Below are 105,298 nucleotides of genomic sequence, written 5' to 3'. Positions count from 1 at the left end.
AGTGAACAAAACAAAAGTCAGTTCAGTTTCTTTTCTTACATATTTTCTTCTAATTCTCCTTATTTCCCTATCAAAACCAAACACCTATATCACGCAGTGGGAGATGATGTGAAAGATTCCTTCCTCCTTATGGGTTTTGGTTTATGTTATATAGGAGGTGATCGACCATGGTGTTATTGCCCAGATCAAGTAAGCAATAAAATAAAACATGATACGGATGGTTGTTGTTGTTGTAGGGTTTAACACCATTTTTCAGCACATGATAGGCTATACATGGCGGCCAGTATTAATGGTGGAGGAAGAACCCGGGAAAAACCCGGAAAGAACCACCGACCCACAAGAAGCTACGGGCAAGCTTTCTCACATACCCACATTGGCGGAATTCGAGACTCAAACCCACGCAGACAGAGGTGAAATGGCAGTGATCTGTAACGGAGAGCGCTTTAGACCAATCGGCCACTCCGGTCCCCTGATACGGAAGGAATAACAGAGATCTGAGCTGAGATCTAAAATAGAACAACACGAACCCCATATGAAAAATATAACAATTTAATCAATTACATAAACAAAATTAAATTCAATATGACATTTGTATGAACGTCCTCTTAGAAGCAGAGTTAAAAACTCATGTGAAATTCAATTAACCGTTCTGTAACATTGATAAAACAAATTTCATCATATAATCGAGTAACTCATTGAATTCAAATTCCCAAAATGTCAGCATCACCTGGTTGCTTCTGGACTTTTTCAAATCACTGTCAGTGATAGGTCGGCATTGCCGTAGTTCATCGTTCTCTCTCTCCAATCTCTTCAGGTTATTAACTGTCTTGGTTGTTGATTGTGCACATTTCCACTGTGCAGTACATCATGAAGCTGTTTGTCCTTCAAATAAAAATGTAATATCCAAACAAAATAAGTGTCAGTTTTTTTCTCTTGGGATCAACACTATTCCCACTAATTTAGGTCAGATATTGTCGCATCGCAATTCCACAGGACTAAGCTAATATGATCAATTCCAAATTAGATACTGATATACAAACCATACCATCATAAATTAATGTCTTGATCTCCTCTGGCACATGACATAATTAGACCTGTTAGATAACCATTACATCCCTCTGTGGTTATAAATTACTAGCTGAACTGTCAGTTGATACACGTTCCTAATGCTAACACCTTCGATTCTCAGTTGAAAAGAATTTACCACTTAATTTCACAAATGAATTAATGGAACTCACTCCTTGTCTTTACTACCTTACTTTCCTAATAGCGATTCAGTGATGTACATTTCCAGACACATACAAATCAATTCTCAGCATACATGATACAAATCATTTAAGTCATAAATGATAGATAAGTTACTTCTCACAATTTATATCAGAAGAAATTCATGAAATTCCTATAGTACATGATTTATATTACATCTGAACGAGGCCATTCAAACAAATTCATATAATCCATGAGTCATACAATATTCGAGACAAAATGCATGTAAGCATTTAACTTCTGAACTAGAGGAAAATTGAAGCATGACTTTAAAATGAGTAATTCAGCAAATAATTACAAACTTACGCCAATGCACATATTGTATGCAATTCAGGCAAAACCTCTGTGCCTTCCTGAGCACTCAGTTGCTTATCATCAGAGAATTCACTCTGTCTCTTCTTTGGTTTCAGGTCTCTATAAATTTTTTTACCCCCTGTCCCTTGGACAATTTATTTAATGACAAAAGTACTTTTCCTGATCTTTGAGCCTTTTGGCAGAAAAACTCAAGATTGACTAATATCATGAAGGCGATTACTTAAAACCTTGAATTCCATCTGCAAACAGACATGCCCTCATTTAGCTTAGCTAATCAGGCTTACTTTCTCTAATCACCAGAATTGTTAACACTCCCACTGATATCAGAATAACCCACTCTAGTCTTCCTTTATTAATAACTATTCTGGAAAATATCATTCAATAAAACCAGTTTCAAATGGCCCAAGATTTCTCAAATTTTTTTCTCTGGCTTGTCTCATTCCTGTCACTTTCCATGCTTAATGCTACATTCACATCTTTCAGATCGTTATTGAATCGAGTCTAACTAAAATTCAATCCATGCCCCAAACAGAGCAGATCCTATCCCTTGCAGTCAGCAATTTATTTTAAGTTTAGCCCATACATCAATCTTAATGGTTATGTGTCACATTGACCGTGACAGAATATACTTCAAAATCATTCCTACAAAATTTTGTACCATTAAAAACTATCATCTTGTCCTTTTGATTCACCATCAAGTTTATTTTTTTCCAACTCTGATATGAAGCAATACAGTGCAACATGCCTACTTCCACAAATTTCAACAAATTGATATGGGTAAAACTGGTCATTTGACCCCATTACATTTCATCACAATTGATCTATTATACAAAATACACAAGTCAACGTGGATCAGATGGAAAGGCAAACAGAGATCATAAGTGCTGTCTCAGCTTTTGCACTGTAAATGAGACAAAAATTTTAATGAAAATCCATTCACTGAAATAGAAGATACAACCACTACTGGAAAACTTGAACCATTATTCCAGAGAATACGAATCACCATGTCACCTTCAAACTTGAAATTGGATGCCTTTTCATATACTCATGTGAAAATGGGTCCCAAGACTTTTGAAAAATCACTTGTCCTGCTGATGTTTTCAGCTGTCCATATATTTGAGTAACATAGAAAACAGAGTTGATGTGTATATCTATAATGTGTACTTAACTTTTGTCTATCATTGTACATTTTACTTAAGATAATGATAATTTGTAAACAACATGTTTACATAGCCAACTTTTGTCCATGATTGTAACTGTTAACTTGATGCTAACAAAAATGTTTGTTCAAGCTCTAATCTTCTGTACAAACTAGTGAATTTCTCCATTAGAAGTTTTCCAGGATATTTTGTTGTGTCAAGGTCAGTTAACAATTTGTATAAAAAGGACCTTTATAAACAAAGTCGTCATTCCTGTTTCATACCAGTCTTTGGGAATTAATGATCAAAGTCTGAAGTTGTGTTAAGATACAAGTTGAGAGGAATTATTTAAATCATTCACTGGGGTTAATAAAATGCTCATTGACTGTATTAAAAACTACTTTCTGATTATTGAGAACTCATTCAAAGACATTCTGGATAAATCATTGTAGCACATCGGAACATTCAGGACTACTTGAATTCATTTGGATCATTCCGTACTTTTGGACTTGTGATAGGACCTTAAGGATCATTTTGGAATTTAGTTCACAATACTTTAAGTCATTCTTAAATTTACGCTTTCTAATTTTGAGAAATAAATTATCTATTGATTTTACTCAACTTGGTGTTACCTTCTTCTGTTACTTAGTTTAAAATCTTGCTAGCTGCTACTTTGATTTACTTTGTTTTAATTTCATATTTAAGTACTTTCATTGCACACAAGACTTGTTAATTTCCATAAATATTACATCCACAATGTCTGCCTTTTATGTATCACTAAAACAAATTTTAACGTGTTTTCTGTAAAGTCACATAATTTTATTTAATGTCTGATACATACATAATGGTACTTTATTTCCAGACAAGAGGCCACCTAATAATTCTATAACCGTCGAGTCCATTGGTTGCAAATAATGCCCATTTTCTCCTTATTATGCAAAGTGTGATTTATACATTTGGTACCTTCTTCATTCTGTACAGAATTTCAAAGTCTATGATGGGGGCAAGTGACCAATGTGGTCATCAGTCTGTGCCTTCTTATCCTTCTCCTGTAAGAAGATTTGTAAGAAAAATTAGCAGGTGACCATATAGGGACATCATAAGGATTTTGGCAAAAAATAATGGAACATCTAAAGGAAGTATATGATGGGGGCAAATGACTCACGTGGTCTTTACCACAATGTCATGTTTATATGTCCACAACAGAGTATCAGTTGCAAACATGTCACGCTGTTGTTAAGGACTTTAAGGCCTGTTTGCAAGTTGGCAGGTCTTCTTTTAAGTGCTCAAGGTACCTGCTGATGAATTCTAATGACATCATGCCCATTTATTAAAGTGATTAATTTATCAGAGCTTTTTTTTTACATTCTAACCATGAACATGTTGCTGTTATTGTTTTGGGCATAGCACCATTTTTCAGCACATAATAGGCTGTATGTCAGTATACCTGGAGGAGAAAGAACCTGGGAAAACTCCCAAGAAGAACCATTGACCCATGGAAAGTTACTGGCAAGCTTTCTCACATACCCACATTGGTCAAGTCTGAGATTTGAAACCATGTGGGAAAAGGTACAATGTACTGATCTATAAGGTATAATGGTACCAATTGCGCAAGTCCAGGTGGGCGGAGCTTAAGGTGTATGGAACATTGCATTCAGAATTAAAGAAAAACACTAGCTGTGATTGGTGCATTATGTAAGAGTTGTACTTTCTGTTTGGCTTAAAAGAAAGTTGAGCCTCTTGGCAACATGTGAGTTTGTGTTAATTTCTGTCTAGATCATATGTTGTATTTTTTATGATTTTTTTAAAATATGGTACACATGGCTGAAAATGTGCTTGTTGTGACTAGATAACTCTTACCCCTGTCTAGTTCCAGTAGAGTTATCTCTCTTAAATGCAATGGAGTACCTGGTTATGTCATTGTCAAATTGACAACCTAGCATTGTTCTATATGACAGTGTGTGACATGCATGCCCAAGTAGGACAGAAAGTATATTTATTTCACAAAACATTAGCATTGAGGTATATGGAAAAACAATTGGTACCGTGATACCTAAAGGAAAGAATAGCCTCACAGTGTATCCATAGAAACGCATACATGTGGGCGGCATTTATGAACTATACTAGTTTGATGTAGGAAAACAAATGTGTGCTGAACAGTTTTGGTCAAATATTGAAAGTTCTTTAAGAATAAAATGTATGAAATCTTAAGAAAATAGCACAAGATGGCTTTGGATGGGGACTTTTGATAACTATAGCTATGATAGATATAGGCTTGTGTTACCTGATGCCTTTATGTATGTGCTGTTACCTCCTAGATTGGAATGCATGCAATAAAATAAGTTATGTAAACATAATATAGTTGATTTTGGCCAAATATTGGCTATTTTACCTGCAAAAGATGAAAAATCATGCGTACAAAAACAGCTATCTTGTTCTTGTAAGGCATGCCATAAACCAGGATAGAGAACACTCTAAGTACATAGATCACTTGTACCATGTGGGATATTCTGGCATGAGTAATTTTTAGGTAATTTATTAAGGATATGGAATTCCTTCCCATTTTGATTTGAATTGTCCTGCTCTAATTGTCCTTTTTTTTTTTTTTTACATTCTCCTGCTTTGAAATTGTTCATGTAGTTAGTTCAGTTCTCTTGCATTCCCTTTTGTTGAAGAAGCAGTGAATACCAACAAACAAGAACAGTTTCCTTAAGTCAGCATTTGTATAAGCCCAATTATAATCTACTATTGACTTTCAATTAATCCTATTTCTTTCTGTCAAGCTGCTCTTGTGGAATTTCCATGTTTGGTCCAACATTACAGAATGATAACCATTTTAGTCACACAGTGTGTATTCATTCCATTCAAATCCACACTGTTCTTGAAACTTTGCATCCCATCGCAAGAATGCAAATTGGCATGAGATGATATCTGCATGGTTATGGAAGGCTGCACTCTACATGCCGGCATTGTAGAAAATATGAACTATGTGATATGAAAGAGCTGCGTCATCTTAGAAATTAAAATGACATGACTCTTGAGGTCTTCACTAAATATAGGAGTCTAAATGTTAGGTTCTCACTTTATCAGTAATGTATTTTGAGATAATTTAATTGCAATGAAGTTAATACAGGTTGTTGATGAACTCATCTATATTACATGGATAATGTATTAGAGGTTACCACAATTACATGGATAATGTATTAGAGGTTACCACACCTCATATATGTCATTCAGTTATCTCCCTTACACCAGTCTTAACATTTCAAGGAAATCTCACATTTTCAGTGACTGGTTATGAAAATAAAGAGAAGATTTGTGAAGTATTATATTAGCCCTCAATCTTGATGCAAATGTAAGTAGAAGCAATTTAATAATTTCTCACAGTAAAGTTTACAAGCTTAAAAACTGATAAGGTATGTTCTGCTTGGATCTGAGATAAGTTTCTCTCCATCTTATGCCAATTATTATTAAATTCTTATGTAGAAGAAATATACTTTATATGTATCTATATTATCTAAATTATTCACCCTTTTATATTAGATGGAAATGAACACAACTTCTCTTGAAATTTGGGTACATGTAAGGGATGTTATAGCACAGTTGCCTTTGGGCTGTCCTTGGACCTGTTGGGTCCTGCCCCATATATTTGTCCAAGGTAAGGTCATGAAACTTTCACTTCTCATTTTTCGCATTGCTGATTTTGCCTCATTTAATTCCTTTATCATAAGCTACCTCTCCCTTTTAGATAAACACTTTCCTCCTGTTTTTAACTCCATTTGATGTGCTATACTTAGTGTTTATATTTGGCATTTTTCTGTATTTTATTCCCCTAATTTCACCCCCCAATCCAACATAACCACTTAGAAGCTGCGATTTACTATATTTGGTGACTGATTGGCTTACTGAAACAATTTTATTCACATTACAAAGGAGGAAAGCTTACTATTTGTGTTACAAAGAGGATGGGTAGGTGGACCTTTGTGTGAGGACTGGTGGTTAGTGACCTCTTGTATCTGCAGATAGTGTAAAGTGGTCAAAGCTTATACTTTATAATAAGATTGGGTCATGTCCACCTGTCTCTGATGTTAAGTTCTGCACCTACCAAACAAATATAAATTCCTTTCTTTTAGGTGAATTGTACATTTTGAAGTAGGACAGGTACATACTATTTGGTACATTGACCTTTGACCTAGTTATTACATAATATGACATAATGTGATTTATCCCACATCACCTATGTTAAGTTCAATAAGTGCTGATATGAATAAGATACAACTCATAGTTGAAAGAATTCATTTTATTTCAAAAGATGATTTTGATGGTGAAGCAAAAGTATGAAAACAATAGTTCAAACAGCTCAATGAGATTTCTATACACATTCATATAACACATAGCTTAGTACCTCATCAAATTGTTTTTCACAAGTGAGACTAAGTCTATTTGTTACTTATACAGTCCCGAACTATTTCACAGATTATTGGAAAAATTAAGATTTGCTATAGGTATAACGGTACCAATTGCGCAAGTCCAGGTGGGCGGAGCTTAAGGTGTATGGAACATTGCATTCAGAATTAAAGAAAAACACTAGCTGTGATTGGTGCATTATGTAAGAGTTGTACTTTCTGTTTGGCTTAAAAGAAAGTTGAGCCTCTTGGCAACATGTGAGTTTGTGTTAATTTCTGTCTAGATCATATGTTGTATTTTTTATGATTTTTTTTAAAATATGGTACACATGGCTGAAAATGTGCTTGTTGTGACTAGATAACTCTTACCCCTGTCTAGTTCCAGTAGAGTTATCTCTCTTAAATGCAATGGAGTACCTGGTTATGTCATTGTCAAATTGACAATCTAGCATTGTTCTATATGACAGTGTGTGACATGCATGCCCAAGTAGGACAGAAAGTATATTTATTTCACAAAACATTAGCATTGAGGTATATGGAAAAACAATTGGTACTGTGATACCATAAAGGCAAATGCCTTCCACCACTCAGCACCTCAGGGCATCACCTTGAATGAGCCATAAAACTGCTGTTGTCCAACTTTTCATATTGGATAAAAATTTATTTTTTAAGATGACCAGACCACCTAAGAAATTCCACTTCCCTTAGACTTCTGGTTCTGGGACCTGGTCAGCCATGTGTGTAGGAAATTTTCTGGCTTTAAAGTACAGAATAAATTTTACCAACAAAATTTAAGTGTGTGTGTGATTTAAGTTTCTTAATGTAGCTATAACAATTTTCCAGTCATATCACTACAATGTCTGCAGTGTGACGGTTTATAGTAATGTCTAGCAGTGGGGCATCATGCTGCAGAAATGTAGCATCATATCCCACCCAGTCAAATTATTCTGAGACCAGGAAGACCTGTCCTAAATTTAACCTCTAAATGGTGAGCACCATGCGAGGCAGCTGCAGGTACTATTTTTGTAAGTCTTTCGGTATGACTAAGGTAGTGTTTGAACCTGCAACCTCTCACATATGAGGTAGAAGCTCCCATTGCTAAGACACCAGAGCATTTCAAAATGTAAAATAGGTCAATAAAATATGACCCATAGGTTCAAGAGACCTACTTTTGCTTCATTTTCAACAAGTTTAATGATTTTAGATTAGATTTGGGATCATCCATGTAATTTTCTTGGAAAGGAAGTGGTGGTGGTGGGACTGGGATGTTTTGGTGAAACAAACTGATGGACCTTAATAAGGTTGAAAATCTTATCTTGTTAAAAATCAGAGCCAAATTTGTGGCACCTAAGATATAAGACATGAAGACCTCATTTGTAATAAGGGTGTAGTACTTGTTAAGATGCATCTCTACCTCATGCTACATTATTTTAGGAATGAGTGTGTGTACAGCATCAAAATCCCTTTCCAATGCAAAATCATAAATAAATCCAGCAAAATGTACAATATAATCCACTCTAAAATGTTCTAGTACCTAGGAAAAAAGAATGGTTGGGATACAGTGTGGCTGAGTGAAAGCTGATGCTGAAACACCAATGCTGTGAACAATGCAACAACAAAAAAAATGTTTGAGGATGAAATGTACTAGAATACAAATCACTGCAGGATGCCTATCATTCCATGCTATTTACATCCTTGCCAATGAAAGAAGATAATTGTTATCAAAGCTGGTCTTAATTACCTGTACCATAATGAAGTATACTGGACCCCTAATAATTTACATACCTTCATGCTTTGCACAAAAAGTAAAGTATCTAGAACAAATATTCAAAGTACAAAGTTTCCATTTATTGTGATTAAAAATTATGCAGAGAGAACAGCAAGAAAAAGGACACGTGTTATGAAAATGAAAACTGAAATCTTCTAATCATTAATCAAAATGATAGTTACACACATCTACATCAAGCGAGTAAAGATGAAATAAGTATAAATTGTGACTTTTGTTTATATATGGATGGCACTTTTCAGGGCAAATGACCCTGAAAATATACTGGCAAATTGACATTTGTGTTCAATCTGGATTGTCCGATGTTTACCTTCTATCAAGCGATACATCTGGTTACAAATGATAACCTGATCAAGCCGATTTTTGACTCCTAGGTAGACCATGTATGTGGATTAATACAAACAGTAACCACTAATATGTTTTGATACTTGTTTTAACTGGCTAAAAAAGGAAAGGAACTTCACTTGTGTCCCAAGTATTGATACTCATGATTTTAGTAAATCATGGTTTGTAGTCACAGAGATTTATCTCAGGTACCTTTTAAAAGCTTTTAAAAGTTGTCATGAAAGCGCTCTGTTATGGATTACTGCCATCTCACCTCTGTCTGTGTGGGTTCGAGTCTCGGATTTAGCTAATGTGGGTATGTGAGAAAGCTTGCCAGTAGGTTCTCATGGGTCGGTGGTTCTTTCTGGGGTTTTCCCGGGTTCTTCCTCCACCATTAATACTGGATGCCATGTATAGCCTATCGTGTTCTGAAAAATGGCATTAAACACTACAACAACAAATTTTTCTTATGGAAACATAACTTTCTCTATGTATTACTTTATTGTTGCAATAATTAGAAACAAATGTTGAAGAAAAACAAACTGTTCCACTAGAGCAAAGGGATGCTACTCCATCTGGAAGCTGGTGTGGTGTGATTTTGATCCACCAATTTTTATCTCATCAAGCTATTTAAAAAAAAAAAAAATGTGAAATATATAGAAAATTATGAATTTTAAAAAGGGGATAACTTTTACTCAGTTACTGTATTCCCTCTGATAAATTCAAGGAGATTTTAAGATACATGGACATTTAAAGGATATATATATATGTGTTAATTCAAGGATTTTCCAAGGCAACTCCGCAAATTCAAGATACACAAATATTGTGAATTTCTGATGCCAATGCTCTAGAGAAATTGTCAAAGGCAATACTTTTTTCATATGGCATTTTCAATAAAAATTTCAAATACTGAAACTGGAAATTTCATTATTTTCTCCTGCTCTGCAGATGTCAACACTTTTAATTTGCAAAAGCACTGGTGAATCTTTGTGAAATGTATATTTGAGGATACAGTAATGATACTACAGATGCAATGTGTGTCAAAAACAACCTTTACAAATGCACAATTTAACTTTAAATGACACATTTCATTTGTGCAGTTTGAAAAGAAATAAAATTTCAATGAGATGCATAGAATTATTAAAACTGAGTTTCGGATAACATAAGGTTGAAATACTGCTTTGTTTAATTAACCTTAACATCTGCTATTTTCAACTTTTCCTCTTGGACTCTTTGAAAAATACTCGGGGTGTCATACTGACCCTATTAAAATATCTTAGTGAATCATGATCAGGAAATAAAGAAATAAATATGTGGCAAAGAAAATACTAAAATATAAAAATTGAACTTTATTATTAATATACATTTTGAAAAATTCATACCAACAATTAAACAGTTCATAGCCATAATTATTGCAAAATATACAATGTCACTTTTAAATCAAATAATATTGTTTTTCATTCCTACTGCATGTTTTGTATGTAATCATTTTCTAGAATACAATTTCTATCTGGAAGAAATATTTACAACAATAACATTCTGGATACAGATTTATTAAAGAAGTAGATATGTTAATGCATTTAACCACTTTTTCTAATACACAATGGTTCCTTGTGATGCTGTGTTGAGCCTGCACTAATACGTACACAAAACAACATTTGTTTTGAGTTGCTGGAATGAACGAGTTTGAAACTGTCTGTGGGATACAATGAAGACACCATGCCATGATATATTCACATCAGACAAAAGTTATTTCCACAGCTCAGTAGTTGTGTATTTATTACATTCCCGATCAAAGATTTATGTCATAAAGTGTGAATGGAATTCAAAACAGACTGGGATATATAAATAAATGGATATACAAGGTTCCAGTCAATGCATCTAAGGTTATCTATGCATGGACATCAGTGAAACACCCAAATAGTTCCAGTTTGGGCTTCTGATACAGAAAAATAACTGAAACACTTGATCCACCACACAAGATTTAATGGGCATCTAATGAAAATTCTTAATGATGTTGATGACACTGCTATTCCCACTAGAAAGTTTATATATATATATATATATATATATATATATATATATCTTGCTCTTGCCAGTCACTGGATAAATTAAACACTTTTACATGGAAATCTGTCTCAACAATAATGGTTAATTCATTCATAATTATGATGGTTCTATCAATGTTTATTGCTATATTACACTTATCTTTCATTGAAATTACATGTATAATACGAACGTATAACATGAACCAAGGTCCAACTATATGAAACAGCTCATCCTTATGTGTACTTATGGATGGCCAACATACTAAGTGGAGAACATACCAAAATTAATTTCTTCTGGGACCTAAATCTTCACGGGCAAACTTTTTTGTAAAGATTATATTTTAAGTTAATTAAGCCATTTCATTACTTGTGAATTCATTGGGTCACCCTGGGACTTTTATGTGTCACTCTTATATAACACTAAATAACAGAAGTTTCATGCTTTGAATAAAAATCATCTTTTATCTGCAATCCTTAAAGGCAGTGACATGTCCCTCAAAGCTAAAAAGAACAAATATGCAAATGTATGACACAAACTGAGTCATATTCACTAAAGCAGTAATAAAAATGTTGACAGTGACTGAAATGACTTAGTGGCCAGTGCTAATTCTGGATATGTTTCATTAGATGCCTCCATCTGAGTGAGTGTTCTCATACAGGTCAAGTACTATCCTTTTAAGAATGACTGGAACATCCAGAACTTGACCTGTTTATCAAATCTGCCATTATTAAATGTGGACTATTCTGATGAAAGGAGCAGACAGATGACCAAATGCTTTAAACTCTTTTGCACAATCTGAATGCATGCAAAAATTTCTTTATTATATTTTATTCAATTTGTTTACATACAATATGCAAATACATATAGTTCTGTCACTCAAAGTTCATTGAGTTGGCATGTTATAATTTGTTTCCAATTCCAGTTTAACAGTTCAACATGGAACCATTATGTTACTGGTAATCTAGAATTACTATAATCAGAAGTTCCATTTCAAACCTGAAGAGCAGATCTTTAAATTAGTTGAATTGTTTTACCCAAATTATAAACAACACTCACTGACAATTCCTGCGCACTATGTTTAAAAGTATCACTATAGGCTAGTACACAGATTTGCGTTATGCATTAAAAAAAGTATGCCAACAGACTGGTATACAGTTTCACATTATGCATCAATAAAGTTATGACAATAGACTGGCATACAGTTGCATCAATGGCTGGATGGTCTACCTCACTCATAAAGCAGCATGGTAGTGGTTTGTTTACTCTCGGCTCAAAACAACTTTGACAATACCAAGTGTAAAGCCATAAAATAATGCTGAGTTAGCAATTTTCTTTTATCAGCAACTATATTCATTTTGAATGCATAAAATCAAACAGCTACTGAATCCATCCTTGATTCTTGGTTCGCTGTCCCTGAACATAAATGTATAGTACTGTGTAGATTAGTAGGGTCTTCTCATGTCCATTGCATGATTTCAAACAGTTGTAAATATTGGGCATTTGTAAGTATAAAAAATAGTTCCACTGAATAGCAAAAAACAAAAGCATTTGGTAATGACTGAATTTTAAATTTTTCTTCCTACAAACAGGAAACTATAATAGAAAGATTCTTTGCAATTAGTACATTGTCATCAGACTACAAGCTCTGAAACATGTCCACTTAATCTTGTGTAAATGTCCTGGTACCAGTCTACAAGTTCAGAAAATTGTCCACTTAATTTTGCATAAATGTTCTGGTATACGAGGTCTTTTACAACAGCTTGTAACTTTACACAATAATTATCCACCGTATATGATACTATCTTCAGAGACATTCTTTTACTGTCCTCAAAATTAGGTTTGTCTGGTAGATCAAGTAGTTGGCGCTGAGAAAGACACTCTGATTTCTGAAAAAGAAATTATTTTTTTAAAAATGTAATGGTATGCCATAAACAGACATCACTATTTTTCTGCCTGAAAAACTGCAACAGTATTATATATGACCATACTATGTACTTAATTTCTGTCCATAACTGAGTGTTGTAGAATTAATGCCTACCTGATTTTTATCATGATTCTAAACAATATATTTATTCAAATTTGAGTTCAAGGCCTAACTTTGTGACAAACTCAGAATATTCTGGAAGTGAACTTGTTGATAATATGTTGGAATTTTCCAAAAGAAATTTGTTTTTTTACCTGATCAATCTATTGCACTGCATGTCAACTGGGTGTTTGTAAATAGATTCATTCCAGCTTCATATCATTCTTTGGGAATCTATGAGCATAGTTTATATTTGTGTTCAGATATAATTCTAGAAGAATTATTTAAAATTATTCATTGGAATTACAAAGTGCTCATTGGCTTTTTGGACAAAAACCCCACTTTGGGATTATCAAATAAAAACATTCAAATACATACTGGATTGTATTATTGTGATACAGCAATACATTCAAGACTACTGGTACATCAACACATTCAGGACTATTAATACATCTAAACACTCAAGACTATTGGAATTAATTCAGAACATTTTACACTTCTGGACTAATGATGGGACATTTAGGATTTTATTCACAATAATGTGTCTTAAATTTTCACTCTTTAAGAGAAATAAATGATTTGTTGATTTTAGCTTGGCCTTTTTCTGTTACATAATTCAAGACCACAGAGTTGCAACAATGAATACATTCATTTAAAATAAGGGATGAGTATTTGTATACAGCTCAAGCACAATACAAGTTTTATGTCTTGCAGATGTTTTAGACCAAGTGCAAATAAGAGTATCATGAATAGTATATTATAAACTCAGCATATGAAGCTACTTTGCATTCACTTTTCTTCTGTTAGTTTCTACGATTGACATTTGCCCTACTGACTCAAATGGGTGCTTTTCTCGTCTCGAATGCGTGGTTATAGCTTGTGGCACAGGACTCGCTATGACCTTGAAATTTTAAACCCATAATCAATAGGTATCTTCCTTGCCTCAAAGCAAACCATTCAGAAAGTTTAGTTAAGACATGTGGTAATAATATTTCCTTCTTTCAGATCCACTCACCCTGACATCTGACGTTTTGTTTCCAACAAGAATATGTCTTTCTTGTCTTCAATGCAGGCCATCCCAGGGTTGGTGCTGGCTTTAAAAAAGTTGTCGCAAAAAAAATCTTCAACCTCAATATTTTGTCACCAATTTTCAAAATACAGTACTATCCGTTTATTTCAACACACTCAGGACCAAGGTAATATTATTGACATAAGCAGATAAGGGGTGAGAGGGCAGAAAATAATTGAAATTTCGCATACAAGAACTTTTTAGGTGACCTGTCATAAGTGACTAGGATTTACAGAGAAAAAAGAAAGAAATTCTAGTTTGGAAATTTTAACTGAATGAAGACAAATAGTCATAAATGTGCATGTATATTAGAAATTACATTTGTGTAGTACATTCCACAATCTGTTAAATAACGTACATGTTTATGAAAAATCCATGAATCTGAGTATTAGATCATATGTTTGAAAATTCATTTTTCAGTCAAATTTCATTAGAAAATACAACAATATATATATGTATATATATATATATATATATATATATATATATATATATATATATATATATATATATATATATATGTAAAACAAATGGTAGTCCTCGTTTGATTTATATTCCACTGTCAACAAACATGTTTCATGAAACAATTCACTCTTTATCTGAGTAGCATGTGGCTGTATAGTTGTTTATTCGCTACATGTACATGGACTTAAATTGGCCTAGATTTTGGTCAGCAAGAGACAACTACCATGATGCTGAGGCTACCAAGGATGTGAGGCTATTCAAAGAGAAATGAAAGCAAAAGAACAAATTAAAAAGTTTAACAAACATTCTTGCGAGATGTCGCACCTTAATTTAATTTGACGGACATATATCTATTGTTTCAAAATATTGAAACTTTAATTTGGGTTTTACACCACCACTGGTAGCGATTGTAAGCATGCACTTTTTTGTTGCAAGCAGGAAACTTGCATGGCACAATAAATATGTTCCAATTACTATGAAAAATGAAACAATGCTTTTATTCAAGTATGTTACTGACTTTCTCTGATCAAAGGTTTTCAGCTTGTTTTGATGAATATACACATGTTATGGAAGGCACCACTAAAGGCCCCCCTCTGAAGGACAAACTAATGCCCATTTGTTATCGCTGTGGCAATATCAAATAATTGTAAAACATTGATTGAGGTATACAAAAATTTCTGTTTGCTTAGTATATATACAGAATGATCAGTGCTGCAAAGGTAATGAGTTTTCTTTCAAAAAAATAAAATATTGCCATCATCAACTGTAGTCATTCCTGTTCCTGCCTTCAGCGGTGATTGATTGGAGCTAGTCAGGTAGCATGAACACTTTGGTTATATTATGGCATACAGTACCAAGGCCAGACATCAGTATAAGCAGTTTATGATATAACAATGCCTTGTTAGGGTGGTTTGTCAATATAAACAAGGGATTTGTTTATGTAACAGTAGATTCCAGTGCAATTTTAGATCCAAGTTTGCGGCTTCCTGCCATGGTGCATACATGCCAACCCTTGGCGAGGAAAAAGTGTAATCCAAGTGGACAAAAAGAGTAATCTGAGCAGAAAAAGAACAATACATATACAACATGATAAAAATTCAACGAGCATATGTACAAAATGATTTATTTATCCCTCTGGACTTTTAACATCAATTACTGTGTCAAGTTTTTGTATATAACAGTCTGAGCTTTAAAAAGCAATAGACTCTCATATTGCATTTCAAAACACTTTGTACCAGCTGAGACTATGATTGCTATGCACAGTAGTAGAGCACTAAGTGCTGGGTTACAGAGCCTGGATCTGAATTCAGTTTTATTTTTGTTAACAATACTTAACAATCTCTCACTGTTATGTTTATTCAAAGCATTATCAAGCAAATAAAAAAATGTTTTCTCCAGTGGAATCTACTGTTAATTCTGGTAATGAAAGAAGAGCACTCTAATTTTGCCCTTTTCGTTGTCAAAGTCTCTTACACAGACTCTAAAAAGAGTGTATGGCTTTTTAGCTCTTAGATACACATGTAGCAAAGTTACCCAGTGCAGTGCACTATAAATAAAAAACCTATTACCTATTCGACTCCATATACATAGGTCTGTCTGTTAACTGTTAAGCAGTGCAATGTATATTATGTTTAACAGCAATTTTAACCATTTTACATTTTTGGTACACATCTATTATGTATGTAAGAGTAAAGTCCAATCATTATAGCTGTGTAATTATTTTTCACAGAAGACTTTTTTTTAATGTGCTTTAAAATCTTTAGAGAATTCGTTCACTGTCAAGTCAGCTGCCATTTCTCATACTCAAAATTTACAAGTTCTTTGTCTGCGTCTACATCACAAAATCATCTGAATTTAATAATTTATAGGAACTAATTGCTGCCTACATCAAGATCAGAGTCTTTACATAATTTATTGAAGCTTTCATAGTTGTGATTGTAATCATGAAAACTCGAGTAAGTGCTGAACGAAATCCAAGGCCTCCATTTTGGAGAGTGGAGAATAGGACCCAGTTATTTTAAATAGCAGATTTCGACCAGAGCATAAACAGCAACCATGTGATCTGACGTAATGGTCATTCACATTAATCAATTTAGTATCTAAAATGGGTTTTTCCCTGAAGGTGGCACTACGAAACCCCGTGCTCATAATGGCTGATGTTTACAGCAGGTGTCGAAAGGCGCTTCCATGAGAATGGTGTAGTGGCGTCAAAAAGCACTTGTATGCAAATGGAGTAGAGGGGTCCAAAGGCGCTTGTATGCGAATGGAGTAGAGACATTCACATGTGCTTGTATGAGCAAACAAATTATTCAATTTTTTGGGAGGGGTATATACCGAAAACGCATAATCCGAACACAGATAAGCATAAGGCCTAATTTAGTGAAAAAAGCGCAATGATTACGCCAAAAGCGTAATGGTTGGCATGTATTCATGGTGCCTTTGAATTTCGCCACTCCAAATCCAAGGCTGTATTAACAATTTTTAACATCCGAAAATGTTGTCACCCAAAAAATCATAAGAGGTAAATTTTGTTGCCAATAAGGAAAAACAATCACAACTGGCAACACTGGCAAAACCCAGCGTGATCCCTGCATCCACAACGTTTTGTCAAAATAGGTGATACAGAACTCTAGATATTGTGTATTTTTTCTTTAACTCTGAGATTTTGTCCTCCAAATCAATAAAGGTGAAAATGGAACTTGATCTATACGAAACAAATTAACCCACTAAGTTCCTCAAAAGATACTGAGTGGAAACAAATTTGTGATGCAAAGGCAAACACAGAGGAGGTCACAGCCCAGTCAATTATTTATGAAAAGATGAAAAATTAAGTTTTACTGGCATTCAAACACCAACTAAGTTTGTTTTCAATCAATGCAGTCCTTTGGTTACGGAGTGGAAAATAAAGTTTGTGATGTACAAGACACATGAATGGATAGACAGACAAAATAACTGAGGCATAGAAGCTGCTCTGTACCCTACACTGGCTATCCATTCGATCCAGAATCAAACACAACATTTGTTCTCTGTGCTATGTTTCAATGACGGACTCTAGTCCAGCACACCTATTTGACCTCACCCATGTGTACACACCAGCAAGATACTTACGCTCCTCTTCTGACAATCGTATACTCATTATTCCCACTATGAAAACAAAGTCATATGGACAGCGTTCTTTTTGCATACTAGGGCCCAGCAATGTGGAATGAATTGCCCACTGAACTTAGACACAAAGACACAGTGATCACATTCAAGAGTGCTCTCAAAACTCACTTATTTCGACTGCAAGAACAAACTTAAAGACCTAATAATGTTTCCTACCTTAAATATTCTCAGCATGTTTTCTTCTATGTTTTCTAATTTCATGGTGTCTGTGTTTGTAATCATATCATTATATATTTTTTTTTTAATTATAGCTGTTGTCTAATGTTTTAAAGCGCTTAGAGCTTCTAAAGATTAGGCACTATACAAAGTCCTCATTATTATTATTAATATTATTATTATTAATATGGATCAAGTTATTCAAATTCTAAATTTACAAGAAAAATGTAGCAAAACTTACTGATTTGTATCCTTGAAGAATTCCTTTAAGGTGTTACTAAACTTCTTGGAATACCTCACAAAATCCTTCTTTCTCTCATCCATGAGCTGAAAAAAAACCCCAAAAACATGTTTCACTATATCAACTTGTCAACCACTGTGCGGAATAAATGACCAACATAATCATTTATTTTGAATCTTTTTAAGACCATCCAATCCATATCCTGATTTATCAGAATTGGTCACCGTCATATAGTTCATAATAACTACTTCCAATTAAACTACTGTCTGTTATAATACAGATTATTTACCCAGGAGAAATATGATAAATTGCTTTTAACAATCACCCAAATTGATATGTTCCATGGATAGTTTGGGGAAATTTGAATCTTTGTCATAACTTAAATTTGTGGATTATGCCCCTGCTCTGGAAGCAGGTCTTGTTGTCTTCAAATTAAAAATCCCATCAAATTTGCTACCTCAAGGATAACAATGTATTCACAATAACTAAATACAAATTACCCGAATGGCTCTAATTTTCTCCTTCCCATTTCACTATTCCAGTCAAAAACTGCACTACAATATCTGACCCAAAGGAAAAGAAAATCCTTTTTTTTCTGCCAGGTGAAGCCAATCTGGCCAAGCTTTGCTTCCATCCATAATTAAAGCAGATTTTATTATTTGGATGACAATAAGAAGAGATATTAAGAAATGGTTTTATAAGGTCTATTGTGCCCTGCATAACTGTTGGATATCTGGCCAACAATCATTTCAAATTGATTTTAGATGGATTTTTTTGTAAATTGGTTTGCATTAAATCTTCATTACACTGGTGGAAATATAGACTGGTTTATTGATATTTATAATATTTATTTAAATGTTTAAAAAGTCAACTTAAAATTAGACAAAGTTCTCATGTAGTCTGTGTGCAAAATGAACACTAAATCTTCTACTGAAAAAAAAAACAAGAGATTGTCTGCATAAGAAATATTGAAAAATTCATTGTAAATGCCAAGCAATTATGGAGGGGGAATTTATAAATGTCAGTCATATTTTGGTTTCATTATAATGCGTCAATTTAGTTCAAGTACTAAAATCTGCTGGAAGTATACAGCAAAGGAAATTACATAATTTAAACAATACAAACAATCAGATTTAAACCTTACAATTAATCATACCTGTCTAATGCCATCATCAGGTAAGAAAATGTCGACACCATTTAATTAATCATGCCTGTCTACTGCCATTATCAGGTAAGAGCCCGTCAACTCCATTTAACTCATTAACCCATGGTGATGCATTTATATGTCATGAGGTTGTACACTACTTTTGAGCTCTGTAGTATCAAGGTAATTTAAGATACACCAAAGTGGGTGGTATTACAGAAAAGTAGACAGACGTAGCTCAACAATGATACCAAATAATCTGGACTTTCTACTGCACTTACAAAATACAGATGGAAAAACATAATTTTTGAGACCAGATTTTTGTAAACCAGATCTTGTGTCCAGATTTTAGTCTACACATGGAGAGGTGAATCTTTGCAAAATTAGGATAAGCCTGAGATTTGGAGTAAAATATGGCCAGGAAACAAAAATGATATGCCTAATAAGCAAAACAAAAACAAAAACGAACTTTAACCCTTCTGCACATGCATGAGTGAAACAGCCAATGGAAAACAATGTTTTTAACACAACTACTCATCTGGCTAAAGGAAAATCTCTTGGGAGCAGAAGTACATGGATGTATTCAGAAGCAATCCCAAAATGCATTTCCCCTTTCAGCTGAAAATGACCAAAAAAATCCTCTCCATGCCTTAATGAGTCAATAAATCAGTTTACTGCCATTATCAGGCAAGAGACTGCTGACACCATTTAATTAATCATACCTGTCTACTGTCATTATCTGGTAAGAGACTGCTGACACCATTTAATTAATCATACCTATCTACTGCCATTATCAGGCAAGAGACTGCTGACACCATTTAATTAATCATACCTGTCTACTGCCATTATTAGGTAAGAGACTGCTGACACCATTTAATTAATCATACCTGTCTACTGCCATTATCAGGCAAGAGACTGCTGACACCATTTAATTAATCATACCTGTCTACTGCCATTATCAGGTAAGAGACTGCTGACACCATTTAATTAATCATACCTGTATACTGCCATTATCAGGTAAGAGACTGCTGACACCATTTAATTAATCATACCTATCTACTGCCATTATCAGGTAAGAGACTGCTGACACCATTTAATTAATCATACCTGTCTACTGCCATTATCAGGTAAGAGACTGCTGACACCATTTAATTAATCATACCTGTCTACTGCCATTATCAGGTAAGAGACTGCTGACACCATTTAATTAATCATACCTGTATACTGCCATTATCAGGTAAGAGACTGCTGACACCATTTAATTAATCATACCTATCTACTGCCATTATCAGGTAAGAGACTGCTGACACCATTTAATTAATCATACCTGTCTACTGCCATTATCAGGTAAGAGACTGCAAACACCATTTAATTAATCATACCTGTCTACTGCCATTATCAGGTAAGAGACTGCTGACACCAGTTTTAATCATACCTGTCTACTGCCATTATCTGGTAAGAAACTGCTTACACCATTCAATTAATCATACCTGTCTACTGCCATTATCTGGTAAGAGACTGCTGACACCATTTATTGCATCCAGCAAGAGTCGGATAGCATTGGCAATCTCTCTGAAAATAATTTGTAAAAACTTATGAATAATTCAATTCAGACATTGCTCAAAAATGCTATTCAGTTTAAGTTATGCAACTTCATATTAAATGAACTTTTACATAACGGAACATGTCTCATATTCATCATCTCTGCACATTACCACCATAAAAGTAAGGACATCCTACCCCACTAATGACGTATTTTACACACACATTTCCATCTTCTTATCAGTTCCAGCCTAATCTGATTAGTTACTTTCATGGATGCATTATCCTGGTTCTACTGTTAAGATTTTCAAGCCATAAGTTTAACTTAAATCACTAATGTTTACGTCTGACAGCAATGAGGATTTCACACACATACACACTACCACTCTTTGCCCACATTTCTAAAGTTTATGACAGCTTTTATTTAGAATGATGTATTGTATTCTGTGTATGTTTGTTTAACAAGTTAGACAATAAAAGGTACCCTGTTACAGAAATCTGATTTTAGGATATATCTAATTAGATGTGCTATAAAAAATATATGTACTGGTGTGCTGCAATATGGCTGTGATGTAATATTACACAAGGATATGGAAAAGATGTGCCAATATTTTCTTATGTGCACAAATCTCTGTCATTACAACAATGCTTTACAAAGTAACAGATATGTATCAGAGGATACAGGATGGTTCATTCCTTGAGGTTTACATGCTTAATGATAAACTGAGATACAGAAAAAATATAACTACCATGTCTAACACACAATTTACAAAAATTGGCAGAAAAATATGCATGTAGTACCTATTTTCAAATTTTATAAACTTCCTCTACTATAAGAAATACGGGGGACATGAATTCAACAGCAAGCATATCTGATTCTGCTGGCTGTAGCTAGAATGACTAGAAAAAAGGATTCCTTTGAGAGCTGAGTAAGGAGTTTAAAGACACCAGTTTCAATGGTATTTTATTTGGCCATTTCATAACAGAAAGTAAATTACATTTTGTAAAGCCTTTGATCGAGACAAATCAAAGTTTACAAGAAGCGTAGAATGCATTTATTTGGCCTATTTCCACTCTTTTATGATGATGGAAGAGAGTGATGTGTAATAAACACTCTTGATGGGGACACAAGTTGCTGACTTTCAAAGAAAAAGTACACCACATGGGTACCTGAGTCCATCAAGCTGTCAGTCTTGCAGATCATAAATCCTGGAGGCTGAACCTGCAAGGCAATACCTGATACAAACCAGCTGAGGTTTTCCTGTAAGATGAGATGGGACCTCATGTACCCTGAAAATGGCTTTTGGAGTAAAGTGCCTTGCACAAGAACACACCACTGTAGTCAACTCAGGCTGGTCTGGTGGTAGGATATGAAGCTGCACATTTTCTGATTTTAGACTGGCAAACTAAGCTAACCATGGAGCTAATACAGCCCAGAGCTCATGACGGTATGACATAATTTTCTTCTGGACGTTTGAAATTTCTTGCTAATATGAAGTTGTCAACTAAGACAGTGTAAATGGCAATAGTGATAAAGTCCACATCCTTGCTGGTGCATGTCCATGCTCTTTTGCTTGCCAATTAATTTGATTTTGTCAAGACAGTTGCCAATAAATACTCTGACCACTGTGTGAAAAAAAGCCTCAACTGTGCTCTATACTGGAAGAGGCATTATAGTTAGAAGAGCTAAACACTTGGACCGTCTACTTAGTTTTGCCCACTGTGTTACCACGTGTACTTACAGACAGCAAAACAAAGGCTTACAGTTGAAATCAGTCAAGTATAAACTGATCTTGTCCTGATGAAAATGCTAATGAAAAACACCTAAAATAATTACCCGACCAACCTTATGTAATAATAGATAACTACCTAAAATAATTACCTGACCAACCTTAATAGATAACTACCTAAAATAATTACCTGAATGACATTATATAACCCTGAATGACATTATATAACAACAGACAATTACTTTTTGCAAGTCATACATGAAGTTGAATACTGAGATGAATTAAGAGCACTACAGGTATTATAAAAAATAATTAAAATGTCCCTATGTGTGTCTTTGGGTTTTTAATGTAGCTTTAACATTCTGAATCATATCACTATGATGTCTGCAGTGTGGCAGTTTATAGTGATGCTGAAGACATGTGGTATTATGCTTCACCTAGTCACATTATCCTGACACCAGGCCAACCAGTCCTAACACTAACTTCTCAATGCTGAGCACCAAGTGAGGCAGCTGCTAGTATCATTTTATAAGTCTTTGTTATGACTCAGCTAGGGTTCGAACCCATGATCTCCTGAATCCGAGGATGATGCTCTAACCACTTAGGCCACAGGAGCAGTGCAATTCAAATGTCAAGGAAATGAATATTGCAAGACAAAGTGTGAATTCTTTGTTTATGATAATAGTTAAGCAACAAAAAGAAATATATAAGTCAAATTTCCTGATGAAAAAAAAACTTCCCCAGAATTGCTCAAATGAAGTTTAGGCATAGCAGACTTGATTTTGCATGATCTAACCAACTGTATGCATCAAAGTATGAGTGGAACTAGTAAGTGACATATGGATGGGATCATGAATGGAATTAGTGATGTGTGGATGGGATCATCAGTGGAAGTAGTAAGTGATGTGTGGATGGGTTCATGAGTGGAAAAGTGACATGTGTATAGGATCATGAGTGAAAGTAGTAAGTGACATGTGGATGGGACCCTGAGTGGAAGTAGTAAGTGATGTGTGGATGGGATCATGGGTGGAATTAGTGATGTGAAGATGGGATCATCAGTGGAATTATTAAATGACATGAGGATGGGATCATCAGTGGAATTATTAAGTGCTGATTGAAAGGGATCATGGGTGGAATTATTAAGTGTTGAATGGATGGGATCATGGGTGGAAGTATTAAGTGACACTGGATGGGATTTGGTGCCAATCCTGGTATCCAAGTAGAGATCACTCTTCTCTGATTTCCACTCAAGATGACTTTTCGAACTTTTGTTGTTAAAAACAAACATGGGAGGTCTGGAGTTGCCAGGTGGTAGTTGTGCTACTACTGTATTCTGATTGGGTGATCTGAATTTTTCAGGTAGTGGTTGTACTACTAATGCATTCTGATTGGAATAATCTGAATAAGAATCAACGTCTTTTTGGACAAAAGACTTGTACATACTTGATAGTTTCCAGAAATTGTTTTCTGTCTGTGATTTGCTCCGGGATTCTTCCCAGAATCTTTTTGAGGTATTCGGCACATCTGTTTAACTCATGGAATGCCTTTTCTGGACGGTTTATCCTCAGCTCTGAAAATTAAGTTACACACTCACAGCTTGTATAGGCAATTCTGAAAGTTTTATCGCTAAAAGACATGTCTGTCCAACGAGTTATTTAAATACAACTAAATTATCCATAAACCTCTTGCATATAACAAAAAGTAAACTACTGCCATTAGCAGTAGCCAAGTTCATAAAGCACTGAACTAAAAATACAAAGGTTCAGGATTCAATACCCACCTAGACTGGCTGCCTCTGCCCCATTTGCTTGACATAAAAAAGCGAATAACGTGTCAAAAACATGTTTCCAGCATGCTTGATGTTCCACTAGACCAGTGGTTCCTGACCTTTCTTGGCTGTAATCCTAAAAATATCTTCTGAGCCTCATGACCCTGTTTCCACCATAAAAAAACAAAAACATGGCAATCCTCCAAAAAGTCCACATGAGCCTGATTTGGGTCACAAACGGGGTTAGGAACCACTTCTCTAGACACCTTCATAATGTTGCTATTATATGAACATCTTTTTTACTCTATCACACCTTTTTAATGTTGCATCAGCAATACTAATCTTTATAAAAGTAATATTAAAGAAGAAATTCAAGGCATATAAACAGTTTTTCACTTTTCTAAAGCAGTGTTATTGAGGAACATTTTTTGGGTGATTTTGTTGCTTGTGTGAACTATGGATGTAAAAGCCCAAGGAAAATGTTCCCTATCTAAGGATAATAGGAATCCCTAACGTAATGAATTAAAAAACGTAATAAATATAGTGTGCTTTCTTTCTGAACCACTAAAAATGAAATCAGTGAAATAAAATTATCTAAGTGTATATACTTACAAGATACAGGTAAATATATGGTTCTTCTACAGAAACTACACCCAACTGATTTAATTTTTACCACACAACTTACAATTCTGAAGAGAACTCTGAAAAGACTTAATGACAATGCATTATCTATATACACTAAACATATCAGAATTCAACAATGTGAAACATCACAAGACTCAAAAAGTGTTCATATATATGAACCATTAGAGCTACAACCATGGCAAATCATGGCAAATCCCTGAGTTATTATTATTATGTCCACATTCCACCCCCATTATGGATTATGACACAGGGGTCAAAACCAAAATTCTATTACATACAAACTTCATTTTAATGCCTCTAACATGTAAAAAGAAATTATTCTTGGTTCTCGTCATCTTGATATGTTTTTGACTTTTCAAATTTTGTGATTTTTTAGATTTTTTTGAGGGGGTTGAATTCACCAACTTTACAAAATCTGGCCCACTTGATATGGAATAACCCAAATGCATGAAAGTTTGGAAAGAAGAAAATTATCACTGTAAATACAACTTCTGTGAATTACCCTTTGGTCCCCTCCTAGGGACCCCAGCTTAATGGTCACAACATGGGAAATCTGTATACAGTAAAAACTGCTATGAGCGATATATGCAATGAGCGACCACCTGTCATTTCCGACCACAATCGTAATGCATGCATAAATTTTATTATATAAACACTCTGTTATGAGCGACCACCTGCTGAATGCGACCAGCGACAGTGATGTCTTCACAAAATATGCATTTCGACACTGCTATGAACGACCGCATCGCAAAAACCAAGGATAAACTCCACAGACCTTTACTGAATCCCCGTAAAAACGACTGTTCATACCGTTCTAAATTTTAAAAAAATAAATTAAAAAAATAGGCTGGCTACCTATGTGTGATTTTTTTAGCTATGCCTATAGTGTTTCATAGTTTTTGTCGTAAACCAGACTAACGTATATGTAGAGTGTTTTCTAGCCTGGTTCCCTGCTTTGTATGCTTCCTGCTATTCGTATAGGGGTGAGCAATGTAGGGAGCATAAAAAGCAGGGAACCAGACTAATTATTCCCGCACTTAGCCTGCTTCCCAGCCTTATCGTAGGACCACGCATCCCTATCAATGACTGTTATCATGAGAACAGACAGACACCACTGACCTATATGTAATCAATTGTTACAACAACCGCTTTAATGATTGTTCTCATAAAAAACAAAGACAAAAGGAATATTTTTTTAAAAAAAAGGATTGTTGCTACCAGTGATAGATGCTACAGTCCATAAACCAGGCTAATGTACATGTCACGAATTGCCGTTGTAGTGTCAAAGTTGACATAGTGGTCATTTATATTTTTTGTCTATAGAATTAATCATTATTGCTGGGGGTGAATAAGATCATTGTCTATTAAACCAGCAAGCGAGAATTGTTTGCGGGATTCGATTGACAGTGTTCAAGACTTGTGATGTTTGTTGTATTCTCCCCCGATGTTAAGTGATTACATCCCAATCACAAAGCTGTCGTCTATTCAAGTTGGTGTGACCTCGTTAAACACACTGCTTATAGAGTTAATCCCTTTATGTCATCTGTGAATGAAGGTATTGACTTTTGTCTCTGAGTAAATGGTTCTGTTTCTGGATGAGATAATTGTTTCTTTTTATTTCATTAATTGTCAGATATGCAATGCACATGTAAAGATTTTTCATATTTTCCCACAGCCCAGTCAAAACTGTCTTTACGTTTGATATTACAATTAAGCACTAATAATTGTAACACCTAGAACCTTAATAACAATGGACAAACCTCCAACTAAAAAGAGACAAATTTTAAGGCTGAAGAAAATAATTATTGTGACTAAAAGAAATGAAACAAAGCAGACCACTTGCAAAAAAGCGGTTTAAATGTCGGTAAAACAAATTTAGGTTGTTATAAAGGAAAATCAGTAATTCAGAAACGATTTCATTTGCTAAAATATGTGATCTTCAAATGTAAATGTGATTTTGTGTTTAATGATTGAAGTATATCTTTATTGCTATATAATTTTGTTTTTAGATGAATGCATATATTTTAGCAATAAATGTTAATAATGAATAGATTATATGTACAGTTATTGTGGTTATTTTTCTTGAAATTGTTCTGAAACTGGACAGTGAAAACTGGTCTTTTTGTACAAATCTGCTATGAGAGACCACCTGTCTTGAGAGACCGCCTTTTGTTGGTAGAAGGGACGGTCTCCCATAACAGGTTTTATTTTACCAAGTTTGGTTAATTTCAAGATAGTGCTTTAGGAGACATGATTATATGTATAGTTAACAGCTGTAACATAAAGATATATCCTCAAGCTAAGGTGTTGGGGCAACAGTGCAAATGTTTCTGCTAATGTGTCACAGTGCACACAGTATCAGATGCATAATCTGAAAGTTATCTGTTTAATACCCACCCAGACCAGTCCACAGCAGCTGCCTGTGTGTGTCCATGGGAATGTCATTTATATCCCATTTCCTCAGCATGATTTAGTCAATAATATGTTAAATCTTCCATTAAAACCCAACCCACACAAAATGTTGATGTATAACATGTACCAAACTGTATGCATACAGTACAAACCTATGGCCCTATGCACATTATGCCATGGCAGATCTATGACTCTATTGGTTGCAACCAAGTGTATGTTACACATGTGATTGGTGCATATCATTTTTGTATAATAAAATATTTACCATCATATATTTCTGGACTGCCACCAAGCCTAAGAAGTGTTTCACCCATATCAAACTGGTCTGCAACTTCAGCTTTCTTCATTATTCCCCTCAGAAAATCAAACGTGAACCCTGGTAAAGCTGAATCAGCCTGGAAAATAAGACAACATAATTTTACCCATGTCATGATACATATATTCATATTTTTCTTGTTACATAGTCAGTTTTAATTTGGACTGGGTTTTCATCTGGCCAGTAATATATTTAAAACTGTTTTTTAAAAGACAAACTTCAACAATTTTACAAAGGAATAAAATACCTTTGAGAATTCTACCTACATTTGCCATATATGAACTGCATATACCAATATGGGCAATAACAACTGCCAAAACTGCCTGTAATGATCAAAATTTTCAGATGACAATTCATTTGAATAAGATATTTACTAATCAATAATTTTGGAGCTTCCCATTGTGTGCAGTTTTTCTGCCCTGATGTACACAAGTATATCTTTTCTAGCTTATATAAATAATGCAATGAATTATAGTTTCTGTAAAATGAAAAACATCTTTTAGTTTGCTGTTGCTGTTTTTTTAAATTTACATTTAATTCAAAAATACAGCATAGTTATATTACCAGTCTTTTTTTTAACAACGAAACATATTAGATTTTGGATAAAACTATCATTTGGAAAAATTCCATTATTTTACCTTCATTATTGCTGATCGCAATGTCTGTGAAACTGCAGGGTCTCGTTTCTCCAACTGCAATTTTCAGAAGAATTTTTTTTATTGAGAACCATTTCATGATATGACACTGTGTGTATCAGTGATATTTAAAGTAAGTGAAACTATTTTTTGCAAACCTTTAATAAATTAAATATGAGATGTCAAAATACCATTGGTACCAAGGACTCAACTTTCTGAGTTGCTCATGCAAATCTAGATTTCCAAGTTCTGAATTCTGCAATCTTAAAATTTTCTAATAAATAAAAGTCATTCTTTGTTATAAAAATTCTCATCAGAGCAGTAATTTTAATACTGAAAGTTCAATGAAGACTCACTGTATAATCTGTTTTAAAGAAGTCCAAAAAGGTGATTTCCAAAATCCTTAGTAACCCAAGGTGACAGGAAATCAAGCCATATTTCCTGAGCTTCAATTCAATGAGCTCTCTACTGATCAGTATCATTAGGGGTAATGAAATTTAATCATATAATAAACATTAAGCTCCCATGTGCCAATTACTCCAAAATGCAACTAATCTCTGCCACCAGAGCCAGTTAACAGTGCCCTTCCATTGGTTTATAATACCCAATAAAGAAAACAACATTGACTCAAATGATGTTCCTGTCTGCATGGATACCATTAGAGTTACTATCAGCATTAATTGGACATTTGTAAGTGGATAATAGAGTGTAAGGTAACGGTCTAAGTGCTGCTAAGAGAGAATAGGAGAAAGTTTGGATACACAACATGGATTTTTGAAAGACTCCCAAAAGTACCATATTTTTTGGTACCAAGCAAAGAAATAAAGGAACATCCAGATTAAAGAAAATGATTATATCACAAATAATACATTTTCCACAAAAGAAAACCCTAAATGTTTTGGCATTTTTTAAAATGAAAATGTAAAAGCAGGAAGGTTAAATCCTTTTAACAATTACTGATGGACCTTCTATTTCTATACTCTTTACATGTGTCTTTTCAACACCAATCCTGTTGACTTTATTTCAGTTATATATTGTTGCATTCCATACACTTAACACTTTAAACAACACATACTTTAAATATAATGATGTGCACAAAGGCTGAGTAAAGTTAATTTGAAGAAAAAAAAAGCCACTGATGCCACAGACATTCAGTATGGCCATCTTAAAAATCTTGTTATCACTAATTGTTATCAGTGTTGACTTTTTATGATGTCTTGCAGGTTATAATTAAATGGTACTTTCAGACACCCACTATGGCCACAGCAGGAGCCATCTTGAAAATCTTGTTTCATCTACACCTTCTTAACAGAATGTCCTATAGACATGAGATATTGACTACATCTTATGAAGTCTAGTTGGTCCTAAATGACCACAACATTTTTCAAATTTATCTTGAATAGATAATGCTTCTTTTGTCAAAATAATGATTGTTTTCAAAGGGAAATGAATAGCTTGTTTGCTTTCATTAATGCATTTCTTGTGCAGATGAATATAGTAAAAACTATTGGAGTATGGTACTGTAGAAAAGCCATCATGGTAGCCATCTTTAAAATCTTATCACTACTGAACATTTCACAGTGGGTTTTATGTCTAGTTGGTCTTAGATGATAATGGTGCAGATTTAATGCATTTCTTGTGCAGATGACTATAGTAAAAACTATTGGAGTATGGTACTGTAGAAAAGCCACAGACCAGTCACATGCTACAGATTTCATGGCATATCTTTAAACCAAAAGATTTTAATGATTGTAAGTTTACTTGTATGGACTTTGGTTCTTTATGTTGTTCACTGCAGCGTTCAAATGTGAAATTTTGGTCTTGGCATCCTTGCAGAGATTCTTGTTATACATACTGGATATGTATATTTTTCATTTACATCCAAGCAGACCTTGGAATGAATGTGTATGTAAAGATTTATGGCAGAAGTAGTGCTACCAAACTCTGGATGGATGATGGACAACAGGGCAAATTATAAACCTTTTTTTGATCAATAACCAGCTGAGATAAAAATCAAGCCATTTCCAAGTGAAGTAAATATCAAGAAAGGAATTACATGCAATGCTCTACTGACTGAAAAAAAAAAATCAGGAGTTCAAGATAATACCATTTTTTTTCTTTTGGGTATTTAAACTATTTCTAGTATTCTGAGAAACAGCATAAATTTAGAATTAGCTAATGTATCAGTCATGTTGGTTATTAGATCTGCACCATTATCATCTAAGACCAACTAGACATAAAACCCACTGTGAAATGTTCAGTAGTGATAAGATTTTAAATATGGCTACCATGGTGGCCACATTGGATGTCATTCGTATGAGTTCAATTTAAGACCAACTAAACATCGTAAGTCTTTTGGTGAAAACTCTATGTCAATATAATGATCCATCTAGGAGGAAGATCAATGACAAAATTTTATAAATGGGAAATATGCTGGCCATATTGGAGGTCAGACTGGCACCATTGTAATTTGAATATCAAGTGAAATTAGTATATACAGAATCTGATAAAGAACTATTCATTCCTGTTTCATATCAGTCTTTAATCAGAGTTGATAGCTATATTCAGATATAGTTCTAAAAGAATTATTTACTTAATTATTGGGATTACAAAGTGCTCATCGACACATAGCCTAAAACATTAATTTTGGATTATTGAGAACTCATTTAAAGACATACTGGATTGTCTAATTGTGCTACATCAACACAGTCAAGATTACTGGTACATCAGCACATTCAAGACCTGAAATTCATTCACATTATTCTATACTTGTTACAGGACATTTAAGATTATTTGGGAAGCAACACACAATATTCTAAGTTGCTCTTAAAATTCACTATGTAACTTACAAGTTATGGTAATAAATTGTTTATTGAACAGATGTAAACTTGTTCATTTTGCTTCTTTCTGTTACACAGTTCAAGGCCTAGAGTTGTAACGCCTGAGACTGGTATTCAAATGCAAATTTTTATAATTACTAAAGACAAAAAAGAGGTCAAACCATTTTTCAGAATTCTGAATGAAAGAAAACCAATTAATGTCAGTTTTGTGAATGTTAACATCAATATTGTCATAACAAAGAAAAGAGAATTTAGAGTGATTCCCTTTTTAAGAAAAATATCACCGACATAATCATGAATATTTATCGACAAACGATTCAGTGACAATTTCTTCTCTCCCTTAGATTCCACATTTTAAGACTTGCCCGAACTTCATGATTTGTGTAAAAATGCTCAAAATAATGGTCAGAATTATTAAGAAAATGGTGCAAATTTGGGACATCCAAAATTATATGCTGCAACATCCAATATGTACACCCTAGAAATCCAGCCTCAATGTAATGAAAAATTAGTGAGAAACCTGTGAAATATGAAAGCTGAATGAAGAATTTTTCAAGAATTGGGCCTGTCAATGTTATCTCAATTTTTATCTTTCCTTTTTCTATAAATGATTTAATACTTAAAAAAATATTCTGATGGAGATTATCATTCTTGTTTGCGATTTTGTTTTAAAGATATAAAATAATATAAAAGCCCAAAATATCTTACATAAATTTAAGATGGCAAATGTTATTTACTAAACTTATTTCATATAAAAAACATTGTAAGGACCATGCACTATTGGTTTAACCCTTTACCTCATGCAAGCGCCTTTGGACACCTCTACTCCATTTGCATGGAAGTGCCTTTAGGCATCCCTACTCCATTCGCATGAAGCGCCTTTTGACTTCTGCTTTAAACATCAGCCATTTTAAGCTGGTTTTTTGTAGCGCCACCTTTGGGGAAAACCCCCTATTAAATACTACATTCATTTCTGCGAACAACAATTATGTCAGATCACGTGGTCACTGTTTATGCTCTGGTCGATATCTGCTATTTAAAGTAACTGGTTCGTAATCTCCACTCTCCAAAATGGAGGTCGCAGATTTAATTTAGTACTAACAAAGTTTTCATGATTAGAATCACAACTATGAAAGCTTCAATAACCTAGGTAAAGGCTCTGATATTGATGTAGGCAGCAATTAGTTTTTATAAATTATCAAATTCAGATGACTTAGTGATGTAGACGCAGACAAAAAACTTGTAAATTTCGAGTATGAGAAATGGCAGCTACGGTTGGTCACGCAGTCTCACTGACTTCACAGTGAACGAGTTCTCTCAATATTTTAAAGCACACAAAAAAATTTACCGTGAAAAATAATTCCACAGCTATAACAATCTGACTTTACTCTTAAATTTTTCCACACATAACAGATGTGTACCAAAAATGTAAAATGGTTAAAATTGCTGTTATATGTAACATACACTACACTGCTTAAAAGTTAACAGGCAGACCTATGCGTATGGAGTCGAATAGGTAACGTGTTCTATTTATAGCATGCTGCACTTTGTAACTATGTTCTATGAGGTAAAGGATTAAGAGTAACATGATTCAAATTATGTATAAATCAAGATTATGGTATTTCATGCAAAAATTAGGTGGCATATAAAGGCTTCAGAAAAGTACCTCCAATACAATTTATTCTTCAAGGTGAATATTCATGGGGACTTCTTTTAGATTTAAAGTTTGAGGGTCAGCTGCCATAATAGGCAGGGGATTTGGGGACCTAACCCATAGGGGATACAGGTGTTATTTTTTAAGCAGCCAGGTGTAAAGTAAAAGTAGCCAGATAAATCACCTGACTCCCAGTGATAAAAGCCCTACAAATTTTAAAATGAAATAACAGGTCAAGAATTTGCAAAAGTAAACAAAGACCAATATTAAAAAGGATGGATAGTGCATGTATTTGAATCCTGCCTGTGAATTTATTTGTTGTTGTTGTTTTAGGGTTTAACGCCATTTTGCAGCACATGATAGGCTATACATGGCGGCCAGTATTAATGGTGGAGGAAGTACCCGGGAAAACTCAGGAAAGAACCACCGCCCCACGAGAAGCTATTGGAAAGCTTTCTCAGATACCCACATTAACCAAATCCGAGACTCGAACCTACGCAGAGGTGAGATGGTAGTGATCTGTAACAAAGAGCGCTTTAGACCACTCTGTGAATTTATCTGAAAAGATGCCATAAACATGGATTCATTGTTTAATCCTGCTGACTCAAATTATGCAGTACACATTCATTTTAAGAGCAACATAATTTCAACATGTGCATGACTCAAGAATATGGTATTTCATGCCAAAATGTTAGGGTAGCACTTCTTACAAATGCACAGAATTGCTTCAAGAGTACCTGAAACACAGAAAAACTAAATTTATTCTTAAAACTAAATTTTCAAAAAAACATTTCTATATAACCATCTAAAAAAAAAGAGGCAAATTCCAACCTGAAATTACATCATTTCATTAAGTTCAATAATTTGGAAAAGCAACAAAAGATCAACATTAACATTGGCGGAGAGTGCATGGGGTTGAAAACTTTAACGAAGGTGCATGGGACTGAAAGCTTTAACGATGGTGCATGGGGTTGAAAGCTTTAACAATGTTTGTTGTTGTTGTGGGGTTTAACGCCATTTTTCTGCACACGATAGGCTATGCATGGCAGCCAGTATTAATGGTGGAGGAAGAACCCATGAAAACCCTGGGAAGAACCACTGACCCATGAGAAGCTACTGGCAAGCTTTCTCATATAACCACATTGGCCGAATCCTGGACTCGAACCCACGCAGACATAGGTGAGATGGCAGAGATCCGTAACAGAGAGCGCTTTAGACCACCTGGCCACTTGGGGCACCACTTTAACGATGGTGCATGGGGCTGAAAGCTTCCTGTTAATTATTAGAAAAGAAATAATAAAAATGGGTTCTTTTTTAATTCTGCACACTCAAATTATGCAGAAAAATTTATGTTTTCAAATATTCTATAATGCCAAAAGATAACACCCTTTTTCTATGGTGATATCATGTAAATAGAATAGTTGAAATAATCTGACATTTTCTACATACAGATAAATGGGTTACAAAAAGATCTTCATAAATATATATACACTTTAATAAAAGAGAAGGGAAAAAACTGATTACCCTCTCCAACACTGGTCCTATAATTACATCAATGATCATCTTGGCGTGTAACGATTTGTTATTGTCTCCCATGGTCATTCTTCCTAACGGCTACTTCAACATAAAGTCAAAATCTTTCAATCTTCAAAACGTCTTTCAAGTCATCGGTTGACCTCTATTACCACTTTTGACACTATACGATCAGGGCGGAGGCTCTTCGTCACACCTGCCACTCGATCTCAGGTGTGTTGCCGGATTCGTGATATTTGCTCCCCTGACCTGCAAGAATAATATAATATTTTGAATATCAAATAGTTTTAAGTATATATATGTTTCTTACCTATACAAATTTTCATAAAACTCTTAATTCACAGTTTTATATAGTTTCAAGGGTACCTGTCAACTTCCTCATCGAAAATGGCGTCACGACTAACTGTGCCTTCTAGATGAAGAGTGTCGTCATATCAGACTGGATTACGAACGAACTTCTCTGGCAATGAGAAATAAAAGTGCGTATGTTAATTCGTCGTTATAGTTATAACAGAATGAGCTCGTCCCTGCTGCATGGTGTTCATAGTTTAGATGGTGGAACAGCAACTGAACTTACGCGTATAGGATGCATAAAGTTTTATGTACTATTTACTTTGCTTACCATGAGTATATCTTGTTCTGCATATCAAAGGTGTTTATGAAAACTGTACAATGTAACATATTTTCGAGTTTATCATCCGGTTTTCTTACTTAAACGTAGTTATTTTTCTTGGCATTTATGGCAAACCGTTGTGAACAATAGTCAGGTGTGACTGCGTCAACGTATTCATAGGTAGATAGATAAAATAAACATTTTCTAATATAAGAGAATCTTCTTTATAGCATTTGCAGATCAATTTCGAGTAAAATCATTTGACTGCGACTACCGCCATGTCGGCCAGTTCTGCGCGTCGGGTAATTCTGCGCAACGATACGTTATTTCTGTAAACATTGGATCACGTGCTATTTTGGGTAAAAAAATCCATTTTGTATCCAGAAAGAACAATCGTACATTAATTAGGAAAGGTAATATTCATAAAGTGTACAAAAATATCCCACGTTTAGACTCGAAATGCACATACAAATATGATTTCTAAATGGCAGCGTGAAGACCCACTCCATGACCTTCTTGAACCTGTGACACATTTGCCTGCCCGAGATTATGTAAGTTAGGAACAAAGGAATGGGTTAGCAGCCATGTGTTTATGTAGACCCTGCGGCTAGCATAACAATTCATGTTTGTACAAGAGCCCCATTTCGTTGGGTGTCAAAACTCGCATGTAGACGTTGGAAGCTTTGTTCTAGAACAAAGGACCCCTGTTGCTGTTGTAAATCTCCCTGCGTTGACAGATTGCCTGAGGCTCATCTGTTAAGCTGCACCAACTGGGGTAGAATTGATATCCAATCGGAACTGAGAAAGGGTGGGGACATCAATTCGAACCAGAATTTAATAGTCATTTGGGCTGGGAACGAATTAGTGATTGTAAGCCATCGTACTGGTCAAGCAGCAATCTACTCCTACGAAGCCACTTGTGAACTGGCGGGAAATCCCTTAGTACATTCAAAGGACAAAAAGCTTCGTAAAGGAAGCTTTTGGGGACAGAACTACCGGGTAGTTAAGTCCCAAGTCTCAGAGAGGGGAGACAGGATAGAACAAGGCAATAGGCAGAGAACAAGCCTAGTTGCTAGAGAGAGAAAAGGAGACAAGAAGGGGAAGAGTATAGGAAGAATCATAGTACAGAGAACGCCGGAAGGAGGAAAGGAATTGGCAGAGTAGAATACAGATGAGTAGAAACCAAGTACAGGGGAAAGCCATCTCACACTATAATCATGTGATGAAATGGGTTGTTACATGGTCAAGAGGAAGAAGATTGGTTGAGAAATTAATATCGTTTAAATTGTATTAAATTGTTATTCTTTTGAATTTCACCTTTGTGTTCTTAATAATTTAATTGTCGGCATTGCTGACTCGGGGGCTCAGAGCTTTACCCCTCTCTATCACTAATTTCACTTTCTACAAAAACGTGCCAGGGTGGGAGTTCCATAGTAATTTAAATAAAATATTGGGAGCACCCCACCCCAACTCATAACAGAATGTCACAGAACGCCACAACCTGTAACCCAGAAAATTCGATTTACTATGCATCTTTTAGAATCATACAAATAAATACATTATATAAAAGATGGAAATGTGTACCCTAAAATAAAACTGTATTTTAATCCAAGTTTCCAATTTTGTAAAAGTTGTCCCACACATACAAAATCGTCTGCTACCCAACGTGTCTACTCGCTGCTGGAACACAAATTCTCAACAAATTCCCCGGCTTATAGTCAGTTTCTAAATTCTATTATAAGTTTTCCCCATCAGCAATTCGTTGTGAACACATCACATCCTATTCATTGCTGTTTCTCTTCCACGTAATAGCTTATTTTTCATAAAATGTTCAATGTTACTAACTTTTTAACAAGATCGGTTTAGTTTGCTTAATATCTCTTGCCATTAATTGGCATTTTTACGTTGAATTTGGTAAAACTACCTTAAATCTGACCTAATTACTTGACTGAACTGCTGACAGAAACAGTCCAAAGTTATATGTTTAATTTCTGTAGCTCGATGGAAAAACATTACATCTTTTCAAAGCTATGCACAGAATAGGCTGACATATCGCGAGTCAGGAAAACATGGGGGTGATATCCCTTGTGTCCAAAATTAATATTTTGAACAGATTATTCTGGTGACAATTGCATCTTTTCAAATGGTAAGCATTGCTGTATTTTATTTTTGTCAATCTCTCGAATTCAGTATGCGTTTTGCTTCAGTATTGGAAACGAAAACCTTAGGTATGCAGAAATGCCTGACACTACTTCAACTATGAAGAGGATGAAAAAGAATTTAGTTATCTTAACTGTGGCACAGATACAATACTGCCGTTGTGAACATGAGTTGCATGTGATCCAATGCTGCTGTGTTCATACTGCAGAATTACACGATGCACAAATTATTAATGATCAAATCCATTATTAAATTTACTTATTTAAATAAATGACAGCAAAATATCACAGCAGACAGGTTGATACATACTTTTTGGCTAAAATGAAATGGTAAATGTTTTGATTGTATTTTCTATATTCTTTGATTGATTGTAAGCTAACATCGGTTTATTTTACTAACATTTATTAAAGGTCATTAAATTAAAGTGACTGCAAATTTCCATTTCATTAGTGGTTTAGTTAAGAATCAAATACAGTTGCTTTTGTAAAGGAATGATAAGTGTTCTAATTATTACACACAAATGACCTGAGGTTTTTGTTTAAAACAGATTAGTGGCATTGTCTTTATTTAGTTGTATTTAAGACTTTGACTTAATGTTGATTGCATTAGTTGTAAACCTTTGGATATTTATTTACAGAGATTACATCTAATTGTGCCTGTAAGTTGCAGTCAAATTAAGGATTAAAAGGAAGATGACTGTTTTTGTAAATGAAATACATATGTTACAGAAAAATGTAAAATATAGAAAAACTATACTGGAAAAAGAATCATACTCTGGCAATATATATAGGGAAAGAAATCAAGTAGCATTAAAGTTATATGAGAAGTCATGTGGAGTATTAAAAAGGGGAAGAGATGGAAAAATCAGAGAGAGAGAACTTAAATTATTGAGGTAATTGAATTTGTCACCCAAAGTGTTACTGACATTTTATACATTTTCTTCTTTATATGGATTTTTTATTACATCAGCCATTTTCTATGTGTAATTTATAGGTTGACATCCTAGATTTGAAGATTGGTAGATACAGTTTTTTATATAAATATTCTTTATATTTGAATACCTATTGTATAAAATTTTAACCATTTTTTTTGTTTGGACAATTTCTTACAAACCATTGAACAATCTTGTTTGTGTTGATCTAAGAGGATTTATTTGTTATATATTATAATTATTTCTTAAATATGAACAGCAGTAAATATTGAAAATTGCCATAAATATACCCATTGTAATTATAAGACACACATAGCTTTTAGCAACTAGTAATGTCAAGTGGGATTTTATCAGTCTTATTAAAAAGACAATTACAAGATGGAAAGATAATTTATAGATTTACAAAATCATCATTCAGCAGTGAGATAATTATATTAATCAGTCTGATAATAAAGCTGATGAAAAAAATAAAGAATATTGAGAAACATATACTTAACCAAATTTAATTGAATTGATAAATTTATTAAAAGTCAATAAACAATAACAATATTAGCATTTAATTGGACTGCTCAGGTGGCCTAGTGGTTAGAGCTTCCACCGCAGATGTGGGAGGTCACAGGTTCAAACCTGGGCCAAGCCATACCAAAAACTTTAAAAAATGGTACTAATAGCTGCCTTGCTTGGCACTCAGCTTTAAGAGGTTAGTGTTAGGACTGGTTTGCCTGGTGTCAGGATAATATGACTGGGTGGGGTATCATGCTACATGTCTGTGGCATGATGCCCCAGTGCTAGATATCGCTGTAAACTGTCACACTGCAGACATAATAGCAATATGACAGATTTTTGTTAAAAGCTATGTTAAAAATCAAAATCACACACACAGTATTTTAATTAATATTGTTAACGTTACAAACAAAAGGCATACAATGGTTTTATTTTATTTTTATTGAGTTTTGTACAATACAACACAGATTTTAAGATAAATTAATGACATACTGATATTCATTTTTGCTTAAATCTACAAATTTAGTGTATAAATAGTTAAGCATGCAACGTACACACCCACACCTAAATACATAACTTTCATTTGAAACATTTATTGCTGTCTTTGTTAAAGTATAGTGGTTGGAAATGATCCACATGTCGTCCAAGTCATTCTGGTTGCTATAGTGGGCCAAAACAACACAGCTGAATTAATCTAGCCTGAAATGACATGTACTCCAGCCTCTCATCCATTATGAATTGTACCCTATCTTGTCTCTTTGAAACTTTTTACCTGGCATAATGACATTCTACCTAAGAATTTTTTAATTACTTCAAACCATACAGCTTTCAAACTATACTTTGTTCTATCAGTGCAGACTTCACTAATTTGAAAAAGTGTAGATATCAATGGCAAGTGCACTGTTAAATGCATATACCTTTTAGTAGAACAAAAAAACAACACAGCCTAACATGTATCCTAAATTGCAGTTTTGTGACATCAATGCTCTTACAGGTAAAAGAAAAGGTCAGTACATGTACACTGTATATTGTATTGGATGCACATATAGGTAAAGGAAAAAGTCTATATATATTTGTTTGGCTGTGACATCAGTGTTCATACAGGTGGAAGGAAAGGTCAGTATTTGTATGTTTTATTGGATGTCCATATAGGTAAAAGAAAAACTATGTTCATGTGTATTATACTGAGCAGATATAGGTAAGAAAAAAGGTCAGTACATATCTATTGTACTGGATGTTCATATAGTAAAAGAAAAGATTGATATTTTTATCATAATTTTTAAATTGACAACTTTACTCATATTTAGATAACAGTATATACATACCTAACTTTTTATTTACTTTTTGTCGGAATTATTTTATTTATTTTGTTTTGTACTAATTATAATAATATCAGAATTAGAACACATGATGAATTTCTACAATTGTCTGTTAAAATAGTTGTGTCCACAGTTCAGGTCACTGTTATTTTAGTCGACAAAGAAATTGTAACAAACGGTATGATTGAATGATTGATTCCAAATCATAATGCTGGAAAGTGAATATTTATGGTACTCGATCTGAATACCTGTGACCTTATGACCCTGTCCTGTTGTAAGCCTTCTGTACTGGCATTTGAATTCCTCTTGCCTGAGTAACTATTCCTCTCCAGAATTTATTTTGGTCATTTAAATCTACTGGTATATTTGTAGTCCCTGGACAATTACTTTGGAAGTACATGCAGCTGTAGTTTTGCTGAAGTGTACTAATTTTCTTGACATTTCCATCACTGATTATGGATTATGTGCTCTTGATTGGTGTCCAAGCCAATCAAAATCTCTTATGATATTTTTGTCAGCCAATGAAATTGATCATGTTATGCTTTTATCACAAGGAGCACTCTTTTTAGCAAGCTTGGGTTGTGCTCAGTGCTAAGTTCAATCTAATATCAGTCTATTTTATGCACCCTGTGGGGACCATGTAGGTACCTTTCCAACAGAGATTAAAAATGAAGGTCATTCCACTGAATAAACATTGCATTCACAGTTGATGACTGTATTTTTCCAAATTACAACATGTGCATTGATGGAGCATGGTCGGGTTTGAAATGTGTAAGGCATGAGGGGATTTCATAATTCTCACCCATATTGTAATAGTACAAGATGAATTTCTTGACAGAAGGCAGTGGTGGGGTTTGATTCAAAATAGATAGGGATAGAAGGATGTGGTGGGGTTTAATTCAAAATGGATAGAGATAAAGGGGGGGGGGAGGTATTGATTCAAAATGGATAGGGATAGTAGGAGATGGGGGAATTGATTCAAAATGGATAGGCATAGAAGGAAGTGTGGGGTTTAATTCAGAATGCATAGGGATAGAAGGAGGGGGGTTTGATTCAAAATGGATAGGGATACAAGGAGGTGGGCAGTTGATTCAAAATGGATAGGGATAGAAGGAGGTGGGGGTTGATTCAAAATGGATAGGGTAGAAAGAGGTGGGAGGTTGATTCAAAATGGTTAGGGATAGAGATTCAAAATGGATAGGAATAGAAGGAGGTTTTTTAAAATTCAAAATGGATAGGATAAAATGGGGTGTGTGATTCAAAATGGACAGGAAGCAGACAATAGAAGATTTTGTAATTTACATAAGAAAAGAAAGGAACATACAAAAATTCTTGTAAATAAACAATTTTAAACTTGGTAATAATTTCTAATGGAAAATCTAATTGATTTCCAATATTAGAAAATTATTTCTGATATTAAGAAATATATTTATAATATTGATTCAACAATGCTAGTTTTTGAATATATGTCTTTTTCTTATATAACAACTCATCTTTTGTATTAGAAAATACTGATAAATTAAGAGTATTTCTATTTCATGACTGAGCAAATGTTTTGATGATTTTATTCTGGACAAGAGACTTTGGAAAAATCACTTTTCCTGGATAATGAATGACTTGTCCTTGGATTTAAAAAGCAACATAGCAAATACAGACAATAGCTGTTGTGAATTAGTTTTATTAAGATATTTAAATATTTTTATTAAGATATTTAAAATATTCAAAAGCTTTAAGTTGACAGAACAAATGTATGAGTTGACTGAAATATTCTAACCACTTTTTCTGCATCAATTAATGTTCAGAGCTTAAAAGGTATTTTTTAGCAAATAAAAATCAGAATATCAAATTTTTACTATCACCCCAAAAATGTATGCAAAAAACAGACCTGATATTTATATTTATGAAACAGATGAACTGAACACGTTGCTAATAATGAAGATATACATTTTTATGACAGCAGCTGTACATTAACAACCTTTTCATCTAGGAAGAGAAAGCTAATTTACAATTTAGCAAACTATAGAACAGAGATCTCAAAACACTTAAATAAGCGTATTTGGATGCAAACTTTTGATCTGGGATGCAGAAAATCACCCATACAGGATTCCTCCATACTTAATATTTTTCATGACATCATGTTGTAATGAGCGTACTGAAAAAATTTAAATATGAAAATTGTATTAATTTTTTATAAAAATTTAATAAATCCTTTAAGTATTCATGAAAAGTATTGGAAAAATACCTTTTTCCATAACTACCACTTTTACTGACATTATATTGTAATGTATACAGAGCATTTGATAGTTAAGCATTTGTTTCAATAATAAACATGATAAAAATTGTAATATACATAATTTAACATTTATGAATTTAGCTTCTTGAAGATCAGAAGCAATGGGAGTTAGAAGGTGATTGTGACAGCACAAAAGAGGCACAATTCAACACCTTGTATTACATTGTGAAAGAGGGTCGGCCACTGAGTCAGTACAACAAAGTAATCGCTCTCCAAATCAAGAACAAATGTCAAGGTCACAAGAAATTGTACACAAGTGAAGAAATAAAGAAGGACATGTTGGAGGCCATAAACTCTACTTTAGAAGAAGTAGTAGACACCAACATGACTAATTCTGAATTTCTGGGACTTATTATTGATGAAAGTACAGATGTGATTATCCATAAAAAGCTCAATGTTTATGTGAAGTGTCTGAGTAGTGATAATATGTCAGTGATTCATTTTGTGGATTGTATCAGTGTGATAGATGGAAAAGCTGCAACAGTTGTTTCTGAAATAGTGAAGTTATTTGAGAGAAAGAAAATCCCTCTCAGTAAGCTAATGACATTATCTAGTGAAGGCACAGCTGTCATGACTGGCAGGCTCGATGGTGTTGGTGCTTTTCTAAAACAATATCACTCTAAACATCTAATGCAGATACACTGTGTTGGTCATAAGCTTGCACTTGCTGCAGGCCAAGGATGTAGGGACATTACACTGTTCAACGAATATCAGCACACCCTGAAGATGGTGTATAGGTACTTAAGAAATTCAATACAATGACCTGAGAGCCATGGTGGACATTATGGACAATGAAAACATGAAATATGTAACTCTGAAGGAACCAGCAAGTTTCCGACGGCTTTCTCTAGAAGCAGCAGTGAGAGAAACAGTGGACTGTTACCCAGCTGTGTATGCTATGCTTGAACATAATGCTGCAAAGGGTGTTTCTGGGGCAAAGGGAAATTTTCAATAAGTTAAAGTGTGTGACATTTGTGCTGGTTTCAGAATTCTTTAAAGACATTCTTGGAGTAGTAGGAAAATTATCTCTAGTGTTTCAGCGAGACAATGTGGACATTGAGACTGTGAACATTATGGTGGAGTCTACTCAATTGAAAATCACCCAGTTGAAAAACAAGAATGGGATAGAATTAACCAAAGTGTATGTTTAACTCGCTGAATCAAAGTCTTATATCATGGGGTAAAGGTAACAGACAGAGAACAACTCAGACTGCAGTTTCAGATTAATACAAACAACTATCTGGACAAACTTGTAGAAAACTTAGATGCGAGGTTTGATGAACAATCAATGAAAAACCTTCAGCTTCTGAACACTCTGATGAACCCATCCAAAGTACCAAAAATGCTAACAGTCTTCGATGATCATGGTGAAAATGAACTACAGGAATTGATCAATATTTATGGTGGTGAGGGTGGAGTTATTGATTATAAAAGAGCACAAGCTGATTTCTACCAAGTGAAGATAGTCTTAAAATCATTGAACTGACAGAAGCCTGTACAACTGTAGCAAGAGTATAGAGATGTACTTCCTGACTATGCAGACCTAGCTGCAATTGTGTTGGTGTTACCAGTGACATCAGTAGCATGCGAGAGAGGCTTTAGTGTGCAGAACAAAATCAAGATGAAGGGAGGGTGCAGACTAAAACATCAGACCATAGTCAATAGATGTGAGTCAAAGAAGAGGGACTTAATGTGGAGGAATACGATCCAAAGCCAAGCATCAGAAAATTTTGTGAAATGAGACATAGATAAAAGTAAACAGTATTGTAGTTATGAATATGATATTTGTACCCAATATCAATTTTAATTCATACCTTTTTTAAAGAATAATAAATAATTACCAATAAATAAAACTGACAAAGTTTTGTGTCTGTATGGTGGGACTCCTGTTTTTACCAAATTATGAGTCCTGAACTCCTAGTTTTAAAATGCTAGTGAGATCTCTTTATAGAAGACCTGAGACTTGTACTGATTTATTATGTATTCGCAAAACTTTCAAAGCTGCAACAATATAGAGCTTTTAATGATAAACAAATTACAGCACAGATAAACATATCTTTCAAAGGTTTTTATTATACAAGGGTTTAGTTAGGATTTATCCCAGAGAATTCCATGAATCGTCGTTGTCTAGTGATAATCCACAGATGCATATAAGACTTTAAAAAGTGAGCATTCAAAGCAAATTTGTGAGGGGGCCCCGAGTGTCCGAGTGGTCTAAAGCGCTCTCTGTTACGGATCACTGCCAATTCTCACCTCTGTCTGCGTGGGTTTGAGTCTCAGGTTTGGCTAATGTGGGTATGTGAGAAAACTTGCCAGTAGCTTCTTGTGGGTTGGGGGTTTTCCAGGTTCTTCCTCCACCATTAATACTGGCCGCCATGTATAGCCTATCGTGTGCTGAAAAATGGCGTTAAACCCCACAACAGCAACAACAGATTTGTGAGAGTAAGTGGTATTCAGATTATAGGTGGTTTCATCTGCTAGATTATTTAATACAAATGATTTATTTTTCTGTTTGCAGCTGGTGATAGAAACTGTTAGGTTTCTTTATAATATTTTCTATTTTTGTGACACTACTTCTATTTTCATACAGGGAGATCCTTTGTGGTCATCCAGGCTTCTTCACACAAACCCAGAAGGAATAGTACAAGCACACAAAAAGTAAGTAAATGTAATTTTGTATTATTAGGCAATTTGAAACATGTACATGAGAGCTCTCAGCAGGATTGTGACACTGGATATCATGCCTGAAACCCCCAGCACTTTAAAAGTGGAATTTCAGATGGAAAGTCCATTTGAGAAGAGAAATCATTCTAGTGCTTCATAATGATCAAGCTATATTTAATAAAAATTACTGATTCAAGTTAACAGTAGGTTTATTTTTATTTAATTTCAATATGAACTTTATGTTCTTGCATCATCTGACTTTGTACAATTACATGCCTGTTTTGATTTGTATTAATTGACTGCTTCCAGTATTTGACAAAACACTGCACAGGCATTGTGGATTATGGATTGTTCCATCAGTCCAGTTGATGTGGACAGAGGAACAAGGGATTAAGTGCTGTCTACAAGCTGTGAATGTCCACATGCATGTTTCATTTTGTTGGAACATGTTAAGGAAATAGTTTTTACATGAATGGGGAAATGAAAAATAAATTGCAGCATTTCTTCCATTTTTTAATTTTATCAATGTAATTAAGCCTGCTAATACTTATGTTTGATTTCTTGTTACTTTGTTACTTTGGTTTGCTTAAATGCATACTCTCTGTCGTCAAAATTGCTGTCATTAATCTTTGTAGATTCTGTGAAGCACCTAAATAGTCTCAGGATTCTTTCTTCAGAAATGTATTTTTCATTTCTTGCAATATAGATAATGTGAATACTTTTGTTGTGGCCTGTTTTTGAATATTGAACAACATTGTATTCAACTTAAAAAGAACATTGTGTACCTTGCTACAGGTAAGTTTCATGGGATGTAGAAGATATCTGCCATTATATACTTCTATGTGTGTACTTTACTTGCACATGTCTAAACAAGGGTACACCTATGTTTTTTATATATATGCAAGGTTTGACACGATGCAAGTCAATTAAAAATGTATACATACAGGCATGGGCCTCAGCAATCTAAATCATCTAGGCAAGGGTCGACACAATTCAGACCAGTTAAAAATTTATATGTTTAGGCAAGGGTCAACACAATTCAAGTCAGTCAAAAATTGATATGTTTAGGCAAGGGTGGACACAATTCAAGTCAGTTAAAAATTTATATGTTTAGGCGAGGGTCAACACAATTCAAGTCAGTAAAAATTTTATGTGTTTAGGCAAGGGTCGACACGATTCAAGTCAGTAAAAAATTTATTTGTTTAGGCAAGGGTCAACATGATTCAAGTCACTTAAAATTTATATGTTTAGGCAAGGGTTGAAGCAATATAAATCAGTTAAACTTTTACATGTTTAGGCAAGGGTCAACACAATCCAGATTGATTAAAAATGTATATGTTTAGGCAAGGGTCGACACGATTCAAGTCAGTTAAAAATGTATATGTTTAGGCAAGGGTCGGCACAATCCAAATCAATTAAATATGTACATGCATAGTCAAGGGCCAAAGCAATCTCAATTAAAAATGTATATGAATTGGCAATTTTGTGACAATACAGATCAAATACAAATATATGGTGTGGCTTTTTTAGTGTTACTCTAGTTGACTATCTTTATATTTGCAGAAAGAGTAATTATATATATAAAAAAGAACAGAATAATTTGCTGTTTTTAATAATATAATAGTTAGGTGACTTTTTAAAGTTAATTAATTCTGTTCTTTTTTGAAGTTTATAAACTTGTTTCAAATTTGCAAGGAAAATAGTATTTTGATGTGTACATTTTGAGAATTGCCATAGATAGGGTTTAATGTATTTCAAACTGTTTTTTGAGCATCATTATAGACAGAGTTTAATGTATTTAGATCTATGTCCTTTGAGAATTGTTATAAACAGGGTTTAATGTATTTTGAGCTTTGTTCTTCAAGCATCATTATAGACATGTTATAATGTATTTGACCCGTGTCATTTGAAAATCGTTATAGACAGGGTTTAAATGTATTTGAGCTATGTCCTTTGAGTATCATTATAGACAGGGTTTAATGTATTTGACCTGCTTCATTTGAAAATCATTATAGACAGGGTTTAATGTATTTAGAACTATGTCTTTTGAGCATCAATTTAGACAGGGCTTAATGTATATGGGGCTGTGTCCTTTGATCATTGTTATTGACAGGGTTTATGTGTTTCAAGCTGTGTTATTTGAGCATCATTATGGACAGGGTTTATTGTATTTGAACTGTGATCTTTTAGCATCATTATAGACAGGGTTTATGTATTTGAGGATGTGTCCTTTGAGCATCATTATAGACAGGGTTTATTGTATTTGAGGATGTGTCCTTTGAGCATGATTATAGATAGGGTTTATTGTATTTGAGCTGTGATCTTTTAGCATCATTATAGACAGGGTTTATGTATTTGAGGATGTGTCCTTTGAGCATCATTATAGACAGGGTTTATTGTATTTGAGGATGTGTCCTTTGAGCATCATTATGGACAGGGTTTATTGTATTTGAGCTGTGATCTTTTAGCATCATTATAGACAGGGTTTATGTATTTGAGGATGTGTCCTTTGAGCATCATTATAGACAGGGTTTATTGTATTTGAGCTGTGTTCTTTGAGCATTTCTGTAGACATGGTTTATTGTATTTGAGCATTGTTATAGACAGGGTCTATTGTATTTGAGCTGTGTTCTTTGAGCATTTTTATAGACAGGGTTATATATCTGGAGATGTGTCCTTTGAGCATTGTTATAGACAGCTTATTGTATTTAGAACTCTGTCTTTGAGCATCATTATAGACAGGGCTTAATGTATTTAGAACTCTGTCTTTTGAGCATTATAGACAGGGTTTATTGTATTTGAGCTGTGTCCTTTGAGCATTGCTGTTGGCAGGGTTTATGGTTTCTGTTAGCTGTGTCCTTTGACAATTATTATAGACAGGCTTTAATATATTTAGAACTGTGTCCTTTGAGCATTGTTATTTTAATTTTACAACTTTGCATTGTTTCATTTGAGACTTATATATTATGATCTGATTTAGTTTTTTGCTGGCAGGGGCAGAAGTGATCTTCACAGCTACATACCAAGCATGGGTTGAAGGATTTCAGCGTCATCTAGGTCTCACTAAAGATGAAGCTGTAAAGGTCATGGAAAATGGCGTCAGACTGGCACGCAGAGCATGTCAGGAAATATGCAAGGAAACTGGTAAAGCTCCAGAAATAAATGAATGTATTCATGTTTAAACTAGAGTACGTTTTTCTAGGAGGTTAAAACAATAAATATTTTGGTTACTTATCATGAGCGCTATTCGTGCTAAAATCATAGAATTGTTCAAATTTAATCTGGAAATAAAATCATGGAAATCCTACTTGCAATATTAAATCTTTGAAACAAAAACCATTACTATATCAATCATTCATGTCATAGGACCAAAACGGTTAATCATTCAGTAAACTCTTTTGAATGGAAGTGATAACATGATTTTGCACCCTGCTTGCCAAAGATGACTTAGCCCTATAGTTATCATGTCTCTCTCTCCAACAAGAATTTGGTCTTGCTGGTAATTGTTATATTATGCAGCTTTATATTGATGTGGGCTTGAAAGAGTTAGATTTCTAGTCATTTATATTAGTACTGACAGGAGTGATGTCCCCTGATTGTCTGTCATTCTATCTTATGTTTCCATTTCTTAACTAGAGCAAAGGTTGTTGGATTTTAGCATGACTTAATATGAATCACTCTAGTGATATGACTTTGAATGCTTTGATTAATAGAAGTCAAACGTAATATTAATGGATCATAAATATAATTAAATTTGTAATATGCAAAATTACTTTGTGACAAATACAGCTGTTTTTTAATTGTTTTGTCAAGTAAAATGAAAACATGATCATTAAATTCACAACAAGATAGCTTGGGAATTTCCATACATTCCTTATAGATGAAATTATTGAAGTACTGATTCAGTGATAAAGTACATTGGAACATACCGCTGGAAAAATCCCCGAGTGGTCTAAAGCACCATCTGTTATGGATCACTGCCATCTCACCTGTCTACTTGGGTTCGAGTCTCGGACTCGGCTAATGTGGGTATGTGAGAAAGCTTGCCAGTAGCTTCACATGGGTTGGTGGTTCTTTCAAGGGTTTTCCCGGGTTCTTACTCCACCATTACTACTAGCCGCCATGTGTGCTGAAAAATGGCATTAAACCAAACAACACCAACACCGCTAGAAAAATACTGCAGTATATCAGTAATACCAGACACCTATAGTCAAAGTTATTGAGGGTTCAATGAATGGATTGCTGAGAATGAGAATACAAGTTAGTCAGGCATAAAAATGGGTCATATTAACTTAATTTTTTCTATGTTGAGTTTACGTCATTAAGATGTGTCTGCATACCAGATTTTAAGTGTAATTGAAATACAAAATATTAAGGATACAGCAAAGAGTTTAAAATGCATAAATCACACAAATATGAATATTACATCACAGTGACAAAGTTTTGGTTTGGGCAAGTTATTTCATTAACAATTGTTAACTATTTGGTGTCATGGGTGTATGTAAAATCTGGTCCAAGATATTTAGGGTGTAACAGACAGATAGCAAAGTCACTCCTGTATGAAAATTAGGTCACATTGACCTTAATTTATTATGGCTGAGTTACTTTTATTGAGATGTATCTGATACCAATATTCATGAGTTTACATGAATAAGGGTCCTAGATAATGAGGGTGTAGTTAACCAAAAAAATACAAAGTCACTCAAGTGTAGACATTTGACCACAGTGACCTGTTTTTGTATGGTAGAATTTCACTTCCTGAAATGCAATGACTTGTGACTTTTCACTAGTCTTTTTGAAATAGGATGTAAGATATTTGGGCATAATGAACAAATGAATGAATACACAAACACGTAAACAAATGGACTAAACACTACATCTCCTCCAAACGTTTTTGCCATGGGGATAAAAAGATGGCCATTTTAGATATCCCATATTGGGACCTTTTCATTATGAGCATATATTCTTTTAATTATATAATCATAGAAAACAAATTCCAACATTAGAAATTATGTAATCCCTGTGATTTGTGTGCTGTAAGTTGTCTTTTTTCCAGTGGATCTTAATTTTCATGGATTTCATTTTGGCTTTTAACTTTCAGTTTAAGTACCCAAGAAAATATGATTAACTAAAGAAGAAAATAGTATTTATATATTTATGAATTCAACCACCAACAAATCCTTAAATTTTAGGTCAATTACAAAGAGTGATATCCATACAAATCCATAATTTTCTTTATACAGGTGAAGCAGAGGGGCTGGTGGCAGGATCTGTAGGACCCTATGGGGCCAGTCTGTGTGATGGGTCTGAATACACAGGCATCTACATAGAGAAAATAACCAGTCAGGTATTCATCTATACAGAATCTAACCCAAGTGATTATACTAAATGCAGATAATGTAATAATATTTTTATAGTATTTACCAGTGTATAAAACTTTGAACATTGTTGACCCAGGCCTGCCATTACATAATGCACTGACATACCTTGGTCAGGTAAAATTATGTTTACTTGAATTCTGCTCTTAATGAACATCGCCTTTGTAGTGAGGGTAAATAAATTGCACCATATCCTCATTATAAGGCCCTTAATTATATAACACTTTTGTTGGTACCACTTCATGAAGTCATAGTAAAATTATATGTACCATACATCTTCATTATGATGCTATCGGTGAGAGACATAGAGTATTCCCCTTTATTGTGAGACCATCTTATAGTGAAGTATATGATGCAGTGCTACCTCATTATAATGCTGTCAGTAGAAGTCGTATAGTAGACTGCCTTTTAGTGAGACTACCTTACCATGAAATACATAATACATAATTTTACTACTGAAAAATGAAATGGGATTCATGACCATATCTCTTATAACTGTGTTACAATGAAAGGCCTTGCAATGATGGAGTACAGTATATATGTACTTCATTATAATGTGATTTCACTATAATGCAGTATATTCCATGTGAACCATGCATAGTGTTATAACAATGGAATACTATATCATTTACCTCACTATAAGATGGTCCTACTCCAAGTTAGTATATTGATTGTGAAGCACACAGTATCATGATGAGAGAGTTGTTGTTGTTGTAGTGTTTAATGCCATTTTTCAGCACAAGATAGGCTGTACATGGCATCCAGTATAAATGGTGGAGTAAGAACCTGGGAAAACCCCAGAAAGAACCACCAGCCCATGAGACACTACTGGCAAGCTTTGTCACATATCCACATTGGCCGAATCTGAGACTCAATCCCACGTGGAAAGAAGTGAGATGGCAAAGATCCGTAATGGTGAGACCACTCTGCCACTCAGGGGCCCCATGATGAGGTAGTACTGTGTATGTAGCTATATGTATAGTTCTACTACTGAATCATGGATCCATGACTATACCTGTGTTACGACAAGAACTGTGTTATAATGCAAAACCTTATAGCAAGGGCGTGTTGTATAATGTAGATCATTGTAATGTGGTCCCACTATAAGTTGGTGTATGCCATCTGAATCATGCACAGCGCTATAATGAGAGTGCTGTTTATATACCCCATGTGTGATAGTTGGATAAAATGGCTATGTATATATATGTGTTTTTACAGCATGTCATTTCCCAGGAGTTGTCTCGACTCAAAACCACATGATTAAAAAAATTTGGTTTCTGTGCCTTTTAATTTTCATTGAAATATACATAATTTAGTTGACCTTAATACCATTTGTTTTAACTGATTGCAAATTCTAATTATTTTGTTTTGACAAATTATTATTTTTTAGTCTTTGCTAAACAAAATTTTTTTAAAAAAATCACATGAAAACTTGTAATACGAAACTTTACATTAGTCAAAATTGTGTAAATCAGTGGTTACCTGTATTTCCATTTTAAAATGCTATTAAAAAATATTATTCCCACAACATCACGGTTTAGTACAATAAGCCATTCTAACATTACTGTAGTTTGCTGCTACATCATTTTGTTCTCATTATAACACAGTTCCAGTGATTATGGACCCCTACTTTTCTGTTATAACGTTGTAATATCTTGAGATATTTTTTTGAAAGTTTTCTAAAGATCTATATTTACAAAAATCACAAGAATTGCGTAATTTATGATAACAAATTCTACCAATATTAAAATAAAAGTAGTATCTAATAAGATGTGTATTTTTGTCAAAGGAGCAGATTGGCTTGCTTAAAAGGATATCACTTGCTATATTTAATTTCCAGGAGCTTGTTGACTGGCATCGTCCCAGAGTAAAAGCTCTCATTGATAGTGGTGCAGATTTTCTGGCAATAGAAACAATACCAGTCTTGCAGGAAGCTGAAGCCATTGTGAGGCTGCTACAGGAATTCCCAGCTGCTGAGGCATCAGTGTCTTTTTCATGCAAGGTAATCTTTTCAAAGTGATCCAGATTTTCTGGAAATAGAAACAATGTCAGTCTTATCTTAAGTCATTGGGAGTCTCTTGCAGAAGTTCTCATCAGCAGAGAAGCATGTTTTTTTCTCCACTGAATGCATTGATGTCTAATGTTGTAAAGCGCTTAGAGCTTCTAAAGATTAGGCGCTATACAAAGTCCTCCTTATTATTATTATTATTATTACTACCCAATCATGTAACTATTATGATACTTTCTCTGCTACCTTTAGAATTCAGCCCCATAGAAAGACAAAATATAAATAAAAAGGAAGATCTTGTAAGTTACATTCTATTTCCACAACTAAGTTTTAAACCATATACCAGTTGTTTACCAGTTGAAGCTTCTACTGTGTTACACCACTGCACAATATTGCCTCTTTATGTCAATCAAGATCACCCTTTCTTTTTCCCCCATCTAATAAAATGTGTTATGGTATTGATATATAAGGTTTCTCCAAGTCATTCATAACATACATTCCAGCCATTATGCTTTTGGCTTACAATATATACTTGCGTATAAGCCAAATAATTTAGGAAAAATTAAAGGCCTGGGAGAAGAGGTGTCCGCTTATCGGCGGGCCAGTGTCTAAACTTGATAGTTTTTAGATATTTTTGTTGACTACTGTAATAGCTGTAAATCTTGAAACACGAAACGGTAATTTTTTCCGTGTCCTATGACATAGGCATGTAAAAAAAAAAAACTTTCGGCAACCCAACGTTTATTAACTGTTACAAAGTACTATGATTGATTTTGTTATTAATTTGCAAGTGCACAATATTAAATATAGACTTCATATTTCATGGACTGGTTGAGTTTAGACGGGAGACCAGGCTGAACTATAATGTACACTACTTAACACAGTGCAAAGCGTGTATAGCATCACTTAAATCCTTATTTATTCCTAATCATATTAGTTGCAGATTTTGCTTTATTCATTGTTTTGACCAAATTGCATTCTTCCAGATAACATTTTGGACAGTCCTTATTAGCTGTTTCATTTATGTTGAATCACTCACGAGTTACTCATTTTCAATGCTATAACCAATCCTACAAATTGAGGTACTATTTTAAAAAAGGTATGCACGTTTAATTGTACAAGGTACATAACCAGCATAATTTACATGTTTGGGAGGAGTGGTAATAATATAAAGGCTAAAATTCTCATGTAGATCAGCTAAGATCAACATCAATCAATTTTAGTTTTGTGTTTTCACTGAACAGACATCATAACTTTCCACACAATGGAAAGCTTGATGTTTCGGCATCTCCTATGTTGATGGTGAATTTGTCTTTCATTTTGCGTCAGCAGTACAGGCCAGTTAATCATTAAAACCCTGAAACTGGCTTGTGTTAAGAGGGAATTTTGACCAGCAACTATACCAATACATTGATGTGTAATTGCCTTTATTCCATAATAGCATGATTATCGTAATTTTGTAAAATGGGGATGTAAGGCATACCTATGAACTTTTCATAAGCCAAGTAGGGAGACAGAATTAAAAAAAGAGATTGGGACCTGGCATTCATTGCATTTTTAAAGCCTTGTTTTCATTAAATATTGATCGATCTTCTTGGTCCATTATGCTTGAAATTCGCAAAAAGACTCGCTGTTTCTCCCTGTGATGCGCCCTATTTTCCCCCAGGTCATGCTCTAGTTTCATGTTATTTTCAGCTGTATTCAAACTGCACAAAAGCTAAAGATTAGTCTTAAACAAGGAAGAAAGCTAGCATGTCTGTTTAAAAGTTAATCCTTATCGATTCAACTATGTTGTGAAAACAACTGGCCCTCCGTTGTAATTCAAAGAAACCGTGTTCTACACTATTGTGTGTTACGCAAGCACCAGCAGTTGATTGGCAAATAAAGGATTCCCAATTCTGTTGAATGGCAAATAAAGGATTCCCAATTCTGTTGAATGGCAAATAAAGGATTCCCAATTCTGTTGAACTAAAGGTACCAAAATAGCCAGCCTCATGGTACCTTACATGTGGCAACTATTCTCCCCTCTTTGTATATCTGACCTTATTCCCTTATTATCAACTCGTAAAGCATTTAGTATTGTTTATTATAAAACATGTTTTATGAATTAGTTTTTTGATGACATTGGTATATACGGTATAAAAATGCCAGGTGTTCACTTGTGTGAGTTTCTTTCATGGGAATGGTGCTATAGCATATTGAGTTACAGCATTCGTAGTGATCACTCTTGGGATTGAAATTAATTGTGGATGATATTTTTTTTGTTCTGGTTTATTTTGTATTTTTGTAGTGTTGTAGAATTTTTTAAAAATCATTAATTTACATGAATACTATTTAAAATTAACATGCTATTTAGTGAAGAAGTGAATTCTTTCTAGTAAAGTAATTATTTGGTCACAACAATAATTCACAGGTGATATAACAGTACATGTAGGACTGTTCTTGTTTAGAAGAAATGAAAATCAAAGGCATCATTTAATAATTGGGAGTTTTTTGCAAAAATCAGAAGATATAAAATCTGGAGGTAGGTGTGGAGCAACCCCAAAAATTGGGAGTTTTTTTCTCTCCTCCTGACGTAAAAGTTGACAGGTATGGTGTAAGGTCACTTAAATCAAAGCAAACTACAACTCAGCTTTTGAAGCATTAGCATAATTTTCAAAATATTATTTCTGAAACTTCATTATTGTATTTTGGAAATATTATTAAAGTTTAGCGCAGTGGTGCCCATGATTCAACTCCATGGGATTTGCTTAATTCAGTGCGCAATCAAACCTACAATGTACTTGTGGTGGCGCTATTATATAACTAATTGCGAGCATTAAATCAAGCTGTATTGTCGTTCATTATATTGTCATACTGGGGTTACATTTTAAAGAGTTAGGTATTTACACTTTCAGAGCAAAGTAAAAACATAATTACTGGTGCACTGATATAAAATGTCCAATGCAATAATGCACAAACAAAAAATAATCAAGTCAAAATGGAGAGGCAGTGTTACAGCAACTCGCGATTGCTAAATTCTTGTCATTGTTTGATCAGATTATGCACAAATACAAATTACGCAGAAGCAATAAGAAAATAGAAAATTGAATAAATTACTTAAGTATACATTTAATTTTTTATTAAATATAAGTTTGCCTAAATAAATGCATTTAGAACTTACCTCACGCATCTTGTGGGTGGGCTTATATGCAGGTCATGCACTTTTTAGTGTTTATACCTGTTCAGTTTGAGGGTTGGCTTATATGCAAACGGTCTTATACTCGAGTATATATGGTAATTATTACATTTATTTTCACCAATTTACGTATTATTTTAGGCTGTATATGGATTATGTTTTTTTTCTTACAGTAAAAGAATAAAATAAAAATAAAGCAATAAAATGTTTTTGTCATTTTTATTATCATCTCTTTAATTCTACTGATATAAATTTGAGAATATAATTAAAAAGATGACTGCTGCATAAGAATAGCATAAGAGTACTTTCCTTACTAGCTATTTATAGCAACTGTATATGACCCATCTCCAAGAAAACATGGCTTTCTTCATATGTGAATTTTGCCACACACATTCATTTTATTGATAAGCTAGTTAGTTAGTAAACCAGTCTGTACTTATAAAGAAAATGCTGCCAGGTGTTAAGTGAAATGGTTTACAGTGTGAGTTGTGGATGTCATATGATGGAAAATGTTGGAGCAGATGGATCTTTTCAAACCTCAAAACATATCAGATAAGAAAAACACCGCTTTACAAACTTTAAAAGGAGAATATGAGAATAATGTATTACAGCACTCTGAGTACCTGACTATGACTATAATCATTACAGTATTCCAGATCACAATCATTCAGGGGGATTGAATAAAAAAATTGGGAGATTGGGACCTACAGTCAGGAATGTTTTTGCAGCAATTTTTAAGCCTTGTTTTTACTAAATGTTGATCTATGTTCTGTGTCCAATAGGCATCAGATTCTCAAAAGACATGCATTTCTCTCTGTGACATGTCTTATTTTGCCCTAGGACATGCCCTCTTTTCATATTCTGGTCAGCTACGGCCAAACGGCACAATAGCTAAAGGTTAGTCTTAAGTTAGTAAGCAAGAAAATCCGTGTGACTAATTTACAGTTAATCCTTATCATTGCAGTTATCGCGTGAAAAGGACTGGCCCTCCAATATAATTCAAATAAACCATGTTCTACAATGTGTGTTATATAAGCACCAACAAATGATTGGCAAATAAACGATGCCCTATTGTGTTGTAAATAAGCTTGTTTCAAGCTACCATACATGTGGCAACTATTTTTCCCATGTTTTACATCACACCTTATTTCATTATTCTCATCTCAAAAGGCAATTAACATTGTTTAGTAAAAAACATATTTATTCTGAATTAGTGTTTTGAGAGCACATAAGCTGCATGGTATGTTTCTTGATTCCTTCTTTTTAAATGTAATGATGGTAATTAATGTTTGTATATATGGTACAGTAATGCTAGGTGTTCACTTGTGTAAGTTTCTTTGGTGGGAATGGAGATGCTACAGCATTCACAGCGATCATTCTTGGGATTGAAACTAATTGCTGACAATTTTATTGTTGTGGGTATTTTTTTTTTGTGGTTTACTTTCTGATTTTCATATTGTTGTAGGGTTAAAAGAATTCATAAATTGATGTGAATTATGCTGAAACTTAACAATGTATTTACTGAAGATAAAATTCTTTGTAGTGTGATAATAATTATGTCATCACAACAATATTCAAAGGTGATAAAATAGAACATGGCTTCTGTGGATTGCATAAGACATATCTATGCACAATTCTTTTCATGAGTAATAAAAATCGACAGACATAATGAAATAATCTGGAGTTTTCCTCAGAAATCTGTAGATTTGAAATCAGGAGGTAGGGGTATGGTATAATATTGAGAGAGCTGGACTTGAGTACCAGGTACATTCAGTTGGATTTGGTATACATGAAAAATATATCATATCAGAATGATGATTTTTACCTTCAGGATGGTTCCCACACATGTCATGGGGAGTTGTTTTCTGATGCAGTGAGAAGTGTTTGCCAGTCTGATCAAGTGATTGCTGTTGGTCTGAACTGCACAAGTCCACAGTATGTAACTCCACTATTAAAGAGTATTGAACACCTTGAGATTAAAAAGCCGATTCTGGTCAAGCCAAATTCAGGAGAACTGTGGGATGCCATGGACAAAAGGTAAAATGGAATGCATACTTTGATATTTTAACATTTTGTTGGATTCTATAAATGTTATGAAGTTCTTATACTTGTAAATGTAATCAGAATTTATCTGTCAGACTAGTTTTATAAAGTCAAATACAAAAAAATATATATATTGTAGTTAATTCCATGTACTAATAAAAAAGTACATGTATTTGTTGCAGTTCATCCATTTACAAATCAAAAAGTACATGTAATAATTCATATACTAGTCAAAATGTTAATCTGTGTACTAGTAAAAAAGTACATGTATTTTAGCTAATTTATATACAGTTCAAAAATTACATGTATTTTAGTTAATTCTTATACAAGCTGAAAGTATATATATTGTAGTTATTCCATGTACTTGTAAAAAATTACATATATTGTAGGTTATTCGTCTAGTATTCAAAAAGTATATGTATTGTCGTTAATCCATATACAAGCCAGAAGTATATATATTGTAGTTAATTCATATACTATTTGAAAAGTACATGTATTGTAGTTAATTCATATAGTAGTAAAAAGTACATATATTGTAGTTAATTCATGTACTAGTCTAAAGTACATGTAATGTAGTTAATTCATATACATTTAAAAAGTATATGTATTGTAGTTAATCCATATCCTTGTAAAAATTACACACATTGTAGTTAGTTTGTATACTTGTAAATAATACATGTAGTTAATTCATGTACTAGTCTAAAGCACATGTAATGTAGTTAATTCATATACTAGTAAAATGTACATGTATTGTAGTTAATTCATATTCTAGTAAAAAGTACATGTAGTTAATCTATATACTAGTAGAAAGTACATGTAGTTAATTCATGTACTAGTAAAAAGTACACTTTTGTAATTAGTTCATATTCTTGTAAAAAACAAGTAAATGTATTGTAGTTAATTCATATTCTAGTAAAAAGTACATGTATTGTAGTTAATCTATATACTAGTAAAAAGTACATGTATTGTAGTTAATCTATATACTAGTAAAAAGTACATGTATTGTAGTTAATCTATATTTTAGTAAAAAGTACATGTATTGTAGTTAATATATGTACTAGTAGAAAGTACATGTAGTTAATTCATATACTAGTAAAAAGTACATGTATTGTAGTTAATTCATATACTAGTGAAAAGTAAATGTATTGTAGTTAGTTCATATTGTAGTAAAAAGTACATATATTGTAGTTCATTCATATACTAGTAAAATCAACACAGGAATTATAGTTTTAGTTAATTCATATACTAGTCAAAAAGTTCATGTAGTTAAATCATATACAAGTTAAAAAGTGTATGTATTGTAGTTAATCCATATACAAACCAAAAGTACATATATAGTAGTTAATTCAAATACTAGTAAAAAGGACATGTTTTTTAGTTAATTCATATACTAGTCAAAAAGTTCATGTGGTTAATTCTTATACTAGTCAAAAAGTGAATCTATTGTAGTTAATTCTTATACTAGTACAAAAAATTACATACATTTTAGTTAATTCAAGTCCGTATACTAGTCAAAAAGTACATGTAGTTAATCCTTATACAAGTCAAAAAGTACATGTATTGTAGTTAATTCATATACAAATCAAACAATACATGCATTTTTTGTAGTTAATCCATATTACAGTTAACTGTAAACTTATGTTATTTATAGCAATACTTGATTAAAAAGAAATGTTTATACATTTAATTGAAAAAAGTTTAAAAGTAAAAATCCCAAGGGAAAACCAAATTTTAAAATTTGAAACCTATTAATTCGTTTTGAAATTCCAGTTCTACCAAAACAGGAGTTAAAAAATGACACAAGTGCCTGTATATACTAGAAATGATTTCTGAAAGCATCAGCCAGAGCACACCTTAGCATTGAATGGTTATTTCTCGCTTACAATATTTCCATAAATTGTCATTGTATTATTTTATTTTCATATTGCTGTTGGTTGCTAAACATGTGTGTGAATATCCCTATACATGTGCTTGAAATACATACAGTTGGACCATAATCTCTTAGTTGAAGTATAGTAGATCAATGTTCCTTGTGGATGCATTCATTGAACTTTTTACAGTCAGCAAGAATCAGTGGTATCATTGAAGTTTAAAGTAATACTGCATAGGTTACTAGTGATTTACAATTTTTAATGTTTACTTTGAGCCCAAACACCATTTCACTTTTTGAGTTTTGTTACGTAAATATCTGATCTTATTAAGAAAAACATTTTTTTATTAAAAATTGTAGATATAATATTCATTTCTTCTTAGGTTTTATGGACAAAATCAGTTCCAGGACTTGAGTGACTGCATAGAGGATTGGATTGATCAGGGGGCCAGATGGATTGGTGGTTGTTGTCGGGTGTACCCAGATGACATAAAAAGAATAAAGGACAAAATTATAAAAAAAGTGAAAACTTTGAGTGATTGATATATTTTTTTTATTGCATTCTTAAAAGTTATAAAATTTACAGTTGAATAAAAGAATTTCAAATCTAATTTTTTTCTTGTTATTTCATATGGCCAAGTGAGCTATAGTATGGCCCTGTGTCCATTGTGTTATGTGTCATGTATTCAGCAGCATTTGACCAGATTTGGCAAAGAGCATCCTGAAATAAAGGACTTTCAGATTTTTACAACAGATGCATGTCTGCTGATAAATATTGCCACCATTACTAAAATAGAAAAAACTCCACATGACTGCTTCCCCAAAACTGCTGCAAATGATGGCGATCCTCAATCCATATGGCAACCATTACAAAAAGATAACTTTTAAATGACATTTTTTGCAAAGCTGTTGAAGTGAGTTTGACCAATCATTGCAGAAAGCATTCTAGCATGAAGACATTTAGGGTTTATATAAATGATTCAATGATATATGGGGCCATCCATTTTTTATGTATGCAAAAATCTGGTAAAGCTTGACCCCCTCCCTCTTCCCTGTATGCTTGCATACATTTTTACACCCCCCACATGTGTACGTACACTTGGCGCACCCACACTCCAATTCTATAAAACAGCCTATATGTAATCCATGCAGAAATGATCAAGGAATAATAATATTAACGTGTTTAATAAAACAGATAGACCAATATGTTGAATGTCTGGTTGCATCAGAGAAGTATGCTGCATAACTTTGAAAAGTTGGTTGAGTGTCTGCTAAAATTCAAAGGCCAACTGGACCCAGTCAAACAGGTTATGTATTAGACAAATTGTTATCACGGTTTAACCACCACCCCACCCCCATTTCCTATGCATACGTACATTATCAGTAGACCCCCCACACACACACACAAGTAATGCATTTGGGTTAACCACCCCTCACCCCTCCATGCGTACATACTAAATGGACAGCCCCTAAGGCAGAAATATGACATTTGCCAAAGCGGCTGAATATAATTTGATGAAATTTGATAGAAGGCATCCTTTCAGGAAGAAGGCCTTTCTGATTTTTACATAAGCTGCCAATTTGTCATTAAATATGGCATTGTTATTAAAAACAGAAAACACTCGAGCAACTTCTCAAAAACAGCTGAATAGAATTTGTCAAAATTTAAAAGAAAGCATCCTGGCATAGATGACGTAAAATACGTACATCATATATGTGATTCTTCCAGTGGTTGGCCAACAAAATTTAAAAGTCATCTACCATACATACCATTTTATAGTTGAAATCTACCACTTTTGAAAAATGCTAGAATTTTTTAAAAAATTGAATAAATAAAACTAACTGATATTTTTATGCATTCTGTCAATGCAGAGACAAGCCAGAAACATACTGGGGACAAAATGTTCCACAAGTACGATTGGTGCAATGATGCTTGGCAGTGTAATAGGATTAGAAAGAACAACTAATGTGTATACACCTGTCTGTTAAATGACTACCTTATTTTTTTTATTTGGGGAGTTTGAAGCCAAATTCTCTGTGTGTTTTGAGATGTAAGTAATCAAGGGACCAAAGATGGTACATGATGTCTTCTGAGTCATTGGTGAAAATTGGCTGACCTTTGGCAAAGGATGGAATGAAATGAAGAAACCAAGGATTTTGGCAGACACACCAGAGTAAGTATTTTGATTTGTTGTCATGTTTAGCCTTTATTATGTTGTTCATGCTGTTGTAAGAGGAATATTTAAGGATAGCTCTTGCATTTTTTAAAACTTAATGTCACAATTGCAAAATTTGTGCTTTCTCCCAATACTAAGAACCAAAGGCTAAGAAATATTACAAGTTCATCAATATTTGGATATCAGAATTTAGGTGTGTTTAGGCAAGCAGTAAAGGTCCTGAGTTTGTGGATCTCAAAGGTATGCATATTTTGTATTTCAACAACTATTTGAAGTTGTCATGCACGTAAATTAAGTTCAAAAAGTCTTTGATAAAATATATCAATTAAAGTTATATTACAAGATAATTAATTTTAAATTCAGAAAAAATTATTCAGAGAACCATAAATACATCATAAATTTTTTCATTGTTTATTTCCAGTTTTCATCTTAATCTAAGTGTAAAAAAACATTTTTATTTGCAATGGTGAAACTTGCCAGCAGGTTTTTGGATCTGAGCCATCAAAAGAGAAGCTGTCATTGAGGCCATGATGAAGAAAACATCTCAAGTCCAAGTCAGGAACTTCTGCATCATAGCATGGATGAGTATTGGAGTGCAGTTAGCATCTTGCAAACCCAGCAACATGGAAACTGAAGTTAGAACTTCTTTGCAGGCTGAGTTGTCCTCTCATTACTATTGTTACTCTATGGCCTTAAACTAAGTAACAAAAAAGAGCAAAACCCAACAAGTTCAGTAAAATTCAAAACATAATTTATGTCCCTAGAATACGAAGTGTAAAAAGAACTTATAATATTGTGATTTAAATCCTGAATAGTTCTAAAAGTTCTATCACTAGTCCAAAAGTATTAAACATTCTGATTGAGTTCCAGTGGTGTTCTGAAAGAATTCTAATCTTGAATATGATGATGTACAAATAGCTGGATGTGTTGCTGTGCTAACAGTCTTGCTGTATAGTCACAACAATGTAATCCAAAATGTCTCTAAATGAATTCACATTATTCCCAAAAATAGTGATTTAGTCAGTAGTATTGATGAGCACATTGTAATTCAAATGAATAATTGAAATAAATAAATCCTCTCAAATTAAACTGAACACAAATAAATGTCAGATTCTACTTATGATGTTAAGATAATAATGAGTAATTCTAATATAAAAACCTGACATATTAAGAGGACCATTCATTTCTAGAACATTCTAAGTTGTCAACAAGATCAAGTCTATTACTAAGAGTTTAGTAGTGAAGACAGCAAACATCAGGTACACAATTAATTCTTGAGGGGAAAACAATGTCTTGAACTCGAATCCAAATAAAAATGTTTACTTACAAATAATTATCTTCAGTTATAACCTACAATTATAGACAAAACTTAGCTATATAATATATTGTTAATATAAAATGACATTAGTCAGATAGGCCCAAACTCCTTTCCTCAGATATGGGCAAAGGTCACTCACACAATACAAATTAAATACATGTTACACTACATTGTAATTTTGATACAGAGTGACTTTCTCCATTCTCAGCAAATTACAAAGTGATTCAAAGGGAAACTTGGACCAGAAAACTATTGTCAGCCTGTAAAGTATAAACAATAATCATGATGAGTGCTATCAATAGTCACCAGACAATGATCTTGTGAAGGAAAGTAAAATTATGATTGGATTTTATTTAAAAAAAACAATCTTTGCAATGAAGTATAAGATAGACAACTCCTCCTTTATCATCAACTGACAATATATTGACTTTTATTAATTAATTATTACTATAACATTTTCCATCGGATTCGTGTTCAAAATACATGGTTTTATTATAGTAATGAGAGAATAAATTTTATGGCAAAAATGCACTTGTTTTGTTTTCAATTCCCTTAAAATGTGTCAACTTTATGCTGATAAAAAATCAACTGAATGTAGAAGAGAATTCGCTGATACAAATTTTGTAAATCTACTTGTTTGAAGTCCTGGTTCAGTCACATGTATGGGATTTTAATCTAGTATCCAATATGGCTGTCACAGAATTGTGTGAACTTGTAATTTTTTTGCATTATACCAGAACTAGTATGTACAGTGTTACACAAGAATGGCTTATTTATGTCTCAAGTTATTTCAAAATTCTGAGTTCAGTTCACTCAGTGCAGCAAAAGCAAAGTGATTGCAGTGAGAAAACAGATTACCTTGAGTTGTCTGGCCATGGATTAATTTATAACCAGGGTATTAAAAGAATCATGTCAGACATAATTATCACAACGCAACAAATATTGTCAGTGAGTTTTCCACTTTACAATGTTCATCTGTGAAATGTAAAATTGCATTTCTTTTGGCTATTCATGTTTTGTGAAAGAATTATTTGATAAAATGAATGTTCCAGTTTTTTTCCCTAACTTTTACAGATAGTTGGACCTATGCCATATATAGACTATCATCTGTTAACTGAAGAAATGAATTGAATTCATTTCTATATTACATATATTCAAGGATATATTCAAGGATGAGAAAATGTTTTGAGTTTTTATAATTCAGTGAGATTATTCTTGTTGAATACCTGAAAAACCTGGTAATTATAGTGATAATCTTGTAAAGTAGTTCTGACAAAATTTATTTAATATGTAACAAGCAAATTCATGTTTGCACATGTGTCATGTATATCACTGCATTTGTACTTGACTGCATTTTATGTACTACACAGATGTTACCATTATATTTGTAGATGATATATTGAATTGGGAGTCTGGGTATTTCATATAGACTGTGTACTGCTGTCAGTGGTGATTTTGGCTTGGATCATGATAGTGGTTTTCTCATGGTGAGGAACCAAAGTTACGGGACAAGCGGGTTTGCAACGAATATGGGTGCCCTTGAGGGATCCTTCCTCAGACTGTGTGGGGCAGGCTCTTGACCATTCAGTGAGAGTGGTGGAACTGAAAATACTTCATGGTTGTCAACTGGATGCCACAAGTTATGTCACATTGTTAAATAATTATTTAGTATCACTAATGGAGTGATAATCTAATCAATGTATTCAGTATTATGATATGAGTTAAAATGTATTATGTATATAACCTATCAAGGTTGAAACATTATTCATATTTGTGTACATATTCCATACTTTGATCACACTTGGTGGCAGAGTCAAAATCGTATTCATAGTTTTGTAAATCCTCTACTTTTGATGCCCTTGGTGGTAGATGAAACATTGTTCATTTTTTGTGTTTAAATTCTAAACATTGATCCTCCATGATAATAGATCTATGTACACTTTATCAATCATGTTTCTTTATAAGTTCCATATGTTGATTCTCATATGATTTTACTTGTTTAAGTTACTTGCTCTGATTAGTTCAAATTAAGATAAATAACATTTCTTTGTATCAATTGTTTAACTCAGTGTACATCTTTCTGTCAGGAAAATTTTTGGGTTTTATGTGCTTGAGTTTGGTATCAGAGTCATTCATTTTTATGTCACTTTTGTAAAAAAAAATCCATTCATGAAATTGCTTTTAGTTTCTTCGCTATAATCTTCTAATCCCATCCCGATCATCATGTTACAATGACTGTCATTATTAATAACAGGAAATTTTCAGACAACTTTTTTCTGAAGCAGAATTTAGTCATATTTGACAGAATGCTGTTATGAAGACCATTCAGATTTGACAGAATGCTGTTATGAAGACCATTCAGATTTGACAGAATGCTGTTATGAAGACCATTCAGATTTGACAGAATGCTGTTATGAAGACCATTCAGATTTGACAGAATACTGTTATGAAGACCATTCAGATTTGACAGAATACTGTTATGAAGACCATTCAGATTTGACAGAATACTGTTATGAAGACCATTCAGATTTGACAGAATACTGTTATGAAGACCATTCAGATTTAACAGAATGCTGTTATGAAGACCATTCAGATTTGATAGAATGCTGTTATGAAGACCATTCAGATTTGTAAACATAATGCTGATCATCTATCAGATGTTTTCAAAGCATACAGTCTACAGCATTGGAAAATATCTTGGCAGAGAGCTACTTTCTGCATTTGGCTATTAGGCATATATCAACCAGGTCAGTGATCAATCCCACTTGGAACTTTTGTTTTCTCTGTGCTTAACCTGTCCTTCTTAAAATATGATACATAAGAATACAAATTAATTCCAGGATGTAAATGCTGAATTCTTGGGGTTTTTTTCTCCTTGGTGTTTAAAATGCATTTGCTAAATGTGGAAGAAATATATATATTTTACTGATGAAGCACTTCCTTGTACACACTTTTTGGCAAGGTTCATTCTGCAGTCAGTGTTTTCACTAAAGACATGTCAGACTTGCAATCATGCAGACACTCTAAAGGTATCACTAGACTAACTGGGCCTATACAGTTGGTCATTGGATCAGACTTGTGTGCGAGTGTATATGGTATTCAGCCATCATTTAATGTATCATTTACCAGTGAGCACATAATGGAACGTGACTGCCCTCAGTTTTCTTTAATTGTTCTTTACACATAAAACTATTTTAATTTTGATTTTCATACTTTCCTTATGCATTAACTTATAATATATACCCTTCATTTATCTTACATTTTAGACTGTTCCTATTGACCGTCATATGTAGGCTACACAGACTAGTGCACTCTGAATAAAGAATCAATCCTTGATTCGGTGTTCTTTGAGACTTCAGATTTGTTGTTTTATTACATAAATTCTACACACCATCCAAGAAAGAGAGATTGTTGACTCACCTGGTGAAAAGTTGCAGTGGTCCTTTGCCAATCATCTGTTGTTGCAAGTAGTTGTGGTCCTTTGCTAATCATCTGTTGTTGCAAGTAGTTGTGGTCCTTTGCCAATCATCTGTTGTTGCAAGTAGTCGTGATCCTTTGCCAGTCATCTGTTGTTGCAAGTAGTTGTGGTCCTTTGCCAATCATCTGTTGTTGCAAGTAGTTGTGGTCCTTTGCCAATCATCTGTTGTTGCAAGTAGTTGTGGTCCTTTGCCAATCATCTGTTGGCTTTAGTTCATCATGCAGCCATTCATTTGCTCTTAAAGATGAATCTCTTAGATGTGTTCAGGTGGGATGGTCATCTCTGTATAGTAATGATGCAATGTTGGTTTAACATTTTGTTGAAATGATGCAATATAGTATTTGATTGGTTGAGCATTTGTTGAATTGATGTAGTGTAACATTTGATTGGTTGAGCATTTTGTTGAAATGATGCGATATAGCATCTGATTGAGCATTTTGTTGTGATGCTGTGTGGTTTTTTTTTAGTTTTTGGAATCAAACTTGGTTTGTTAGTGTATATTATTAAGATCTGATCAATTTGACTATTTAAACCTACTTTGAAATTCAGGAATGTCTTAGGTAATGAGCCACATGATGTTGATCTCTTTAATGAGACAGACAGACAGACAGACACAAAAACAAGTGGTTAAAACTTAGGATAATTTTTGCACCATTTGGAGGTTGTATTTTTCTTCCCATCTGCTTGAACACATAGCAGCTAGTTTTGAAGTTGACTGTATTAATCCCATACTTTAGACCACTCGGCCACTGACACTTACCAATAAGGGAATTAATTATTTGTTATTTTAATTGTGTCACAGTGGCCGCACGCTGATACACTAACCTCATAATTTCACCAGTTGTTAAAATGGCTTGCCTTGCAGTTAGCTGATATATTATTTATGACTAAACATTAGTACACCAAATATTGGTGACATAGACTGAGCAATTAGTGGGGGAAAAATTACTGTACCATATATTGCCACAATTGTTTATCTTCAGATAAAGTGAGATGTTTTGTTCTAATTTTTGGACTTGCATTTTTCTTGTTTCGTTTTTGGGGGGATGGTTAAACTCTGAAATTTTGACTCTTAAACAAGTTGTAACAATTCTGTGTGGCAGATCAGGTGGAAATAAAAAGATATTTGACTGGATGGGTGCCCTGTACCACCTGTGTGTGCCATTTCAAAGGATTGAGCCTGAATCCTCATATGTTCTGAACAAGTGTCTTGCCACTGCACTCTCCAGACCCCAAGATGGTGAAATGTGTGGAAGACTTAAAATCCAGCAGAAGACAATTGAATCTGAAAAGTAACAAGTTAGATTTTAGAGAACATGGTATTAAGCAGAGAGTTGATTCAACCACTGAGTGAAAAGGTTCCCATTATTTGCATATGTTTGCTGAGCCGTAAATAGCCTCTGTGGGGTTTAGAGTGTTGCTAACAGTTAGAAAAAAAGACAATACATAAAATCAGAAGTCATGTTGCTGAAAACTGACTTGGATTTTCAATGACAATTTTGGATTCCAAATTTTTCTCATTAATTTTCTTTTTATCTCTTAAGTGCATATTTTTATGAGTTAATTTCTTAGATTACCTGTCAGTAAAAAGAACCAAACTGAAATGGAACTTTACTCCAGAAGTGAAATTATGATAAATTCTTATATATTGAAAGTCATCCAAGTGTAAACAATGAATTCATCAACATAACACATCCACATGTTTAATGAATTCATCAACAGAACACTCATTCACACATTTAATGAATTCATCAACAGAACACTCATCCACACATTTAATGAATTCATCAACAGAACACTCATCCACACATTTAATGAATTCATCAACAGAACACTCATCCACACATTTAATGAATTCATCAACAGAACACTCATCCACACATTTCATGAATTCATTATCAGAACACTCGTCCACGTATTTAATGAATTCATCAACAGAACACTCATCCACACATTTAATGAATTCATCAACAGGACACTCATCCACACATTTAATGAATTCATCAACAGAACACTCATTCACACATTTAATGAATTCATCAACAGAACACTCATCCACACATTTAATGAATTCATCAACAGGACACTCATCCACACATTTAATGAATTCATCAACAGGACACTCATCCACACATTTAATGAATTCATCAACAGGACACTCATCCACACATTTAATGAATTCATCATCAGAACACTCATCCACACATTTAATGAATTCATCAACAGGACACTCATCCACACATTTAATGAATTCATCAACAGAACACTCATCCACACATTTAATGAATTCATCAACAGAACACTCATCCACACATTTAATGAATTCATCAACAGAACACTCATCCACACATTTAATGAATTCATCAACAGAACACTCAACCACACATTTAATGAATTCATCAACAGAACACTCAACCACACATTTAATGAATTCATCAACAGAACACTCATCCACACATTTAATAAATTCATCAACAGAACACTCAACCACACATTTAATGAATTCATCAACAGAATATTCATCCACACATTTAATAAATTCATCAACAGAACACTCAACCACACATTTAATAAATTCATCAACAGAACACTCATCCACACATTTAATGAATTCATCAATTCATCAACAGAACACTCATTCACACATTTAATGAATTCATCAATTCGTCGACAGAACACTCAACCACACATTTAATAAATTCATCAACAGAACACTCATCTACATATTTAATAAATTCATCAACAGAACACTCATCCACACATTTAATGAATTCATCAACAGAACACTCGTCCACACATTTAATAAATTCAACAGAACACTCATCCACATATCTAATGAATTCATCAATTCATCAACAGAACACTCATCCACACATTTAATGAAATCATCAATTCATCAACAGAACACTCATCCACACATTTTCCACACACCTCCTAAAGAATTAAAGCATGTAAAAACAAACTGTGCCCACAAAATTTGCTCATTTTTGAGCATTTATAATGGTTTGAAATTAAAAATCGAGGAGCAGTTCATTAAATAATAAAGTGGTTCTGTAAAAGAATAAGAAACTTTGTAACAAAGGTACCATTGAAGTATATTTAATGTCAAATGTTTATAATAAATACGTAATTTTTAATACCACAAGTCACCTTTTTGTCTAGCTTGTTAATGGTGATACAGATTCAGAAGAGAATGTGCCATCTTCAAAACAGTATTATTTTGTTCAAGTTTTAAAAGTCCTATAAGTTCTATATCATTTTACTGCATTCAGCCAAAACTTGAGAACAGTGGGCCTCACAGGAATTCAATACGAGTTCTGTCTATTCACAATGACATGAACAAATCTTTTTTACCCCTCCCTATTAGACAGATTTATCATTAAAACAAAATGGAAATACTGCTTCAAAAGTTTATAATAAAGGAGTCATTTCCAAGATATTTGAGCTAATAATTGCTAAATATTACAAGTATTTTAGTCCCAGATGATCAAACCGATCCTGCATGTTTTCCATCATTTTGGAATACATTGCAACTTTTCACATTGAGCATAATCTGATAGCCCTTGTATTGACAATAGATAATTACACAAATAATGGGCATTATCTGATGGCCCTTGTATTGACGATGGATAACTACACAAATAATGGGCATTATCTGATGGCCCTTGTATTGATGATGGATAATTACACAAATAATGGGCATTATGTGATTGCCCTTGTATTGACGATGGATAATTACACAAATAATGGGCATTATCTGATGGCCCTTGTATTGACAATGAATAATTACACAAATAATGGGCATTATCTGATGGATAATTACACAAATAATGGGCATTATCTGATGGCCCTTGTATTGACAAATAATAATTACGCAAATAATAGGCATTATCTGATGGCCCTTGTATTGACGATGGATAATTACACAAATAATGGGCATTATCTGATGGATAATTACACAAATAACGGGCATTATCTGATGGCCCTTGTATTGACAAATAATTACGCAAATAATAGGCATTATCTGATGGCCCTTGTACTGACGATGGACAATTACACAAATAATGGGCATTATCTGATGGATAATTACACAAATAATGGGCATTATCTGATGGCCCTTGTATTGACAATGGATAATTACACAAATAATGGCCATTATCTGATGTCCCTTGTATTGACGGTGGATAATAATAATGGGCATTATCTGATGACCCTTGTATTGACGATGGATAATTACACAAATAATGGGCATTATCTGATGGCCCTCCTATTGGCCATGGATAATTACACAAATAATGGGCATTATCTGATGGCCCTTGTATTGACGATGGATAATTACACACAAAATGGGCATTATCTGATGGATAATTACACACATAATGGGCATTATCTGATGGCCCTCCTATTGGCCATGGGTAATTACATAATAATAGGCAACGTGCAAAAAACTTTGCACGTTTGAAACTGACAAATAACTTGGGCATATTTACACAAAATTATTTTTTTCAATTTAACTGTCATTTATTTGTTAGTGTCTTTGCAGGTGAATTAGCTGTCTGTGGAAGGTGAGTGATTTTTTTGGTATGTTTGATACTTAAATATTTTGAGAATAAAGATGTTGGGCACCATGGCATTTCAGATTATTTGTAAAATATAAATAAGAAATGTATTACCAAAGACTGAATAGTTATGCATATATATATATATATATATATATATATATATATATATATATATATATATATATATATATATATATATAATGCACTCTGTATCAATCATGTACCATGAGATGTATAAGTTTTTCATTAAAAGGAAACTAGGCTTGCCAAGTTTCCTTGTAATGAAAAATATATACAACGAGTGGTATATCATTGATACAGGGTGCATTATTATACTACTTATACATCTATTTGCCATTTGAACGGAGTTAGATTAACGAGAGGCAATTGTGTATTGACTGGGTGAATGAACTCAAAACCTTGCCGCGTGTGTCTGCTTCAAAATGTAGCTCTGTCTTTTTGTGCCTATTCGCAATCACTGTTTCATATTGAAAGTTGATTGTTTTCATTTTTTAGTTTCTATTTGTATTAACATTGATTAAATCGATATAAGTTACACTTATAATTTATGCATGAATGATGATTTTAATGAAGAAAGTAGAGTACTAGACCCACAGACACATAGATTATTAAATACTGAACTCTGATCAATGCATTGACGTACAGGCTCAATAAAATTAGCGTGGAATATAATCTTAGCAAAACGACGAACTAACAAGAGGTAATTAAAATATTTTAATATATTTAAAGTTGATCTAGGTCATTCTGCTTTAATTAACATTACTACCGACCATAAATCTCTCTCTCTCTCGTCTTTTCATGGATTTTCACCATTATCTTGATACGCGGGTCGAGAGAAAGAGAGAGGGAGAGAGCTCTGGATATTTTCCTACTTAATTAATAATAATCGATTTTTAGAAACTTATAATAGGTTTAAGAAACAACATCAACAAAGCCTTAAACATATTACATATGTGTGCCCTGTAACCAAGATATTTGCCTTACTGACGTCGACGGCAATTGCAACTTTGTATAATTGATTATATAAACACTTTAGAGAGGTCCAAATGAAGTGTACACATACCGTTATGAAGAATAATATTGTAGGTTACTTAGTGCAATTTCAGTTTCAAGTTGTTTTTTTTATCCAGCCCAATTTATTTTTCTCTCTCACTCCAGATTATGTCCCTTGTGCACGAGAGGGGAGGGGGAAGCGGAAAAAGAAAGGGTTGTGATTAAATTGTGTACCATGTTAAATTCATGTAGAAGACGGCGATTAATATTACCTTTTATCGTTATTTTCATACGTCACTAATGATTAATGTGAGGAATTTCATCATTGATCTATAGGACTAGACCCAACAGCACACAGTTCCAAGAATGTTTATGTACATGTATGCGTATTATTGCGTCATGGGCGGATCACAATTTGATATACCAATAGTATTGGTATATCAAACTGCTTTTAAGCCATGTTATATATCTGTAGCATTTGACACAATAGACCATGATATATTACTTCACCGTCTCCAGCATGTATTTGGCATTCATGATACAACCTTACTGTGGTTCAAGTCCTACTTGGTCAACAGCACACAAATTGTATCTGCAAATGGAATACACTCCAGCCCAGTTGATCTATGTTGTGGTGTTCCACAGGGGTCTGTTCTTGGCTGTTCTCTTCATTCTGTACACTCAGTCGCTCTTAAGTGTCATAGATCATCATTCAGTGTCTCACCAATTGTACGCTGATGACAACCAAATATACAAATCTAGCCACCCAACTGAAGTTGATGCTACCATCCAAGGTGTAGAGAGGTGCATTTCTGATGTGAAATCATGGATGACATGTAACAAGCTGCAGATGAATGATGATTAAACTGTGGCCATTCTAATCACAACACAAAGACTTTCTCATTCACATCATTTACCTCAAACAATAAATATCAGCAACACCAACATTAAATTCACACAATCAGTACGAAACCTAGGTGTTACTCTGGACAGTACTCTCACAATGCACCAGCATGTCATGAACATATGCAAGGCTGCATATCTTGAGCTGAGACGCATCAGCTCAATTCGCAAATATCTTTCAGATGATGCCACTAAAGCAATTGGGTGTTTATTAGTACTTTCAAGACTGGACTATTGTAACTCGATTCTGTCGATTTGTTGTGATGTACTTCACACCTGTATTATGCTGCCGAGAAACCATACACCTCAATCTGCGCCACTCAATATGAAAACTAGGAACCGCACAATACGTACTCTGAATCTCCCAACACGTACACTCTGAGTCGCCCACTACGTACATTGTGAATTATCAGACACAAAATACTCTAAAATACTCAAAGGCGGGCATTCTGAATCACCCACGACGTACACTCCGAATCACCCAAGACCACTCTGACTCAACCAACGCGTACACTCTAAATCACCCAACGCATACACTCTGAATCACCCAGTATGTGCATTCTGAATAACCCAATATGTACACTCTGAATCACCCAATGCGTACACTCTGAATCACCCAATATGTACATTCTGAATCAACCAATATGCTTGTGTTCGCTCTGAATAAAATGTACATTCTAAATCTCCCAATACGTACACTCAGATTCACCCAACATGTACGCTCTGAATCTCCCAATATGTACACAGTGAATCACCAACTCGTACACTGTGAAACACCCAATATATACATTCTGAATCACCCAAGACTTTCACTCGGAATCACCCAATACGTACACTCTAAATCACCCAAAACGTACGCTCTGTATCGCCCAATATACACTGTAAATCACCCAATATGTACATTCTGAATCAACTAACATGTATGTATACACTCTAAGTCTCCCAATACGTACACTCTGAATCACCCAACATTATTATTATTGAGGGTGGATATATAGAAACATGATAGTTGTGTTTAGGTAGGACCAGTACAAATAGTAATGCATATAACAATTTTGTACAAGTCGCGTAAAATGTGGCACATACTGCAGATAACACAACTATAATACAAACAGACGTGCAACACGTGCAATAGTGAAGCAGGACATTACATAAACATTACAATACATATACCATCAATACGACAACACAGCACCACAAGGGTACATTTATCATAGAGTGCATACTATACCACGTTATCAGGATACAACGATGAATATTTTAACAAAACCATAAATAAGACTTGAAATTTAAGAGAGTATCTTGGTCCACCAAAAGTGAATTAGAAAACGTTATGATATAATTTCCGAGGGGCCCAGAGGGATCCGGATTTTGGAACAGGTACATGACCCATGTTAGATTAAACTAAGAAATTGCTTGTAAGTACTAAAGCCCAAAATCTGACTTAACAATTAAATAACAAAATAATAACTGAAGAAATAGCACTGACCTCTGCTCTCTTGCTTTTCTTTGATTTAAAAGGTAAGACCTAACTTCCAATTTAAAGTGGCCTAAATTTGTCTTGATGAAACAGGGCAATAATTCCGAGTTTTATGGTGTTATGAAAGAAAATTCTTAAAGCTACGCCACTGTCCATTCATTCTTCTGCTGAGAACTTGTATGGTTTAGTTTATGAAGAATATATACACCCATACAGTAATCTGATAAATATATTAGAGAACGCTCTCAAAATTCACGTTTATATCTAGAAATATGAATCAAAGATGTGAGTAAACACGGGTAAGATATGTACGTCAGGAATGTTATTGAACGAGCAGATTATTGGAATAAGAGACTATTTTCTAAGAAATTAAGAAAGTACAAACAAAAGAAAGAACTAAAAGGAAAGAAAGACGAAAATAGTGCAACAAAATAAAGTTAAGATAAGGACGAAATAATGAAACGTTCTGCGTAGGTATAACTGATAAAATAGACAGGGAAAAAAATGAGTGTTGGAGCAGGTATGAATAGCAAGTGTTATCTTTTTCATTTTTTCTTGAGTTTTCTTCATTCAGTTGTTTAGGATTTATTTAAAACCATGTACTCTTAAGATTATAGAATATTTTCTTACATTTTCCACAATTACGTAACTGTATTTCGCCTATGTTATACTTCATTGCTTAATTACAAAGAAAAATAACCTTGGACTGTGTAATTCTATTGCCACGTTAAAAATATAAGCAAAAGAAATAACGAACAAAAGGGTAGCATTCTCTTACTACCGTTGGCATTCTTCTTGTACGTCGTGTACTCCAATGTCAGATACAAGAATTTAGTCGATTGAAGATTACATTAAGACTGACGATGGGATTCCAGTAAACAGTGACACGTTCCTATAAATAGTTTGGAGTTTTCTTTAAGAAGTTCCTTTAAGAAATTATTAAAATCAAGCCTTATGTTTGAAGAGGGTAGACTCCTAAAGGAATCAACTTGATATAGTTAGGTAAGTGCACCTTATTTGTTGGTGGTTTTTTGTGCCTATATGACCTCCTCCACACACGCATTCTTTGTACGTGTGTCTGTCTCTTTCACCCCCACTTCACGTGCACCAAATATATACGTCTTCAAATTACATGCATATGTATATTTACAGACGTATGCAAAATTTTGATATGAATAATTTTCGAATACATGTAAATTTGTATACTGTGTAAATCTGAATCATCTCAGGAGGTACTGTACCACTTAAACTGTTACTGTACCACTTAAATTGTTGTCAGGAGGTACTGTACCACTTAAGCTGTTACTGTACCACTTAAACTGTTGTCAGGAGGGACTGTACCATTTAAACTGTTGTCAGGAGGTACCGTACCACTTAAACTGTTACTGTACCACTTAAACTGTTGTCAGGAGGTACTGTACCACTTAAACTGTTGTCCACATTTATTTCTACATCGTATGCAGACTACATGCGTATGTATAAAACATGCAACTGCATGCATAGGTATAAAACAAATATACACGTGCTTATTTCATCATATTTGTTTTAAACGTTTGACCCAGAAATTATGAAGTCATTAGTTTTTACATTCCCAAGTTCAGTTTGGACAGTAAGTCTGTTAGTTCTTGGCTGCGCAGGTCAGGTGGCAATTTTATTTTCCAATTTATTTCAACACTTTGATCTAAACGGACAGTCTTGACTGTCGATTTAAAATGACCTATATCTGTCCTTGACAAGTCTGGGTTCATGCAATAGGTTTTAATCTTGATTGGTATTATGAAACGAAAGTTGTAATATAACTCACTTCACCATAATCTGTCCATTTTTCCTGTTGAGAACTCATCTGTAGAGTGGAATAAAGTGACAGCTTATGGTGAATCTATTTAGCTGTTCAATGTACGTCAGAACGCTCTCAAAAATTCAGGTTTACATTTAGTCGTACCAAATGAAGAATTTTCAATACGGTGTGTGAATATGTTATTGGAGAAAACTTTATTTCGAAAAAGAGACAATTTTGTTAGAAAGAAACAAAGAACAAACCAATGAACGAATAAATGAAAGCACGATAGAGGAAAGAAAGACGGAAATAGCGCCAAAAAGAAAGAAGTTGGGAAAAAGAAGAAAGAAAGAAAAGGTCTATTTCTTATACTTGTTATAAATACAGACAGGAGGGAATTTTCTGTCGACAAAATCTAAGTTTTCTTTATTCAGCAGGTTAAGAATGAATTGAAAAACTACTCTTAAGAGTGTATAGAAATCTTTTAAAACTTTTCACGATCTCATTTTTTATGTGCACGTATTTACCTATATTATACTTCAAGACTTAATTACAAGGAAAATGTACGGGACCTTGGACTAGAACCCGGTGGGATTGTCCCACGCTAGACATTAGTAAATATAGCAATAATAAATCATTGTATAAGTAACAGAAGGCACATTGAACTGGGTAGCATTATCGTATAAACTATCGGCGTTATTCTCGCACCTGGTAAAACATAATAATCGGTATTTGGAAGACTCAGTCCTTGGTAGTTAGATAACGACTGATTATTCCCCGTGATCTACAGATGCAATATGACATCATCCAAATAATATTTGGAAATTGTATCCATACATTCCCATAGGAAATTATTCAACTGCTGCCTTTCTTTTGAAGATGATAAACATGTAAAGGGGCAATCAGGAGAGATTATTAGGTATAAAGACTGTCCTTGTTTTTCCTTTATGTTTGTGTGACATTTTGTCGTCTGTCTGTCTACTTATAAGTGTGTCTGTCATCTTCACATTTTTATATGCACTAGTTTTATATGTGTACTAATTTACATTCACGTGTTTCATTACGTACAGATGTAAATTTAATCTTGCGAATAAATTTGCGCTGGTAAGTAAGACTTTATAATGGGTAAATCGACACTGGGAGATTCTATAACCGAAGAGATTTTCACGTGCATTCGACACTGTCTGGGAGATTCTGTAACCGAAGAGATTTTCACGTGCATTCATGCACATTGTGTAAATTGCAGCATGTGTTGGAATAACTAACTATCCATGATTATTTTTTAATAAGTTTCTTTAAATATATGGTACCAAAATGTTAAATTATTGTCATTTTGTTTACTAAAATCGAATGTGAACTACATGCCTGTGGATTCGTGGTAAAATACATTTGTGGCAAGGAAATATAATGGATTATTTATGGATGGATGGATGAATAGATGGATGAACAGCTAGGTGGGTGAGCGAATGGATGACTTGGTAGGTTTGCTGGGTGTTATTTTCCAGAAGCTAGTTTGACCTGATTGTTTATTCGAAAACAGCTAAAAATAGAACTTTGTATCTTTTTGCTGACCTAGTTCATGACCTTGATTGCGATTCAAGTAACTTCTTTTTTTAAAAATCATTCTTAATGTGTGATTGATAATAGTGAAATGAGATTGACTGGGACTACGTGGTTTTAGACGTAAATAGCTTATACGATGTTCTAGAAATTTTGGTTTTACCGAAGGGTTGACCGTCATCCTATTATCTGTTTTGCGCAGTATTCATGTATTATGCCGCTGTCTTTAGAGAATTCAGTCAGGTGGGATTCTAAACACTTGATGTCAGTGTGTTCGAATTATTCTTTTCCTTGGAATATTTTAGCGCTCATACATAATTCTTGGACAAAGACATTTATTGAAGTTTGATTAGGAAATTAAAACACCGGAATATTATATTATGTGGTACAACAAAGAACTGTAGGTACATCAGTTTTATACAGGCCACAGTATACGTCATCGCCTTCCATATTAGATTTTCGTCGGGACTCGAACTCGATATCATTAGAACATTTTATTAATAGGACTAATAATTTATAACTTTTGGTTTATTCTTGGATTATTTTTGGATTTGATTCCTAAAACCGTAAGTTCCATTTTTTCTCTCTTCATTTTGACTTTGTTTTTCCAGGGAAATAAGTTATTTGCTAAATTTTACAAAGCTTGTTGTTTTTACTTTTTGTCTGTTACTGTTTATGAGAGCCTAAACACGTAACACTAATACGTACATTTATCTCTGCACAGTGTGCACATTTTGTGTATGTGAGTGGAGTATTTGTCTGGCACCTTCCCATGGACCATTCTAATAAATGGTACCTTGGTGCATGTGAGTGGAGTATTTGTCTGGCATTGTCCCATAGACCATTCTAATAAATCGTACCTTGGTGCATGTGAGTGGAGTATTTGTCTGGCATCTTCCCATGGACCATTCTAATAAATCGTACCTTGGTGCATGTGAGTGGAGTATTTGTCTGGCATCGTCCCATGAACCATTCTAATAAATCGTACCTTGGTGCATGTGAGTGGAGCATTTGTCTGGCATCTTCCCATGGACCATTCTAATAAATCGTACCTTGGTGCATGTGAGTGGAGTATTTGTCTGGCATCGTCCCATGAACCATTCTAATAAATCGTACCTTGGTGCATGTGAGTGGAGTATTTGTCTGGCATCGTCCCATAGACCATTCTAATAAATCGTACCTTGGTGCATGTGAGTGGAGTATTTGTCTGGCTTCGTCCCATGAACCATTCTAATAAATCGTACCTTGGTGCATGTGAGTGGAGCATTTGTCTGGCTTCGTCCCATGAACCATTCTAATAAATCGTACCTTGGTGCATGTGAGTGGAGCATTTGTCTGGCTTCGTCCCATGAACCATTCTAATAAATCGTACCTTGGTGCATGTGAGTGGAGTATTTGTCTGGCATCTTCCCATGGACCATTCTAATAAATCGTACCTTGGTGCATATAGGGTACTTTATCTGATTAACGTCATACGTCTCCATAGAAGAAAACGCTACACTATTGTAAATCGAAACATTTTAGGAGGATATCAAATATTTAATGTGTGGCAAATATTTAATGACACGATATTATAGTATACTCTACTCAGCTAATTCGTGTTCTGTCAAATGCTAAACAACGTTGGAAATTTATCAAGCGTATCGCTTTTTAAAGATATGGACACAAGTTTTAATCATGACTGTATGGTGGTAAGGAGAATAACCCCCGTCCCCATCCCAGTCTTAAAATCAATATGTCAGTGATAAATGGAGGGCTATTTAACCTTGTTAACATTAAATGAGAATGTACATAAGTTAGCAATAGTAACCACCGGCATCGTCAAATTGATTACCAAATTAACATCAACTTTTAAACGCTTCATCCCCAAATCGTGCATTTATTACGAAACAATGACCATATATATATATATATATATATATATATATATATATATATATATATATATATATATATATATATATATATATATATATATATATATAAATATTGTATTCAAACATATGAACATATATATTTTGGTTAACTTTAAAAAAAACAAACAGTACATTTGGCCAAAATAAGATTTGTGTGAAGATCTAAGCTAATTATAGTGAAGCCAATTACAATGGTTACCTAAATAAAGTAATCACATGTATATGCGTATTAAAGACAGTTACAATGATTACCTAAATAAAGTAATCACATGTATATGTGTATTAAAGACAGTTACAATGGTTACTTTATTTGATCACATTGTATTGTTGTTTCATCTGGATTAGTTCACAGCGTCATTGTTAGCATGTTTACAGCACTGCATTTCCATCAAATGCATTTTCTGGTCCATTAAGTGTGCTATTTCAGAAAATTATGAATGACCGCTTTTGTTATAGGTAACTGTTACACTTAAAGGTTACAATGTTCATTCACAAATAAATACAACTCGGAATGTCTCATAGTCTTTCTCCTCGCTTCACTGTTCGGACTACCAAAAACGAGTTTGTGGGCCGATTCACACTCGTCTAATAAGTAAATGTCCCGATGGGCGTTTATGCACGGAACTGGGTGGCAATTTGAGTAGGGTATTAATCCCCACCCGGTTGTCTTAGACGATACAAACTGCAACACGGTGAATATGCGTGTTTCAATTCCCATTCATCATAAGTCCCGTGTGGCTTAATGAACCTCGGAGTAGGACATACTTTTAGAGCATACGGTGTATGTATTAAAGCGTATCGGAGTGTGGCTCTAAAATTCCCTCCCTGATGAGTATTTAAAAATCCAGCGGTACTGGGAATTAACCAGACGCACATGCCCGAATGGGCGAATGCGTCTTAAATTTAAAGTTAGTCAGTCAGACGACAGCATGAATCAAAGAGTCCATAATACTATAGGTACCAAAGTACCTATCCCTCCCCCGTATAGATGAATAAAGAATAAATGAAAACATACATTGAACAGCCATAGCTTGCACGACTTCATATACTAATCACATTAACTCTGCATATAAGAAAAAACAAGATAGATATACATGAGTGTTTTAGTCTTTATTGCTAGTTAGCTGCTTGACACACAAGTGCATGCTTCATCTCTACTTCTGTACTCTTTAGTTAGAATAGTATACGTAATTTAAAGTTTTTTGCTGCTTGCTGATAGTCATGGCTTTTGTTACCAAGCATTATGATCAAAACCGTTTGGTACTAAATTATGCCTTTTGTACTAATAACACTTTTCATCATACTATACTTAAATTTGTATCATAATGTAAGCCATACCATTGTAAACTACCATTTCATAAACATTTCACGCACATTACTTGATTTCGATAGCTCACGTGTTTTGTTATTAAATAATGTTACATTTATTTGGTGCCTTTTCTCCTTAATTGCACCCTTAGAATAAGATAGCATATTCTCAAAAAGCCAAAAGCGGGTGACAAGACGGCTCCTTACCGAATATGTTGGCCCTACATCAGGGGCGACGCAATATGTACATGTATATGAAGGACTGATACAAATAGTTCTGTGTATTTATTAACTATCGATGCATTGCCTATTGAACACGATTGCTTGGAACTGGTACCATGCAGTCGTTAGAGTCATTAGGATAATTAAACCAAACTGATTTGTTAACATATGCTTCAAAATTGGGACTTTATTGATTTAGTTGTGTTGTATGGCACTGATGATACCTATAATGTTTACCTGTGTTGTATTGACGCAGATGATACGCATAATGTTTACCTGTGTTGTATTGATACACACATTGATTTTGTTGTATTGTATGAGATATGATACACACAGTAACTTTGTTCGCATAATGTTTACCTGTGTTGTATTGACTCATTATACACACATTGCTTTTGTTGTATTGTATGAGATATGATACACACAGTGATTTTGTTGTATTGTATGACAGATGATACGCATAATGATTTACCTGTGTTGTATTGACTCATGATAAACACAGTGATTTTATTGTATTGTATGACCTGTAAATACTTACAATGATTTTGTTGTATTGTATTGACTCATGATACACACAGTAATTTTGCTGTATTGTATGACCTATGATGCACACAGTGATTTTGTTGTATTGTATGACATGATACACACATCGCTTTTTTTTGTATTGTATGACAGATGATACGCACAACGATTTAGCTGTGTTGTATTGACTGATGATACACACATTGGTTTTGTTGTATTGTATGAGATATGATACACACAGTGACTTTGTTGTATTGTATGACAGATGATACGCATAATGATATTGTTGTATTTTACTGACGCAAATGATACTCGTAATGATTTACCTGTGTTGTATTTACTTATGATACACACAGTGATTTTGTTGTACTGTATGACATATGATACGCACAATGATTTCGTTGTATTGTATTGACATAGATGATACGCACACTAATTTTATTGCATTGTATTGGCGCAGATGATGCGCATAATGGTTTATCTGAGTTACGTCCTCTGTGTCGTCTGTCAAAAACATATATAAATGCATTCTGAAAACATTCGTCAAGGCACGTAAACAAACAATGAAATAGTTGATTGAAACTCTAATGGAAAAAAAACATTTCGAAAGGCTTTTTAAATGTATTTTCGAATGATTTGACACGCTTTTTGGCGTATGTGAATATTTCAGGGTCTGTACACGGTTTTTCGTTGTCAATGTTAACTCTTATGCATTACGTGCTACACATATTATATCTTAGTGAATATGCACGATATAAAAACATGGGAGCAAAAAAAGAAGAAAAAACCCAGAAAGAAATTCATTACATCAAATCAAGGTAAAACTAGTTGCAGTGATATTTTTTCTTCCCTTTCTTCTTTTTCGCTGACAGAGAAGAAAATGTGTCAGAGTTTCATACAAAATGTAACATCACCAGCTTCCTCCTTTCTTTCTTACCAATGAATGACATGGATATGAGATACTAAAGTAATTATACATATATATATATATATATATATATATATATATATATATATATATATATATATATATATATATATATATATATATATATATATATATATAATAACGTTATACTGATATATCATACTGATTTTCCAGCTGCACATTTTCAACATGGCTTCTTTGCTGAATCAGATTGTACCACATCTCTGCAGAAAGGCACATTTTCACGAGGGATTTCTTCGACACTACTCAGGTATCTTTGATGTCGTCACTACTCAGGTATCGTTGATGGTAATGGTGGCTTTTGATAAAAACAACGGAACGGTGTAGTGATTCTCTACAGAACTATTAAATGTCAGCTTCATCCTAAGTGTTTTTGTTATTTAAGAAACTGCCAATAAAATGATTGTATGGGCAGCAAAATGAATATAGTCTAATTGGACGAATAAAATGAGCCAACAACTTCAACCATGGTGACGGCAGCTGTTACAGAATCAAACAAAATCAAAATGAAAGAATAAACAACAGTTGCAGTAGCAAGAGAAACAAAGAATAAGCAACAGCAACATCAACAACAATACTATTGCCACGATCACCACAGCAACATAAATAACAACCACCACCACTGCACTATAATAATAATAATAATAATAATAATAATAATAATAATAACAACGACAATTAGTAACAGTTATATCTGAAGATTAAGTCTAATTTTATGAGCTCATGAAAACTGGATGTCATTTAGAACCATATAAAATGCACGAAGAGCCTTGTAGATTTCAAAAGTTTCAAAGTTACAATACAAGGTGTAAGTTCAGGGGGTATGGGTTTACCCTCTGGTAAATGTCAGTTGCATAATTTTTAATTCTTAGTAAGTATCTATTTGATTATTGGGCGAGGCTCTCAATAGTTTCTAAATTCACTACCCATATAATAACATTTTGATGTCGGAAAATACTCTAAGGCATAATATATCACACCAAAATAAAATGTGTTGAAACCTAGATCATGGGCGAAATGTAATCATTTTAAGACCTTTGAGACATTTCTCGAAGGAGTTATTAAAATTCTATGTAAAATCACTATCATCCTACCTATCCCCACCACCAGCGGCACGATGAAAATACCGAAAGCGTTGGCACATTTGGCACCCATAAACTGAACGAAGGTTTATATGTCTATTTCGAACAGTGTAAGATATCATTATAGGACATTGTACATGTACGTGTGGACGAACGGACTGCATCACAATATACCCGAACTTCTTTAAAATCGCAGAAATAGCATTATCAATAAAGTGTTATTTTTAATAAATCAATATCTATTTTTCCTAATCATTTACAGGGAGCAAGAAACTGCGATGGGTTGTCAGAACAGCAACTGCTGAGTAAGTTCTTTTTGTAGCCAGACCCAAAGATAACTAAATTTTCAATCTGATCAAAATCGAGATAATTCAATCAAATTACTGTTTCTATATTTCTGAAAGAGAGAAACATCAGTTGCAACACATCGTTACTGTCGACAACTCTGCCTGTCAGATTTCCGTTATGTCGAAGATTTCGATATTATTCAGATTCTATAAATGCGTAGCCTCCGATTATGACGCTTACCATAACATGATTTACACTGTTTCCTTGACAAATTACTACGCTGACCATAACAAGAAATACTTTGTTCCCTTGTCATACTAAGACGCTTATCATAACAGGATATACTATGTTCCCTTGACATATTACTACGCTGACCATAACTAGACCTACCGTACGCTGTTCTCTTGACATATTATGACGCTTATAACAGGACCTACTCTGTTCCCTTGACATATTATGAGGCTTACCATAACTAGACCTACGTTGTTCCTTAGATACATTATGACGCTGACAATAACTGGACCTACGCTGTGACATTGATAAATTACTACGCTGACCATAACATGTCCCATGCTATTCTCTTGATATGTTATAACGCTTACCATAATTAGACATAAGCTGTGACTTTGATATAATACTACGCTGATCATAATAGGACCTATGCTATTCCTTTGACATATTATTACGCTGACCATAACAGCACCTACGCTGTTCCCTTGACATATTAAGATGCTTATCATAACGGGACCTACGCTGATCCCTTGACCTATTATTAAGTTGACCATAACGGGACCTATGATGTTCCCTTGACACATTATGACGCTTACCATAACTAGACCCACGTTATGACCTCGATATATTACTACGCTGACCATAACAGGTCCTATGCTATTCCTTTGACATATTTATACGCTCACAATAACAGGACCTATGCTGTTCTCTTGACATATTATGACGTTTACCATAACTAGGCTTATGTTGTGACCTTGACATATTATGTAGAACAAACGGCGTATTCTCCGATTTGTTGGAACATCATGTGACGGTAGAAGTGGGTCTATTCTCATATAGTATTTAAAGGTGTTCTTTCCAAGAAATATACCTACATAGAAGTCTCGGCCCACTCATTAGCATATTAATTTGTTTACAATTTAAGAATTTTGTCGTATATTATTTTATACATACTATTCTTAACAAGCATCCTCTCTCATTCCTTATTTTCGTTTTCAAAATTAGGTGTAAAATATAAATGTTATACCAGAATGATTTTCTAATGTGTTCTTGACTTTTGGTTTAGCAGCCTTTTTGCACCGACAGTCTCATTTCTAGAATTCTAGAGTATAAACTCTGACCAAATTCTATTATTATTAATATTACTTCTACGAAAACTAATAAGAATACTAATTAGAATGATGAGGTAGTAACACATAGTACATTAAGAATACAATATGGTCATTTTCGACGATCATAATAGATAGCACTGTTAATCACTATCATTTCACAGCCTTTCTTTGCTTTAGTTATTCGTAGTTGCTTGAGCTTTGATGACGACCGAATAAGTCTGTTAAAACCGACGTCTCTGTCTTTTTTGCAATTACAATTGTATAATTTGTTCTTTAATAGAATTAAAATATATACACGTATAGTTCTTAAAATTCACGTCATTCTTTTACTCATTGATTTGTGTATGTATGTGTATGTGTGTCTTATGCAGTTGTTTGTCATCCACAAAGGAACCTGTTGGTCTGGAAAGCCCTTCTAGTCCCTAACTAGTACTGCATTATTCTCTCTCTCTCTCTCTCTCTCTCTCTCTCTCACACACACACACACACACACACTCACACACAAACACACAGATGCATGCATACATACATACATACATACATACATACATACATACACACACATACATACACACATACATATATACATGATTTTTTTCTGTCATTCACTTTAACGGGAGAGCTTTTACTTACTTTAGGATGAATGTTAAAATGTTAATGCATTTGAGTTCCAATTTATAGAATAAATGAAGAAGATCGTGTTCTTACAATATTTGTCGGAGTTTTATCAGGCTGATACTTTTTCACAGATTCAATAGCCTGCACACTAAAGAACAGGAATGTAAATGTTGCGCATCATCACGTGCCATGCGAGACACTTTCAAGGAGGTTACCATCCCCATAAAATCCGACCCTACACTTCGAAAACGCTACAATCTGTACGAGCGAGCTGCGATTTGGGCTTCGATTTTCAAGGATATGTCTATTTTTGCAAGTAAAAAAAGAGGACAAATTTAAAATGTATCCGGAATGTTGGATAAGAATGCGAGCAAACAACAAACACACCGATAGCACACACAAACCTAACGAATGAGCAAACATAAAACACAATCAACATTCGTGTGATAATTATGCTTTCAGTTTCTTACTCTCTGCATATGAGTTGTTACTATATATAGACATTGTGCAGAACACCCTACTGTATTTGGTACATATAAAATACTAGTATAGAACACCCGACTGTATTTGGTACATAACATTATGAAATACTAGTACAGAACACCCGACTGTATGTTGTACATATGAAATACTAGTACAGAACACCTGACTGTATTTTGTACATATGAAATACTAGTACAGAACACCCGATTGTATTTGGTACATATGAAATACTAGTAATTTATTTCCTTTGGTTCATCAATGTCAACGTAAGTTCGAATATAACTAACCTGTAATTCTGAACGTTGATTCTTGAGTCACCATAATTTCGGATATAACTAGCCTGTAATTCTGAACGTTGACTCTTGAGTCACCATAATTTCGGATATAACTAGCCTGTAATTCTGAACGTTAACTCTGGAGTCAACATAATTTTGGATATAACTAGCCTGTAATTTTGAATGTTGACTATTGAGAAAAAGAAATAGAGGATGAAGTTTGGTAACACGGAAATTGATGTAGCATTATGCTCATATGTTATTTTTAAATTTTGAACTCTTGTATGTTTTCGAGCAAAACAATTATACACGCCATTAAGATGTCATTATCTATCTATCTATCTATCTATCTATCTATCTATCTATCTATCTATCTATCTATCTATCAATCTGTCTATCTATCTATCTATCTATCTATCTATCTATCTATCTATCTATCTTATATATGGTGATCTCGCAACTGTTTCTTTATTACCACGTAAAATAATTTATGCATCTATGATTTTTATTTCTATGCATTTCCAGCGCTAGAAATTCTTTGGCAGGGATATAGAGTTCATTAGAATTCCTTTTGTCTTGAAACTACATCCGCATTCCCTGCTTGTCACCTATGAGATGCAGTAGATTAGAGAAATATGATTTGTTCTTGTCTCTAATGAGATCAAGTAAATTAGAGAATTAGCAGCATCTGTTATTATCTCTAATGAGATCAAGTAAATCAGAGAATTAGCAGCATCTGTTCTTGCCTCTAATGAGATCAAGTAAAATAGAGAAATATAAGGATATATTCTTGTCACCAGTCAGACGAAATCACTTAAAGAAATATATGGATTTGCTGTTATACTGATGAAAACTTTGTTTCAGAAAGCATATGTTACTCTCACAATCAAAACCCGTGCGTCGAATTACCTAGAGTGCCGATACATATTTTCCCCAAGAACTTAGAGCAACTTGGTAAATATTACATTATTGTTTACTGTATGTTGTTTTATTGATGTTACCTAGTGATAACCTACATTAGGAAGAATGAGACAATTAATGAGTCTTGTTCCTGTTTTATCCAGTTGTAAACAGTTTTCTATATTATTAAATACTGACATTTGTTTTATGATAAAAGACTGACAATATTGATAAGTAGTCATCGTCACTTTGACTCTGTAATGATTAGTACATTCCAATAAATATATTTACATAAACTATCATTTACCTTTTGAAAATTGTGTCATTGTACAAGCCCGGGATATTAACAGCAGCATTCGCAACCCTTATGCTTGGAATTGAACGAATCAATAGATTTTAACAAAGGAACACAGGAGGAAATCCATATCCTCTGTATTTCAACTTTTATAAACCTGGTCTAGACGGTTTACTCTTTACTTTCTTTTCTTCCTCATAAGTACGATGTTAGTAAGCTTTTACTTTAGTGTCCCAGGTATGCCTTAAAAAAAGAGCGGTGAAGAAAAATTGCACAATATACACTATTTTCCATGTTGTCACCTAAGCATTACATTTCGTTACGACCCTATGATCTTAAATTAATGAGCAGAAAAAGAACAACCAACAACTTTTGTAAACTTCAATAAACAATAAATTCTTTAAGTTATAAAGTGAAAATATAAGAGTATCTTTTCGGAATTAAATTCTAAATAATCTTAATGTTTTAACAGAAGTCCTAAATTATAGAATGTGGTTAGAGCGTCCGCCCCGGATGCGGGAGGTCGTGGGTTCAATCTCCGGCCGAGTCATACAAAAGACTTATAAAATGGTACTAACAGCTGCCTCGTTTGGCGTTCAGTATTAAGAGATTATAGTTAGGACCGGTCGGCCTAGTGTCAGGATAATGTGACTGGGCGAACCAAGGCCCAGCTAACCATGATGTACAAGATTGCAAACAACCTAGTGGACATACCAGCAGACAAATACCTGACCCTGGCATATAGCCAAACTAGGGCAAACCACAGGAAAAAGTTCCAATTAAAGTCAGCATCGACAAATTGTTTCAAGTTCAGCTTCTTCCCATGTACAATAGGGACTTGGAACAAATTACCATTAATAATTGCAGAAGCTCCTGACTTGGTATCTCACAAGCAGGAGCTTTCCAAAATCACATTCTAATGAACTAGTCAGCTACAAGTAAGACCTAGTGATTCTCAGGGCTATGCCGGTTGAGGTTCCATATCTCATTGCCGCTACGGTAGCCGGATTGGTCTGAGTATGAAGGGACGAAAACGTACACTGACACACTTTTACTTATTTCTGCCTTTCCTATCATTACTCTTTTGACTGTCCTATTACTTCCATCTTTACTTTATCTTTGACCACGTACCACTCGTTGCTTCATAGTCAAGTGTGATTGTGTCAACGTATTTATAGATAGATATAGATAGATTATAGATAGGTGGGACATCATGCTATATATCTGCAGCATGATGCTAGACATCACTATAAACTGCCACATTGTAGATATCGTAGCGATATGACTTAAAAATTGTTAAAGCTACGTTAAAAATCCAAATCACAAATCGCATAGAATGTTACGAATTAAGTCGTTTTGAATGTGCCGATGTACCAAAAGCCTGGCTATATCACAATGATATAATCCAGCATGTCTTTGAATGAATTCACAATAATCCCAAAGTAATGTTTTAGTCAAAATGGCAATGAGTACGTTATAATTCCAGTGTATAATTTAAATAAATAAATAAATCCTCTCAAAATAAAGTTCAATACAAATAAAAGCGATTCCACAAGGACTGATATTAAAATACGAATGAAGACTGTGTTTTCTTCCCCAGCCTTATATAAAAACATAAGACACAATTAGAGGGTAATTTTTCCATTAAATTCGTAAACAAAGTTCACTTCTAGAACCTTCTATAGTCAAAAGGCCATGTAAACATGTTTGATAAATATTATCATTAAGTACAACCCACAATTATGGACAAAAGTTAGCTATGTAATATGTGGTTAGAAGTGACCCTTATAATCTACAATCATGGACAATAGTTAAACACACAATTCAGATCCACGTAACAATTTTACGAGCTTTTCCTTATCCTTTTCCTCCTGTCTTTGAAATCTATGAAAGCAATAAGATAATGCAATAGAGATGATATAACTAATCAAATGAAATCAGGTCTTGACAGCTTAATATAAACCTTATTTTGTCCTCATTTCATTCTTTATTTTAATTACAAATGTACAGAACGTAGAATGAGATGGCTATGTCAGTTTAGTTTCAGTTGTGTATCTTATATCTTTTAACTTAAAAGAAAAGGAAATCATTTCAGAACTCAGCCACATTAGCTGCCGGTACGACCTGGTATTGACCGGGATGGTCACATGGACGGGACAGGAGTTTATCGAGACAACATTGGAACTTTACCAGGTATTTTAAAGTAATACTTTGGCGAAAGTTCTGGGAATATTTGTAATAGCAAGATCCGAAGAATCATTTTGTACATTGCTGCAAATGATTCCCGAAAAATGTAATTCTCTCGGATTTGCGGCGTAAAAGTGCCTTCTCTATGCAAGAATACGTTACTCAGTTTCACCGTTTTTGGAATAGAATTAGGTTTTTTTCTTTTTTAAAAATAATCGGATTTTTACGACTCTAAGCAATGTATGTGTGCAGTTTTAAAGGATATAACATCAAAAGTGCTTGGAATAAAAATCACATACATTTATGATTCCTAATGAAGTCAGTTCATTTACTATTTTATGTTGTACTAGACATAAGAAAACTAGATAAATAAGCAACACATAAGATGACTTAGTTTACATAAGACAATACAATAAAGTAAGCTCCTTATGTTGAACTGTACTTTATCATCTGACATCTCAGGACAAGGATGGGTATAGAGAACGGTGCCTTTCCGCCAGGATGCTTTTGGAGGCTAGAGACCCATACACGGGAAAGTTCGTAAGCTTTGACTGTATTGTCAGTGTTAAAACATTATGCCATATCAGACATGCCTGTTAATATTTTACAAGATGTATTATACGCCATACAGGTAACTTTGTAAACTTACATTGAAGCATATGAATCAGAAGTGCAATAGGAGAAGTCTCGTTCAATCAGACCTTAGCGTGGATCTGTGATATCTCCGCCAATCTAGCATGGCCGAGATGTCGAGGAGCTAAGCAAGAGTTGGATAAATGAGAAAACAAAGAGAGATGCGTACAATAAGGCAATTACAAAGGAAAATCTTAAAGCAAATATAAAAGTAAATGCATTATTTTAGATCGTAAATCAGACATTTTTTCAACTCGTAAACTTAACGCAAACTGATTAACAAATACAGCATCTTTGCACATGATAAAAGAAGAGATCAATTCAAAATAGAGTGTGCATTTTTCGATCAGAAGTAATGAAGAAAGCTTTATATTCGTTAACTTTCAAGTTATATCTATTACATCCACAAAACTATTGAAATAAAACAAGGAAAAAATGCTGCTTCATCTGCTGTTGTTGTCGTCTGCTTACTATAAACCTTAAGCCTATATGTAGTACTCCACATTTGTCTTCCGTTCTAGAGTAAAAAATTTGTAATATCTCAAATTTACACTATTCCTTTAAATGTCTTCAGTTCAACAGCGAGTCTGTCTCTTAAAGCTACAAGTACTTCACCTGGGAATTCAAGAGTGATTACAAGCTGGAGTGTCTGGTAGCCAGTCTAGTGTTGACTCGTTACTACTGTTGTTGTTTTTGTTTTGTTTTAAACACATTTTATGGCCGTTCTATTAACAATTGGTATTGGACACGAGTTAACAAACTCATCCATATCATTTCCAAAAAAAAAAAAACATACAAAAATGATACAAAATTGACACTCATTTTACAAACAAAATCACATCTGAATAAAGTAAGTAAATATTTAATGCATGAAAAGACATTTTCAAACCGTAACAAAAGAAGGCAACTCGTCTATAATTAGGTAAAATAGCAAAGAGAGAGAGAGAGAGAGAGAGACAGACAGAGACAGAGAGAGATTTGTTTCTTGATTATATTTCTGAACATTTAGGAATTCCAGAATTTACTTATTTTACTTAGTTCAACGATAGCTTTCAATAACAAATCTAGACTATGTTAGATTATGTTAAAAGATAGAGTGAAAGATCTGGGATCTTTAAGATTTGAAACGGGACAATAGTAATAGTACTAACATAATCGTTATCATAACGGCATGCACTCATCTTTGAGATAACTAAATTCACTATATAAAGCAATGTTAACATAATCGTTATCATGGCCGCATGCACACATCGAAGAGATTAACTAAATTCACTATATAAAGCTTTGATTTCAGGGGCTACATGCATGTGTATTTCATGGGCTACATGCATGTCTATTTCAGGGGGGGCTACATGCATGTCTATTTCAAGGGCTACGTGCATGTCTATTTCAGGGCCTACATGCATGTCTATTTCAGGAGGCTACATGCATGTCTATTTCAGGGCGTACATGCATGTCTATTTCAGGGGGCTACATGCATGTCTATTTCTGGGTCTACATGCATATCTATTTCAGGGACTACATACATGTTTATTTCAGGGGCTACATGCATGTCTATTTCAGGGGCTTCATGCCTAAGTTTTGTGTCGGTATATTATGGAAATTTTTGCCAAGAGTATAATACGGTAGAGGTCTGTTAGTTGGATGATATAAATATTTTATAAACATAGAAAGATTAGTTAATTTAAATACGATCATTCGTGGAGGGAAAAGGACGTCTGTTACACCTGACGTCTGGTCGGGCTTGGTGTGTTGCTTTATATAGACGATACTGATATGCTTCTATCTCCTTTGTTAAAATCGTTCACTTTAATAGGTAGGCATTTGAGTATTTATAATCAAATACATTATGCACAAACATTTCTTTATCTTTGTGTGTGATAGTTTCTCAGCCAGTTTCCGAATAAATAGACCCTCTTGAAAAAATAAACGGATAGATCTGTAAAGATTTATGCAGTTTCGAAATGAATGTTTTCGTTCTTCCGAATTTTCCGAATGCGCAAATATCCCCAACTTCACAGGTCTATTTTAAAATTGGACGTATGAATAGTATATGCTGTTTAGCTAATATTATTATCAAAATATTTTAGTCTCGTGCAACATATGCACATATTTAGTTTCGTTTTGAATAACCATGATAATATCACTAGCCCACTTGGCATCAAAAGAAATGTTTGTTCAAGATATATTTGGTTGTTTTTGTTCTTGCTGCCTAGTAAAAACGTATAATTGATTACAGTTTTTTTTTGCTTTACAGACCAGTGATGGTAAACAACATTGTTCCCGAGGGAAAAGATGAAGAAAAGTGTTTTCAACGGTCTCAATGTAAATTAACACCCGCAACAAAAATAAATACACCCCGCAATCCCCCAAACCCCCAAAAGAACAACAACATAAAACCAGTGAAATAAGCAGTTTTGGACGATCTATCCGCACAGTATATATATAAATACCTATTGACGTATACTTAATCTTTTTTAGCCTTTCTCCAAGTTACATTTTGAATTTTGTTTGAGAAGCATGTCAAGTAGCCAGGGCCGTCTTAACAACATTGTAGGCTCTGGGCAAAGCAATGCACTGGGGCCACCTACCGGCCCTACCCACCCACAGTAATGCAAGGCTAGAAGTGTGAGGCCCTGGGCAACTGCCCAGTGTGCCCATGCCTTAAGACGGCACTGCAAGTAGCATATAATACATTAGAGGAGGAGATTAATAATTCCGTTATTTTGAAAGTCAATAACTCGGAGGTAAACACATGTTGTTATTTTAAAGACGCTGCCATTTAAACCACGCTGCCATTAGTTGTGTTTTCTTTCTGCATTTTACATGACAATTGCAGCAATTAGAATGTTATTCTGCTTTGGTCAATGAACTAAAATATGCCATTCTCGTAGTTTGACAGAACAATGGACTGAAATATGCCATTCACGTAGTTTGACAGAACAAGGGACTAGGAAGGAAACTGATTATCCAATTCATGTAGTTTTAGAGAAGAATCGATTAGGAAGGAAACTGACTATGCCATTGCTTATTTATAATCGCATGAATACCACGGAGACCACACGTGAGAATATTTCCGCAAATTGTATAATTTTTCACTGTCTTTAAAGGCTTCCGTTGGGACGGTTCCATCATTTTTTCTACTGTCGGCACAAATTTCTACAATTTGAAAGACTTGTTTCTGTTATTGAAATAAGTAACTTGAAATTTTGATCTACGTCTATTGAATATTTTTGACTTATCGAAACTCAAAGTTCTTATATAGTATCTACAGTTACATGTACTTCGTGGAGCAATACCAGTATTGCTTCCATTTATTTACCTGTCATACATAACTGTGTAAACACTCCCGCCAGGTAAATATGGAGGTCATAGGCAAAGTGACAGGTGAATGCTTAGTACGCTTGGTGGAAATATTAATTTTGTTGACTTTATCGTTTTGTTGAATCAACGTTATTTTATTAACCATTTATGTACCTTGTCAATAATTAAAAAATAGTGAATCATTAAGCCAATTATGACGACTGTCCTGATGATAAAGCTAATTGTGTAAAAAAATATTTTGGTAGCTTAAAAAATTCAGTGTTTTATTTGATTGTGTTCTTGACTTTGGGAATGAAAAAGGAATTTTCGCTGAGTTTGTTTTTCATTTATCAAGTTCTGAGGATTTGTTCAATGACTTCGTTGATTTTATGACAAATTCTGCTGTATCCAGAATATATAAGTTGCACGATAGTGCATAGAAAAGAGCTATCATTATCATCATAAAAGTAATGCTTTAGTTATATAACTCGAATGTTTAAATATATTTTCAACAGATCGCCAGGATCAAATCAGAAAGCAAACTCCAAATTTTCCACGGAGACAGTACCCACTGGTGGCAAAATATGCAAGCACTGGGTATGGACCAGTTTTGTATACGTATTTAAGCTGTATTTCTCTCTAAATTCCATATTATAAATAAAAATTAAATTGACTAATTAGCATTTGAAAAACCTGGAGAGCTGATTTTTATTCGTGTATCCCTAGTGCATGTTTGAATGCATATTAATTTTTTGTGTACCTAATCTTTTTTTTTTGCATAGGTGACGTAGCAATTTATATCAGCTTATTGTTACTTGTTTCAATTGAAAATACAACGAAATTGCATCGATTGTAGAATAATGAAGAAGTGTTTGTAGCTTCTCTTTTTCTATTTTTGGTTTAAAAATACAAACATTCATAATTCTAAAGAAGTTCCTATCTCCAGAGTAAGAAAAATGAGACACATTCTCCATGCAAATTAAGAAGCACTTCTGCAGATTGCTCTGTACTCGAACATTAATATAAAGTGAAGTGTTTACATTTTCATTCTTGTTATATATATATATATATATATATATATATATATATATATATATATATATATATATATATATATATATATATATATATATATATATATATATAGCGAGAGAGAGAGAGAGAGAGAGAGAGATAGACAGACAGATAGACAGACAGACAGACAGAGTTCACATAATGAAGATCTGTACTTTTTTCAGCTCTATTCTCAAAGAAGTCAACACGGAAATCGTTACTAATTCCATGATCATTGAGCCTTCAACAAATGCACAGGTATTGCGCTCATAATTCAGATTTTCCAATTTTGTTTTGGAGGTTGTGTCTTAAAGGAACTGGTTACGTATTTTTAAAGAATTCAGATCTATACATCTACAGGCTTTAGATCGAATAAAGCACTTTCTGATAAATGTACAATTGTATAATACTTAATGGGGACGTTTGCACGTTTTTCGTCTTCACGGATATATGCGCTGTTTGTTAGATTCTTTCTGCGCCTGGTAAAATCATGCACGCTACAATATTTACATTTGGTCTACATCAGGGTAAAAATAGGCATAATTACTCATATTCTTTAATCAATAGCACTTTGCAAGGTGTAATTAACAAAAAACTATCTATATGATGTAGGGAGACATTTTGTCTTTTACTATTTAAGTTTCGATTTTTAAAAAAATCATGAAAACAGACCATTTGAAATTGGAGGACAAAGAAGAGTGTTGTTGTAAATGTGTTCAGAGCAATGAGTTTAATTAATATTCTAGGATGGGTCTGTGGAATGGTTTAATAGAGCTGCATTATAATTGAAAACGATGATGGAAAAATGGACCGACTAGATGTTTACGACGAATGTGTTATAAATGTATTTGAAAACTTTCAGCAGCATATACAAATACATATTTTTTTTTAAAAGCAATCTCAGTAACAAAAATGAAAGGAACGAGAAAGTAATATAAAATGTACCATGCGAAACATGGAATCATACTCTCATTGCGATCAATTCCCATCTCTTCCTTTAGGAAAATATTTTCTTTAAGAAAATTCCTAGTGGATTTCAAATGGAAAAGGCAGTCGAGATGGCAGTTGAGACAGCCAAAGTATTTACGTGAGTTTCAGTTTCGTTTCTTGCTTTTTTTTATTCTTTAGTAAATTTGATCCTTACCGGCCTCGTTTTCAAAACCTGTATGTTTATTTGAACAATAACTTCAAACGTAATAGTGACTAATGTATATTCGCACATACATGTAAATATATTTTTGGCGATGTCCATCGCATTAGTTTTAGAAATAAGAATCCTATTGTTTGCTTTCTTTTTTATGAACTTTACTTAGTAAACGTTTATAAGATTTACTATACTTATTCAGGTAAACGTAATATTGAATAATGCTGTATTTGCTCTTTCTGTCTTATATTTCTACATTAGATGAGTTATATTAGTTCACATTCTCACTTAATTTTGTGTGTTGTTGATGTATTATAGTTATGTCTTCTTTGTATCGCTATGAAGACAAATACATGATTCGAATGATGTATGGCTTACTTTAACTATGTTCCACTGCAACTTTATCCTTGCATTTATTTAAGAAGTTTACTAATTTTAATGGTCATATAGAAAGAAATGTAGCCAGTAAACGTTTTTTAATCTGAGAAAAGTGTTTCCTTGGTGTACGTAAACCTTTAACAAATTAACTAAAGAATGTCCTTTGTGTCCGTAAACCATGTATAAACCAACCAGTGAATGTCCTTTGTGTCTGTAAACCTTGTATAAACCAGCTAATGAATGTCCTTGGTGTCCGTAAACTTTGTATGAACCAACTAATGAATGTCCTTTGTGTCTGTAAACCTTGTATAAACCAGCTAATGAATGTCCTTGGTGTCCGTAAACTTTGTATAAACCAACTAATGAATGTCCTTTGTGTCTGTAAACCATGTATAAACCAGCTAATGAATGTCCTTGGTGTCCGTAAACTTTGTATAAACCAACTAATAAATGTCCTTTGTGTCTGTAAACCATGTATAAACCAGCTAATGAATGTCCTTGGTGTCCGTAAACCTGGTATAGACTCACTAATGAATGTCCTTGTTGTCTGTAAACCTTTTACAAGCTGACTAACATTTCCTTGTTGTCCGTAAAATTTTCATAGACTGACTAAAGAATGTCCTTGGTGTCCGTAAACCTTGTATAAACCAATAAATGAATTACCTTGTTGTCCGTAAAATTTATACAGACTTACCAATGAATGTCTTTTGTGTCCTTTAGAAGAACGTTTGAAATTTGAGTGTATGCAAGTTTTAACAGAATAGAGAACAGTTCATAGTTATTTGGAGGAGAGGTGTATATGGAAATCATACCGCATCGCTGCCCCTAACGGTATCAAAATATGAGCATTAATTATAAGGAGACAGTAAGTCATCTCGTACTTTTCACACGAAAACTTGTACCCTGCATGTCATGTGTACAAAAATGAATCTCCATTCTCCAAGTCCCACCCTCACACACCCCTTCGTCAGGTGGTAGTCATACACGTATAACTCCCATGCTGTTCCTTATATATATATATATATATATATATATATATATATATATATATATATATATATATATATATATATATATATATATATATATATATATATTTCTTTGCTTTACATTGTGTATAGTGGACACAGGGAGAATTTGATGATGGTGTTTATTGACTATATCGACATTCACAGGCCAATAAATGTCCACTCGAGCTAGAAACTGACGGGTCAAGTAAGTTTTAAAGGAAACGTTTCAGGAATTATTATCCAAGACACCCAGCTACCATATTGTGGATTTTCCTTTACAGGCGTATTAGAAAAACCCACCTTCAAGTGCAGCAGAGTTTATTTTAATTCTTTAAACTTATTACCTATAAAGAATAGTTGGGCTTGCATGTCTTTTAAACAGGAATTATGAGAAATCTAATTTATACTAAAATATATGCACCCGACAACTGTGATTATGCACGACACCCAACAAGGCTTCCCTGCATTCTTTTGGAAGTGTATTATTTTCACTTAAATATTTTTTCCAAGTGAAGATACTTCGGATTTATCCACCGGTCTTTGGATTTCCACGAGCTGCGTAGTTCATCATTATTCGTTACATTTCGAAATCAAACTACGCATTCTGCAAAATTTAGTTATCAAAATTTCCACTTCTGCATGTATACATGCACTTTTTGATTTCTTTTCTCATACGCTTCTTTCAACTTAATCGAAACGTGGGATTTTTTTTATTCTGTTAAAATTTATATTAGTATGTACATGTTAAGCTTATATACCACACATGAGTGGTAGAAAAATAGTTTATTTTGTTGTCCTCAGTGATCACTTCTAGAATTAGACTGTAAATGTAACATTTAACCTTCAGTGCCTCCGTGTGCCCTACATTTCCCAACTGTGTAGTGGGAACGGTAAGTTCCTAGTATCACGAGTCATCGTGTGCATGTTTATTTGTCTGCAGATCTAGCACTCAGTGCGTTTGCTTCAAATGCATTTTTGAATTAGCATTGTTTTGGATCGTATAACAATATAGGAGTTTGTTTTATTTTATTCCACCGTTTTCAGGCGATGCCATCTGAAGTAATTATGTGTGACACATTTAATCAATTTTTAATCCCAATTTCTTTACGTGATCGAACATAAATAATTTTTACTGTAATCAATTCCAAATGTTCTGAGTTCAGAATTGGACATATTTCTCTATATCAATCTAAAGTCAGTGCATTGGTAGAAAATGCACACACACAGCATGCATATATATATATATATATATATATATATATATATATATATATATATATATATATATATATATATATATATATATATATATATATATATATATATATATATACACAAGCTGACATTTGCTAGGTGGTCTATACACGAAAGCAGTGTTTCCAAGTGGCGGTCATGGTCGAAGAATTGGATAACTGTAACAAGAATAATGAACCCGTGAGCAACTTTCTTTTTACCTTCAAATCGTCCCTCCCAGAACTTCCAGTTGTTATTCCTTGGAGGATGACAAGTAAGCAAACTTACTATAAAATATTGATTCTAATATGGGCTCGTGTTTGTCGACATGTATATTTCTTCTTACTTTTTATAATGACATAAACAAATATATACAAATGTCTTTCCTATGATTGTTTTTCGTGTTGTCCATTTTATTTACATTGCTCTACATAAGGCTTCTACCAAGAGCAAATTAATATGGGGTTAATAAAAGTCCAGTTGTATACAGTGCAGAAAGCGAATCTTTTGAACTAAAATGCACTGCATATTGTAAAACAAATAAAATGCACTGCATATTGTAAAACAAATAAAATGAACTGCATATTGTAAAACAAATAAAATGCACTGCATATTGTAAAACAAATAAAATGCACTGCATATTGTAAAACAAATAAAATGAACTGCATATTGTAAAACAAATAAAATGCAATGCAAATTGTAAAACAAATAAAATGCACTGCATATTGTAAAACAAATAAAATGCACCGCATATCGTAAAACAAATAAAATGCACTGCATGTTGTAAAACAAATATAAGGTACTGCATATTGTAAACAAATATAATGCACTGCATATTGTAAAACAAATAAAATGCACTGCATATTGTAAAACAAATAAAATGCACCGCATATCGTAAAACAAATATAAGGCACTGCATATTGTAAAACAAATATAATGCACTGCATATTGTAAAACAAATATAATGCACTGCGTATCGTAAAACAAATAAATTGCACTGCATATTGTAAAACAAATATAATGCACTGCATATAATAAAACAAATATAATGCACTGCATATAGTAAAACAAATAAAACGCACTGCATATTGTAAGACAAATATAAGGCACTGCATATTGTAAAACAAATAAAACGCACTGCATATTGTAAAACAAATATAACGCACTGCATATTGTAAAACAAATATAACGCACTGCATATTGTAAAACAAATATAATGCACAGCATATTGTAAAACAAATATAATGCACTGCATATCGTAAAACAAATAAAATGCACTGCATATTGTAAAACAAATATAATGCACTGCATATCGTAAGACAAATAAAATGCACTGCATATTGTAAAACAAATATAATGCACTGCATATTGTAAAACAAATGGAATGCACTGCATATTGTAAAATAAATATAACGCACTGCATATTGTAAAACAAATATAACGCACTGCATATTGTAAAACAAATATAATGCACTGCATATTGTAAAACAAATATAATGCACTGCATATCGTAAAACAAATAAAATGCACTGCATATTGTAAAACAAATATAATGCACTGCATATTGTAAAACAAATATAATGCACTGCGTATTGTAAAACAAATATAAGGCACTGCATATTGTAAAACAAATATAATGCACTGCGTATGGTAAAACAAATAGATTGCACTGCATATTGTAAAACAAATATAATGCACTGCATATAATAAAACAAATATAATGCACTGCATGTCGTAAAACAAATAAAATGCACTGCATATTGTAAAACAAATACAATGCACTGCATATTGTAAAACAAATACAATGCACTGCATATTGTAAAATAAATATAACGCACTGCATATTGTAAAACAAATATAACGCACTGCATATTGTAAAACAAATAAAACGCACTGCATATTGTAAAACAAATAAAACGCACTGCATATTGTAAAACAAATATAACGAACTGCATATTATAAAACAAATATAATGAACTGCATATTGTAAAACAAATATAATGCACTGGGTATCGTAAAACAAATAAATTGCACTGCATATTGTAAAACAAATATAATGCACTGCATATAATAAAACAAATATAATGCACTGCATATCGTAAAACAAATAAAACGCACTGCATATTGTAAAACAAATATAAGGCACTGCATATTGTAAAACAAATATAATGCACTGCATATAATAAAACAAATATAATGCATTGTATATCGTAAAACAAATAAAACGCACTGCATATTGTAAAACAAATATAACGCACTGCATATTGTAAAACAAATATAAGGCACTGCATATTGTAAAACAAATAAAACGCACTGCATATTGTAAAACAAATATAACGCACTGCATATTGTAAAACAAATATAATGCACAGCATATTGTAAAACAAATATAATGCACTGCATATTGTAAAACAAATATAATGCACTACATATCGTAAAACAAATACAATGCACTGCATATTGTAAAACAAATATAATGCACTGCATATCGTAAAACAAATAAAATGCACTGCGTATTGTAAAACAAATATAATGCACTGCATATTGTAAAACAAATACAATGCACTGCATATTGTAAAACAAATAAAATGCACTGCATATTGTAAAATAAATACAATGCACTGCATATCGTAAAACAAATATAATGCACTACATATAGTAAAACAAACATAAATTCGTAATGACACTAATTGGAGATACACATTTTAGATTTTGTGGCAGCCAGATGTAGAAGATCGCACAATTTTGATTATTTAGTTGAATAAAGACAGTTCCAGTAAAGCTAAGTGTTTTTGTAATTATAAAGGCACGCTTTAACATTTTGTACCAGGCGGATATACCTTAAGCCAAATGCCAACTTAAATAAAATGGAATGTATTTGTATTGGAATGATGCTTGCACAAGAATTTCTGTTTATATATATATATATATAAACTAGTATTTATAGTGACTATTGCAATGTATCATTTGACTTGCAGTGGAAATGCGACATCTAGACTACAGAATGCAAGAATGAACAGTTGTATCCAAGTACCAATGGAAGATGGCAACATATTTTACGTTTTTGCTGACTAACATTTACATTTCTTGCGCAGCCATAAGAGAAATGAAAACTTCTCGACCACTCGTAGACCATATTGCTCATGTTTTAATCTTGGTATGCACTGTATTATTCATTGAGTCACGCCGCATGCCTATTATTCAGCGGACTGTTTCTATTTTTCGTTACAAAACTACCCATGGATATCTTTGAAATAGTGATATTCTTTAAGATAATTGATGAGCAGATTTATCGGAAACGTATTCTTTTCAAATCCTTTAATCTCTTTGAAATACTTTGTTGACAAGTCCTGACTTTGTTTATAGCCCCAAGAAGGCGTAATTCTTATATTTTGTGATGATGTGATGGTTTTTTGTTTACCTTTCAGTGATAAAGTATCTGAATATGGGCATAGTATGGTAGACCAGACACTGTCATTATGCCAATGAATTGTTTCTTTACTTTATGAATATTTGCGGAGAATGCTAGTGCAGAATTTCTCATTACGCTAATGAATTGTTTTTTTTTAAAGATATACTTTATTGACATCTTGAATGACTAACATTAATAAAACAGAAAATACACAACATATATAATTTTCTTTTTCGAACATAATTAGAAAAACGAGACGAGAGAGAGAGAGAGAGAGAGAGAGAGAGAGAGAGAGAGATGGTTAGAATAATGAATAGTTGGATAGATATATGGGGGAGGGGTATCGCAGTTGAGAGTTATATTTAAAACAAATAGTTAAATAGTAATTCATTAGTTTGAAAGATTCAGGAAAAGTGCATTATCTACAAATCCGTTAATTTTTCTCCGTTGCAATTCAGTTCTGATTAAGATTTAAATGCGTGCAGGTTTATCAGTAGTGCACTGGGACTGGCCAATATAGGAAACAAATAAGTATAAACATTATTCCTGATAGGAAACAGCTTAATTGATATCAGTGTCAAGATGAAGGAAATGATGTTGATTATCATGGTCATATGCAGTATCATGCATAGACAATTGACCGTAGATTACCTTATGAAAGATATAATGCAGTACTATTAACTCTTTATAAAACGCATTCAGAGTCAATAGGACCAGGTTTATTCTCCTATCACGTGATCTTTGCGTAATTTTAGCAAGTTGGTGTGTAGCATTTTTTCTCTGCCTCAAGCTTTGAATTGATCTTTTTTCAATTCAATTTAGTTTTTAGCGAAATTTAGCTGTATGGATTTTTTAAATTAAAAATATGAATATTTTTGTCTAGTTTTCTTTATTTCTTTTCTGTATCTATTGATGATGACATCAAAGGGTATTACGATACTTTGCAAGAAGGTGGAGAAAGTGATCCTGAACTGTTTGGCAACCCTGCCGTAGTCAAAATAGTCTGCCAAACATAATGTATTCCCAGGCGTTCAAATTCTGACAACAATTTACAAATTCCACAATGTAATTTTACGTTCAACCAAATACACAGAAATGAGTAAAATAGATGTTATCAATTCTTACTCTGACAGTCATACTCTTTGACTTGATGTAGGAAGTACACACCATAGCGGATTTCATGATATCAATCTTAAATTATCCTACTTAGAACAAGAGATTCAAAACAATATGAAAGAAAATACAGCTGCTCTCAAAATGTTTATTTATTTGTGTATAATACTCAGGAGAATATTCAAAATAATGAAGTAAATTCAACTTTGTTTTGGGCATCAATAATTATTAAATAAATATTATAGCTTTTACTTACTGATAAATGTATTTGAAGGAAAGGACCATGAATATGTGTTGATATATGAAATTCCTCATAAAATTTGCAAATAGTATCACCATTCTCAGAATTAACAGGCATATTTTCCTCTCCTCGTCTAATTTGTTTATCCTTTCCAAGTTATTTACCGGAATGCATTGACTGATGGACCAGACATACAAATTATTGGTGATAGGTGCACAATAACAAACTGACGTTGACCCTACATACTCAACATCATTTTTTATCTTACCATCAATGGCCCAGGAGCATTCATCATATTTTTTCGAATATCTATATGTTAGCTTGCGAAGTCCACTAAAACTTACATCCTAAATCACCAGGAACATTGACTGTTCAAAATTCTAATTAAACTGCTGACGTCTGTGATATTTGCTTCATGTACTAAATCGAGTACGCTGTAATAGTGTAGGGGATCTAGCTTGCATACATTTTTAGAAGATATCCCACAACATTCAAGTGTGTGACTTTTTAGGTAATTGGTCTTGTACCTGACCTAATTTTTTAAAGGTTCAGGCTTGTGGCAACAACAGGTACATGCTGGTTATCATCTTCATATATATTTGTTTCGTCGGATGTGTCCAGACGATCGAGGTTTTCATATGAACATAAGATTTCTGACATATATAGGTTTCATTGAATCAGAATGTTTCATTGTCTCAACGAAATTTGACTTTAAAGATTTAGCTAATTGTATAAAAGCCTGGTCCAAAGCCTGGTTCACGAACCTTCAAGATATCTACAAATCTTTTATCCGGAACTTTGTTTCACATTTTTTTTCCTATCCAATCAAACACGATATTCTTATTATACTATTTATTCGTCATTTCTTTGATCGTATTTTACAAGCTCCTTTGAGAACATGTGTAAAGTGCAGCCTGGCAAATTTAATTTGAAGAGTGAAAATAATTGGGATATTAAAAATTGTAGAATTTCCTTCGATATATGCAGGGCAGCTATTTTGTCAGATTGTGTCGACTTTGTTGAGCAACTTGTTTGTAATAATCTTTTTTCTCATAGATGTGACATATATTTAGCTGATGTAAAATGCATCACGCCTTCATGAATGAAGCTCTTTCGCTGAGTATATTCCGATCTCAGTTCGTCTTTCACTATTTTGCTATCCTACCCGTCCACTCGTAAAGCACATGAACACATTCATTAACGAATGGTCTGTGACAGCTTATAATTTACATGCGGTACATACAGAACCAATGGAAACTTATTTGATGGCACTAGGGTACACTCAAAATCATAATAAATAAAATGCGATTTGGATTTTTAACGTAGCTTTAATTTTTCAGTTATATCGCTACGATGTCTGCAGTGTGGCACTTTACAGAGATGTCTAGCACTGGGACATCATGCATCAGACATGTAGCATCATGTCCCACCCAGTCACATTATCCTGACACCAGGCCGACTAGTCCTAACACTAATCTCTTAATGCTGAACACCTAAGGCAGCTGTTGGTACCATTTTTGTAAGTCTTTGGTATGAC

At 33.7% G+C, this 105,298-nt stretch overlaps 3 protein-coding genes and 1 long non-coding RNA gene across 10 annotated transcripts; 2 read left to right on the top strand and 2 right to left on the bottom strand.

Annotated features, from left to right (window-relative positions):
- Window positions 1–535: 535 nt before the first annotated feature.
- LOC149799247 (uncharacterized) lies at window positions 536–4,017 on the bottom strand. The gene is made up of 2 exons (XR_016420881.1): window positions 3,684–4,017; window positions 536–882 (listed from the first exon to the last, which is right to left on the bottom strand). It is a non-coding gene; the product is annotated as an uncharacterized LOC149799247 (long non-coding RNA).
- A 6,548-nt stretch (window positions 4,018–10,565) lies between these two features.
- Window positions 10,566–35,092, bottom strand: LOC149799246 (programmed cell death protein 10-like). Its single transcript, XM_089958527.1, has 8 exons — window positions 34,990–35,092; window positions 34,615–34,872; window positions 28,600–28,653; window positions 27,911–28,040; window positions 24,264–24,390; window positions 21,039–21,120; window positions 18,405–18,490; window positions 10,566–13,171 (listed from the first exon to the last, which is right to left on the bottom strand). Exons 2-8 carry the CDS (start codon window positions 34,690–34,692, stop codon window positions 13,090–13,092), a joined length of 639 nt encoding a protein of 212 aa, XP_089814653.1. The 5' UTR covers window positions 34,693–34,872; window positions 34,990–35,092; the 3' UTR covers window positions 10,566–13,089.
- LOC149799245 (betaine-homocysteine S-methyltransferase-like) lies at window positions 35,086–60,195 on the top strand. 6 transcript variants are annotated; one of them, XM_089958523.1, is made up of 7 exons: window positions 35,086–35,225; window positions 45,034–45,101; window positions 48,088–48,251; window positions 50,351–50,454; window positions 52,326–52,487; window positions 57,503–57,708; window positions 59,968–60,195. In XM_089958523.1, the coding sequence occupies exons 1-7, from the start codon at window positions 35,109–35,111 to the stop codon at window positions 60,125–60,127; spliced, it is 981 nt and encodes a 326-aa protein (XP_089814649.1). In that variant the 5' UTR covers window positions 35,086–35,108; the 3' UTR covers window positions 60,128–60,195. The 6 variants fall into 6 exon arrangements, 3 of the variants coding, with proteins under 3 accessions (XP_089814649.1, XP_089814650.1, XP_089814651.1); XM_089958524.1 differs by having other exon boundaries at window positions 35,103–35,275; XM_089958525.1 differs by having other exon boundaries at window positions 35,111–35,202.
- A 15,131-nt stretch (window positions 60,196–75,326) lies between these two features.
- On the top strand, window positions 75,327–103,283 carry LOC149799244 (acyl-coenzyme A thioesterase 9, mitochondrial-like). 2 transcript variants are annotated; one of them, XR_016421119.1, is made up of 13 exons: window positions 75,327–75,518; window positions 82,924–83,020; window positions 84,115–84,157; window positions 86,233–86,417; window positions 87,724–87,813; window positions 90,150–90,247; window positions 90,704–90,777; window positions 93,132–93,199; window positions 94,693–94,774; window positions 95,416–95,488; window positions 96,232–96,317; window positions 99,116–99,269; window positions 101,974–103,283. XR_016421119.1 is itself a non-coding variant. In XM_089958522.1 (13 exons), the coding sequence occupies exons 2-12, from the start codon at window positions 82,939–82,941 to the stop codon at window positions 97,950–97,952; spliced, it is 960 nt and encodes a 319-aa protein (XP_089814648.1). In that variant the 5' UTR covers window positions 75,327–75,518; window positions 82,924–82,938; the 3' UTR covers window positions 97,953–97,967; window positions 99,116–99,256. The 2 variants fall into 2 exon arrangements, 1 of the variants encoding a protein (XP_089814648.1); XM_089958522.1 differs by lacking the exon at window positions 101,974–103,283 and adding an exon at window positions 97,874–97,967 and having other exon boundaries at window positions 99,116–99,256.
- The last annotated feature ends 2,015 nt before the right edge of the window (window positions 103,284–105,298 follow it).

The sequence above is a fragment of the Sinohyriopsis cumingii genome, chromosome 5, assembly GCF_028554795.1.
Source record: "Sinohyriopsis cumingii isolate HCF-2022 chromosome 5, ASM2855479v2, whole genome shotgun sequence".
Classification (NCBI taxonomy): domain Eukaryota; kingdom Metazoa; phylum Mollusca; class Bivalvia; order Unionida; family Unionidae; genus Sinohyriopsis; species Sinohyriopsis cumingii.
The sequence above is the reverse complement of the archived record's forward strand: the minus strand, read 5'-3'. Positions and strand labels throughout refer to the sequence as shown.

Coding starts and splice junctions, on each gene's coding strand:
- LOC149799244 (XM_089958522.1), top strand. CDS start 82,939: ATGGCTTCTTTGCTGAATCAGATTGTACCACATCTCTGCAGAAAGGCA. Junction 86,418..87,723: donor GGATATGTCTATTTTTGCAA/GTAAAAAAAGAG, acceptor ACTTTGTTTCAG/AAAGCATATGTTACTCTCAC. Junction 95,489..96,231: donor AGCCTTCAACAAATGCACAG/GTATTGCGCTCA, acceptor CTCTTCCTTTAG/GAAAATATTTTCTTTAAGAA.
- LOC149799245 (XM_089958523.1), top strand. CDS start 35,109: ATGTTAATTCGTCGTTATAGTTATAACAGAATGAGCTCGTCCCTGCTG. Junction 48,252..50,350: donor GGAAATATGCAAGGAAACTG/GTAAAGCTCCAG, acceptor TTCTTTATACAG/GTGAAGCAGAGGGGCTGGTG. Junction 57,709..59,967: donor TGGGATGCCATGGACAAAAG/GTAAAATGGAAT, acceptor ATTTCTTCTTAG/GTTTTATGGACAAAATCAGT.
- LOC149799246 (XM_089958527.1), bottom strand. CDS start 34,692: ATGACCATGGGAGACAATAACAAATCGTTACACGCCAAGATGATCATT. Junction 24,391..27,910: donor CAGTCCAGAAATATATGATG/GTAAATATTTTA, acceptor CTTAATTTTCAG/AGCTGAGGATAAACCGTCCA. Junction 21,121..24,263: donor CAATTTCTGGAAACTATCAA/GTATGTACAAGT, acceptor AATTATTTTCAG/AGAGATTGCCAATGCTATCC.